The 144,179-nt window shown below is 36.2% G+C and overlaps 1 protein-coding gene across 1 annotated transcript; it reads right to left on the bottom strand.

The window, feature by feature from the left end:
- Window positions 1–10,804: 10,804 nt before the first annotated feature.
- Window positions 10,805–107,850, bottom strand: Trm1 (tRNA methyltransferase 1). Its single transcript, XM_090371373.1, has 15 exons — window positions 107,507–107,850; window positions 101,316–101,415; window positions 88,299–88,486; window positions 82,235–82,350; window positions 72,363–72,475; window positions 60,823–60,971; window positions 56,165–56,248; window positions 51,896–51,968; window positions 43,714–43,848; window positions 42,116–42,201; window positions 31,205–31,313; window positions 27,118–27,191; window positions 22,675–22,794; window positions 14,464–14,578; window positions 10,805–10,928 (listed from the first exon to the last, which is right to left on the bottom strand). The coding sequence occupies exons 1-15, from the start codon at window positions 107,803–107,805 to the stop codon at window positions 10,854–10,856; spliced, it is 1,836 nt and encodes a 611-aa protein (XP_090227499.1). The 5' UTR covers window positions 107,806–107,850; the 3' UTR covers window positions 10,805–10,853.
- Between the last annotated feature and the right edge of the window lie 36,329 nt (window positions 107,851–144,179).

Genomic DNA, 144,179 nt, shown 5'->3' on the forward strand with positions numbered 1-144,179 from the left:
TTATCAATGGGCACTACTCTTAGTAGAATAAAGTTATTAGTGGAATCCCCATGGTTCAGTACTGGGTCCACTGTAATCAGTGTGAGCTACTGCAATAAGATCTGGAAAAATTTGGTGAATGAGCTATGAAATGGCAGTTAAAGTTTAACATTGACAAATGTGAGGTAGTATGAGTACATATGGGTAGCAGTAATCCCAGAGTAACTTATCAACCGTGTTGGACAACACTCAGGCACCGGAAAATGAAAAAGACCTGGGGGTAATTGTGCAGTCAGGTATGAAGTTCTGTGTAGTGTAGACATGCTGCCAGGGCAGCTGATTGAGTTTTGTCATGATATACAGAAAATTTGCTATCAGGGACAAGGAGGTCATTACCCTTTATACAAGGCCATAGTTAAGCCACACCTTGATTACTGTATACAGGTTTGGGAGCCTCACTTTAGGAAGGATGTAGATGAGCTGGAAGGAGTGGAGAGAAGGGCAAACAGTTAAGGGAACAAAAGGATACTCATTATCTAGAAGAGCTTCAGTTCTGAAAACTGCAACACCTGGAGACTAGGCACCTGCAGGGTGATCTGATTGAGGTGTTTAAGGCTTTGGATGGATTGAGTAAGCTGAATGTGAATGGCATTCTTGCTCTTGCTGACACTACACCCAAGACCGAGGGAGCATAAATTTTTGAGGAAAGATGGTTGCAGCAGTGCAGAAGTTTGCCTTCAGCCACCAGGTGGTTGATTGTTGGAACAGCTTCCATCTGTTGCGGAAATGGATGGTTTAAATAAAATCAAGGAAGAACTAAAATTCTTGGAGGATATGGATGGGTAAAGTGTGGAGCTTTTTTTTTTAATGGCTGTACTATATACGTTTACTTTTCTTGCATCATTTGCCACTGCCACTACTATTCTGGCTCTCAGCAATCGGTACTAAATGTTTTGTGACATGCAGTTATGGTCCAATGATAAGATGAAGAATGGGTAAAAAATGAATCATAAATCTGGAAGTTGATAGCCATGATGATTAAATGCAGAGTATTACCAAATTATTTTAATTTTATTAATCAAAATTATTATATATTCATTACTGAAGAAACTTTTGGAAAATGCTGATACAATGTTGTATATTAACAAACATCTAATGATGTATATTTTGATTTTAATATACAGTATATTCACCTGATGATATATTGTATTTTTCACTCAATAAACTTTACTGCAATGACAATTTTATCCTGAAGCCTAAATATTTGATCTGTGCAGAAGCAAAAAAAGTGATTCACCCTTTTAAGATATATTCTGCTTAAGAAGGCTGAATTGTTTAGGTACTTTCAAAATGTAGTGGACATGTTGGTAACTCCACCCTCAACCAAAAATAAAAATTATTAAAATCATGTCAGTATGAATTCTTATATTCCCAATAACCTTTCCAATTTTGAGCTAAATCACTGATTATTTTTAAATTATAAAAGTAATAATAAATATAGCGTACAAAATGTGTTTATATCCACCAGTGTATAAAATGCTCAGCATATGGTTGCCTTTTCTGCAAAGCATGTTTCTTAGTTTTTGTTCATGTTAAAATACTGTTTTAATGACAATGTTTTCTTTTTCAAAACTCTCTGTAATTGAAAAACATATCAGAAAAAATAAAAAACTGGTCCATGACGCTAACATGTGGATTTATATTATTGTTGAGTATTAGATATAAGTAATTAGCATTAGCAAAATTTGGCTGGTGCTGTATAAGCATCAGCCAAAAAAAAAAAAAAAAAACCCTTATTTCATCCATCCACTCACTCCAAATGTTTTTCAAGCTCTGCCTTGAATCTATTTAAGCTATCAACTTCTACAACGACAGATGGAAGTTTGTTCCACCAATCAACCGCCCGCTGGATAAAGGCAAACTTCCGTACATCTATCCTACAACCGTCTTCAATTTGAATTTATGCCCTCTTAGGCGATTATTCTGAGCAAGAGGAAGAATCCCATCTGCATTGAGCATGCTCAAACCATTCAAGTCTTTATACACCTCAATCAGATCATCTCACAGATGCCTAGTCTCCAGACACTGTAATTTGCAAAACTTAAGCCTTTCTTCGTAAGAACAACCCATTATTCCATTCACTAATCTTGTTGCCCTTCTCTGTACTCGTTCTAACAGCTCTACACCCTTCATAAAATGAGGCCTCCAGACCTGTATACAATAATCAAGGTGTGGCCTGACCATTGCCTTATACAAGGGGATAATCACCTCCTTATCCCTGCTAGAAAAATTCCTATATATCATTGACAATACACCATTAACTACTCTTGCAGACCGTCTGCACTGCTCAGAGAACTTCATTTCTGCCTGCACAACCACCCCCAGGTCCCTTTCATTCTCTACCACTGTCAGTGTAGTACCACAGAGTTGATGCGTTGCTCTGGGGTTGCTGTTTCCCATATGTAGTACTTTACATTTGTCAATGTTAAACTTCATTTGCCACCTCTCAGCCCATCTGCTCACTTTTCTAGATCCTGTTGCAGCAGGGTACTGTCATTAGTGTCATTAACAACCCTGCCAACCTTCCTATTGTCTGAAAACTTGGACATTAAACCAGATATACCATCATCAATATCAGTTATAAATACAGAAAACAACAATGGACCCAACACTGAACCCTGAGGGACTCCACTAATAACATTTATTATATTGATAAGTATAACAAAAATGAATATTTTGAAAACATACCATAAACTCCATGAAATTTGTATAAACAGGAAGATTTTTGTAAAAATAGTTACTAGATAAGGTACATAAACTAATATGTATATTTAACAAAATAGTACTGTGTGTGTGTGTGTGTGTCAAATAGAAAAACAAGGCAGAAAAATGGAAAAAAAGAGGAATGTCATAACCTCATAGACGTACTGTTTCTGCTGCATGCCTCTTCTACAGATACTTCCATGGGCACTGTTCTTCTGAACTGGCTTCTATAATTCCCGCTCTCTCTTTCAAAACAGTGCGAACATGTGCTGCCACCAGCCAACATCCATTTACTGTCCAACTTCAAACTCACAGAACCAACTTTTCATCTTCCTTGTTTATTCATTCAACTGCCATTTTCTGGAACAACCTTCCTTCATACTTATTTCCTGAAAATTACAGTCTACAGAAGTTCAAGTCCAATGTGAACAAATATCTTCTTTTTTATTCTCAACCTCTAACCCAAGCACGGTACTAAGTACTACAGGTTCTAATACCTCTCGTTTTTGGAGTTTACATAAAAAAAAAAAAAAAAAAGGTAAGGTAAACTGCAGCCATTATGAATAAAATGCAGGATAAAAGCTTACAGAATGGTTCATGTTGAGGGAAATGGACCATAATCTGCCATGCTGGTCCAGTGCAGGCTGGCAGATTGACTGCATTTAATAGTAAGGGGATTTGAAACCCAGTCTACTCAAAGAGCATGTGCTACTTCACTCCTGCTCCTGACCTCAGCTATGGAGGCCATCAAGTTACTAGATATTTGTTATATATATTTTTTTTAAATCTGGAAGGTATGTGTGTATACATAGACAAAAACAAGACTATTTCTATGCATTATTACACTCTTTATATATAATAATAGAAAAAAATAAAAAATAAAAAAAAAATATACATATATATACACACACACATACGAAGTATATGGTGCCTCCATAGCCAGGTGGGAAGGAGCAGCAGTGCGTAGCCCACGTTTCTTGATTAGACCAGGGTTCGAGCCCGTCACCACCAAATACGGAGAATGCAGAAAGGTCAGGGAATGACCACCACATATCCCGGAGCAATATGGCCTTAGTTGCTAATGCTGCTAAAAACCCAACAACAATTCACAATTCATGAAGTATATAGTAAGTTGATAATCATTAGTATACAGAATTTATGGGCTACTACCATTGGAGTGACAATATATACACTATATATATATATTGTAATATATACAGTATTATTTTATTAAAATATATTTATTAATTTATGGGGAAGAGTATTGTAAAAGACAAACCAATATAAATCAATGGAGAATGCATAGGTAAAGCAATACATAGACAACTATGTTGGGCATAGTTGTCTATGTGTTGCTACTTTGGGCAACTTCTTCCAGGATTAACCACCCAAATCGAAAGGAAAAACCAACAACAAGGGGTTATCTGTTTCTGTAATGATCAATAAAGCTGTAGTTCAGCTTTATTTTTGCTTTAGTTTTTAGCTTTATATCCTTCATTCTCTGTCAAATCAACAAAATTTATATAATATATGAATTATATAAATTTTATTATTTGTTATATAACCTCAAAACTGATTTTGCTATAGTGCATATTGATCATTACAGAAACAGAGAACCCCCATATCTGTTTTTTTTCTTCCGTTTGGGTGGTTGACCCAGGAAGAAGTCACCCAAATTATAGGTCTACAGCAACAAGTTTTTGTGTATAACCTTTTCCCCATAAACTAATACATATATTTAACAAAATAGTACTGTGTGTGTGTCAAATAGAACAACAACGCAGAAAAATGGAAAAAAAGAGGAAGTCTATGGTCATACTGCCACCTCACATGTCTCTACAATGCAAGTTATTTTTTTCAAGGCTACTTGCTTTTTACTGTTTCAAATCTCTTTCTTTACCTTTACTTCATGTTGTTTCTAGAAATTTCTGTGGTCAATTCCAGTTTTTAATTTCTAGTCTTATAGGGTCAACTGTAAAGTTCACAAACCATTTTCAAAATACCCCCATTTTTAATCGTTGTGTATATATATATATAAGATATTTTTACCCAAATATGTATATATAAAAAAAAAAATTATTTTGCTCAGAAAAATTTTATTTTCATATTTAATTATTTTGATAACAAATTCATATTCCAGTAACAATAATAAAATTTTATTCTCGTTTTTATTTATGCTTATGATCCTTTAACTTGCGGTTTACATCAGAAATGAAGACATACGTTGCTATTTCGCTTGCAATCCTGGCTGTTGACACCTGATGAGAGGCCTGGTTTTGCAAGTTGTATGGCAACATCCTTATTTTGTCAAATTCTATAATTATCATTTTCATAATTATTTCTCTTTTTATAAATTTTTTTTTGTTACCTTCTATTGCTTTCTAGCTCTCACCTTTTTTTCCCCCTTACTTTATATGTATATTTAATAGGATAACAAGGCAGAAAAATGGAGAAGTAGATAGTACAACCAAATGCAGAGCATGGGCAATAAAGAAATAAAGGGGAAAAAAAAAAAGGAGGGAGATAGAGCATGATAGAAGGCAACAAAAATATGTATAATAAGAGTTTAATAATTACAAAATTAATTAAATAAAGATGTTGCAACACAACTTAAAAAACCGGCTTCTTGTCACATGTCAACGGCCAGAATTGCAAGCAAAATAACGATGCATCTACATAAATAAAAATAAGAACAAAATTGTTACCAAAATAAATGAAAATTAAAATAAAATTTTTTTACAAGGATTAAAATGGATTGTGAACTTTACAGTTGACACTATGTAGGCAAGAAATTAAACTGGAATCAGCAAAAGAAATTTTTTGCATTCAGACAACAGAAATTTCTAATACATTATTTTTCTAAAAATTTTTGCTGTTGAGCGTTCACAAGACATTTTCAACCCCCCCCTTTAATCCTTGTAAAATTTTATTTTGTTTTTATTTTTCCTTTTACAAAAAAAAAAAAAAAAATTAATTTTCATTTATTTCAGTAACAAAATTTTATTCTTATGTTTATGCTTTGGCTTGTGGTTTACATCAGAAATGAAGACATATGTTGCTTTTTTGCTTGCAATTCTCACCATGACACCTGATCAAGAGGCCGGTTTTGTAAGTTGTGTGGCAACATCCTTATTTTGTCAATTTTTCATCTCTTATTATACATAATTTTTTACCTTCTATCCCTCTTAATTTTTTTCTCTCACTTTATACACACACACACACACACACACACACACACACACACACACACACACACACACACACACACACACACACACACACACAGTGTTCAAAGAAAGTGCATCACCTAGGAATTTCACATTTCTAACACATTCTTAATTTACAGTAACACAGGTAAGTTACATTAACGACTAGCATCCCAAATAGAAATATAAACAAAAGATATTTATTAATAGTTAAGGCAAAGCTAAGTAATATTTGAGAAGTGCTCTCAAAATATTCCAAAATGAGCATTTGCAACCTTTATACAACAGTTTTGGTAACTACGACAATTACGGCTGAAATGTTACCATAAGCCCTCAATTTGCTTCAATTTATCATTTTAAATGGGAAACAAAATGAAAAGTTCACCAGTTGTAAACTAATATTTAATTGAACTGCCTCTGACCCCGATGACAGAAGCACACCATCGAGACATTGACAAGATCAATTTCTGAAGATAATCAACTGATACTTCGTGGTTCCAAACACGAATTATGGCTTCCTGAAGTTTACAAAGGGTCTTTGGTTTCTTTCTGGCAACTGCAGATTCCATATGATGCCAACAGTTCTCTATAGGATTCAGGTCCAGGCTGTTTCCTGGTTGTAAAGGACCATTTTTCCAACCATTTTTTTCATCTGTAACAAATGTAAACACATTACTGTTGAACATCGCAGAAATGATGCTAAAGTAACTACAGAAGTACCTACTTACACTCTTCGCCTGATGACAAGGAGCAGAGTCGTCCTGAAATATGCAGTTACTTGGCAGGACGAAATGGTCTCTAATGGTTTGCAGCAATTTACTTTCCAATGTAATCAGGTATCCAAGGGCATTTACGGAACCTTTTATAAACTGAAGGTGATCTACTCTGCAATACATCCCCATATCATTTGGCTGGTAGGGAATTTCACTGTAGACACCATACAGTCTGGATGGTATTCTTCACCATGTCTACGGCAAATCGTTTGTCTCCCATCAGAGCCATGCAGGTTGAATTTCTTCTCATCCGAGAAAATAACTGACTTCCACTGCTAGGGGATCCATTTGATATGCTCCTTACACCAAATTAAGTGGGCTTTTTTTTTTTTGTGTGTGCGAGGAGGGATTTCTTCTTAGGATGACGGGCTACAAGTCCATTTTTGAAGAGGCATCTTCTGACTGTTACTGCATTTGCTACCACTCCTGTATGTTCTTCCCATTCTCTCTTCAGCTCAGACGAAGAAGCTTTATGGTTTTTAAGGCATAAGAACTTCAAACGTGGTCCTGTTTTAGCGTAGAGACTTGTTTGCATCTGGTTCCTTTTTTTTTTTTCCCTATCAGCAGAATCAGTATTCGTGAGTTTGGAAAGAAATCTATTCACTCTCGACTGATTACAAGACACTCTATAAGCAATATGACGGGAAGAACATCCTCACGTAAAGCAACAATAGCACTCTTTCTTCATGGTATCAACTGCACCTAACTTGCCATCCTGACACAAGCAAGGAATGACTGCACGTCTTGCAGAATGTGCTTATATAGCTGAAAGTAACAGTTGATGCAATATTACGTCATCACCTAAGTGTGTCAATCTTATTTGATGCAATCTGTAAGAAATATTGCCATATACTTGCATTATTCAGACAACAATTACAATTTTAAGGGGTGATGCACACTCTTTGAACAGCAGTGTACACACACATCAGAAATATCTAAAGCAAAATAACATTTTTTCCATTTTGCACTTAACCAAATTTAAAAAAAAAAAAAATTGCTAAAGAAAACTGTTATCTTCGCATTTGAAAAAAAAAAAAAAAAACACCTTTGGTTACAAAGTATAAATGCATTTTCAGATGGCTGCATTTTGCTTAAAAAAAATAATAAAATTGTATTTGATTCCTACAAATATATTCTCCACATTTATGGTTCTTAGCCAACCTGCCTCAGATTTAAAATAAATAAAATAATCATAAATCATTTTGTGAGGAGGGGGATGCACAATAAGTGGTTAGCTATTAACTATTATTTAAAGGAAATTAAAAACTCCATCACACTACATAACAGTTTTAAATGTTTATTGAAGTGAATCGCATCAATTTACAATTAACACTTTGGCGATGTTTCGAGGCTCAACTGAACCTCATCATCAGGCCTATAGGGGAAGTTAAAACATGAAAGAAATAAAATTAGCAATCATAAGGTTACAGCAGGATTGCGCTATGAAATTACATTAATGATTTGAATTTAAATTTGTAAAGCACAAAAACTACCTGGTATCACAGAAACTAACATATACGGAAAATTATGGTCAGTTAACTCAGAAGGGGGTGAGGAATATGGGGAGGGGAGGGGAGGAGAGAGAGAGAGAAAACACTTTTGAAGTAGACTGCTAGACTGGGATAGCTGAACTAGCAGGGTGCAATTGTTTTTATAGTAAAAGAGAGGGTGTGATCAATCAGAATTAAGAATTATGGACTACCTTCTAACAGGGTAGACTACAAGCAAAGGATAAACGGATTTGTCATATCCCTTTACCCTTTGGGTCTTTAGTCTGCTTTACCCTTTGATTGTAGTCAACCCTATTAGAGGGTAGTCCATAGTTCTTAATTCTGATTAATCATACCCTCTGTTGTACTATAAAAACAGTTAACCCCACCAGTTCAGCTACCCAAATCTAGCAGTCTACTTCAAGTGCTAGTGCTCTCTCTCTCTCTCTCTCTCTCTCTCTCTCTCTCTCTCCAAATAAGCCTTTCCACAATCTTACTTATATGATAATCCTTCTTTAGATTTTACTTACAGCCCTCCTTTCTGAGTTAAATTCCTGCAATTTTCTGTATGTTTTTTTTTGTGCATATCCTTTCTATAACACCAGGTGGTCCTTGTGCTTTCAAAATTTAAATTTAAATCATCTTAATAATCCCCATGAACCAGTTCTAAAAAAAAATTCTTTGTAATTTTATAAGGAATTTAAAATAATTTATCTTAAATTAATGGCAATATTGTATTAAAATTCATTAATATGAGATATACTTAATGATGCCAATTTATAAATAATTTTATAAAATTGGCTATATACTGAAAATTATATTTTCGGTATATAGCCAACTATTTAATTTAAATAGTTGGCTATATGCTGAAATGATGCATTGCAGTAACTTGTACATTAGGTAAAGTCTTTACATAACCTGAGGCTTTAGCCCTAATCTATATCATAATCTAATGTAACTTCATAATGCAATCCTGTTGTAATTCTACAATTGCTAATTTAATTTCTTTCAAGTTTTAATTTCTCCTATAAGTCTGATAACAGGGTTCAGTTGATCCTCAAAGTGCTTGCCAAAGTATTAAGTGTAAATTTATGTGACTCAACTTCAATAAACATTTAAAAAACTCTTATCACATGGTGTAACAGCACTTTTAATTTTCTTTAAATCATAAATCATTTTAAAACCACAAACCAAGCCACTGTACCCATAACATTGTCTAACAACACTAAATATATTTAGGAAAGTAGGAGTCATTTCATAGCTGTCCTGGTCAGCATTAGTAAGGACAGAAAACATCATAAAATTCAGTTCCAATGAACATTAACAAACCAAAAGAAGTTTAAGACAAACAAAGGCCATAAACTTAAAGAAAAAAAAAAAAAATGTATCTGTAAGAAATGGATGCAGATAGTGTTCTGCTCAATTGCATAATACTTTATTTTTGTTTATTTGTCAAGAGATTGCATTTTTCTATTAATAGACAGACTTCAACAAAGTTTCTTTAAGAAATTAAACTATTATTGTGTGAATACAGTATACGATATAAGCCTGAAATCACTACTATGTGAGAAATTTCCTTCAAGAAAATTTATCATCTGTAAGCAGATACCTTGAAATTTTTAATCACCAACTGGAAAATGTATGCACTGCAGTAGACAGAAGCATTATTAAAAAAACTGAAATCATGGCAAAATTTACCAACCTTAAGGTAACTTACTTCCTTTTGTGCAATGAATTGTCACAAAGTGTTCAGACTTTTTTTTTTTTTTTTTTTTTTTCCTTTTGGAAAAGCTGCCATTACAGGCATCGCATATCTGGACACACTACAGAATTTCCTTATGCCCCGACAGCAGGATGACAATAATGGCAATTTAATTTTCCAGGACAGAATGCCACCACATTACCATAGAGAAGTTTGTGCATATGTGAACACCATATTTCTAGGTAAGTGTAATGGAAGAGACCATTTTTGTGGTCTCTACAATCACCTGATCCTTTAGATTTAACACCCTGGGAAGGGAGAGGGATCCATGAAAGACCAGGTGCATGTTTCTCCAATTCCACAAATCATTACAGAACATAAAGCATTTGTGAAGTAATCAGCCGTATTCAGAGATATGTTGTGCCAAATATGAGAAACTGGATTATAGGTGGGACATCTAAAACTTAAAGATATCTTATATACATCTAATTAAAAATTTTAAATATTTTCTATCACCTGTATATGGCTTCAGGTTAATATCATGTACCCTATTCAGACAAACAGTTTAGTTTTTTAAAGGAAGTTTTCTGATATACTGTATTTAATGACAATGATTCTTTTTCTTGTTTGTTGGATTACACTCACCGTTTCTATAATGAATGGCATGTATCAAAAAATTAGACAGGTATGCTATGCTTGAAGAGAATTTCAATCCAAGGATACAAGTACAGTATATTATCTTTGTTTCAATAAAAAATGCCTTTCTGTAAGTAAATAAATCTGTGCCCGATCAAAAAAAAATAAATAAATAAATAAATGCGAATATAATAATAACAGAACTATACAAAAAAATTTATAATTTAATTTATTGCTGTACATAAGGCATCTGTTTTTCCTTTTCATGTAGGTTTGACACAATATGGAAGAACAAATCATTCCCTTAAACACTTAAATTCTCTGTATACTTTTCAAGGGAATGGGAGTAACAACACTCTTCTCCTTTGTCACACTTTCCCTAGATGGAGCAGAAATACACATTTACTACATTTATAAATTAAAATAAAAATCTAAAACACTAAATACTTTCAAATTGTTGCACCCAAAATTTTTCATTTAAAAAGTTTTCTTAATATATGGATTAAAGTTGATCATTCAAAAAATGAATGACAACTTTAATGAATATATTAAAAAAAAACATTTCTTCACCTGTCAGTCAAGTGTAATTCTTAATGTAATGCAAGTGATGTATAATAATAATGTATAAATGAATGTATATTTGTATATTTTACACTTAGTATATATTTTTAAACTTATAAACTCCGGGTAAAATGCATTCTTTTTATATTAATTTGAAGTTTTTTTTTTTAAATTTCTGTATATTCTAAACATGTTTTAGCATATATATATAAAATATTACTAGTATAAAATACATTAAGTAGATGTTTATGCATGGAAATGAACTAATGAAAATACGGTGTACCCTGGTAGCGATATATGTTGTGAATGAAAGTGGGAAGAAAGGAACCGGAAAAATAATTGTAACGATAGAAAAGTAAACCAAAAGAATATTTTTGAAGAGACAACCTAGGTGGAGATAGCATTGCAGAGTCTTTCATAATTTTTGTGTCTTCATCAGAGGTCATCCACCAAAATCATGAAAAAGACAGCAATGCTCTTACTTCTGTTTCCGACATGTTCTGTATGTCAAAGTACATGTGCGAACGTCCACGTGGTAATATCAATTTTAAAGTTTTGAATAACATTATACCAAGTTTGCAATTACATAATGTGTTAATAAGTTATATGCTATAACTTATTAACATGGACTGAGTCTATTGATACTGGTGAAAGGTTGAATGTCATCCAGGGAATACCTGAATTTTGCATCAGATCTACTGCACCCCGCAATGGTGCAATAGATCTGTAACTTCAATGGCATCACCATGGAAAGAAACAACTTAAGACTATTATGCTAAGGTAATATTCCACACAGAAAACATTCCAAAATTACATAAACATGCATGCAGAAATGCTGACAACTTTTAATGAAACTGATAATTATTGCATGGATATTTCTGAATACAGTTAGTTAGTAACAGGATGGATAAATTTTTAAAATGATCATCCTGTATAATGCCAATGTTTCTGCTACATTTGGTTAAAACAAATTAGCTTCCCAATCACATGTTTGGTATTTAAAGAAAGCAAAATGGGATGATCTGCAAGATCTCTTTTCTTCTTTTGCTTGGTTGAATGACTGTTTTTAATCTTCTGATGTCAATGAAATTATTCTTGTAGGAATGAAATCCTTTACTCCACACTCACCTTAAAATTTCTTTCTATATCTAAACATTTGTTTTCCAACAAATGTGCTAAGGTTGTTTATGATAAAAATGTTGCATATTGCAATTGGCTTACATCCAAATCTCCAGATTCATTTTCTGTCTACACAATAGCTCACAACAATTGTAAAGCAGTTATTAATCAGTTCAAACTATATTTTGAACAGGTTAATAATAGAAAAAAACTTTCTTCCTGTCCAAATGGTAGGACAAGAATGCTGTCCCCTTGCCAAAGCTATTGGCTGCAACTTTTTGCCCATCTTTATTCCCACCTGTCGAAACCAGATGGTTCAATTGCCACCTCAAATAAAGATAAAGCTGACCTGCTAGCATCCTACTTTTCTTCCAACTCGTATTGATAATCAAGGTAAACTACCTTCTACCATTCCCAGTACACTTCATTCAATGACTCCTGTGGTGTTTTGTCAAAAAGATGCCAGAAGAATTTTGAGTAATCTTGATACCAAGAAAGCTCCAGGGATTGATAGTATTTCTCCACTTTTTCTCAAAATCTGTGCTCCTGAGCTTACTCCTATTCTGTGTTGCCTTTTTACACTTGCTTATTCCACTGGTGTTTTCCTTGAGTTTGGAAATTTGGTTATATTCAGCCAGTTCCTAAAAAGGGCAACAAATCACTTCCATTCAATTATCATCAGATTGCACTTATTTCAAGTCTTTCTACAGTAATAAAAAATCTATTAACTGCCAACTCCTAAACTATCTGGAAACCTTCCATCTGATCAATGATCACCAGTATGGATTCCATCAGTGTTGATATACTGGCTTATGTTACCCATCTATGGACAAATTTAATGGAAAAGTTTCAGGAAACTCAAGCAGTTGTTCTTGACATTTCAAAGGATTTTGATCATGTTTTGCACAAAGGTCTCCCATATAAGCTTCCACCTAACTGTTTTTTGTAATTGAGTGTCTAGTTTTCTATCTGACTGCTCATTGTGAATGATGGTAGATAGCTTTCTGTCATAACTTCTCCACTAATGCAGGTGTTCTCCAAGGTTGTTCTTTCTCTCACTCTTATCCTCTTGTATATTAATGACCTTCCAGTGACTTGAAATCCCATCCATAGTTTTTCTGATGATAGTACATTGCATTCCACCTTTTAGTTTGAGAGACCTTGCCCTGAACAAACAGCTTCAACTTCTCAAATATCCACTACCACTTCCCTAAATGCTGATCACCAGGTAATTCTTCAGTGGGACATATAACTCATTGATTTCAATCCTTCTAAAACTCAGTCCTGTCTTACATCTCGCTAAAACATTTCTTCTGCTTCTATGCTTATCTTTGATGACACTCGATTTCTAGATGAGATCATGTATGTCTATTAGTGATTACCCCGACTTCTAATCTTTCTTGGCATAAGCACATCGCAAATATTGCTTCCTCCGCATCTAGGAAACTGGGTTTTCTCTTTCATTATTGGGATTACTTTTCTTCCAAACAGCTGCTCATTCTGAACAAATTGCAAATCTGCCCTACCGTGGAATATTGTTCTCACATCTGGGGCATTGCCCCAAACATCTCTCTCAGACGTCTAGATTCCATTCAAAGGAGGGCAGTTAGGTTAATTAATGTCTCTTCATTCCCAGTCTCATAAATGTTTCTGCTGCATGCCTTTTTTATAGATACTGCCATTGGCACTGTTCTTCTAATTCCTGCTCTCTCTCTCTCTCTCTCTCTCTCTCTCTCTCTCTCTCTCTCTCTCTCTCTCTCTCTCTCTTCCAGATCAGTCGAAACACATGGCCATCAGTCAGCATCTTTTTACTGTCCAACTTCAAACCCACAGAACCAACTTTTCTTCTTCCTCATTTATTTTTCAACTTCTGTATTCTGGAACAACCTCCTTTTAAATGTATTTCCTAAAAATTACAATCTACAGAAATTCAAGTCTAATGCCAACAAGTAACTTCTTTCATCTTCTCAGCCTTCAACTCATGCATGGTATTAAGTACTATAGGTTCTAATACCTCTCATGTTTCTAGCCTTCATTTAAAAAAAAAAAAAAAAAAAAAATCTTGAAAATCTGGGAAAAGAAAGCCCACATCTTCAAAAAAATAAATATACTAATATACTAAAAAGAAAGATAGTTTTTAATCTCGTTCATTATTAATAAATATGAAAAATTCATTGAAAACTTGCTTTTTACCAAAAAGTTATTTGTGAATTAAATGATTAAAAGATATTTACTTCTTTGAACCTTCTACAAAAGAAGAATTTTAATTTCTTCTCTCCTTGGCTGTGATTTTTTTTCCTCTTTCCTTGGAACTTCTGTTGTTTTTCTTGTTGTTTGGAAGCCAAAAGACTACAAAAAGTAATAAAATTAAGCAAAAATGCTGTGCACATAGAAATATATATATATATATATATTTATAATTATATTAGTGATAAAAAAGGAAAGAAAGAAAGTTAAAAAGACAATAACTAATATTTATGGGTTAATGCAGTTGCAAGCAATCATGCAATACACCCATAATGTCTATAGAATATTATTAGAAAAAGTAAATCAATCCAATAATAATACCATCAGGGACCTAAGAAAAAAAAAAAAAAAAAAAATTTATTATCGCTTTTTACCGACAATCTAGATGACTTCAACTGGGGCCAACCCCAGAATGAGGGCAAAAAACGACAAGAAGTTCTGTTTCTGTGATGATCAATATATGCTAAGTAATTTAAATCTAAACCAAATATAAACCAGTATAGGTAAAATATAAATCGAATGATGATAAAAGTTAAGAAAAATTTTTTTGAAATATTAGAATCAAAAAGGTAAGAAATATAAGTAAAATATAAATGTAAGCATATATTAATCATTGTTGACCCGACAGAGAACGTAATTTAATGATTAAAATAAGATTAAATATATAATACATACTATATTTGACCGTATCTAGGACATAATGTAATAGTCATCAAAACAATATGTGGTGCCCCCTATGTGATGAATACGGTAAAAATAAATAAATAATTAAATTAACGCAAAGAGAAACATGCAGATAGTAAGAAGAAAAACTATCGTAGGAGAAACTATTTCTTATCTATACCACTATTTTTCGCCTTTGTGGAGTTCAGGTTCTATTATTCCTACTCCTTTAGTTTTTCTTCTTACTATCTGCATGTTTCTCTTTGCGTTAATTTAATTATTTATTTATTTTTACCGTATCCATCACATAGGGGACACCACATATTATTTTGACGACTATTGTCCTATATGTCCTAGATACAGTCAAATGTAGTATGTATTATATATTTAATCTTATTTTAATCATTAAATTACATTCTCTGTCGGGTCAACGATGATTAATATATGCTTACATTTATATTTTACTTATATTTCTTACCTTTGATTCTAATATTTCAAAATTTTTCTTAACTTTTATCATCATTCGATTTATTTATATTCGATTTATATATGACCTATACTGGTTTATATTTGGTTTAGATTTAAATTACTTAGCATATATTGATCATCACAGAAACAGAGAACTTCTTGTCGTTTTTTGCCTTCATTCTGGGTGGTTGGCCCCAGTTGAAGTCATCTAGATTGTCGGTAAAAAGCGATAATAAATTTTTTTTTTTTTTTGCGTTTTCTTAGGTCCATGATGGTATTATTATTGGATTGATTTACTTTTTCTAATAATATTCTATATATATATATATATATATATATATATATATATATATATATATACATACATACAGGAAACTCTTGATTAATGCGGTTTTAATTAGTGCGCAAAATTTTTTTGATACTATCCCCTTAATATATGCGTTATTGAATTTGAGTAGTGCGCTGTTTTTTTCTTGCAGTGCTTGGCAACTCACAATGGCGCCTGAAGCGACAAATACGTGACACGCAATCACCAGGGTCTTCCAACTTAAATGCATGGGAATCGACTCCAAAACGCTCGACAGCAGCACCCCATACCACTCTGAAATTGAAATTTGCTCTGGTAACTCATATTCTTGTATAATTTTAACGTTAACACAGATATTACATCATCATGCTAAATGTACAATTAATGTAGTTTAAGTAGTACATGATGTATGTTTGATTCCGTATTATTTTCGCTCTGATTTTTCACAATTTGTTCAATTTTAGTGATTCCTGTGTAGCGTTTAGCGAGGATCTGGTGCTAATTTCATCTTGTATGAAAGCTGTGTGAAAGTGCTCCGTAAAGTTTTCACTGGTCGCTGGGCAGTTCCTCAGCAATCCTCGACGAGTGTAGAAGTGCGGCAGGCTTATCGCTCATCCTACCAAAACAAATTTTTTTTAAAATTACCTTTCATAGCTATGGACAGGAAAAAGGGTAATAAACGAAAATTCATCACTTTGGATACTAAACTTGACATCATTAAGAGATTTGATAATGGCAAAAGTAAAGCAAACATAGGTAGGGCACTAGGCTTTGGTGAGTCAACCATACACGCCGTTTTGAACAAAGCAGGTGAGTACCAGGAAAAAGGCAAAATGGCGTCTGCATCTTTAAATATGCAATGCACTAGGAATAGAAGTCCATTAATGATTGAAATGGAAGATTTGCTTTTTATTTGGTTAGAAGATTGTAATCAGAAACACATTTCTATTGATGGAAATAACATCAAGATTGATGTTATTTCCATCCAGCTTTGAGCCTTTTTTCTTCATTAAAAGAAAACAAATATCAAGGGGATACTTCAACATTCTCGGCTAGTAAAGGCTGGCTAGAAAATTTCAAAGCTCGATCTGGCATAAAAAATATTAAATTAACAGGTGAAGCAGCCAGTGCCGATAAAGATGCAGCAGCCAAATATCCCATTGAACTGAAGAAAATGGGTATGATTATCGTCAGATTTTCAATGTCGGCGAAACTGGGTATGATTATCGTCAGATTTTCAATGTCGGCGAAAGTAGAATTGTTAATCCAAAGATGGATTAACAATTCTACTTGGAGGTAACGCTGAAGGGACTTGGGGGTGGTTGTGCAGGCAGATATGAAGTTCTCTGAGCAGTGCAGACGGGTGCAAGAGTAGCTCATGGAGTATTGTCAATGATATACAGGAATTTTTCCAGCAGGGATAAGGAGGTGATTATTCCCTTGTATAAGGCAATGGTCAGGCCACACCTAGAGTACTGTATACATGTCTGGAGACCTCATTTCAAGAAGGATGTAGAGCTGTTGGAACGAGTACAGAGAAGGGCAACAAGATTAGTGAATGGAACAAAGGGGGTGCTCTTACGAAGAAAGGCTTAAGTTTTGCAAATTACAGTGTCTGGAGACTAGGCACCAGCGAGGTGATCTGATAAGAGGTGTATAAAGCTTGGAATGGTTTGAGCATGCTCAATGCTGATGGGATTCTTCCTCTAGCTCAGAATAATCACCTGAGAGGTCATAAATTCAAATTGAGGAAAGACAGATGTAGGATAGACGTGCGGAAATTTGCCTTTAGCCAGCGGGTGGTTGGTTGGTGGAACAGACCTCCATCCCTTGTAGTGGAGGTTGATAGCCTAAATAAGTTTAAGGCTCAGCTGGACAGGTATTTTGAACGAACAGAGGGGTGAAGTGGAAGTGGGTTTTTTTTTTTTTTTTTTGGCTGATGCTGCATAAGCTTGCTTTCTTGCATCAAATGCCTCTACTAATGCTAATGGAGATTGCAAATTGAAACCGATACTAATTTATTGTACAATGAACCCAAGAGCGTTAAAAGGCTGTAACAAGCAATCCCTTCCAGTAATTTGAAAATCAAATAAAAGGGCTTGGGTGACAAAGCAGTTGTTTGAAGAATGGTTCACTATGCATTTTTGTCCTGCAGTCAAAAAATACTGCAAGGCAAATAATTTAGATTTCAAAGTTCTTTTAATTTTAGATAATGCCCCCAGGCATCCTACCTCACTCATTGATTTAAATAACAATGTGAAGGTTATATTTCTACCACCAAATACGACTTCTTTACTCCAGCCAATGGACCAAGGAGTTATTTCTACATTCAAAGCATATTATTTGAGACGAACTTTTGCTCAGGCAATTTAAGCTACAACTGGAGATGACGCAATCACTCTCGATGAATTTTGGAAAAAACACAATATTAAAGAAGCAGTTGAGAACATACACAAATCATGGGAAGAAATGACGAACAGCTGCATGAGAGCAGTCTGGCAGAATCTTTTGCCTGAATGTGCAAATGATTTTTGCGGTTTCGTTAATCCTGTCAACAAAGTTATTGATGAAATTACTATAATTGGAAATGACCTCGGCTTTGAGGAAGTAGATTCAGAAAACGTTAGAGAATTATTGGAATCACATTCAAAAGACTTAAGTAACAACGATCTTCTTGAAATTGAGCATCAACATGCATATGAGGAAGAAGACGAAAATGAAGCAGAAGAAAAGCAATTTGCTCCCAAAGAAATTTCATTCAAAAAACTTGAACTATTTAATACACTTGAAAAAGCAAAAGAACTCATACTAGAGATTGATCCAGATGCAGAAAGAAGCATAAACGTTTGTCGAGGGTTAGATAAGCAAATTGATATCGCAAAATCATGGAGAAAAGGAAGAAAGCTACCACTGTTCAATCGAAGTTAGATAAGTTTTTTTTGCAAAAAATAAAATTTAAATCATAGTATCTTTTTTTAAATTTATTCCTTAATAATTTAAGAACTATGCAGTGTCGCCGACCGAGCTAGCCGGGTGGGTAAAGTACCTGCCTGGCAACACAAAGGTTGCGGGTTCGAATCCCGTCTCGGGCTTGGATCAAAGTATTGAAAAAAACCTTGGGAGGTGCATTATGGCCACAGAAGCTGATGCGCCAACAACTACCAAAAAAAAAAAAAAAAAAAAAAAAAAACTACAGTGCATTATAGGTACGTATTGAGTAAGAAATAATGTTTTTACAATTTTATAATTTTCAAGGATTCATTATAATTATTCCCATTGTTTCTTAAGTTTGATTAGTGTGGTTTTAATATGTGCGGTATATTTCAAGGATTCATTAACCACACTAATCAAGGGTTTCCTGTATTTTTTTGTTAGTTGTTGGTGCATCGGCTTCTGTGGCCATAATGCACCTCAAGGTTTTTTGCACTACTCTGATCCAAGCCCGAGGCGGGATTCGAACCTGCAACCTTTTAGTTTCCAGGCAGGCATTACCTGTACCGTACAGGTAGTACCCGGGCTAGCCGAGTACCCACCCGGCTAGCCCGGTCGGCAGAAATTCATATAACAAATAATATTCATGTTTTAAATCATATTAGTTCGTATAAATCATAGTAGTGACTATTAAGGTTTTTTTGTTTCATGATTCTTTTTTTTTTTTTTTTTTTTTTTTTCCTGTGTAAATTAGTTACTTTTTGCAATTTAAGTATAATACTTCATATATTCTTATTCTGACTTCTTTTTTTTTACCTACATGCACAAATCCATTTTATTATAATGGAAAGTATATTCATTTCTTTCACATATAAAAAATTAGAAACCTTTTGCAATTGGCATCAACAGATGAAATGTACAGTATGCAACGTACAGTATTAAATATTCTTTTAGCAGGAAATTGGCAAAATTTCTTAAAAGAATTACAGATTATTCTCAGATGTTTCATGGTACTTCCTCTCCCACTTCTTCAGTGACTGTAAAGACAGCAGAGCAGTCCATGAAAATGTAAGTTGTCACAAGGTATAACTTACATTTGCATGGAAAAGAATTTATCTGATATCAACCCTGGGTCAGATAAGTACTCCACATTTTCCTGGAACTTCTTAGCTAATCCAGTCACGGGGAAAACAGCTAATCTTTATGATTTTCAGAAAGATGTTATTATCGGAACACATTTAACAGGAAAAACAATTAAGAAAAACAAAGGAAATTATTGGTGTATCAAAAGTAACCATCTCAAAGGAGGGGAAGACAAAAGGAGAATGCAGGTGTAAAAGGAAGAAATGCAGAAGCAGAAAGTCAGCACTCCAAAAGCAAGGTTGAAGTAATTTAAAGTGAATTGCGCATCAGAATAGAAAGTCCAGTTTGCAGCAAATGAAAAATTCATTTTAGGCATTTGCATCTGAAGTGTGTGGGTGGGGGTAAAGAATCTGGAATTTGGTAGTTACATGCCTACATAAAAGTAATTTTTTCGTAAAAAAAATTGACTTTTATGTCATTTTTTTTACGAAATTTGATTGAGTTGTCTTGGCATTGACTGGAGTGGTGTCACCAATGCCAAGACAACTCTTGAACAGAAGAAAAAAGATCATGTCATCTGACGGGTCTAGATTTGCACTTTTTTTTTTCCCCCACTAATGACAGGTGTGGCATAAACCTCAATCTATGCATCCAGACTATCTCATGTCCACCACTCAAACAGCTGGAGGTAGTATCATGGTACATGGATGTTCTATTGGTACAGACTGGGTGTGCTCATGGCATTAAAATGTTGTGTTACCTCTAGTAAATATCTTTTTCATATTGGACTAACTTCACCCTGCAGTAATTCATTCTTACCTGGATTGCAACAGATTCTTTTAAGACGACAATGTAACTAGGCTCTGTAGAGAAATTACATCTGAGTGGTCTGAGGAACATTCTCAAAATTTCCAACATCTAACCTGGCATTCTAATTCTCCAGATGTGAATCCAGTTGAAAATGTTTGGGCTATACTGAAAAGGGGAGTTTGCCTTTGCAGTTAACTGAACATAATACAGACTGACAACTGATGAAATAGTGGTCAAATCTGGAACTAGACTTCCTCAGACACCTAGTGGAATCCATGCTACAATGTGTACAGGCTATAATTTGAGGCAAAGATAGTCCTACAAGATACTGAATAAAGGTTCCTAATTTTTTGGCCAGAGAGTGTTTTGTTTGTTAAAAGACAGAAACAGATTTCCACAATTCATTTTTTTTTTTTCAAAAAAAAATACTCATTCCATCAATAATTTCGTTATAATACTGATATTTTAGATTTTTTTAAAACCTGAATTTTTTAGTTTTATCTCATTTCAAATGAAAATGTTTTCTTATTAAAAATAACTCATCATACTTAATTTGATCCTTAATGAAGCCATCTTTTCATGATGACCATCTTTTATGTAATGTGGCTAGAATCTATGCAAGTGTTACATGTTGGCACAGACTTCTCTTTTAGGGATGTTAGATGTTTTGTATATAAATAGATGTATTAAATGTATATAAATACAATGGGTGCAGATGCCTTTTCTTTTAATCTGTTTTACAATATAAATTATGTTCATTTCTGCAATTATTCCCATGCACACAAAGCACAAGAGGCGTGGAGTGGAGTGGATTATAACTAGGCTTTAAACCACTTTTTTCATTAGGTCAGGGGTGTCCAACCTTTTCAGACTAGGGTGCCAAAACAGATAAACTGTTAAAGTTTGCAGGCTGCATGGATTATCATGGCAAGTAAGAATGGGGCTGGAAGACCAGTGCCTTACCCCTAATTATGCATTTTTCAAAACAGAATTTAATTTTCATTATCTATGTTTGTATTTAGTTTTTTTTCTCTTTTTTTTACATTAAATAATTAAATGTGAAAATCCACCAATAATAGAGTGCAACCCTGATCTAATGCACCTTTTCATACTGTGGTTTTGGATATTCTCATGTCTCTCAAAACAAATTACGAAAAAAAAGTAGTGTGTTCAAAGAACTAGTAATTTCATACTGGAAACTGGAAAAATGAAATACTATATATATATATATACTGTACATCCCACCACCATATTTTCAAGAGAGCGATACATATTGCATCTTTTCACTTTGTATAAAAAATCATTAATCAAGATTATTACTAAATATAATACCACTATCAATACCATGTGAAATTAATAATATAGTTTATTAAGCTATTTGCCTAAACTACTATACATTAAGATAATGTTTCAGGTATCTTACCGATACCCATCATCAGACTGCTGCTGGCAGACTCCTCTTGCCGATGCTCCCAGAAACCTGATGGGTATCGGTAAGATACCCGAAATATTACCTTAATGTATAGTAGTTTAGGCAAATAACTTGATAAACTATATCATTAATTTCACATGGTATAAGAGTGGTATTATATTTAGTAATAATCTTAATGGAAAACAACCATGTAATGTCCTTCCCTAACCACATTAAATCATTAATTATTATTTATCATCTTCTCTCTTGCTTTTGATCAAATGAGAGAGAGAGACAGACACACACACATTCATGTCTGTCTGTCTCTCTCTCTCTCTCTTTTTTGATTGATCAAAGGTATCCATTATAGCAAAACAAAAAAAGTTCTGGTGCTTTAAAGATCTAACTGCTTTTGCAAGAAGGAAGTCAGTATGCCATTTATATACCTGTAATTCAACGAGTTCTCAATCAATTTTAAAATTTTATTAGAAACCATTCATAATTACATAATTGTAACTTGCTTACCTTGATTTAGCTCTCATTTTTGGACCCCAGCATGGTTCTGGGTTTACTTGGAACCTAAGTAGACTTAGCTTACGTGATTCTGGATTGGCATCTGGATGGACTGCAAATGAAACTTCAATGCTAATGGAGAGTGATAAAAACAAGGTACATGAAAACAGCTGGCACCAATTTGTCATAATTTTAATAAAAAATAATTTGTATGCTAAAATATAAATCAAATTTGTTCCAATAGATTACTTGTAGTCCAAAATGATGTAAATTAAAATAAATGTATGGTTACAATGGAAGCATGAACTGCTGATTAAAAGTGTACAATAAATAAGTTAAGTCAAAAGTCACTTGGTATGTACAAATTTAGGATGGCCTTTTAGAGAGATTGTTAGGTTTGTTTGTTATTTGGTTTTTAGGAGCACTAGCAACTAAGGCCATATTGCTCCGGGATATGCGGTGGTCATTCCCTGACCTTTCCGCATCCTCCGTATTTGGTGGTGACGGGTTCGAACCCCAGTCTAATCAAGAAGCGTGTGCTACGCACTGCTGCTCCTTCCCACCTGGCTACAGAGGCGCCTTTTAGATAGAATATATATATATTTTTTTTTTCCATACTGTATTTTAATATCAGATTACTTGAAATGCAATGCATTTCAAAGTCACTACCATTCCTCAACCAAATGCCAGAAAGGGTTTTATAGGCATTTTAGTATGGATTATTTGAAATACATCTATGATGAAATTCAAAGTCTAAATTGTGTCCTACAACTCTTGAATAATTTTATCTAATTTAGAAAAACTACTGAAACCAACTAGAGGCAAACACTGTTATAACATGATCATAACAAAACTATGCTAGTGTACAGCATTTAGTTTTATACAATATACACTGCCCTACCATTAATATCCAGACACTGGCATATCTATAATTAACCTTTACTTACAAGAAAATTAATAAATGATCTCTGACATTATCTGCCATCTGGTCTTCAAACTGGCAACCAGATCAGTTCTGTTTTTTTGGGCAGTCTCAATTAGGGCTCTGGGCTGCCCAGCTGAACTTTTCAATACTCATACTCTCAATCCTGTCCTTCAACAACATGAGCCGTATGATATGGAATGGTGTCCTGCTGATAATGGTATGGGCCTTCTCAACAGGCTACCTCAATGTAGCTGATGCATTATTATCCATGATGTCTAAGTAAAATTCATTCAACATTCATGGTTTTCTTGAAAACAAAAAGTGGTCCATGAAAAATAACCCAAATCATCAAGGTGCCTCCATCAAACTTCATTATTGAGATGATACAGTCTACCAGATACCTTTCTCTGGGCATCTGCCACTTCTCCCAAACAATGATCTAGTGATCTTCAGATCTACTGAAATTATCATGTTACAGACCAATTGCTTATGTGACACCCTATCATCATTTTGCACTGTAAGTCTGTTAGCTCCATCAGTCGCATCATTTTGCATTCATAATCATACTACAGTCTCCACAAAGGCCTACCAGCATATTTACAGTTGTGTCTGACACATAGTTCCTGAGCAGGACATGACTGACTATCAATGGAGGGTTGTACAGATATTAATGGCGCTTTAAGTTTACATTTTTATTTACTTCCCTAAGAATAGCATGTACATCAAGGAGCAAGGAGAATAACTGTAGTTCACATTAAGGGTACACCAATTCATTTTGTTTACACCACTAAAAAAAAAAAAAAAAAAAATACACATCTTTAAACTACAAAAAAATGTGCAATTTCTCAAAGCAGGTTACAATGATCTTCAAGTCACTGTACATATGCACTGAATTTCAGAGAGAATGACAATGAATGTGTTTTTTAAACTCCTCCAGTGCAAAAGTATTTTTTCTCTACAGCACTGTTACTTTTCTCATTATGACAAAATTAATGCACTAACCATATATTCATGTTTGTCTACTACAATAAAACTAAAAGATTATTAATGTTATAAATGAGAATTATGAAAATCCTGTCTAATGTTAAAAATGGTATCCGACTAATTAATACAGGAACTACCCAACTTGAGTAATATTCGACATTATGTAAGTTTTTGCTGGCCAGTGCAAACTTGAAAAAATCGTGGAAACATATTTTGATTCCTGTAGGAATAAATGGAAGTAGTGTGGAAAATATCGCAATGTGAACAAAATAACACTTCTTTTTTTTTTTTTTTTTTTGTAATTCGTTCCAAGTCCTTGGAAGTTAAAAATCTCGCTATATTACTAAGATATTTTTATCTCTCTAACAGGTCATATTTATAATGAAAACTGCACTACCCTTTCATCGTTATCACATGTTCCCATTATAAGAATCAATTTACAACCCGTAGTTGGTGAATTGACCGCACCACATGGGTTTGCGGTATACTGAGGTCTCTAGATGTGGGCCTACGCGATGCACTAGCACGTCCAGAAACGGGAGCGAACCGTTCACCTCTGATTCTACGGTAAACTTGATGAAATTGGATAGATTGGATTGGACCGCACCACATGGCAAACCCATGTGGTGCGGTCAATTCACCAACTACGGGTCCGGCCACGCTCCAAGCCATCTCAATAGCACTGCCCGCACCCTGTTCTCCAGGGCCTGGAACCATTCCAGCACCGACACAATTAGACGTAACGAGATCTCCCGTGTGAAGGCGGACCTAACCAGATGCGGTTATCCATCCCATGTACTAAACAGATGCTTGTTACAGGCACAAGAACTTACTTCCAACCCAAGACCTCCGAAGCAAGTCGGCATATCATCCGCCTACATTCCGTACTATCCAGGAGTGTCAGGACGTATCTCGAAGATCCTGAGAAGTTACATCAAATGTGTGCAATTACCAGGTAGGAACCTACGTTCACTAGTCTCCAGTGTGAAGACCCCTGTCACACCTGTCTTACGCAGCAATGTAGTGTACCGTATCACCTGTAGGGCCTGTAACAGTTGCTACGTAGGTGAGACATCGAGACGTCTCCAGGATCGCCTCACGGAACACGACAGAGCAATCCGGCTTGCCGAAACTGACCAGTCCGCGCTTGCAGAACATTTTTGGGCTACCAACCACGATCTTGACCCCAAGCGCGACTTTGAGATAGTGGACCACGCGCGACACTTTCGCCACCGCCTATGGCTAGAGTCACTAAACATAATAAACAACCCTAAGGCATTAAATCGCCAGAAAGGCATGCGTATACATCCCATCCTAGAGACAACCGTTTTATTGATGGATGATCACTGGCGTAAGGCAGCACACGTCCGTGCTACAACAATGACGCATGAGTAACGTGCCACACTTTGCTTGTAATGTATTCAAATTTGTCAGTTGATAAAGGGACGCGTGTTCCGAAAGCTACTGAATTTATACTTATATTTTATTTTATACTGGGTATACTGTAAATATCTATTTGAAAAATCATTAAACTATGGACCCCAGTACTCCAGGCCCATTTGTCACTATTCAATTTTTTTTTTTTTTTAGGATTGTAAAATGTAAAACAAACAAAAAAAATAAAATAAAATAAGCAATCAATAACGACGATCATGGCATGCACAAATTGCACAAGTGAGATACAGAGTAACAAGCAAAAAACAGGAAAGAAGAGAAGATTCTTACAATTTATTTATGGTTTTTTTTTTTTTATATGACTGAAGATTTCAGTGAAGGGGGACACTCATTTCACCATAATAATGTAAAAACCCACAGAATTCTAGCTATTGGTATTATCGCAAATGCAATAAGATAGAGTTTACCACTCGTTTATAATTAGATGCCCGAACAGAAAAGCCCAAATTGTTTTTATTGTTTTATGGTAGTGACCTCCAGAAATGTGCTTTAGTAAAATGTGAGCTCAAGCGGGGTGATAATAGTGAGTTTTTGCCTAAACCCTGTGAAGTTCTTTACAGAAAATTTAGTTTTGACCATTATCATGGTGCCGACTAACAGAATAAACGACAGCGCTACTAGTAAATCTACCAAGAAAAGGAAAGTGATTGAGTTGGATCGGAAAATTCAAATAATAAGGATGTATGAAAATGGTCAAACATTAACAAATATTGCACTGAATTCAGATTTGTCAATAATAATATAGTAGCAATATGTTATTAGTTATTCCTGAGTAACGTAAAACTCGACGAAGTAAGAAGTCCTGGAACGTATCTCTTACGTATGTCGGGGACTTCTGTGTTTTTCGATTAACCGGGAAATCGATTATCCGGGATTTGTTTTTTACCATCTATCCCGGAAAATCGAGAGTCTACTGTATATATCAACACATTATGATCCTATGTGGATATTTCATACCTTTTTAAATAAAAAAAATTACAATGAGCATGTTTAGAAAAACCATATCCACAATTTTATATATATACACACATATACACAATGGTATCTCAGTCATGCATTTATTTTAACAAACAACAGTAACAGGGATTCACCTTGGTTCTTTACTGAGTATTACTTGAGCTGGGCTACCATCTTCTAACGTCTTCTTCAATGGATTTAATTTTACCTAGTACACAAAAAAGGTCAAAATATGTATTAATTACTCAGTAAAATATTAATATTCTAGAGATAGAACTTACACTCAGTAAACATCATCTGCACAACCAAATGCCATCTCAGTTATGGAAATTAGCAGTCAGCAAGTCACCTTTCTTTATAACTACTCTGCCATAAAATTTCTTCCTCTTCAAGTCTTGTTCCTATAAATCCTTTAACCAATATCTTCTACATTTCCAGATGTGTTACTCACTTCCCTTCTAGTGCTAGTGGGGTTATTTTGCAAATTTTGCCTTCTATCCTCATGCTTTTGATTTGATTTATTTATGGCACACGAGCAACTTGACCATGATGCATCAAACCCAACAACCCTCATGATAAGTTGACAATGGTTTTATGATGTAAAATATATTTCTGTAGTCTCATGTTAATTTTGCCTAAGCTTCTAATATATTTTTAAATCACCTGAAAAGCAAATCCACTGGCTATCAAAGCTTGCTGTTTTTCTGTCACCAGGCAGATTGCCTCTGTTAGTGAACACATGCTGATTAGTGAATAATGTATTTTGTCTGAGTGAACATCCAAGTCGTGCATGGAAGAAAGACTTCTGTTTAAAGCTATAATGACTGTTATCTGTACCTTTAATCTCTAGAACAGGTCTGCATTTACTCTATGCAATACAATACTATGGTATTTCAGGAGTATATTTAAATACAGCACTTTAGAGGTTTCAGTTTGTGTTTAACTTAGAAACAGTTTCTATAATTCTGCTTAATTTAATAAAATATTAGCAACTAGGCTATTAATATTTTAGCCAAAGATGCTAAAAAATATGATGATTTTTATTTGGTTTTAGAAGCAAATTAGATGCAAACTGTGGACAGGAGTATTTCCTTCATGAACATAAGCCTCACCCTTAAGGTCAAATACTCAACTCTCAGTTTTAAATGGAAATAGAAAGATCCCCATGACTGAAATCAAAAGCAGTGATGCATGTGAAGTTTTAAATCTGGTGTGTTGAAATATATTCCTAAATCCTATAGTACTGTTTGTGGGTCTTTTGTGCAATCTGTGGATGCAATGAATATCATATCATCTACACTGGTGTTCAAAGAAAGTCCATCACCCCTTAAAATTGTAATTGTTGTCCGAATAACATGACAATATTTCTTACAGATTGCATCAGATAAGACTGACATGCATAGGTGATGATGTAGTATTGCATCAGCTGTTACATCAATTCTTCATAAATATTAAATTTACTGTCACAAGCCCTGATGAAAACCGCAAGCTGTGCTATTCCAGTGATGTCAACAGTCTCATCAATAGTAACAGAAAAATGTTCAAATCTTGATGATGTGGCCTTCAACTGTTGTTTCAAATCACTTGACATTTTATCAATCCATTCAGCAACAGTGTTCCTGGTTAATGAAATATCTTTGTATAAGTGTGCTTTCTCTGGACACACAATTTGAGCCGTTTTTACAAGGCATTGCTTTACGAAATCTCCTTCACCGTAAGGTTTCCCACTCATGGCGATCATTCAGCTGAGTTCATAGCTTGCAGTAACGGAAGCAACATTCCCTTTCTCAATTTTCGTAAAACAAGTCTGTTGCTGTCTCATGTTAGCCTTCAATTCCCTGAGTCTTGAGACACGCATTGGGCCTTCATATTTATCGTAAGATCGATGGTTTGTTTCATAATGTCTTTTCAAGTTGTACTCTTTTGGCGTGGCAATGCTTTTGTTGCAAATTAAACAATGTATCTTTCCATTCACCGTTGTGCAAAAATACTGTAATTCCCATTTTTCTTGAAACACTTGCCCTTCTTCGTTCAGTTTCCATTTTCTCTTAACTGGAGAAGCACTAACCATTTTTAAAAATGATGTGCAATCTGAAAAATAATAAAATTAAATTAAAAATAAAATCACCGGTTAAAAAACTGAAACGAAATTTAGGCCAGCTTATGTATTGTTACAAGCGAGATAAACGGGTTTTTACCTCATGCTCGTTGGTTCCACTCTCTCACTCAGGCCGAGCGGTTTACCTTAACGAGAGAGGAACCTTTCCCACTTGTGGGCCGTGGAATTCAGATCAGGACCAGGTACCCACACCAATAAATTGGCAAGAATGCTAGAATTCTTGTCGTAAGGCAGCCGCACACGATATTCAAAATTCTAAATTACTTCAATTAACAGATTTTGCGAATCGTTACAGTGTCCTTTGTGCGGGCCGCATGCGGCCAGCATGTTTGCCATGCCTGCTCTATGCCAAAACAGGACCGCGTTTTGAAGAGCTTATGCCTTAAAAACCATAAAGCTTCTTCGTCTGAGCTGAAAAGAGAATGGGAAGAACTATAGGAGTGGTAGCAAGTGCAGTAACAGTCAGAAGACACCTTTTCAAAAATGGATTTGTAGCCCGTCGTCCTAAGAAGAAGCCTCTCCTCACACACAAAATGAAAAAGGCACGATTAATTTGGTGTAAGGAGCATGTCAAATAGACCCCTGAACAGTGGAAGTTAGTTATTTTCTTGGATGAGAAGAAATTCAACCTGCATTACTCTGATGGGAGACAAACGATTTGCCGTAGACGTAGTGAAGAATACCGTACAGTCTGGATGGTGTCTACATTGAAATTCCCTACATTGAAATTCCAGCCAAATGACACGAGGGGTGCATTTCGTATCGCAGAGTAGGTCACCTGCAGTTTATAAAAGGTTATGTAAACGCCAATGGATACCTGGTATACTGGAAGACAAATTGCTGCCAACCATTAGAGACCATTTCAACCTGCCAAATAACTGCATCTTTCAGGACTCTTCTCTTTGTTATCAGGTGAAAAGTGTAAGTAGGCACTTCTATAGTTACTTTAGCTTCGTTTCTGCATTAGAGATTTGACAGTAATGTGTTTACGTTTGTTACAGGTGAAAAAAAAAAAAAAAAAATGGTAGGAAGAAGAACGGTCCATTACAACCAGGAAACAGCCTGGACCTGAATCTTATAGAGAACTGTTGGCATTGTGTGGAATCTGCAGTTGCCAGAAAGAAACCAAAGACCCTTTGTGAACTTCAGGAAGCCATAATTCGTGTTTGGAAACCATGAACTATCAGTTGATTATCTTCAGAAATTGATCTTGTCAATGCCTCGACAGTCGCTGATGTCATCAGGGCCAGAGGCAGTCAAACTAAATATTATTTTGCACCTGATGAACTTTTCATTTTGTTTTCCATTTAAAATGATAAACTGAAGCTTATGATAACATTTCAGCCGTAATTGTCATGTTTACCAAAACTGTTGTATAAAGGTTGCAAATGCTCATTTTGGAATATTTTGAGAGCACCTGTCAAATATTACTTAGCTTTGCCTTAACTATTAATAAATATCTTTTGTTTATATTTCTATTTGTGATGCTAGTCATTAATGTAACATACCATTGCAAAAAAGGGTAGGAAATGTGAAATTTCTAGGTGATGCATTTTCTTTGAACACCAGTATACATATCTAAGGCTGTAGATAGTTTCTCTAATACCTAATATCTTAATACCATTTTTTAATTATTGTTTTTGAATAAATGTTATAAAGCAGGGAGGGTATACCTCAATGGTAATATTCTTTATTGTTATCCACTAGTCTATTTTCAATTCAGATTTTCATTTTCTTATTCCAGTATGCATATTTTTATCAATTTAATGTCTTTCTTATCTATTTCTGCTCTAAAAAAATTTCTATCAATTTTAATTTTTAATTATATCAAATTCTTTCATTCTTTCCCATAATTGACAAAAAAGAAATACTGGGCAGTTAAATTTGACTGCTGTACCTGGCTTTGTCTGATACAGAAAAAAAAAAAAAAAAACCCCTTTGAAACTCAGAAGTGCAATGTTTACGACCATTTGTTATCCTTCACCTATTTTTCTAATCAAGTAATTTAGTAATACATACTACAAGACTATAAAATTAGAGTTGAATTATAAACACATTAAATTTTACAATTAATATCAATGGATTTTGAATGTTTCACTTACCCATGCTCTAATTATATCCCATATCACCTCAGGTGGTGCATCTGTTTTCACAGACTCTGGAGAAGTATGGGAAAAGGACACTTTATAACCAGCATTCAGAATTGCTGATCTGAAATACAAGAGATGCTACATTAATTTAATTTGGCAAAGTTCTAAATCAACTTCAATTGCAAAATCCAGAATTCAATTGTTTCACTAATTACAAAGGTTTCCAAAGTTTTATAACTTCTACCCCTCCCTAAAATATTTCATAAAGTTTATATCTCCCCTTATAGTAATAGCCATTAGTGCAAGGAAGCCACAGGTTTTTGCTGCATTGGCCGGGGGACAAAAAAAAAAATAAAAATAAAAAAACACCCACTGAGTACATAAGAAAATACAAATTATTTACTTCTCTCCTCACATAGCTAATTATCCAGTTGACCTTTGAATTTATTCAAACTATCAGCCTCAACTACCTGTGAAGGTAACCTATTCCAGCAATCAATGACTCACTGGCTAAAAGAAAACTTCCTACAATCTAGTCTAAACCTTTACTTGTAATTTGAATTTATACCACTGAATTCTGGAATTCTCTATAACAGTGAAAATTCTGCCTTTTTTCATTTTACTAACCCCTCTCAGAGCTTTATAAATGTCAACCAGGTCACCACTAGGGTGCCTGGTTGCCTAGCGCTGCAGCCCACATATACAAAGTCTTTCCTTATATGGTTGCACTTTTGTCAATCTCACCATGTGAGTTGCTTGTCTTTGGACCATTTCAAGAAGGTCAATGTCTTTTTTCAGATGGGGTCTCCATATATGAACACAGTATTCCAAATGCGGTCTTACAATTTCCTTATACACTGGGACTATGATCTCCATATTTCTACAGGATAATGTTCAATAAATCATTGATACCACACCGTGGGCTTTCCTGTCTGTCTGTTTACACTGATCAGAAAACTTCATATCCACCTGTATTATAACTCCCAGATTCTTGCTGCCTCCACTGTTTTTAATTAAACCCCACCAAGCACATAATTTATTTTGAAGTTGCTATTCCCAACCTTGCATTTTGCTGCATTAAATCAAAACTTTTCTGACCATTCTTGCAGCCTGGTCAAGTCATTTTGAAAGAGCACTGCTTGGTACTGATTGTTAACTACTCTACCAATCTTTACATTGTCTGCAAATTTTTACATCAAACCTTCTATCCCATCATTGATGTCATTTATGAAAATCAGAAAAAAAAGTGGTCCATGAACTGATTCTTGGGGGACCCCACTTCTGACTTGAAAATACATCAATCTAAAGAATATCCCCATTAATCACAACTCTCTTCTTTCTGACCGGCAGCTGCCGAGCAATCCATCTTAAATTTTTTCCAGTAACTCCAACATATTTCAGCATATACAATAACTTCTCATGAGGGACTTAGCTAAATGTCTTACTACCATTCAAAAAAACTATGTCAAAATTGTTCCCTACATCCAGCTTATGAGTAACTGTGTCAAAATAGGTTACTATGTTAGTTATGATTTCCCGTTCAGAAAACCATGTTGCATATTTTTCAGAATGCCACATCTATCTAAATGTCCTTGTATTGCATTCTTAATCATTACTTCTTAGATTTTCCCTACCTCTGAAGGCGGACTAATTGGTCTGTAGTTACCAAATCTGCTCTTGGAACAGCCTTTATGTACTGGTGATACATTGGTAGTAGTAGTAGAGGCATGTGAAGAAAGCAAGCGTATGAACTTATGCAGGATCAGCCAAAAAAAAAAAAAAATACAAAACAATTCCCTCTAAATATTTGTCCAGTTCCTCCTTAAATTTATTTAACCTATCAACTTCCACAACGACAGATGGAAGTTTGTTCCAGCTATTAACCACACGCTGGCTAAAGGCAAATTTCCGCACATCTATTCTACATCTGTCCTTCCTCAATTTCAATTTATGCCCCCTTAGGTTCGTAATCTGAACAAGTGGAACAATCCCATCAGAATTCAGCATGCTCAACCCATTCAAGGCCTTATACACCTCAATCAGATCACCTCGCAGGTGCCTAGTCTCCAGCTGCTGCAATTTGCAGAATAGGAGCATGTATGCTTGCATGTATACCAATGCTAGAAATATAGTAAATAAATTTGATGAATTTGAAGTGTTGGTCAAGACATCAAAGGCGGATATTGTTGGGATAGCAGAGACGTGGTGTCACACAGATATAAGGAATGCTGAACTGGAATTTGGGGAGTACAATGTGTACAGAAAGGATAGATAGGATAGGAAGGGAGGAGGTGTTATGCTGTTAATAAAGAAAAACATAAAATCAAAAGAAGTGCATCCAGTTGATATAGATGAACAGTGCACTGTTGAGTCAGTTTGGTGTGACATAAGTACTGTGAAAGCAAAAATAAGAGTAGGAGTGTGTTATAGGCCTAATGACTTGAATGAGTACAATGAACAATTGTACAGAGAAATAGAGTGGGCTAGTAAATCGCAATGTCTTATAATGGGGGATTTTAACTTCCCAGATATTGACTGGAACTTGTGGGTTGGTCACTCACACACTAGTCAGACTTTTGTGGATTTATTGGACGATTTGTTTTCTGAAGCAGCATATTCGAGAGGCAACCAGAGAAAGTAAAACTCTTGATCTGGTTATCAACAGTGATCATTCGTGTATTAAGAATTTGCAGATAAAGGAACCACAGTGTACTGATGTAGGATTTACTTAAAGATTTAATATAGTTAAAGATTTAATTACCATCAAGGGTAAAGGAAAGAGTTTTTGCTTCCGTAAGGGTGAGTACAGTGGTCTCAGACAGTTTTTAAATTCTGTACAGTCGGATCAACTGACGATGTTACCAACAGTATTTTCTAAGTGGGAAGCATTCAAGGAATTAATCGTGGAAGCTACTAAAAATTTCATACCTATTAAGAAATATTGTTCAAGGTTTAGGCCAAAATGGTTATCAAATGAACTAATGAGACTCGTGACAGAGAAGAAAAATGCATGGGATTTTCTACCACCTTAAGTGTAGTACCACACAGTTGGTACGTTTCTCTGGGGTTACTTCTACCCATATGCAGTACTTTGCATTTTTCAATGTTAAACTTCAGTTGTCACTTCTCAGTCCATCTGCCCAAATTTTCTAGATCCTGTTGCAGTAACACACTGCCATTACTGTCATTAACAACCCTGCCAACCTTTGTGTCATCTGCAAACTTGAATACTAAGCCTGATATACCTTCATCAATATCATTGATAAATATACAAAACAACAGTGGACCCAACACCGAACCCTTGGGGACTCCACTAATAACTTTAGTCCACGAAGAGCAGCACCCATTGATTACCACCCTCTGTCTTCTCCCACTCAACCATCCTTTTATCCATTGTAGCAACTTACCCTTAATACCATTCTGCTCCAATTTGTACAGTAGTCTTCCATGTGCAACAGTTTCAAAAGCTTTCCTGAAATCCAAGTATATGATATCAAAATTATTTTTTGCATCCAGTTCCTTTGTAACCATATCGTAATAACCAATCAAATTTGTCATACAAGACTTTCCCTTAACAAACACATGCTGTGTCTAAATTGTTGCTGCAGTCTTGTCTAGATGATCCTGCAATGCATCTTTAACCAGTGACTCCATTATTTTATCCAGAACAGAAGATAAACTAACTGGTCTGTAATTACTCGTGTCACCCTTCAATCCCCCTTTGTGAATTGGGGACATATTTGCACATCTCCAGTCAGTGGGGACCTCCCCTGAGTCCAAGGATGCTCTCATAATTATGGCTAAGGGTTTGTTTACTTCCTTTGCCACCTCCTTTACTATAACTGGATAGATCCCATCCACCCCAGGTGCCTTTCTCATGTTTAACTTCAACAATTTCTCCTCCACTTTGTTCTCAGTTATTACAAAATCATTATGCACCCTACTACAATTTGATAACCTTGTGGCATATTCAAACCTTAATAACTCCTCATGTGTGAATATACATGAAAATACTCATTCAGTTTTTTGCTATCTGAGCAGGATCATCAACAGTCGAACTATCAATATCAAGTGGACCAATCTGATTCATCCCCTTCCTTTTAGAGTTTATATAAATAAAGAAATCCTTTCTGTTTTTCTTAGCATCCTTTGCCAAAGATTTCTAGTAATCTGCCTTCGCCTGCCTAACCTCCTTTGTGACTTGATTACAGACTAGCTTATATATATATATATATCATAGACTTCTGTGTCGCCTGATAATTTATATGCATCCCATGCATTTTTCTTCTCTGCCACGAGTCTGATTAGTTCATTTGACAACCATTTAAGGCTAAACCTTGAACAATATTTATTAATAGGTATGAAACGTTTAGTAGCTTCAACTATTAATTCCTTGAATGCTTCCCACTTTAGAATTTGCTGTTGGTAACATCATCAGTTGTTCCCACTGTACAGAATTTAAAAAAACTGTCTGAGGCCACTATAGTCACCTTTACGGAAGCAAAAACCCCTTCCTTTATCCCTGATGGTAATTATATCTTTAAGTAAATCCCACATTAGTACACTGTGATCACTGCCACCTAATTATTCCTTTATCTGCAAATTCTTAATACACAAATGATCACTGCTGATAACCAGATCAAGAGTATTCCCCTCTCTGGTTGCCTCTTGAACATGCTGCTGCAGAAAACAATCATCTAATAAATCCACAAAAGTCTTACTAGTGTGCGAGTGACCAACCCATAAGTTCCAGTCTATATCTGGGAAGTTAAAATCCCCCATTATAAGACATTCTGATTTACTAGCCCACTATTTCTCTGTACAATTGTTCATTGTACTCATTCCAGTCATTAGGTCTATAACACACTCCTACTCTTATTTTTGCTTTCACAGTGCTTATGTCACACCAAACTGACTCAACAGTGCACTGTTCATCTGTATCAACTGGATGCACTTCTTTTGATTTTATGTTTTTTCTTAATTAACAGCATAGCACCTCCTCCCTTCCTATCCTGTCTATCCTTTCTGTACACATTGTATACCCCAAATTCCAGTTGTGCATTCCTTACATCTGTGTGAAACCACGTCTCTGCTATCGCAACAATATCTGCCCTTGATGTCTTGACCAACACTTCAAATTCATCAAATTTATTTACTATACTTCTAGCATTGGTATATATGCAAGTATACATGTACCTATTCTTATTATTAGTTACCCTAACACATCCCATATACCCACCTGTTTCACGATGACTGCCATCAGTCCCTGAAACCCCCAACACCCCTCACTCCACGCCACTGCTTATTCTAATAGAAGTAGTGCAAGAATCACCTTCACCTCTGCCTGCAGCTACTTTTAACCTTTTAATCTGTGAATCCCCCCAAGCTAGCAGTTTTCCGACCCATCTAACACTGCGTCGATAGCATCAGCAAATATTCTTGCACCCTTTCTATTTAAGTGTATCCCATCCCTGTAGAAGCAGTTTCTCCTGTTAACAAGCACAGACCAAGCAGAAAAAAATTTTACCCCTTGAGCCTTGCACATTTCCTCCAGGGCCGAATTGATTGACAAGGCTCTCATCATGTACTCCCTCCCATCGTGTCTGGGCAGAATTGCAGACACTTTCAAATTTAACCCTAATTCTCGACTTTTTTGCAACAATGACCTGTACTTGTTAAGTAAATCTGCAGATCTCCTAATCTTAATGTCATTTGGTGCCAATGTGTATAACAATATCATCCTTTGTGCCCTTAAAAGATGATATATGCTTTACAACGTCATCAACTTTTGCCCCTGGCAGACATACCCTGGTCCTATTCCATCTATCCTTTTTACACAATATATTCACTGTCTCCCTGACAATAGAGTCACCGAAGATAACTAACTCCTGTGGGACCAGCACATTGTCTTGGAGGTTGCCGCTGTATTGCCTGATGCCCAGGAGTGAGCTCTGGCATTGAGTTGGGCAGCGGAGAGCTTGACGGGACCCTCATATTAATTTCTTCAAGGGCATCTACCCTACACCTCAAGCTCTTATAGACGCCCATCAGAACGCTGAGCTAATGCCTAATTTCTAGACACTCTCTGCATCTGGCACACACAAAGACATCCTCCTTGGCTAGATCATGTTCCGTTCCAGAGAGTTCGGCAAAAATTTCACAAGTTGCAAATTTTTTAGATTGTGATGCAACAGAGAATCGCCCCCCTCAGTTCTCCCCCGAGTCACAGCACTCCTGCCACTTTGTGCCCGTTGCTTTTCTGCTCGAGTCTGGGGCATGATATTTTAAATTAATAAGATTAATAAATTTAGTTAATTGTCAATATACACTATCTAATAGAGAATATTAAATGCAAGGATGCAAATTACACTATATAATTTTACGTTAGAGCTACCTAGTTACCACAATTAAAAATTTGAATTCCCTACCACTCTATACAAAAACAATGGCTGCAAGATTCGAACGAAACAACGGTTTTACGTATATTAAGTAGTAATCTACAAAAACTCTTATCTAAATTAAAAATAACCACCGTATCTAGAACTATATGGCTACTCATAAAGTTCAATATAAAATAACAATTAGATAAATAAAATGGCAAACACTTATTGCTTTTTCGGAGCCTGTAATTCACAGCTGTAATTTTTAAAGAGAGTCTAATCCAAATCTGGTACTTCTCTAATCCAAAGGATTCTTTCCAGAGCCCAAAGATGTCCTCATAATTAACTTCAGTGGTTCATTACACTCTCTAGTGGCCTCCCTCAAAATTACTGTGAATATACCATGAACTCCAGGGGCCTTACTTGCCTTTATGCTTGAAAGTTTATCTAATAACCAGTCATCTGTAATTTCGAAATCACTAATTTCATATGACTTTCCCTCTCACATCCTTTTCTCAGCATGAAGTTTTGTTTTTTTTGTTTTTTCCCAGTAAACACACAGATGCAAAGTACCTGTTCAATTCATCTGCAACATCAGCTGGGATGTCTAAGACATCCATAAGGGTTTGATCTAATTCGGTCTTTTTTCTTCTTTGTATTCACATATACAAAAGATTCCTTGTCCCCATTAGCCAGTGCTCTCTAATATGTAGCCTTTGCCTCACTAACCTTATTGGTGGTACTATTATAAATCAACTTGTAGCTGTTGCAGACTTCGGTACTTTTCATTGCTCTATAACTGTCCCGTACTATCTTTCGTTGCTTTATTTGACCACCAGCTCCACATTCATCCATTTCAGCATCCTTGTCCTGCAATATTTTCTTAATTCATATTTTTTTTTTTATATGCATTCATGGCTTCTGTGATTTTTGCTTTAAAAAGGTATTCCATAATCCAAGTGCATTTGCCCTCACTCTACAATCCGTCCAATTAATAGATGCCATGTAGTGCATTAAACTTTCAAAGTGCCCTCTTTTGAAATTAAAACCAGTGCCTTTAACTAGTGCAACATCTTTCTCCATCATCCAACTGTTGACTGCATGATCACTATCTGCCAATGGTTCTTGTATTTTAAGCCTTGTGATGTCAATCTAATTCATGAATAATGATGAGATCAAGAATATTTTCACTCTTAGTATTATCTGTGACATGCTGGTACAAATAATAATCATCCAGTTTATTTAGAAAAAAAATTTCACTAAGGTGGGATTCTATCCCACTTATTCCAATCAGTCTGGGCGGATTGAAGTCGCCCATAATAAGACATTTCTTCTTGCTTGCTCATTCCATTTGCATGTAAAGACTCTCATCATATCATCACAATCTTCTGGTCTGCAGATTACTCCCACTCTCATTATACCTTTGCTTCCAACTCACACAACACAGATTCTATGCTGGCAGAAATAACTTCAGACTCAGCAAAAGCTCTTCATGCTCAGGCTGCTTTTTCATAAGAAGCATGACACCACCACCCCTCCTATCTTCCTAAACTTGTCATTTCCAATTTTCAGGTGGCATCACGTTTCTGTTAGCCCTATTATATCAGCATTAGTTGTTCATATTTTTCCAAGAGTTCAAATTCAGCCATTTTATTGACAACACTCCTGACATTACCCTTCAAGTGTTTACTACCCTGACATACCCCTTGAAGTTATTTAAGCTTTTTTCCATATCTTTCACATCTCGCTCATTTGAAATATTACTATACTCAGAACATCTTGTCAGCATCGGCTGTTGTGGCAAGAAACAAGAATTCTTAAGGTGAGTGCAATCATTACTTTGATCTACATTGCCAGATAAACCCAGATCTATATTCCCCTTCTCCACTTAACTAGCAGTTTTCCTGAACCGTTAAGGTATCCTCAATGATAGTGGCAAAAATCCTTGCACCATCTTCGTTCGTTCAAATGAATACCATTTCTACAAGATAGATTTCTTCTATCTGCAAGTGCAGACCACACTGATAAAAATTTCTTTAGAGTCTTGCTGATTCCTTCAAGTCTTGAGTTAAGCCACAAAGCTTTCAGCATATAATCCTCCTATTGTATCTTGGAAGAACTGCAGACACGTACACATTCTGACCTTACTCGTGGCATTTTTTCAGCATGGTCCTATGTTTATCCAACAAATGGTTAGGTTGTGTTTGTTCAATATCATTAGTCCCCATATGAATATTGATGCTCTCTTTACCCCCCCCTCTTAAAATCTGACAATCTGTTAGTAACATTATTAATTGTTGCTCCTGGAAAACAACCCTGATTCTGGTTCACCTATCTTTATTACAAAAAATTAACCATTTCCCTTACAATAGGGTCTCCCAAAAAAACTATATCACCTTCAAGTAGAGTGGTAAGCACTTGACTATTCTTATCTGGAACCAAAATCAGGGGTGCATCACTTAATAAATCATGAGATACTTTGGCACATTTCTCTTAATGCACCAAATTCTAATTTAAAACTGGTACACTGCTTACATCAGGTGCAAAGAAAAGAATCATCAGTTGAGCTAGGTTTGTACACTAGCCAAACCTTAGAATACATGCCACAGGCTATACAAATGACAAACTTGTGATCCACACTGGAAATGCCCACAGGCATTTCTGTCTGGGTCACAATTTTCTTGGACTTGGTACTGTAAGTGGATCTTCTAGCAACAATTATTAAGATAAAATCAGAACTTCAGAAAGATTAAAAAAATTTTAATTACTAAAATATTACAGAATTTAAATTACCAAAATATTACAGAAATGAAACTACTGCCAAAACTTGAATCACTAGAGAAGTTAAATTTAAGCTACCGAACAGAAGCTACGAAGTTACCATCAACATATCGACAACAAGGGCCTTCTGAATATTAAGTTGTAACTTTATAAATACTTAACTAAATACAAATATAAACTAAGCTAAGTGACTATATGGATTCAAATGATACGTTAACTACAGTTTAGTAAAAATAAACCTCAATATTATTCCAAAAACTAACCTGCTATGAAGTTCCGAAATTCAGGAAAACTGTATACAATCAAGTGCAGCAATGTGCAATGTGTGTGCTTCATGTTAATGTTCAACCAACAAATTCAATTACTTCGATAAATTTAATCTTTGCAAAAAAAAAAAAATGCTTATGTTTTGTTACAAAAGTGCTTCGTATATATATGCATTCCTCCCAAAAAAAAAAAAAAAAAAAACAAGTGTGCTCCCATTGAGGGGAGATGTGCCAGACACTTTGGGAACCTCTGACCTAATACATTGATTACAATAAAGCCTTGTTAATCTGAAATTCAGGCGATCAGATTCATCTGGCACTTAAATATTATTGAAAAAATAAAAAATAAAAGATAAAAAGTCATTTTCCAGCAGTGCTATGCTCATAACAATCTAAAATTAATTTACAAGAAACTTGACATATTACTTAATAAGTTACCTATATAATATTGGTGTAGATACACCATAGACAACTCTTAAACGAAAAACTACAATAGTAGTGTAAAGGGCATCATTTCATCTGTATCTCATATTGTGCTCATCCTTCACAATGAGTTACCATGTATTGCACTACCTCGAATAAGTAATACTTCGCTAATAGAGAAAAACTCTTAAAATATTATGCCTAGTTCTCTGGCAAAAACTTCACCACTGAATTCAGTTTTGATGAATGAATGTCTACTTTCCCTTTCTCACATACAGCTAACAATAAAAATGATTATCCATTTTTGGTGTTGGCTAATCTGAATATCAATAGCATATTCCTCATCAGCATCATTCTAGCTACAGATCAGAATCTTCTATCCTTTTATGCTGGTATAATTTATTGGCCTAATTTACCCTATTTCACATAAATGATTATGTTGTACATAATTATTCAATGCACTATTTAAACAGCTGTAAAAATCTTTCTTTCCTTTTTCTACGCAGAATGCGAGTTGCATTACAGTTGTTATCTCAACTTTAATCATCAATCAACTAAAATCTCAAATGAAGTAACTTATTCTTTTCCGGTAATGTAATCATCAACAGCGGAAAACTCTAAAAACAAGATGATCTTTAGTTTATCTCTTCTTTGTTGCTATAGCAGGTCAAAAGAAGGCATCAGTTTAAAGAGGGAATGTCACACTACAATTAAGGGGCAAGGATTACAGTTTATGAAGTTGAAAACACTTTAAAAACATTAAATATCTATAGAAACAGATAAGTATAATTTCTGTTTTTGATTTTTTTTTAAGTTCTATATGATTTGTAACACCTTAAAATGTTATGAAAATTTCTGTGATAGCTAGATATATATACTCATGTATAAGTATTTAGGCTCAATCATTATATGGCAGATAACATGAAAGTGAAACTAACTTTCTATCTCAAACATTTTACAGGTCAGAGAACTTCACTACAATCTTATTACTAACCATAAGAAGAATCTTTCTGTGCTTCTCTTCTTTGGTCTTTCAGAAACACTTTAATTGAACAATTTCATGTAAATCTTACCTGAACTGAATAATCTTGGGAACAGTAGAATGCACTACAGAAGCTAGTCTGTGTGAAGTGTAGAATAAGGGACAATTGGGCAGCTCCTTAATAAAACAATCAAAGGTAACAGATTATTAAAAAATATAAAAAAAACAGTAAGATTTTATTTGATATGGCAAATACAAAGAATGGTAGGAGGATTATTCAATACAGCAATATAAAAACTAATGATGGATCAGAATTATATTGCATGATATTTTTAAAATATAAAAAGCAATATACCAAAAATGGAATAACAAAAAAAGTATTTAAAAAACAATAATAAATAACCAGCTCATTTATTTTCATCAAAAACTTATTCAGATGAAGTTTTTATCATTATAATTAATTATATGAATATTTTGCTATAAATAAACAATGAGATCTGAAAACCACAGTCTATGGCAATTAGTCAAGGCACAGTTACAACAGCAATACAAATTTTGGACAGTTTTTCATATCAATATTAAGCCACATTACTAACTTCAGGAACATAATGTTCATTTTACCAAGACCAAAACTAGCTACTGTCAATATTAACTGGTTATTGTCCACATTATCCAACTGAAGAGAATAAAGGGTACAGAAAAACATTCAGCAAACACACTATGAATATTAGTGACAATCTTGACATTATTTAGCCAACTTACAATTGAAAATATTATCTTGATAATATTAGTCAAAAGGGGTTGGCTAATCTTACATAAAATGACACTTTTGTCAAATACCAAAAAGAAACTTTTTTAAAAAAATTACAGTGTCAATAAAAATTTTAATATCTAACAATATCAAATTGCTATAAAGTAACATTGAAAATTATAAGATCGATAATATTATAAAATTTTGATTTCATAGTCTCATGAAACCATGAAATTAGCATGGAACCAGGATTCATTTGCAACATTTTTCCAATCCTCCACTGTCCAGAGCTAGCTCACTGTAACCATACCTTCTTGTACCTTGGGGTATCACAGGAGGTGTGATACTCCATCTGTGAAAAGGTACAATGAGTTGCGTGAGTCTAAAATGCCTCTTTAGTTATGACTGTTGTACTGGGTTATTATTTGACTGATTGTAGCCTTTTTGTTATCTTGCATAAGTCTTGTCAGCATCCATTGGCCTTCCACATCAACAAGCTGTTTCCAACCACAAGATCACTGTTGGACATTATTTGCTTGCTGGACCACTCTCAATTAACACTAAAGATACAGCAGTATGTGAAAACTCCAGCACAGCACAGTTGTAATTTCCAAGTACTCGTTCCAGTAGCATCTAGCAGTGACTACCAAGCCACGTTCAAAATCACTCAATCTTGCCCATTCTCAACACTGAACTGTATACATAGCGCATTCCCATGTATCTGTCCACCTTTGTATTGCAATCTTCATCAGATATGTAGCTTTCTTTATGAACACATGCTGCTGTTACTGAAAGAGTATTTCATTTCATAAAAAGGATAGGTTTACCCAATAAAGTGGCCACTCAGTGTAGTTTAAAAATTCTAAAAAAAATAATAATAACAATACTTTGAAGTTAAAAAGGAAACTTGCATAACTACACAGACAATTAAAACTTACCTCTGCAATTAAAATCAAAGTTCCTAGCATCCTTCTTATAGTGTTGTATTTATTTTCTTCTTTTTCTATAGCATCAACTATAGATAGTACAAATTCTTGATGATGAAGCTTATCCATCCATATTGGTCCACCTATCTAAAAGAAATTATACAAATTTTATAGAATGAAAGAGGTTTCCTGGGTTGGTTAAAAGCAACACACACACACACACACACACACACACACACACACACACACACACACACACACACACACACACACACACACACACACACACACACACACACCAAAACAAGTACAAACCTTCATATTAAGACAGTCACAGACAAAAAAAATACAAACAAATATGAATAACTGAAAATAGATGCAAAGAAAATTGTGATGTGGCTGATGACGTGTTGCCTCATTGAGTATAAAGACCACATACGCTGTTTGACTGCAGTAATCTGAAGCACGAATAGGGAAAATGAATGATCTATGACTATGAAAAAGGTCTTAGTGCAGGTGCACGTTTAGCAGGAGCCATGGTTCAAGAAACAAAAGACAACTGGTTTCTCGAAAACATCCATCTCAAATTTGAAAATTTGACAGAAAAACAATACTTTCTAAGAGTGAAGCCATCGTACTCTAAGGATGATTGTATGGAAAAATAGGACATCCAGTTTTTTTTTTTTTTTTGGTAGTTGTTGGCGCATAGACTTCTGTGGCCATAATGCACCTCCCAAGGTTTTTGCAGTACTTTGATCCAAGCCCGAGGTGGGATTCGAACCCACAACCTTTGGGTTACCAGGCAGGCACTTTACCCACCTGGCTAGCCTGGTCAGCTAGGACATCCAGTAGGCAGGAAATTACATCTGAATTCAACCAAGACCAAAAATTCCCTATTTTAACTATACCATGTGCAGGGAATTGAATAAATTGGGTATTGGCAATTGCCTGCCTCTTTGGAAGCCACTTTTTTTTAGAGAAAAACAGAAAAATCCACTTGTAGTAGTGCTGAGAACATTGTGATTGGACAGTGGAACAATGGAAGGAAGTTGTGGTCAGATTAAGCATCATGATACACTTTGTTTTGCACTGAGGATTGGTAGAAAGTGTGGTAAGAACCTCAAGAAGCAATGCCCCCTGCTTGCCTTATTAACACAACACAAGCATCTGGAGGTAGTATCATGGTATGTTTTGTTGGCATGGACAGAGTCTGTTTATACCAGTGGAAGGTCGATTGTCATCCAGGGAGTACCTGAATTTTGTATAAGATCTATTGCACATGGCAATATTACACTCTTAACAGCAAGTGTGCTTTGCTGCACACTTCGTATTATTCAAAATAAACGCGGCCCAATTTGATAATAAATAAACGTTTATATTATTTTGGCTAGTGTGCGTAATTCTTTATTAGCTATTACCTCTAACATAAAAGTTGCTTTTTATGTTACCCCTAAGCAAAAAGCAACCTCTAACCAACTAACATAAAATTAAATTAAGGGTATGTTTGTTTGTTTGTTTGTTTATGGGCTTTACGGCACAAGGGCAGCCAAGGCCATAATGCATCTAAACAATGGAAGAAACAAAGGATAAAAATGAAAAAGTATACAAAAGGTATGATTAGAAAGTACAGGTACCAAACAAATATTTAGGAAATGAAGTTTAGCAGCTGTTCGTATTAATCACCTTCGAAGCTGTTACCTTGATACTTCTAATGCTTTTTTCAACTTCTGAAAGCATTCCTGACAGCATTATTCAGGTATCATTATTTATTTTTTTTTGTTTACCAGGCTTCAAGGGGACTTTAAGCTTGGGAAACAAACAAAAATAAATAAATGATAATTAAAAAAAAAAAATAGGAAGATAATCCAGTTCGGAAAACTAAATAAATGGACTTCTTCACGAGAAAATTTTTGAATGAAAGTTGCAGAAGTACTGTCACAATGCAAGTACCAACTCTTCAAAGCCCACTTTTCCAAGTGTTTTCTGTAATGGTAATGCTCAATCACCATAAAACTCTTCTGTGGTATTCCTGATTCACTGTATGACCATGCAGGGTAAATTCATAATGAACAATGCCCTGTGAGTTAAAACTATAATGTTGTCTCAATGGAAGATAAAAGAATGTCTTTGTTCCTTCAGCATGTCTGCACTGCTCAGAGAATTTTAACTGTGCAGTCAGACATGAAATTCTATTCGCAGTGCAGACATGCTGCCAGGACAGCTTATGGGTTTAACTCAATGATATACAGAAACTTTGCTTGTTTGCTAGAGACTACACAAGGAGGTGATTATCCCTTTGTATATGGCCATGGTTAGGCTGCATCTTGAGTACTGTATACAGGTCTGGAGGCCTCGCTTTAGAAGGGTTGTTGTTGTTGTTATTTGGTTTTTAGGAGCATTAGCAACTAAGGCCATATTACTCCGGGGATATGCGGTGGTCATTCCCTGACCTTTCCGCATCCTCCGTATTTGGTGGTGACGGGCTCGAACCCCGGTCTAATCAAGAAGCGTGTGCTACGCACTGCTGCTGCTCCTTCCCACCTGGCTACGGAGGCGCCGCTTTAGAAGGGATGTAGATCTGCTGTAATGGGTGCAGAGAAGGGCAACCAGACTGGTTAAGGGAACAAAAGGGTGCTCTTACCTGGAAAGGCTTCAGTTCTGCAAATTGCAGCATCTTGAGAACAGGAACCTGCAGGGAGATCTGATTGAGGAATTTAAAGCCTTGACTGGATTGAGTAAGCTGAACGTTAATGGCATTCTTCAACTTTCTGAGACTACACACACGAGAGGGCATAAATTTAAGCCGAGGAAGGATGGTTGCAAGATAAATGTGTGGAAGTTTGCCTTCAGCCAGCAGGTGGTTGACTGTTGAATAGGCTTCCATCTGTTGTTGTGGAAGTTGTTGTTATTTGGTTTTTAGGAGCATTAGCAACTAAGGCCATATTGCTCCGGGGACATGCGGTGGTCATTCTCTGACCTTTCCGCATCCTCTGTATTTGGTGGTGACGGGCTCGAACCCCAGTCTAATCAAGAAGTGTGCGCTACGCACTGCTGCTCCTTCCCACCTGGCCACAGAGGCGCCTATGTTGTGGAAGTGGATGGAGTGAATCAATTCAAGGAAGAACTAAACAAATCCTTGGAGGGTATGAATGGGTGAACTTTGTAGGTTTTTTTTTTTTTTTGCTGATGCTATATCGAGGGCTTACTGTCAGGCAATGTTAACTACAAAATAGCATTTTTATTTTGAAACAACTTTAGTTTAGCTTTATACAAATAACAATGCATATCATGTTATAGAAATGTATTTCTCTAGTAGTTTACAAGTTAGCTTGGGCTATAAGCACATTTCCGACAAACATAAAAATTTCAAATAATTTTTTCTTGGTTAATTACAAAAACGTTTACTCAAATAAGATTAGTAAAAACACAGAGCTGCAAGGCTCAATAACTTCTACAGTTGTTACAATATATTTAAAAGAGTATGAGATTACCTCAATCTTTTGCGTAGACTGCTTCCAGTCAATGCTCTCCAAATGTAACAAATAAAATAAAATAAATGGATAAAATAATTTAATGAATTCTTTCACTCTTAAAGATATGACCGATTCGATGCGCAATGGAATTGAAAGCCGAGAGCCCCTGCCCGACCCTAAAACACATCAAACCAACTCAGCAAGACCACGAGTGTGAGAAGACATTGTGTCAGAATAAATAATTAAAATAACAATTAAAAATTTGGATTAAAACACAAATTAAACGAAATTTACAGCTTTTCCCTTCCTTAAGCAGACAACACACACACACACACACACACACACACACACACACACACACACACACACACACACACACACACACACACACACACACACACACACGAAGTGTGTGTGTGTATGTTAGGCTCTTAAGTGGAGAGCTTATTTGTATTGGCACATGCATAAAAAAAAGACCAGAAATCCAAAATTAGGTAACGACATCTGCATATTGATAGAATTTTTGTGTAGTTTCATTTCAAGAGTTTCAGCAATCAATAATTTTATGTAATTATATTATATGCATAAAATTTTTGCTTCATTGAATAGGAATATGTAACCTTCATTGATAGCATGAAAGGCCAATTCATTCCGATGTGGATGCGCGTGATGTGTGGACCAAACGGTGCATTACTTCATGCGGAAATCTAAAGTACAATGAGTCTACCCTTCATACAATTCATATTATGGAGCTTCATTTGAAGCTCCAAAATATATTTTTAAAAAAATCACACCGTTCTTCCTTAGTACAGGTAAATGATCTTGTAGTCAGTGTGATTCATCGTATGAAGGGTCAACTCATAGTTTAGATTTACACATGAAGCAACACACTACCAAATCCGTACATGACCATCCACGATGTAGAGTAAATAACGTGACTTATCTGACCACACACCTTCTTCCAGTCTTCTAACATCCAACTTGCATGGTCTTTGCAACAGGCAAGCCTTTTACGCCGATGAACCTTGGTTAGGAGAGGATGCCGTAGGGGTTGTCTGCTGGTATAGCCTATATGTATGAGTGTGCAACGCATGGTCATGTCAGATACTGTTATGGGTTGGCCCATGTATTGGGTAGTCAACTCTTCAACAGTGCTGTGCCTGTTCGCTTGGTTGTCAGACACGGCGCTCACCTCTAACTTCAACCTTTTGTTGACCTTTGCAGTTTTGCTGTCGGGTTGTTGTTTGACCGCTTTGACGCCAGTTCTGGTACACTTTAACTACAGCGGCTCTCGAATACCCCACCAGTTCAGCCGTTTGGGAAATCGAGCTCCCACAATCTACCCTTTCTAAAAGTCCAATTCTTCCTTTTACCCATCATGCTCAGAATTTTACTACCTACTGAACCACCGACACCTTATCTATGCTACATAGATCGACTAACTGCGCACTCTCGTACCTCACATGGTCAACGGGTTGCATTCACTTTTCACAAGGGTGGTCATAATTCAGTGATCACTCAGTGTGTATGTATGTATGTATATACACACACACACATGCATATATATAAGATTATTAGCATTATATAATATACATAAGGCATATTGCTGATTGCTTTCACTTGTACATTGATGGGTGTTGGTCTCTGCTGATTTAAAATATTAATGTGCTATTTACCCTTCCTCACTATTACCCTCAGTTGCATATAAGTAACGGTGCATTAGACATGCTAATACATGAACAGTGTATATTTTCGCTATGGTATGTATTATATTGCTCAGAGAGCAATGCTACAATAAATAAATAAAGCACTACCAGTGTTTGGTGAGAATGCAACAAAAATCAGTTATTGTCTGTACAGTGCAATGTCTTATCCTTCTGAATAATAACTTGGTCAAAAATGCAGTTCATTCTAATGCATTAGACATGCTAATACGTGAACACGGTGTATATTTTTGCTATGGCACATATTATAGGTATATTACAGTGTATATTTTCGCTATGGCATGTATTATATTGCTCAGAGAGCAATGCTACAATAAATAGAGAACTACCAGTGTTTAGTGGGAAGGTAACAAAAATCAGTTACTGTCTGTGCAATGTCTTATCCTTCTGAATAATAACTTGATCAAAAATGCAGTTCATTCTAATGCCTGAGTTACAGGTAATGTTGTTGATGTTTATATGGTTTTTAGGAGCATTAGCAACTAAGACCATATTGCTTCGGGATATGCAGTGGTCATCCCCTGACCTTTCTGCATCCTCCGTATTTGGTGGTGATGGGCTCGAACCTCGGCCTAATCAGGAAGCGTGTGCTACACACTGCTGCTCCTTCCCACCTGGCTACGGAGGCGCCGAGTTACATGTAAACCAAGTTGATGTGGGTATTGACTCTAACCAGCGATGATATGGCTGACAAGCCGACCGGGCTAGCCGGGTGGGTAAAGTGCCTGCCTGGCAACCTAAAGGTCGTGGGTTCGAATCCCGCCTCGGGCTTGGATCAAAAGTACTGCAAAAACCTTGGAAAGTGCATTATGGCCACAGAAGCTGATGCGCCAACAACTACAAAAAAAAAAAAAAAAAAATGGCTGACAAGCATGATCAACAATGAACTTGATGAGAATCAAGTGCATCCAATAATCCAGAAATGTTCAGTCAAAAGGGGAAATTCTATGCCACTCCTTTCAAATGGAAGTCAAGTGTTCATCTATGAGTTCTCAGACACTAGTTTGTTTCATCCAAGCAACACTCATTCTTTTCTTGAGAGAGAGAGATTGAATTTAATTTGCAAGTGGAGGGTGTTCAGTTTACTCAACTTCCAGTCTATAATATTTAGTCTTGCACTGATACTGCTTCATTCATTTATTCATTGTAGTACTGCTCTCTCTTTTAAGGTTGGTTAAGACATCAATCAAAATTAGTATCAAAAGCTACTAATTAATTTATCATCATTTTGCCTTGTTTTTATATTATCTTATGTATTAAATATAAAATATACTATTATTTTGTGTTTATATTATTTTACCTTGAAGTTTTTATTAGTTTACACACATATATATATATATATATATATATATAGTATATAAAACAGGTGAAAAAGGTAAAGAAAGGAGAAGAAAAAGGTAAAGAAAGGAAAAGAAAAAGAAAAATATCTTCCATTAGGCATGGCACGTTGTTGTTAATAACTTTCCCATCTTACTATGTCCTTTATCATTTATTTCTATGTTTTATATATATATATATATATACATACAAGAGTGGAGTCAAAAAAAGATTTGTATTTACCTAGAAGTAGTTGTGATAGAAAGAAGAAATTTATTTTGTTTGATAGCTTGAAATCTCTACAGGAACCACAAATTTTAGTTTCTGTCTCAATATTCATTTTTTTTTTCTTTGCAGTGCTGAATGAAGAGAAGCATCATAATGGATAAAGTGGAATACAGATCAGTGATTCAGTTCCTCTTTCTACAAGGGAAAAGACTGAAAACAATCCATGAAGAAATCGTTGCTGTTTATGGAGAAGACTGTCCAGGTTACAAGGTTTTTGCACATTGGTATAAACAATTCAAATGTGGAAGAACTCAGTGTACAATGAAGAAATCCCAGTATGCTCAGCAACTGCTGTAACACAACAGAGTTTTGCAAAAATTGAGGCATTAATCCTAGAAGATTACCATATTAGCATCAAAAAACCTAGTTGCATAGTTCCAAATTAGTGTAGGGTCTGTGAAGAACATTATCCATCTGCTAGTTGGCTTCCAAGACGTCTTATCCCTTACTAGGAGGAAAGAGCACAATGTGCACATGAAATGTTGATGTGCCACAAAAAAAGCAAAAGGAGTTTTTTCCTGGATAAGTCACCATGAAAAAACTCCTTTTGCTTCAAAAAGTCACCACAGAGGAAACCTGGATCCATCACTATGATCCCAAACCTAAACAAATGTCAAAGCAATGGAAGCATGCAGAATCACCCAAACACAAAAAGGCAAAGTGCTGGCAAGGTGATGCTGTCAGTTTTTTGGGATCAGTATGGAGTAATACTAACAGATAACCTTCAAGAGGGCTGTACTGTGATGATGAAATATAATTACAATCTCCTAATAGAGCTATGTGCTGCTATAAAAGAAAAAAGACAAAGGAAAGCTGTGCACCTTCTCCCCGATAACACCCCAGCACATTCTTCGCATGCTGAGGTAAGGTGTGCCCATGAATGTGGGTTTGAAATATTGCCGCATCCCATTTATTCCCTCCACCTTGCACCCTCGAATTTCTTCCTCTTTCCTGCCCTAAAGTTTTTTCTTCATGGAAAACACTTTGCTGATGATTATGAGATAATTTCTACAGCTGAGTCATGGATTGAAGGATAGTCAGAGGACTTTTACAAAACTGGCCTGTGGAAGTGAATTGAGAAGTGGCAAAAATGTGTCATTTTGTCTGGTGACTATGTTGAAAAAGTGTAATATATGGTGTTTGTTTCTTCTACCACAATCACTGGGTGAATACAAATCTTTTTTGATCCCCTCAAACATTTACGTTTTTATTTTACTTTTATGTCAAGATAGCCACAGATAAAGATTTTTACTAATGACTAATTTTATAATTCCAAAATAGTAGTTTGAAGAACTGCTATGATGAAAGTGCTTCTAATCCTCTTTTCTTTATGTATCTGAAGTACCATTCTTTTTCTTATGCATATATAACTTGAATGAAATAAATTCTTACTTGATGCCTATGTTCACAATGTGAACATAATTTATTTACTGGTGGACCATGGCCTGGAGAATATTTTAATGAACTGAAAGTATAAATAAATTTCTCTTACTTACAAGTAATTACTCATTTTCACATTTATCAAAAAAAATAAAGACAGTATTACACTAATCAAATATATTAATTTGGTATAAAATAGCTATGTGAAGGGTTAAATATGCAAGAATTCCAAATATTTTCAATTTACAGTGCACTGTATTGAAATTTGAAAGAAACCCTTAGAACCAGTTACAAAAGTGCACTAAGGCTTGTTGAGACAGTCTTGTCTCCTTTACAGCTAGTGCTTTTGAAGGATGCTAGATTTGTGATATAAAATAAAAATATTATCAGTATTGTAGCAAAGATGACACCCAATTAGATGAAATCTTTTTATTCTATTTTAATTTTATATCACAAATCTAGCATTTCGTTCAATAATCTCCAAACTGCCTAGGATTACTTAAAAGCCTGTAGTACTTACCAAGTTGAGAGCAAGAAACTGAAGTAGGCTCTAGAATGTTACCAATAAATATTCCTACATAAGTGTTTCCTCGATGGGAAAAATTAATGTAAACATTGAAATAAATATCTTATAACAAGCATGGAAATTTATGGTGAAATTTTTTTTTTTTTTTTCCCCACTATTGATAACTTGTCCTTCTGGAAAGATATGTTTGTTCCAACATTCTTATTTATTTTAGTTCCACCAAGAGGGTGCTAGCTTTTATAAAATAATGTAAATTATTAGTAAATATTTAATGGAATACATTCAATTTGTAAGAATCGATGTTCCATTTCATCTGATACTAACTGTATATACAACACGTAATGTTTTTTAAAGTATATAAAAACTCACAAATTTTATTATAACTAAAAAAAATTATTATAAAAATGCATTGCTTTTATTTATTATAATCTATTTGCAAAGGGATAATGTTACACCAAAATGGCTAAATGGTATAAGGAAGCAGAAGTTTTCTGCATCCATCAAAAAAAAAAACACCATACTTTCCCATTAAAAATGAATATCCAATATACTTCCAATACTCCAAATTAACATAGTCTTCATTAGTCATTTCAAACATCAATCTTCCCCTCACCAATCCAGTCAACATCTTTTGAACCCTCTCTAGAAGCTAGATGTCTTTTTCAGGTGTGCCAATATTCCCAATACAATCTCATCATTACCTTATACAAAAGAACAATGACAACATTCTCCTCCATAACTGTACAAAGGACCAGTTAATCATGGACAGGAGAATGTGCTTTTGTAGCTGCCCCTTTACATTGCATAGCAAATTTCATATCTGACTATCATAACCCCTAAGTCCCTTTCATCCTAACAACTTTTAACTCCTCTGCCACTAATTTATAAGAAACTCCTGGTTTTATATTCCCCAGGTGCAAACTCTTACATACAGAACTGGTTATGATCACAGACTGGTTATGATCATTAACTATCCTTCCTACATTAAAATCATTAGCAAATTTAGACAAATTCCTCTCTACTCTCTCGTCAATGCCATTAAGATTAGAAACAGGAGAGCACCAGAAGGGATCCTAGAGGGACTACTTGCTACACTATCTTTCCCATATGATCATTCAGAAATGAATGCACAGGAGCTAATGCTTTGCGTGAGTGAGTGACTTTTATTTTTGTTTATTTCTACTTTACACACTGTCTAACCACTATTTAGGACCCATCTATATGCAAGCAAACTAAGTGTCTATCAGAATCCACTAAACAATCAGGTAGAAAATTAAATTTATATACTTTAATACAGGGGTGGGAAACCTTTATAAATGGCAGGTCAAATAAAATGTCATGTGAGGTACACATGGGTAAAAATTTTTTTTGGCATTCCATGATTTTAGGATTATTAAAATGGTGTATAATTAAATTCATTGGAAACCAATGAATTCACACTATCATCATCACAATAGCAACCTTCTGCATTATGAAAACTGAAACATAAATAAATGCAATAGACTCTTCATATTCAGGTTAGGTTTACCCTAAGTACAGTAACAAACATCTGTGTGGGCAAATCTGCAAACAAAAATTAAGTATATAAAATATATACTTAATTACCTTTCTAGGTAATGCCTTGTAGCATGGCAATTTCATCCACTGAAATGAAGTCTCAATCTGCAAATGGATAATTATAAAGTAGTTCAAGGTTTTCAGCTAAATACTTGATAACCATTAAATTAGTTCTTGTGAAAATTAAATCTTGGCAATAACTGATGGTGAAATCAATCCTTCCATACCATTAATCCTACTGCTCCCATTCCTTATTTCTCCATTTCTAAACATTATATTGTCTATAGCTTTTTCCTATTCATCATCAGGTGGTAATTACACAGAATCAATGAAATTATCATCTGGCAAAGTAGGGAGGCACTCCTTTTCCATAACATTATGCGGTTTATAGCTACTTTTTCATTCATCATCAGATAATAATTCCACTGGAAATCAGTCTGTAAGATGAATATTTATCATCCTAGATCTACCAAAAATTTGTCTAAACAAAAAATGTAATGAACAGCTAGACTGGAAAAGTCAAGTGGTCTGACAACTCATGGTTTGCTATTTAACCATGATAGGAACAACAGATTAGCAGGAACTCTCATGAAGTACTCATCTCATCTAGTGTCTTCCCACCAGCTGGAAAGTATACACAGTGGAGTGGGTTTCTAAAGAAATATTTTCATTTGTATCATCATTCACAGTACTACCTTGTAGCCTCTACCTCATGTAATTTGGGCAAAAAGGCAAACAGAAAAACATGATACAAAATAGTTCTGCACAGTGAAATTTTTTAAAATATAATGAATTAAAAATAAATACATGCTTCTGTGTTTTAGAGCATCAATGGTGATTTAGCTATAAAATAGGGAACACAGGGATAAGTACTCACATCTCATCTGACAGAGTAAAAATGAAATGCAAAGTTTTAGAAAGCTGAAGTTAAATATTAAATAATGACAATGACCACTGTTCTAGAGTAAAACCAAACTTGGTTGTATCAAACTGGATATGTCACAGAACATCTTATAAGGGCTACTATTAGGAAGGCATCCCTGTTGCATCAGCATTAAGAAAAGATTATCTTCAGCTTCTATAACTACACCAGCTATTTCTATTTCCACATCCATTTCCAAGGCTTAGAAGAGTGTCTTTAATGGAATATCAACCAAGAAAGTTTTTTCAACTATATGACAACCAATTTCATCCTGGGCTATAGCTCTTTTTCCTCAGTGTAGAAAGTTGACCAGGTTAGTATCCAAGCAGCAAAGATGTCTTCCCAATAATAACCTTCCTAAGAAGTTGCTCCATGATACATCCTACTTGATTCAACCAAGTGTAACCTTATTCTAGGATAGGATAACAAAAGTCTTTGCCTTTAATGTTTAACTTCAATTTTCTAGAATTAAAATTTTTTTTTTTTTTTGGCAGACAAAATGGAAGTGCTTATTTCCATTTTATTCTTATTTTCAACTTTTTTGCTAGTAAACTTCCACTGACTAGAGAACAAATAATACTTCAGCCATGCATCTAATTTATTTTTGCTTCATTAAACTTCCAAAATTTATTGTGTTTTAATACAGTGAAGTGTGGTTTTTTTATCATAATTATCATACAAGCATTCCTAATAATTTTCTTCAACAATTTCATTCATCAAAAAAGCATGGAATTCTTAATATTAAAAGGCAGATTAAGTTGGCCCTGATGTCACTTTTCTCACATTAAGTTGGACATGAAAAGTGTAGCAAAGAAAAATAACATTAATATATGTCATGATTCCATTAATCTTAAGTCTCAAATCATGATTTCACAAGTCAGTTTAATAATATCACAGTGATGCTGCAAATGTCTTCTAACTGTGAACCACTTTTCCATAGTAAGCCTTGCCAACTACAAGTCACACATTTTGCAATGGAGTGTCATGATGACTTTTTAAATTTTCAGATAAAATTTATAATTTTGTTTCACTTAAGAAAATACAGAAAGTGAATTTCAAATTTTATTGAAAAAAAATATTATTTAAAACAATATTTATTAATATTGGAATAAAACAGTTTTTCACTTTAAACTAAAGCCTTTTAAAGCTTTATGACTTAAGTTAATACTTTAAAATAGGTAATATTGTTTTACCCATTTTCACTTCTTCATTTTATTTATTTGAAAAATTCTATATTTACTACAATTAGAAAACTAAACTCAAAATTATCACTCACCCATGCTTGCCTGTATCTGCTCTACCAAGGGGCTGAAGGTTAAAAGTTTCACAACCAACACATTGATACACCATACCTAGTTTGCTAAAAAAATTTTTTTACATGTGAATTTTTTTGGAATTTCTTAAATAAGAAAAGCAGTCTGAATATTTAATAAGCAGTGCAAATAAAAGTATTACTTATTATATATAAATAAATTTCTTAATAAATCACAATATGCTAATAACTCTAGTAATCGTGTTATCACAATCACGATATACTAGTAATATTGTTACCTGATTACATCCTAACACGCAGTGCTCTGTTGGGATATAATCAGGTAACAATGCAACCACTCAATGCTACACCCAAATTATACTCATTCTGATAGTCATACATGTGTTAACCAAGGAATGGAGATGGCTGTTTTACCTGCTGAGCATGAGGCCTATTTGACTAGAATTTTTTTTAATAGAAATTTTTTTTTTTTAGAAGGGAAAATATTACTCTCAAAGACAGGCCTCAAAACAAATGACAATCACTTTTGCTGTATTTCAAAACAATGAGCAGACTCCTGAATGTTTACTTCATTAAAAGAGGTTTGGAACATTCTGAATGTCAACACAAATCAAAATTACACAATAAGTTGGAGTTTATTATTTATTATTAAAATACTACTCTTTTGTACATATTTTAAATCCTTACCCTCTTGGTTACTTTTTGTGAAAAATTAATTAATAAAAATTTATTATGTAAGATTTTTTTTCTTTACTTTACATGTTAGCCACAGCAGGTCTTACATCTGCTAAAATTGTCTGGCCATTCTAAAATTATTGTGAAAAAAATATATATTTTTAAAATTTGTGGCACTATCTGCAGATAAAATTCTCCTAAATTGTTTTTATATGGAAGCTGCTTTGAATCACTGTAGTTCAAGGTCCTGATATAACAAAGTAGGCTATATTTTTCACCTAGCAGCATATTTCATTTAACAGAATTCTCCTGCATGTAAAAACATATCAGTCCTCTGCAGTTTGCTTTTTTAATGCAGTCTAAAGAATAAGGCCTAACTCTAAAAACTACTGGCGTACAGCTGCAATGAGTCAAAAAAACTTGACACTGAATAGGTTAAGTATTTATGAAGAGTTATAAATAATAATTTTTTTCATAAATACTCTTAATTTTAAAGATCAAATAGAGTTTAAAGGTTGGAGATGGAAAGATACTGCCTAATTTTTACTGAAATACCATGAAGTAATAATGATTTTACTCTTCATCTGCATCCATTCAGTTTATTTCCAAACTCAAACAAAAATCTCTAACGCAACATTTGATTTAAAAACCCATAATTCATTCTTATAAATTTCTTCTGCAACTTCATAAAGCATTCCTTTAAAACTAAAATGGACAAAAATAAAATATTTTCAGTTTTTATATACTTGAATTTAACATATTTGTACACACACTATTTAAAAAAATATTTTTGGTAAAATGTGATATCAAGTACACATAAAGAAAGTGCAAGTTACCAATGGTATCTCACCAATTGTATGCAAGAGCTAGAAAAGTGTTACTTATACAATTGTTTATTTGTATTTAAAATATAAAATAATAACTGCTTTTCATATAAAACTCCAAAGCTGCTGCATACCATCTACGCAATTACATTCTTGTGCAATGATTTAGCATTGGCATAGGCACATGATGCAAGAAAGCAAGCTTATATAGCAGTCAAAAAAAAAAAACACACACACCCTTCTCATTTCACCCATACACTCGCACGAAATGTTTGTCTAGTTCTGCCTTGAATATATTTAAGCTATCAATTTCTACGACAGATGGAAGTTTGTTCCAGCAATCAATCACCCGGTGGCTAAAGGCAAACTTCCGCACATCTATCCTACAACTGTCTTTCCTCAATTTGAATTTATGCACTCCCAGGTGATTATTCTGAGCAAGAGGAAGAATCCCATCAGCATTGAGCATGCTCAAACCATTCAAGGCTTTATACACCTCAATCGGATCACCTCGCAGGTGCCTAGTCTCCAGACATTGTAATTTGCAAAACTTAAGCCTTTCTTCATAAGAGCAACCCTTTGTTCCATTCACAAATCTTGCTGCCGTTCTCTGTATTTGTTCCAGAAGCTCTACATCCTTCTTAAAATGAGACCTCCAGACCTGTATACAGTACTCAAGGTGTGGCCTGACCACTGCCTTATACAAGGGGATAATCACCTCCTTATTCCTGCTAGAAAAATTCCTGTATATCATTGACAAGACACCATAAGCTACTCTTGCAGACTATCTGCACTGCTCAGAAAACTTCATATCTGCCTGCACAATTACCCCAGGTCCTTTTCACTCTCAGTGTAGTACCACACAGTTGATATATTACATTTGTCAATGTAAATACTGCATATGACATCATTTGTCAATTTACTTCATTAACTACAAAGTATGATTCAAATGCAATCCACCTCTACTGTATATAGCTGTATTTTGCTACTGTATATTTAAATCTTATTACTTAAAAAAAATTTAACAATAAGTGGGTGTCCATGATCAGCTACTTACAAACAGCATACAGAGAACCTTGAATGTAATAATGTCACCAAGTGGTTCATGCTATGCCTCACTTTGCTCTCAAAGTCCATCAGAAGCTAAATAAACAAAGCAATGCCTTTTTCTTTTTAATTTCCTGATCTCGCTTCTATGGATTTCATACGCTGGGGCTAATCTAAATAAACTGTGTATAAGGAAACTTGCATTGCACAATGCCCAAAAATACTTTATGGGCATCGCAAAAGTTCTTCAGCAATAATTAGAATATGTCAAAAATGAAACAAATCACTTGAAGCACTGAATTGCAGTTCAGTGGAGAATATTATGAATGTCCCTTGCAATTCAAAAGGTAAAGATTTTAAGCAAAAGCTGTATTTTATTTTTGGCAACTGATTTTTGTGTCAGAGTGGGCAATTTCTCAGTTGTATGTGCAGTTATTGATAAAAGAAAATTAGATTAAAACAAAAGCCATAAAACACTGATACAGAAAAATTTACAGTACCAAATCTAAAAAAAGAAATACAGAACAAGTAAAATCTATTTACTTTGACTGCTGTTCAATCATTGAAATATTCACTGGTATAGTGAATTATGAGAGCATCCTTGGACTCAGGGGAGGTCCCCATGGACTGGAGATGTGCAAATGTATCCCCAATTCACAAAGGGGGATCGAAGGGTGACACGAGTGATTACAGACCAGTTAGTTTAACTTCTGTTCTGGGTAAAATAATGGAGTCACTGATTAAAGATGCATTGCAGGATCATCTAGACAAGACTGCAGCAATAATTCAGACACAGCATGGGTTTGTTAAGAGAAAGTCTTGTCTGACAAATTTGATAGGATATTATGGTGTGGTTACAAAGGAACTGGATGCAAAAAATAATTTTGATATCATATATTCGAATTTCAGGAAAGCTTTTTGACACTGTTGCACATGAAAGACTATTGTACAAATTGGAGCAGAATGGTATTAAGGGTAAGTTGCTACAATGGATAAAAGGATGGTTGAGTGGGAGAAGACAGAGGGTGGTAATTAATGGGTGCTGCTCTTCGTGGACTAATGTTATTAGTGGAGTCCCACAGGGTTCGGTGTTGGGTCCTCTGTTGTTTTGTATATTTATCAATGATATTGACGAAGGTATATCAGGCTTAATGTCGAAGTTTGCAGATGATACAAAGGTTGGCAGGGTTGTTAATGACAGTAATGGCAGTGTGCTACTGCAACAGGATCTAGATAATTTGGGCAGATGGGCTAAGGAGTGGCAACTGACGTTTAACCTTGACAAATGCAAAGTACTGCATATGGGTAGAAGTAACCCCAAAGAAACGTACCAACTGTGTGGTACTACACTTAAGGTGGTAGAAAATGAAAAAGCCCTGGGAGTAATTGTGCAGTCAGATATGAAGTTTTCTGAGCAATGCAGACAGGCTGCCAGGGCAGGTCATGGGGTTTTGTCAATGATATATAGGAATTTTGCTAGCAGGGAAAAGGAGGTGATTGTCCCTCTGTATAAGGCAATGATCAGGCTACACCTTGAGTACTGCGTACAGGTCTGGAGGCCTCATTTTAGGAAGGATGTAGTTTTGCTTGAACGTGTACAGAGAAGGGCAACAAGATTGGTGAGAGGAATGAAGGGATCCTCTTACCAAGAAAGGCTTAAGTTCTGCAAATTGTAGTGGTTGGAGACTAGGCACCTGCACGGTGATATGATTGAGGTGTATAAGGCCTTGAATGGGTTGAGCATGCTGAATTTTGATGGGATCCTTCCAGTTGTTCAGATTACGAACCTATGGGGGCATAAATTCAAATTAAGAAAAGACATGTAGAATAGATGTGCGGAAATTTGCCTTTAGCCAGTGGGTGGTTAATTGCTGGAACAAACTTCCATTTGTCGTTGTGGAAGTTGATAGGTTAAATAAATTTAAGGAGGAACTGGACAGGCATTTGGAGGGAATGGTGCGATTTTTTTTTTTTTTTTTTTTGGCTGATGCTACGTAAGCTCATACACTTGCTTTCTTGCATCACATGCCACTACTACTATTATTACTAGTGCGATTTTAACAAATTTTATATTTTATCATTTTACACAGAACAAAAAAAATTGCTTTATCTCACCTAGTGCTTTGTTTCACAATTAAGGGGCTAGTGAAAATCTGCAAGAACAGTCTGATATAAAAATCTGCACTGAGAGACAGAAGGGGGACAATATAACGCCCATATCTATTTGCGTGGGATTCCACACTCTGTAATGCTATCCTTAATGCCTGCAGATAAAATAAAAAATGTAATTATAGTAGTTTCAGTAGTTGAGAAGTTAACAACCCTATACCAATGTATAAAGTGCAACATCTAATATTACACTTGATTGTAAAAATACCTGCTGCAAAATGACTCAGACAAAAAGTAACATATATACACTTATAAAGTAAGAATAACTTTTATCAAATTTACAAGCTCCATTTTATATTATATTTTTATAATCTTGTATATTAAAAAATTAACGGGTTTAATTTTTTAATATACAAGAGAGGTATATGTACCATTTCATCATAGATTACAGATTTGTTTTTCATGAAATAGGATACTGGCCAGCCACAGAAATTAAATTTACAGAAAACTGAGTTATATAAAAATCTCAGTTATAATAAAGGATATGATAGGCTTTATCATAGATCAATAAACATATTTTCTTAATATTAGGTCACCACCACAAAATTGCTTTCACAATATATTTAACAATCCATCTGACAACCACAGAAGAATTATATACAAATGTACTATTTAACACTATGTGATGCTGATTATAAGAAATCACTTATAAATTGATTCTAAAATTATTATTTTTTCAATCTCAACACAGTGTCAGTGTGTTCACCAGAAGATTTGTAATTCTTGTGCATTGTTCTGTTCATTTTGCTTACACACTTTTTAAAATTATTATTTTCAAATTAGAATACTACAACACAGTAACAAAGGAACTGCATGCAAAAAATAATTCTTAAATTATATACTTGGATTTCAGAAAAGCTTTTGATACTGTTGCATATAAAAAGACTGCTAAACAAATTGGAGTAGTGTGGAATTAAGGACAAGTTACTAGCATGGATAAAAGGGATGGCTGAGTGGGAGAAGACAGACAATGTTTGTCAATGGGCACTATTTTTCTTGGACTAATGTTATTAGTAGAGTTCAGTGCTGGGCACATTGCTGCTTTCTATATTTATTAATGATACTGATGAAGAGACAGATTAATGTCTAAGTTTGAAGAATGAAGATTGGCAGGGTGGTTAATCCCAGTAATTAGGGTATGCTACCTAAACAAATCTAGACAAATTAGGCAGATGGGCTGACAAGTGGCATTTGAAGTTTAATACTGACAAATGCAAAGTACTCCATATGGGGAGCAGTAATCCTAGATTAATGTACCAACTATGTGGCATCACAATCAGGTTAGTGGAGAATGAAAAAGACCTAGGGGTAATTGTACAGTCAGATATGAAGTTCTCTGAGCAGTGCAGAGAGGCTGCCAGAAGAGTCATGGGTTTTGTCAATGAGATACAAGAATTTTGCCAGCAGGAATATGGAAGTGACTATCCCAGTGTATAAGGCAATGGTCAGGCCACACCTTGAGTACTGAATAGAGGTCTGGAGGCCTCATGTTAGGGAGGAATAGATCTACTGGAACAGGTACAGAGAAGAGAAATGAAATTAGTGAAAGGTAATGAAAATTCATCAGTAAAGTGTAATGAAAAATTCATTATCATATAGTAATATACTTGTTAAAATTAATATGTATAGGCCATGCTGAATTAAGATAATCTTGTTGGGCTAACTTGATTACCAGATTTGTATGCACGATAATACTTATATGTCCAAACACCATTAAAAAGAAAAACACACACACACATATATATATATATATATATATATATATATATATGAATATGAGTTAAGTTAATAGTGGTAAGAGTTTTTAAAGGTAAAATATCATATACAAAGGGTACTAGGAAAGTTTTGCAATATGACGCAACAATGAATCAAAGGAAGCTGCTTGTTGCTGCATGTTGAGATATGTTCATACGTGCATAGTAGCTGCCGCGCCAAGTCGATGGGCTCAGTTATTCATTAGTAGTGAGAGTGTAAAGTGCTTGCGATGGCATCGTGGTCACGAAATGAGATAAGGACAGTTTTGCGGTATAATTTCGTGCGTGGTTTAACCATAGACCAGTGCTTAGAAGAAATGACTCTTGCACTAGATGATGATTGTCCACATCGTACAACGATATTCAGGTGGTATAGAGAATTCCAAAGGGGAAATTTCACTCTGGAGGATTCTGAGAGGCTGGGAAGGCCACGAACGTCAGTTACGGAGGAAAACATTACTGCTGTGAGGAAAATGCTTGACGAAAACAGGCGAGTGACCTACCAACAGATAGAGGATACTTTGGGCCTAAATGCACCAGCAATTCGTTCGATTCTGCAAGATCATTTGCACGTGAAGAAACTTTGTTCTCTCTGGGTGCCGCATCAACTGACTGAAGAGCAGATGACACGACGTGTGACTTGGTGCCGGGAGATGTTAAAAAAGTTTGATAAGGGACAATCTCGGTATGTGAACAACATCGTGACAGGTGACGAGACTTGGCTGTACTATTACGATCTGCCGACCAAGGCTCAAAACAAAGTTTGGGTCTTTGATGATGACGACACACCCGTAATTGTCAGAAAATCCCGATCTGTAAAGAAGAAAATGATAGCTGTATTTTTCAAATCGAGTGGAATTGTGGAACGTGTCGTTTTGGACACGCAGAAGACAGTCACAGCTAAGTGGTATACTGAACAATGCCTGCCTAAAGTCATTGGATCTATGAAGAACCTGCGGCCAAAGTCAAGAATGGACACCTGGTACCTCCATCACGATAATGCTCCAGGTCACCGCGCCAAAGCCTGCACCGAATATTTGACCACGACAGGACTGAAACTTCTCGAGCACCCTCCCTACAGTCCAGACCTTGCTCCCTGCAACTTTGCACTGTTCCCGCATGTGAAAATGAAGCTAAAAGGGAGGCGGTTTTCCAGTGATGAGGACCTTCTACGGGCTTGGGACAACGAGTGTGCTTTACTCCCTAGTGAAACTTGGCAGAACTGGTTTAAAGATTGGTTTCGGAGGATGGAGAGGTGTATTGAATGTAGAGGAAATTACTTTGAAAAAATTAAATAAACAAAGCTGTATTGCAAAACTTTCCTAGTACCCTTTGTACTAGCTTATCAGGTAAACCAAAAACCATATTGGGTACCCAACGTGACGTCTTAGATGGCATTAATTGGTTATGTGACTATTTAATATTTATTATAATATTTATATTTATTATATCATTTACTATTTGCTTTTTCATACTTGGATATATATATATATATATATACAGTAACGTTCCTGAGAAATGCCGTGAATACCGAAAATGTGAATACTGAGTTATGGTTCCCATAGTAATAAAGGGGTTCCATTCCAAAGTATGAAATATATAAGAAAAACTAGTTAAAATTTTGTCTATGTATGTATTATATGTACCTTCATAATATGACTACGTACATAGACAGTACATAGTGAAATGCAAGCATATGGCATCGAAATGAAAATAAGAAACAATTTAATATTAAATGTAATATTTATTAGAAATTTCAAACAAATCTTTCAAACCAGCGCCTTTGCTAGCTAAAAAACTTATTCTGCCGGTGCTATCACCAGTTTCGCTAAAGTGTTGATAAAGGAGTTTTGCCTTTTCACAAATGATGAGTGAACTTAAGGGAATTTTATTTTGAGTTCGGTCTTCTATCCACATATTTAAAGCCTTTTCCATTTTTTCTAATTTAACATCACGAGTTACAGAGCAAATTTTTGAAGCAATTAGTGCGTTTTCACGGACACTATGGCAGATTTTTTCTTCTGATTTTTTTTGATTGATCGTACCATTGACTCATTGATTTTATAATGTTTTGCCACTGAAGAGACACTTTCACCATTAGAAATTGTCTAATAACTCAATTTTATTCGCTAATGTCATCAACTTCTTTGATCTTTCCACATTTATGTTGTTATTCGTAGCCATATTTTTGTACGGGTTAGAAAGAACTTGTCCACAATAAAGTCACTTTCTTCCGTTAACCACTCAAAAAAGTCTTTTTACACTGCAAAACGGTAGATTTATCACTTTTGTAAGCATATCAATTTATAAATTGATAAGCATATAAATTAAAAGCAAACGACGAAACCTTCCATAACAAGCGCATAACACATACTGAACAAGGATTAGCGAGAAACATCCACGCTCTCGATTTTTTCACCCCTCTCCCCCCACCCACTGAGTGCTGTTTTGACCGGGAAAGATGATTTTAGGCATGCCCATGTTTTTTTATGGCAGAAAATGTTCACAGTGCTTTAAAATTCACATTTTTTTTAGGTTTCATTTTATATTAAATCAGCAACTGCGAATAGCGGGGGTTTACTGTATATATATATATATATATATATATATATATTTTTTTTTTTACTGTATTTGTAAAATTTTTGTTGAGCAGTCATATTAGTATTAAATATTGAACGTTTTATTCACAACAGAAACAGGGAATAACAAATTTGCAAAGTTACATCTAATTATTCACTGCTAATTGTAGAATATATTCATTTTCCAAAGCAAATAAGATGTTTCTGAACTCTTTCCAGTCTGCTTAATACTACAAAACAGTCTAGAATGAACATGTTCATGTGACCTCGTAAATAACTATACAACATAGTAATTCTATCATTATATTCGACAAGGTATATTTATGGTAAAATATAGATAACAAGTTAACTATAGAAATACACGTTTGATCAACAACATATATATATGTATGTCTTACTGCAGAAGTATGGTGATTAGGAACATATTTTTCACATTAAATCTCTTTTCAAAACTAAAAAGGTAGAAATTCAAATGGTTGTGAATATTACCATTTGGTCGATCGCATGATTCACCTGCTGCACTATTTTATTATTCTTTATTAATTTTGCATTACTTATCTTTACTTAATTTTAAAAAGATATTATTTTATTCATTAATATTTAGAATGTCAATTTTACATTCAAAATATTAAATGATTTCAGCAAATTCTTTTATACATGATGATCTTTACTTTAAAATATATTGCATGAATAATATATAGCTCTTTAATGACAAAAATCATTTTTTTTTTAATAATCTCTCAAAGGGAAGAATTCTCACTCTTAGTCATTTGGTACACATTGTGCCCAATTTGCATATATTTTAACAAATTTCAGTGTTAGTTTTTTTTATATACATTTTGCATGCCACTGCATTGAATTTCAAAGTCAATGCTGTGGAGTGCAAAACTCAATAGACCCAACAACTTACAATTGTATCCATTGAATTACACATGTAATTCCTGAATTATTACTTTTTAATATACAGGAACTCCCCAACTTACATAATACTCGACTTATGGAAATTTGACTTTACGTAAGTTTTTGCTGGCCGGTGAAAACTTTAAAAAAATCGTGGAAACGTATTTTGCATCCCGTACGAATAAATGGAAGTATCGTGAAAATATCGTAATGTAAACTCAGTAAAACATTTCTTTTTTTTTTTTTAATTCGTTCCAAGTCCTTGGAAGTTGAAATTTTTGCTATGTTACTAAGCTATTTATCTCGCTAAAATGTCATATTTATAATGGAAATTGCACTACTCTTTCATCGTCATCATACGTTCCGTTATAAGAATCAATTTCGAATGCCTTTGTGATATTTTTCTAAAGCACATTTCTGGAGGTCACGACCAAAAAACAATAAAAATAATTTGCATTTTCAGGTTTATTGGGCTTTTCTATCAGCGCAAACTATTATAAACGGGTAGTAAACTCGATCTTATTACATTTGCAATAATACCGATAACTGCAATTGTGTGGGTTTTTACGCTGTTATGGTGAAATGTGTTCCCCTTCACTGAAATCTTCAATCATATAAAAAACAAATTTTCAGAAATTTCTCTTCATTCCTATTTACGTATTACAATGATGAAGGGAAAGCAACCAAAGAAAAGTGCAAGTGGTGGTAATGCCAGGAAACGAAACAAATTTGATTTAGAAATGAAGATGAAAATGATTAAAAAATACAAAGCAGGACAAAGTTTGTTATCTACTGCAAGGGAATTAGGTCTCACTGCTTCAATGGTGAATACTATTTTAAAGGACAGTGTGTGTATAAAAGAACATGTCAAAGGATCAACGCACTTAAAATGTGCACTTAAGATCAATGCACTTAGTGATCACAAAACAGCATTCAGGTGCTATATCGAAGATGGAAAAGCTATTAATAATATGGATGGAAAATTAGATTCAGAAGCAAGTGCCCCTAAGATCATTCAAGCAAAAGCAAGAAGTATTTATGAAGATATTAAGGATAAGTACAGTGAACCCGAACCCAAGTTCATGGCAAGCAACAGGTGGTTTAATAGGTTCAAGCATTGCGCTGGTTTCCACAACATTAAAGTATGCAGTCACCAGTGCTGATTCTGCAGCTGCAGAGAAATTTTGTGATGTGTTCGGAAAAATTATTGATGAAGGCGGATATTCAACGCAGCAAATTTTTAACATTGACAAGACTGCTCTGTATTGGAAACAAATGCCGGATCAAACATACATTGCCAAAGAGGAAATTACAATGCCAAGTTTCAAGGTGTCAAAAGATAGGGCCACGCTCTTGCTTGGGGCTAATGAAGCAGGAGATTACAGATTAAAAACACTGCTTGTGTACCATTCTGGAAATCCTCGTGCATTTAAGGGCATCAATAAAGCCACCCTACCCATGCATTTCCGATTGAACCAGACATCATGGATAACAATATTTCTCTTTGAGGATTGGTTTAAATGCTGCTTCATTCCCGAGGTTGATAAATATTTTAAAGACAACAACATTCCTTTCAAGATTTTGCTTCTATTAGATAATGCTCCTGGACAGCCTACGTGTCATATCTTCTATGCATCATATTTCTACTGCCAAACAACTTCACTCATCCAACCTATGCATGAGGGTCTCATTTCAAATTTAAAAGCATACTATTTATGCACAACATTTGCTCAGGCATTGTCTGCAGTAGATGATGAGAAAAATTTTACTTTAAGAGACTTTTGGAAATTTTACAATATTTATCACGGCATCTTAAACATTAATAAGGCCTGGGCGGAAATTACTAAAAGGTGTTTAAATAGCGCATGGAAGAAAACATGTTCACGGCACGTAAAAGGCTTCGAAGGATTTGAAAAAGACAAATCATATGAAGAGGTTACAGATAAGATTGTAAAGGCTGTAGAGCTACTTCAGTTGGAAGTTGATGCCAAAGATGTGGAGGAGTTAACAGAGGAAGAAGAGAAGGAATCATCTAATGAAGAACTTATTGACTTGCAGGCAGCAATAGTGGAAGAAGAAAATGTTGACAAAGCTCAAGATGAACCAAATGATGAGCCGAGACACTTCATCACCAGAGAGATGGCAATGGCATTTCGTGAAATTGTACTGGCAATGGTAAGGTTTGAGAAGATGGATCCTGACAGTGAACGATTCTTAAAATTTAACAGAGGGGTGAATGCTTGCTTGCTACAAAGAAATCTACGATGAAAAGAAAAACAACATCATCCAGTCATTCACTAATATATTCTTTCTAAAGGTTGAGCGGCAGACCCCTTCTAAATCTCCACAGCCCTCAACCTCTGCAGCGGCATACTTATCAGCTGAAGACGTCGGTTCTAGCAACGATGCTTGAGAGGTAAAACTTAACTGACGTTATGCCTGTCTCCTCTTTTTTTGTAATTTTATGATTTTGAAATTTTTTTTAAATTGCACGCTTTTGTAATTTTTCCTGCGCATGAGATAAAAAAATTGAATAAATACAATAAATAATTCTATTTACACGTTCGTCGAATATTTCTTTTTTGATTCAATCAATTCAGTGAGCGCTGCACAAGCATGGGGGAAATTCCGACTTATGTTGCGTTCCGTGGAACGCAACCCTTATGTAAGTCGGGGAGTTCCTGTATATGAATTTAATATAAATTTATATATTAAAAATATGAGATTGTTTTTAATAAGTTTCAGTTTAATCAATTTGAAATGTTATAAGGTATAATTTTAATCATCATCATCAGTCATTTTCAATCCACTGCAGGATGAAGGCCTCTCCAGCAACTTTCTAGTTCCTTCTGTTTTGAGCACTGGCCATCCATTTACTACCCACAAACTCATGAATTTCATCTATCCATCTCTGCTTTTGTCTTCCAGGTTTTCTTCTAGCTCCTCTTGGGTACCATTCTGTTATTTTCTTAGTCCATTTGTCATCATGTCTTCGAGCTATATGTCCTGCCCAAGACCATTTTAGTTCTTTAGTTTTGATAAGAATGTCCTTTACTTGAGTTTGCTGCCTAATCCATGTGTTTCTCTTCTTATCTAACAGTCTGATTCCCAATATAATTCGTTCCATTTTTTACTGTGTAGTTCTCAGCTTCTCTTCCATTCTTTTGGTAAGTGCCCAAGTTTCACTTCCATAAGTTATGGTGGGGGAGTATACATTGGTTCATTATTTTACGTTTCAGACAAACTGGGATATTGCTCTTCAGTATGTGACTATATTTCCTGAATGCTATCCATCCAAAATTTATTCTTCTCTTGACTTCCAGCCATTTATCATTATTATAGCTAATGACTTGTCCCAGATAAGTATACGACTCCACCTTTTCAATTACTGCTCCTTCAATCATTATTTCCCTTTCTGTGACATACTAGTTCATCGTTACTTTTGTTTTAGCCACATTCATCTTTAGTCCAAAATCCTTACTAACTGTGCATAACTGATTAAGATTTTGCTCTAATTCTTTGGGATCGTGGTTTATGAACACAATGTCATCTGCAAATCGTAAATGGTTTAGGTACTCTCCGTTCACATTGACTCCTTTCTGCAACCAGTCTAATCTTCTGAAAGCTTCCTCAAGGGCAGCAGTAAACAGCTTCGGAGATATTGTGTCTCCTTGTCGAACTCCTTTCTCGATTTTAAATTTCCTACTGTCTTTGTCTAGTCTAATAAAGGAGGTAGCATTCTCATATATTTTCTTCAAAATCATAATATGTAGGGTATCTATGCCTTGTCTTTCCAATGCCCAAAACATTGCTTTATGCTGTATGGAGTCAAATGCCTTTTCATAATCCACAAATGCCAGGCATAATGGTGTTTTATATTCATTTGCTTTCTCCATTAGCTGTGATATTAAGTGAAGGTGATCCATAGTTGAGAATCCTGTCCTAAAGCCAGCTTGCTCTTTCGGTTGATTCTCATCAAGTATTCTTTCTAATCTGTTAGTAATGACCCTAGTGAACAGCTTGTAGATGTGGGATAACAAGCTAAATGATCTATAATTTCCAATTTATCTCCTTTTTTATGCAGCAAAACTATGATTGCATTATTCCACTGCTTAGGCGTCACACCTTTTCTAATTCACTTTGTGAAGAGCCTTGCAAGTTTTTGTGTTATGTCTCTTCCTCCCAATTTTAACAACTCTACAGTAACTTCATCTTCCCCCAGGGCTTTCTGATTCTTCATTTTCTTCAATGCATGTTCTACCTCATCAGGAAGAATATCGGGTATGTCGTATGTGTTGCTAATTTGAAATCCATCTTCCCCACTGCTGGCATCATTCCCTCACTCCTTGTATAATTCTCTATAGTAGTCTTCTGCTATTTGAATTATGCCTTATCTGCTGTTTATAAGTACACCATCGCTATTCTTCAGTTTCAGTATCATTTGTCTTTCTGTATTACTGCTCATGGCTGCTGATTTAAATCCTTTGTTTTCCCTTAATGCTTGTTCTACTTTTCTTTGTGTTAAATCTTCTTATGTCCTCTCTGAGACTCTTTCTAATGGCTTTGCATAACTCAGTATACTCAATTTTTTTTTCCTTGTCAGTGTTTATCTTGCTCTTCATTTTTCGCCTTAGGTTCATCATAACAAGTGTTTCTTGACTAATTTTTTCTTCTTTGGATTTCTTTTTCCCTATAGGTTTCTTGGGCTTTATCACTTTCAGAAAGTTGTAATATTCCTCTTCGATATCTTGGTCCTGAGCAGTCTGCAGAAGCTCAAACTTGTTCTAAAGTTCCAGTAGATACTGCTTCTCTCCTCTTCTGTTATCTCAAAGACCTTTGTATTATTTACTCGAGTCAGTTTTTTCCTTTCCTTTATCTATATCAAGTGTACATCTTACCATTCTGTGATCACTTCCAACATTTACCTTATTCAGGATGGTAACATCATTCACAATTTACCTTCTGTTAGTGAGGATGAAGTCATTTCATTAGTTGTTAATCCATTTGGACTCTTCCATGTCCACTTTCTGTTCACCCTTTTCTTGAAAAAGGGTTCATTACTGACAATCCTTGAGATTCTGCAAATTCTACAAGTCTTTCGCCTCTTTCATTTCTTTCAATAATTCCAAAATTTCCTATAGTTCTCCTTTCTGCACTGTTTTGTCTTTTTCCAACCGTGGCATTGAAAAATTTTAATAGATTGGTTTTACTCACAAAAATCAGATATCTTAACATTATGGTTCCTATCAGTCAATGCCGAAATGAATATTCTTGTTGTTGTTGTTATTTGGTTTTTTAGGATTGTTATGTTGCTATTTGGTTTTTTTAGGAGCATTAACAACTAAGGCCATATTTGCTCCGGGAATATATGGTGGTCATTCCCTGACCTTTCCGATTCCTCCGTATTTGGTGGTGACGGGCTCGTACCCCGCTCTAATCAAGAAGCGTGTGCTACGCACTGCTGCTAATTCCCACCTGGCTATGGAGGCGCCGTTTTTTAGGAGCATTAGCAACTAAGGCCATATTGCTCCTGGGATATGCGGTAGTCATTCCCTGACCTTTCTACATCCTCCGTATTTGGTGGTTATGGGCTCGAATCCTGGGCTAATCAAGAAGTGTGTGTGCTACGCACTGCTGCTCCTGCCCACCTGGCTACGGAGGCGCCTGAAATGAGACTATGTAAATTGGGACTATGCAAAATCCTGATTTGCATAGTCCCAATTTATGTTGATTCATAAATTATGACCATTATTGTGACTGTGATAGTTACTTCAAGACAGTATTCGTACTTCAATTTACACTGCCTCACATCAAAAGTTGTTTGGAACTAACCTCCTTTGGCTTTTCTGTTGCCAACTTTCACAAGTTAATGATGCAATTTATAGATTTGTTACTATGCTTAGTAATTTTCTTTTGGTGGTAACGTTTTGTTGCTGTAATTTTTGAACAAATCGTGCATGATGTCATAATGTATTCTTTTACAGATAATACATATTTACAATTAAAAGATAATGTGATTGTGTACAAAATACACAAAGCACACCAGCTAATGGGTTAAAATCAGATAGGCATTCTATCTAATTTACTATTAAATAACAGAAAGCTCATAAAAATGAAACATATATGACATTAGAATTTTATAAAGTCTCAAACTGGAAAAAATGGGAAGAAAGAATAGATTCATTAATTAGCAGTTAACAAAAATAATTTATTGTAGTGAAGTTAAAAAAAAAAAAAAGGAATTGGCTCTCACCATTTCATGGCAATTTTTACTCTTTAGTGAGACTGCTCCATATTTTGCCCTACAAGTTTCACTACTGTTTCCACAAAGAATGGCCAAATCTGTACAAGTGATGAGCAGCAATCCTGAAATAAAATATGACAGTTCACATCAGCTTCTGAACTTGATCTCTGGTAATAAGAACTAGAAATAGAGGACAAAAAAGACTTCTCAAAGGCTGTAAAATTTCATTCTTAGAGTATTTTTATGATAGCAAATAAAAAAATAAAAATAATAAAATCTTATTTTGTTTAAATTTCAATTTAACCCTTCCATGAATATGTAGTGGATCTGTGTTTCAAGTATGGGCTCCCTGCCATAAGTAAACAGATCAACATTTGAAGGCTGTTCAAAAAATGTGTCCATCAACACAAACTGTACTGAAATTTCTACAATATGTGCCTTTATTTCTTAATCTATGTTTCCCAACTATACTATTTCGTCGACAATGTTTATAATAATGGCAGCACAAAAATAGCTTAGAAAATTGGAGAGGGAGATTGCACTTGTTAGCCTCAGTTGTCTAATTTGGATTTGCAAAAGCAGAAATCAAAGAAATTCAGATTCAGAAGTTGATGAAATTAAATCAACTGATACATAAAAATATGTAGATGATATTACTGAATCAAAAAACTAAAAAAAAAAAAAAAAAGTTTTTTTTTTTTTATGAATTTGTAGTTTAATATTAATTTAATTTTTTTACAATAATTTTATTTTAATATTCATTTATCAAGTCAAAATAATAACAAATTAATATTTAAGGGCATTTATGTTTTCATTTTTACAAAACATCAAAATTACCAAGAAGAAACTCTTCACGGAGACTAACACTATCAGAAAACTCACTACCAGGTGCTAACAAATGTTCAGACAACTCACTCATTAAAGAGTCAATTTTTTTTTTTTTTTTTTTTTTTTGACAGAATTCCAGTATAAATATTTATGAAATTTAGGAAAAAGAAACAATTTTTTTTGTATGTATGTGTACTAAATAAACTTTAAACTTCAAGCTTTAAACATTTTGATTAATTTTGATTTAATTCAATCACGACAATGGTCAAAGTAATGCTTGCACACATCAAGGATTCTTGTTTGTTGCCACAACAACTGACGTTGGCAAGATGTTCTTGAGGGTCACAAGCAGAAAGATAAAACTAGGGACACAAGCTTAAATAACTTCATGAAGTATGTCATGGTGTAACCTATAAAAGAATACTTAATCTTAACTGTGTCTACCATAATCTCAGGCATGTTATTAATAAAATGGATTAATTCAAACTCCTGGTTAGGACAACTACTGTTGACATAATAGGGCTAACAGAGACATGCTGCCACCAATAAATTGAGGATGAGTTCCACTATGGGGTGCATGGTGTATTTAGGAAGGATAGGGAAGTCAGAAAGGGTTATGGGGTCATGCTTCTTATCAAATGCAGCCCGAGCACGAAAAGAGCTTTTGCCAAGTCAGAAGTTTTGCCTGCCGGCACAAAATCTATGTAGTCTGGGTTAGTTGGAGCAAAGGTATAATGAGAGTGGGAGTAATCTACAGACCAGAGAATTGTAAAGCATATGATGAGAGTGTCTATATGCAGATGGATTGTGCAGAGAAGTGTGAATATCTTATTATGGGCAACTTCAATTTCTTCCTAATTGATCGGAATAAGTGGGAGATCTATTAATTGGGCACACTGCAGAAGGAGGGCGAATACATTATAATTACGGAATACTTTAAAAGCATAATCACAGAAGCCATAAAATGCATATATATATCATAAAGAAAATATAGCACAAGGTAGATGCTGAGATGGCTGAATATGACACTAGCCAGTCTAACAGAGCAGAAAAAGATAGCATGGGAAAGTTAGAGTGAGGAGAAGTAACAAAGCATAGAACAGCTCCAAGTTGATCTGTAATAGTACCACATATATAGTTAGGGAGGCCAAGGCTGACTGAAAAAGTTCTGATACAGACAGCAAAGAATGTGGGCAAGATGTTTTTCTTACATGTGAATTCAGAGAAGAAAATTAATCAGATTGACCCCTTGTAAACCACATGTGAGAAAGTCTTAGATAACAAAGCTGATGAACTAAATAGGTATTTTGCATCGGGTCTTTACTAACAAAAGACCTTTCATGCTGAGGAGAGGCCGAGCCATATGAAATTAGTCTTTTCAAAATCACAGCTGAATGTTCATTAGAAAAACATTTGCACGTGAAGCTCCTGGAGTTGAGGGTATACACCCAATAATTTTGTGGGAGGTGGCCAGAGACTGCACACTGAACCATTGAGGTTAATTACGAGGGTATCTTTAGACTCAGGAGAGATTCCTCTGGATTGGAGAAGTGCCAAAGTATTGCCAATACATAAAGGCAGTTCTAAGAGTGAAGTAAATAACTACAGACCAGTTAGTCGGGCTTCAACAACAGAGAAAATCTCAGCGGCAATGATTAAAAATGCAATCCATGGATATTTAGATAGAAATGGCATTCTGAAGGACACACAACATGATTTGGTTAAGGGAATATCATGTTTAACTAACATGCTCGTGGACTAATGTTATTAGTGGAGTCCCTCAGGGTTCAATGTTGGGTCCATTATTGTTTTCTGTATTTATAAATGATATTGATGATGGTATATGAAGCTTAATGTCCAAGTTTGCAGATGATACAAAGGTTGGCAGGGTTGTTAAGGACTCTACTGATGCTATGCTGCTGCAACAGGATCTGGAAAGGTTGAGCAGATGAGCTCAGAGGTGGCAAATGAAGTTTAACATTGACAAACGTAAAGTACTACATATGAGAAACAGCAACCCCAGAGCAACGTAACAACTCAGTTGTAGAGAATGAAAAGGACCTGGGGGTAATTGTGCAGGCAGATATGAAGTTCTCTAAACAGCACAGATGGGCTGCAAGAGTAGCTCATGGTGTCTTGTCAATGATATACAGGAATTTTTCTAGCAGGGATAAGGAGGTTGTTGTTGTTGTTGTTTTGGTGTTTATTGGCGCATCGACAACGGAGATCATAGTGCCCCAGTTCATTTGTTATACAATGTTCTCCTTATATAAACCTTGTTCGAATGTAAAAGGTTAACTGTTTCTGTGGTATTATACTATTATTTACATTAGTAAGATAATAAGAGGAGTTTACCTCAATATAGTACGTAGAACACTTCCGTATGATACCCTCCAGAAATTAAAACGGAAAAAATGAAAAAAACCGACAACTTACCGGTACATTAGAGTAAAATATAAATAAATAATCAATTTAAAACAATTAAAAATCAAATTAATGCAATTAAAAGTATCTAATGAAAATATTCAAAACGATTTTTACTATACTGAACAATCGCTCGGTTCTTTCCGCTTTCGCAACACAAATTAATGATCTGGTATACAACATTTCTTGCGGTGATTGCTACTCGTCTTACCAAGGTTCGACGCGATTTTCTCTTAATATTCGTGTAAATCAACATGAAGCCTCAGTTCGTGCTTCTCGTTCAGCAGCGTCAGAATTAACCTTTCATGCCATTAACGAAAATCATACTTTTTTTATTTAACAAGGCCAAAATACTTAACTTTCAATGTAATCATACGCGACTATTAATTGCAGAAACCGTTGAAATTAAATTACATGAGAATTCTGTTAATGTTCGGCGGCCATATCTGATTTCCGATGCGTAGACCTTTACACGCATGCGCGAAGACAAATAAGCACTATTTAAGTGTAATTTTCATTCCTGTGATCACGGCATATGGTCGAAAAGCGTTGTCAGCTTCAGGAAGAAAAATCGTTTAGAATATTTTCATTAGATTCTTTTAATTGTGTTAATTTGATTTTAATTGATTTTAATTGTTTTAAATTGATTTGAATAGTGTCAAATTGATTATTTATTATTTATATTTTACTCTAATGTATCGGTAAGTTGTCGATTTTTTCGTTTTAATTTCTAGAGGGTATCATACGGCAGCGTTCTACGTACTATATTGAGGTAAACTCCTCTTATTATCTTACTAATATTATTATCAACGTAGAACATATTGAGTATTACAGCTCTGATTCATACTAACTATTATTTACAGCAGGGATAAGGAGGTAATTATTCCCTTGTATAAGGCAATGGTCAGGCCACACCTTGAGTACTATATACAGGTGTGGAGGCTTCATTTCAAGAAGGATGTAGAGCTACTCGAATGAGTACAGAGAAGGGCAACAAGATTAGTGAATGGAACAAAGGGTTGCTCTTACGAAGAAAGGCTTAAGTTTTGCAAATTACAGTGTCTCGAGACTAGGCAACAGCGAGGTGATCTGATAGGTGTATAAAGCCTTGAATGGTTTGAGCATGCTCAATGCTGATGGGATTCTTCCTCTCAGAATAATCACCTGAGAGGGCATAAATTCAAATTGAGGAAAGACAGATGTAGGATAGACGTGAGGAAATTTGCCTTTAGCCAGTGGGGAGTTAGCATTAGTAGAGGTATTTGATGCAAGAAAGCAAGCTTATGCAGCATCAGCCAAAAAAATAAAATAAAATAAATAAAAAATATCCACTTCCACTTCAGCCCTCTGTTGTTTCAAAATACCTGTCCAGCTGAGCCTTAAACTTATTTAGGCTATCAACTTCCACGACAAGGGATGGAAGTTGGTTCCACCAACCAACCACCTGCTGGCTAAAGTCAAATTTCCTCACGTCTATCCTACATCTGTCTTTCCTCAATTTGAATTTATGCCCTCTCAGGTAATTATTCTGAGAGGAAGAATCCCATCAGCACTGAGCATGCTCAAACCACTCAAGGCTTTATACACCTATCAGATCACCTCGCTGGTGCCTAGTCTCCAGACACTGTAATTTGCAAAACTTAAGCCTTTCTTCGTAAGAGCACCCCTTTGTTCCATTCACTAATCTTGTTGCCCTTCTCTGTACTCGTTCCAGCATCTCTACATCCTTCTTGAAATGAGGCCTCCAGACCTGTATACAGTACTCTAGGTGTGGCCTGACCATTGCCTTATACAAGGGAATAATCACCTCCTTATCCCCGCTAGAAAAATTCCTATATATCATCGACAATACACCATGAACTACTCTTGCAGCCCATCTGCACTGCTCAGAAAACTTCATATCTGCCTGCACAACCACCCCCAGGTCCCTTTCATTCTCTACCACTGCCAGTGTAGTACTACAGAGTTGATACGTTGCTCTGGGGTTGCTGTTTCCCATATGTAGTACTTTACATTTGTCAATGTTAAACTTCATTTGCCACCTCTCAGCCCATCTGCTCAACCTTTCCAGATCCTGTTGCAGTAGCATAGTGTCAGTAGTGTCCTTGACAAACCTGCCAACCTTCGTATCATCTGCAAACTTGGACATTAAGCTTGATATACCATCATCAATATCATTTATAAATACAGAAAACAATAATGGACCCAATACTGTACCCTGAGGGACTCCACTAATAACATTAGTCCACGATGAGCAGTGTCCATTGATTACCACTCTGTCTTCTCCCTCTCAACCACCCCTTTATCCATAGCAGAAATTTGCCTCCAATGCCACACTGCTCCAATTTGTGCAGCAGTCTTCCATGTGCAACAGTATCAAAAGCCTTTCTAAGATCCAAGTATATAATATCAAAGTTATTCCCTGCATCCAGTTCTTTTGTGACTGCATCACAGTATCCAATCGGTCAGGTAAGACTTCCCCTTAACAAAACCATGCTGTGTCTGAGCTATAACTGAAGTCTTGTCTAGATGATCCTCAAGTGCTTCTTTAACCAGTGCCTCTATTAATTTTCCGGGAACAGAAGTTAAACTAACAGGTCTATAATTACTTGTGTCGTCCTTTGATCCTCCTTTGTGAAATGGGGTCACATTTGCACATCTCCAGTCTATGGGTACCTCCCCTGAGTCCAAGGAAGCTCTCATAATAATAATGGCTAAGGGTTTGCTTACTGGATAGATCCCATCCACCCCAGGTGCCTTTCTTGTATTTATCTTCAACAATTTCTCCTCCACTTTACTCTCAGTTATTACAAGATACTCTAGCTTACTGCCAGAGTTGAATATACCTCTGGCATTCCCCTCGCTGAATAACTCCTCATGTGTGAATGTCAATGCAAAATATTCATTTAGTTTGTAAGCTACCTGAATAGGATCATCAACAGTTGACCCATCGATATCAAGTGGACCAATCTGATTCATCCCCTTCCTTCTAGAGTTTACATAAGTAAAGAACTCTTTGCTGTTTTTCTTTGCATCCCTTGCCAAAGATTTCTTGTAATCTGCCTTCGCCTGCCTAACCTCCTTTGTAACTTGGTTACAGATCAACTTGTATCTATCATAGGCTTCTGTGTCGTGTTAATTTGTATGTATCCGATGCATTTTTCTTCTCTGCCATATGTCTCATTAGTTCATCTGACATCCACTTAGGCCTAAACCTTGAACAATATTTCTTAGTTGGTATGTAAAGCCTAGTAGGTTCCAAGATAAGTTCTTTGAATGCTTCCCATTTGAATGCTTCTTATTATACTCATCAGAGTCATTATGCCTATAGCACACTCCTACTCTCAATTTCGATCTCCCAATGCTTATGTCACACCAAACTGACTCGACACTGCACTGTCCAGCAATGTCGACTGGCTTCACTTCCTTGGATTTTATGTATTTCTTAACTAATAGAATAACCCCTCCTCCCTTCCTATCCTGTCTATCCTTTCTGTAGACATTGTACTCCCCAAATTCCAGTTCTGCCAACCCATGTGTTTACTTATACCCCCCAAATTCCAGTTCTGCCAACCCATGTGTTTACTTATACCCCAATGATTCCCAGCAGTCTCTGAAATATCCTGCATCTTATTTTCCAGGCTGCGGCTCATTCCAATAGAAGCAGTGCAAGAATCACTTTCACCTCTGCCAGTGGCTACTGTTAATCTATTAGTCCTTGTATCCCCCCAATCTAGCAGTTTTCCGACCCACCTAACACTGCTTCGATAGCATCAGCAAACATTCTTGCACCCTTTCTATTTAAGCGTATCCCATCCCTGTAGAAGCAGTCTCTCCTGTTAACAAGTACAGACCAGGATGAAAAAAATTCTACCCCTTGAGCCTTGCACAATCTTTCCAGGGCCGAATTGATCGACAGGGCTCTCATCATATACTCCCTCCTATCATGTCTGGGCAGAATTGCAGACACTTTCAAATTCAACCCTAATTCACGGCTTTTTTTCAACAGTGACCTGTACTTGTTAAGTAATTCCGCCGGGCTTCTACTCTTAATATTATTAGTGCCAACGTGTACAACTATATCACCTTTTGTGCCCTTAAAAGATGATATCCGCTCTACAACGTCATCAACCTTTGCCCCTGGCAGAAATACCCTGGTCCTGTTCCACCTATCCTTTTTACAAAGCATGTTTCCCATTTCCCTGACAATAGAGTCACCAACAACTACTAGTTCCTTTGGGACCAGTGCATTCTGCCTTGGGGGCTGCTGCTGTGTTGCGTGATGACCAAGTGCAAGCTCTGGCATTGGTGTGATCAGCTGAGAGCTTGATGGGCCTCTCACTTTTAATCCTTCGAGGGCATCCACCGTCCTTCAAGCTCATATAGGCCCATAACAACGCTGAGTTGTCGCCTGATTTCTTTACACTCCTTGCATCGAGTACACACAAAGACATCCCTCATGGCAGTATCATGTCCCGTACCTGACTGCTCCACAAACATCAAGCAAGTAGTGCATTTTAATAGGCTGTGATTCACAGGGCAACTGCCTCCCTCGGTTCTCCCCTGAGCCACAGCACTCCCATTAGCTTGAGCCTTTTGCTTTCCTGCTCTAGTCTGAGTCATGATTTCAATTTAATTTCAATAAAATTTCAATTTCAGTCAAAATTAAAACCCTAAACTTATATCCCAACACAGTTATAACTCTATATTTATGTTTCAGTATCGAGTGTTATCTACGAAATCCCTTTATATAACTTCGGTATCAAGTTAAGTATTAATTATTTATTTTTTACTAATTATTTATGTTACGTAACCCAAGTCGTATATGTATAGTTAAAAGTACAATTTAATTGACAATGAAGTTCAACAAGATTAATTATCTGATTAATTGACAATATTATGTACTATACTATACTATATTAAGCTTATGCTATCTATTTTGAGATATTTTGTATCGCGTACAATGGTGGCAATTTACGAACGGTAAACATGTGGATTTGATACCCTTTCCGATACTAAGTAATACCTACAAAATCTCTCTCTAAGTTACTTTAAACTAAGGATCGTAAATAGGAATATAAAGCTACTCTAGAAAATAAGTTAATATGCCAATTTAAGCTAATAAAACAGAAAAAACTTCTCTGTTCCAGGAGCGGCAAAAATGTACATCCACACAGGCTACTCTCTTTCCCACTTCCTCCAGGCTACCCTCGTTCCCACTTGGTTGGTGTCAAGTTTAACCTTGACAAATGCAAAGTACTGCATATGGGTAGAAGTAACCCCAGGTACTACACATAAGGTGGTAGAAATGGTCAGGCCACACCTTGAGTATTGCGTACAGGTCTGGAGGCCTCATTTTAGGAAGGATGTAGATTTGCTTGAGCGTGTACAGAGAAGGGCAACAAGATTGGTGAGGGGAATGAAGGGATCCTCTTACCAAGAGAGGCTTAAGTTCTGCAAATTGCAGTGGCTGGAGACTAGGCACCTGCGCGGTGATCTGAATGAGGTGTATAAGGCCTTGAATGGGTTGAGTACGCTGAATTCTGATGGGATCAAATCAAAATCACATTTTTTTTTCCCTTCCACTTGTTCAGATTACGAACCTAAGAGGGCATATATATTCAAATTAAGAAAGGACAGATGTAGAATAGATGTGCAGAAATTTGCCTTTAGCCAGCGGGTGGTTAATTGCTGGAACAAACTTCAATCTGTCGTCGTGGAAGTTGATAGGTTGAATAAACTTAAGGAGGAACTGGACAAGTATTTGGAGGGAATGGTGTGATTTTTTTTTTTTTTTTGGCTGATGCTGCATAAGCTCATACACTTGCTTTCTTGCATCACATGCCACTACTACTACTATAACACTCATTTATTTTCAAACTTATCCAACATGACTGCAACACCACCAGTCTGGGAACTTTACTGCCACACCTAATATTTTATAGTCGTTTTGTAATTACATGTATCCCTCAAAACTACATTTTGTTTTCATAAGTAACTCTTAATAATTTTCTTTTGGACCTTCTCCTTCCAGTTCACTTTAGGCCTAAACAATCTATACTGATCTGAAGTTTAATCAATCACTACCAAACTACCTCTTTTGTTTTATAGCTTAATTACTATTTTTTGGTATCAATTACCTTTTATACTTGACCCTCTTTTACTTCTGTCCTAATATTCAATTTGAATTCACTTAATATTTCATTTTATTAATCATTTTTATTTTATTTCACATTATGGATATTTTATCCATTATTAAGCCTTGCATAGCCAGTTGCTTTTTATTGAATAAAAACACTCGTTATTAATAAGATCGGAAACTTCCTTTTATGTTTTAAATCAGGTAAATATATTTTCAGTATTTTATTTTTGTTACCAGATGTAAACAAACTGTTTACATCACTGGTCAAAAAAACAAGAAAACAAAAAAAAAAAAAAAAAAACACATTTAAGAGTTACTTTAGCAAAATTTTAAATATGTGCAGATCATAAAAAAATTAAAACCAAAACACAGATAAAAATGGATACAAACACTTTCCACTTAAAATGCTTTAATAAGTTTTATATCAATAATATACAATAGACAAAAATTTATGACAATGCTGAAAAAAAGTGAATTTCGAACTAACCTCCATCTTTCACACACTGCACTGCTGCATCTAAAAAAGGGGCAGGGGTTCCATAAGGATCAAGATCCACAATATCGAACCGAGATTTATGTTGTCGATGCTGATACATCAGTAAACTAAAAAAACCTATTATCAGTTTGCAATTAAAGAAAACATTTTATCCATTAATGGAAAAATAACAAAATCAGTTTATCTAGAAGTTATGCTATTTCCTTAACGTTAACCAATTTCAAATAAAATGTCTGAAGGACAGATATAAATTACTGAAATTTAATTGGATATTCTGGTTAACAAAACAGAATATCCAACTAAACCAAGCAGCTAAACAGAAATGAATCATAACCTATGACAGATTAGGCATAAATGAGGTAAGTGGATACTTAGCAGGGCCAGTAATCACTAGATCTAAGGCCTAGAAACGTTTTTTCAGTTTCTCAGGAAAGGGAACCCATAATAGCTGCTTCAGGGTGCGGAATAATTAGAATAGAAGGAACCAGTATTGGAAGACCTGCCTAAAGTACGTTACAAACCCTTCAACAGATGTAACAGGACTACCTTAGTCTCTAGGTCTATCTATTTGATGTTGCCTAGATCTAAGGCCTTGCAAGTGTATTAAGACATTTTTTTATTAAAAAAAGCAATTTTTTAATAACTACAATTGTGAACTGTAAGAGCCAATGGTATAGATGGATACTTATTTCCATTATGGAGTAAAACTTCTTTCAAACTGACCTTGGATGAATCAATGAAAAGCCTCCACTGTTCAGGGATGTACTCCAGATGTAACTCTTTCATTAATTCCTGGATATTGTTACAAAAAACCAAAGCACCATCCATGGAGTAATAGGTTGTTATGGTAGACTGCCTCTTCCTATAAAAAGACACTTGACACCACTTTTCAAGAAGGTTCCCAAATTTCTGACCAAATCATTCAATTCTGCCTGAGTCATTAGACACGACTTTACAGTATCAAGAGTTGAAAAGTCTGGATCTGTACTTGTTCTGGATTCTGCATCTTCTAGAGATTCCTTTTCTGATCCTGAATCAGAGTCAAGTCCATAAATTTCAGGTGGCTTTGGCACTGGCATTATATCATTGTGAGGAACTGCCCTTAGAGCAGAAAATATGTTGGGATACTCTAAAAAAACCAGAAACATTGGTCATGCAAAAGTAACAATTGTTTATGTGGTCTTGAATTTCCTGCCAACCGGAACAGCGAAAAGCATCGATTTATGCCTTTTGCTGATTTCTAATCCAGTCTGTTAATGTCCTTGAACATGAGCTATGGGAAATCTTTGGAGCCCATACTTTATCTTGATCTCTGACCTTATACTGAAAATAGAGTTCACAGGCTTTTCTCACAAGTCGGGAGAGTGACTTCTCCTGTGATTTTAATGCCACTTTCTGGCAAATGTAGCAAAAGCTATCAAGTTTATTTCTTTTTTTTGTCAAGAAAGTGATATATTTCACGTATGGTTGAACTACGTGCACATAAGAACACAATTAAGATGCAAAACATGTGGCCAACATGTTTACAAATAAATGGTGCTATTTGACTGAGAGGAAGGACCATGTGGGCCAGTCAGATACAATCATAAGCCCATCATAAAGTGAAATAAGTTGGTGCCAGTTAACACGATCACTGGTTAGTAGAATCAGCTGCATTACAGAATCAAATTTCAAAAAAACCAATTCAGATCATTAAAATGCACTAAACTTTCATCATTACCATATGTTCGGTTATAAGGAATCAATTTCGAACATCACTGTGATATTTTTAAAAAGCACATTTCTGGAGCTCACTACCATAAAACAAAAACAATTTGCTGTTCCCATTTATTGGACTTTTCTGTTAGTGTAATCTATTATAAACGGGTAGTAAACTTGATCTTATTGCATTTGCGATAATACCGGTGGCTGGAATTCTGTGGGTTTTTACATTATTATGATGAAACGTGTTTTCCCCTTCCATGAAATATCCAATCATGTAAAAAAAACAAAATCTCTTCATTCCTATTTCTTAAGCTTCGTAACTTGTTATTCCGTATCTCACTTGCATGTATAGTGTTAGTTGCAATTTGTGAGTGCGGTGTTCTTTGTTATTGATTGCTCATCTTTTTTACTGTTTTTTCAAATTTTACAACCCAAAAAATAAATAAATAAAAATGTTAGTGAACAGATATATCAATTAGTTAGTATGTACATATTACAGTAAGTATTAATTAAGCTAGTATGTAAGTGTAAATTTATTTTTATTTTGCTAATCTGCGGAAAATATTCTTCCGATTTTTTTGTATCATTTAATTTTGTTAATTGGTAAGGTAATAAAGCGTAAATTTGTGAAGTTGTGCCTTATATCTTTAATGTTATAGCCTGTGGATAATATTCCCCCTATTTCTGCTTATTAGAATTGCTGTTTAATAGAATTAAAATTCAATTTGCAGATGTGGTCACAATGACCAGCACTTACTACACATCATATAGTGAACAGTATTTCATTATGGAGAGTCCATCATAAAGTGATTTGACTGTGAACCAATTGTAAAGCAGGGGTCCACTGTGTACATAAATGGGTTTTCAATTTAACTCTTTAAAAGAAAAGTTTAAAGAATCACATAGAAAAGAGGCAAACAGTAGATGAAATGGTTTCAGTGAAAGTAAGATTAATAAATTAGGTATGACAGATGCACCTAAAAGCACAAAGCAGCATTAAAGGATGAAAGAGTATATATAATATGTATTAATATTAAATTAAAAGAATAAACAGATTCGTTTCTCGGCATGTTTTTCCTTTCGATACAAATATTTGGTATTAGCTCCCTTTTATACTAACGCCTACAAATACCAGAGCCCTTACTACAAGGTTGGGCTTCACAACCTCAGCGGCACCTCCATAGCCAGGTGGGCAGGAGCAGCAGTGCATAGCACATGCTTCTTGATTAGACCGGGTTACGAGACTGTGCCCACCAAATACGGAGGATGTGGAAAGGTCAGGAAATTACCACTGCATATCCCCCACCGGAGCAATATGGCCTTAGTTGCTAATGTTCCTAAAAACCAAATCACAAACAACCTCAGTAAGCTTAGTGTTATTTATTAACTTTTTCTATGATTTTTTATCTTTCTGCTGTCTAATTCTAAATTTCTTTCCGTTGATTAAACTAATAGTGTAATACAAGGGTGAAACGAACGTTCCTACTATCCTACTTCCATTGCTATTTTTCGTCTTTATTTATTTAAAATACTCCTTTTCCTTTCTCAATTTAATACCTACCCTTATACCATTTGCTTGTTCCAAATTTATTTTTAACATACACTGATTTCTTATCTATACAAAATTAAATCCTACACTAAATTCCACATATTTATATTAAACTTATTGATATTAACCATTTTTATCCCAACTTAATACTTATTTTTACCTAAATTAATTAAACTGCATTGGGACTACCTTGTCCATATTGTATTAAAAAGTGCTAATTTCATTTCATTCCTTTTTGCCCTTTCACATTTCTTCTACTACTATGCACAAGTATAGAAATGCAGTTCCTAATACATGGTCAGGTGTAGTTCCCCTGATGAAATACCTGATCATGTATCAATATTTATTTCTGCTGACATCAGATCAAGCATTTTTTGCATTACTAAAACTTAGTAAAAAGTCTAAGCATTATTAGACCTTTTACTAAAATAGTTTTCCCCCACATCTGATGACAGCTATACCATTTTCATTTTATTTCCATTTGCATTTTATTAAAACAGCACACTTCAAGACTCGAAATAAAAAAAAAAAAAAAACACTCAACCAGAAATCATAAAATTCAAGTAATAACTAGAATAGGTATGAACAGATATTTTGCAAGTCATAAATAAGCGACAAGAAGTGGCATTATAAGTCATCATTGGGAGATTAATGTGCCTATTATCTTGCAACCGCTGCTGTCTACACATCCACCATTCAAAAAAAAAAAAAAAAAAAAAAAAAAAAGAGAAAAATGTTTAGTTTGTTTTAGTGCGTCGCGTTGATTGTTGCGTTCCGTCGCACCGCAAAAAGACAATTTTTTCCGTTATTTATGTCGGGAATGTCGAATTTTTTAATAGAAATTTTTTTTTTTTGTTCAGAAATCGCGAAAATGATGGGTAAACGCAAAAGAGTTGCGCTTTCAGTTAAACAAAGACTTGAAATTATTCAAAAGTTTTAAAATGGTGCATCCGTTAAATCTCTAAGGAACCATTATAATTTTGGTGACCAAACCATACGCAACATTGTAAAAAATAAAGGGAAGCTATTAGATTTAAAATCGACATCGGAAAAAATAAAGGGAAGCATCGTATTGGACACATGAGTAGTACATGGTAAGTTTTTTTATTTATTGCCATATTTTTTACGTAGGTTGCTGAACATTTTTCGATATAGTAAGTCCCTGACTTATGCAACTACGGATTTTTACGTAAATTTGTTTTCACTGAATTTTTTTTATTTATTTATTTATTTTTTTAGGATTGTAAAATTTAAAACAACAAAAAAATAATAATAATAAGCAATCAATAATGAAGATCACAGCATGCACAAATTACACAAGTGAGATCGGAGTAACAAGCAAAAAAATTTGAAAGAAGAGAATATTCTTACAATTTATTTATGGTTTTTTTTTTTTTTTTTTTTTTTAATATGACTGAAGATTTCAGTGAAGGGGACACACTCATTTCACCATAATAATGTAAAAACCCACAGAATTCCAGCTATTGGTATTATTGCAAATGCAATAAGATCGAGTTTACTACTCGTTTATAATTAGATGCCGAACAGAAAAGCCCAATAACACAGAAAGTGCAAATTGTTTTTATTGTTTTATGGTAGTGACCTCCAGAAATGTGCTTTAGTAAAATGTGAGCTTGTGTGGGGTGATAATAGTGAGTTTTCGCCTTAACCCTGTGAAATTCTTTACAGAAAACTTCATTTTGACTGTTATCATTGTGCCGACTAAGAGACAGTGGTACTAGTAAATCTACCAAGAAAAGGAAAGCGATAGATTTGGGTCAGAAAGTTAAATTAATAAGAATGTATGAAAATGGTCAAACATTAACAAGTATCGTGCTGAATTCAGATTTGTCAATAATAATATAGCAGCAATGTGTTACTAGTCATTCTCAAGTTACGTAAAACTCGACGAAGTAAGAATTAATGGAATGTAACTCATACGTATGTTGAGGACTTCTGTATTTTTGGATTAACCAGGAAATCGATTATCCGGGATTTGTTTTTTACCATCTATCCCAGAAAATCGAGAGCTTACTGTATTTTGTTGTACTAATTTTACTTTACAGTTTCCCCCACTTTATATTGGCTTGGCAATTCAGCCCATAATTTTCTTAATTCATCATAACCTCTAGGATATTAACTTCTTTTTCTACTTTCCTCACTCTTTTAGTTACTGGCACTTTGTGTAACTTTCATTCCATTTATACTTACTTAATTTAATTTAAGTATTAATACATTATATAATTATAAAAAATTACATATATATTTTTGGATAATTTCCTTTACTTAAAAAATTTTCATTTATGTCACCAATGAGGGAAATAAAGTTCTTCCAAATAAATGACTAGCTTTGTAAATTATTATAATCATTTGTAATTAAAATAATCAAATTTTGTAATGTTCCCATATAGTTTTCTTTCCTTTCCTCTCAACAATTGATTGAAATATAACTCAACCAACAACAGTTGATCATATGGTAGTCATTTTAATCTCCCACTTCTTCCTTTTTTATATTTTGCTCTGACTTTCACTCAGACACTATTCTGTTCACTATGGAGTAACTCAATGCTTTCCAAGGGAATCTTTTCATACCAGTTGCTCTATTAAAAATTTGAAAAGTCTATACTGAAAACGTGCTACAAAATTATCAACACCTTGTGTATGATTTCACATGGCCAACAAGTTAAAATTCAGTTTTATGTTAATGATTTAAACTTTTTGTTTAAACATGTATAACCAAACCTGGGAACATAACAATAAAAATTTAAATACTTTTTCATTGAATTAATTCGAACTACTTACGCAGCTTCTTCTCTGCTAGGAATAACAATATCTTTCACATTATTATGTGAAATGTTTCTTTCAATACTTTCAAATGCCTTTTGGGAAAAATCATTAGCTATAATTTTTGCAATTCCTGGAACTTCTTTGGCATATCTTATGGCCCGCAATCCAGATGCAGAAAGAGCTTCTAAAATAGTAACTTTATTCTAAAATAAATAACAGACATATTTAATAATAGCAAAACATTGTCTTCTACAATTAAAATAAAAATATATATTTCAAAAACACTAAATGAATAAGCATTGTAGAATAAATCAAATTAAGAATCACTTTTTGTGTCATCAAAGGTTTATTTTGATGATCTTAGGTACACAGCATTGTTCTTATGTGTCTATTCTTTCTCAGCTGAAAAAATGCAATTTTGATTTTACTTTAAGATAGGAATGGACAGCATGAAAATTTTATAAATAGCTGCAGGCCAGTTATATACATTGTCCTCCCTCACCGATCACAACCTTTCTTGATTAGAGTCTTGCACATTCATGCATTTTTATGAAATGCATGAATGTGCAAGACTGAGTATTCATCCCACATGCATTATGTGGGATGAATACTCAGACACTTGGCTCCACTTCTTTTTTAAATTTTGAATAGTTTGTTGAGTGTCTAAGTATAAAACTACCAATAGGCACTTTCAATATACTAAATAATACTGCATCCTTGTTAATGTTTTGGACCCAACTTTGAGTATTCATTATTGTGTGTAGGTAATTGGTCAGCAAGAAATAAGGAGGCAAATTGAGCAGGTAAAAGGAGCAGGAGAAAGGACCATGTGGGATCAGTGATACTTGTAGCTCCTTGTTCTTCTGCAACTAAAATGAATTCTTGACCTGTATCATTCAAAGTTTCATCCTCTTAATACTCTAATTAAGATTAGTAGAGGCCCATGATGCAAGAAAGCAAGCTTATACAGCATCGGCCAAAAAAAAAAAAAAAAAATTCCTCGAGTGTTTCCCATAACATTTCTTGATGGATGCTTTAGTTGAATACACACTGTAAATCTGATTTAGAATTCTCTTTGATCAAAAACTTGTCTTCAGATAAATTGTACTTCGCTTTATCCTTTGTAAGACAGGTAAAAAATTAGTATTACTATTAATACTGGCAAAATGATACAAAGAAACAATCAACTGCTAAAAAATAAATAAATAATCCTAAATTACACTAACATGTATTCTGTGTACCATACTGCAATAATAGACTTCACTAAACTGCAAATAAAATTATAACAATTGCATTCTAATCATACTATTATATAAATTACAGAGTTAAAGAGTTAACAGATAAGGATGCAATTTCTGACTGTGAACAGAATGTAAAGAGAATCACAGAATTAGTTTGCCACACTTGCCCTGAGTAATTATTAAAATAAATTTCAATTATTGTCAGTCACTAACCACCAGAAAAGGAAAAAAAAAAAAAAAAAAAAACCAAGATGATCTTAGTAGTCACATGCTCAATAAACACTATTCACCGCACTAACTATAAAAAAAAAACTGTAAACTATAAATATAAAATTAAACTAGATGGGCAAAACCACCTAGTTTAAGTTTGTGTCAAGTTTTACCTAACTTAATTTCAAATAATTTAATTAAAATTAATAAATGATTAATTGATTAATTGTCATTTAATCAATTAAATTATATTTAATAATTGAATAATAATTCAATCATTAAATAATAGAAAAGCACCATTGTATGATCTTTTCACTCTTACATTAAAATTGCTCGCACCCTCTCCCATATATATATATATATATATACACACACATCAGATACGATTGACACACGTAGGTGATGTAATATTGCATCCGCTGTTACTTTCAGCTATATAAGCACACTCTGCAAGAGTTGCCATCATTCCTTGCTCATGTCATTAGGATGGTGAGTTATATGCAGTTGACGCCATGAAGAAAGAGTTCTATGGTTGCTTTACGTGAGGAAGGATGCTCTTCCTGTCATATTGCTTATAGAGTGTCTTGTAATCAGTCAACAGTGAGTCCAAACTCAAGAATATTGGTTCTGCTGATAGGTAAAAAGGAACCGGACGCAAACAAGTCTCTATGCCAAAACAGGAACCTGTTTTGAAGTGCTTATGCCTTAAAAAAACCGCAAAGCTTCTTTGTCCAAGTTGAAAAGAGAATGGGAAGAACTACAGGAGTGGTAGCAAGTGCAGTAACAGTCAGAAGACTGCCTCTTCAAAAATGGACTTGTAGCCTGTCGTCCTAAGAAGCCCCTCCTTACACAAAAAAATGAAAAAAAGGCCCAATTAATTTGGTGTAAGGAGCATGTCAAATGGACCCCCGAGCAGTGGAAGTCGTTTTTTTTCTTGGATGAGAAGAAATTCAACCTGCATGGCTCTGATGGGAGACAAACAATTCGCCATAGATGTGGTGAAGGATACCATCCAGACCGCACTGTGTCTACAGTGAAATTCCCTACCAGCCAAATGATATGGGAGTGCATTTCGTATCACAGAGTAGGTCACCTGCAGTTTATAAAAGATTCCGTAAATGCCAATGGATACCTGGCTATATTGGAAGGCAAATTGCTGCCAACCATTAGAGACCATTTCAACCCACCAAGTAACTGCATCTTTCAGGACGACTCCACTCCTTGTCATCGGGCAAAAAGTGTTAAGTAGCACTTCTATAGTTACTTTAGCTTCATTTCTGTATTAGAGGTTTGACTGTAATGTGTTTACATTTGTTACAGGTGAAAAAATGGTTGGAAGAACGGTCCATTACAACTCTTAGCTGGCCAGGAAACAGCCCAGACCTGAATCCTATAGAGAACTTTTGGCATTGTGTGAAATCATCTGTTGCTAGAAAGAAACCAAAGACCATTCATGAACTTCAGGAAGGCATAATTCGTGTTTGGAAACCATGAACTATCAGTTGATTATCTTCAGAAATTGATCTTGTCAATGCCTCGACAGTGGGCTGATGTCATCAGGGCCAGAGGCAGTCAAACTAAATATTATTTTGCACCTGATGAACTTTTCATTTTGTTTTCCATTTAAACTGATAAACTTAAGCAAACTGAGGGCTTCTGATGACATTTCAGCCATAATTGTCGTGTTTACCAAAACTGTTGTATAAAGGTTGCAAATGCTCATTTTGAAATATTTTGAGAGCACAGTCAAATATTACTTAGCTTTGTCTTAACTATTAATAAATAGCTTTTGTTTATATTTCTATTTGTAATGCTGGTCATTAATGTAACATACCATCGCAAAAAAGGGTTAGAAATGTGAAATTCCTAGGTGGTTATAAAATAAGTTTCCCTATTCGGGAGACCCTAGTGTCAAAACAGTTAGATAGTGCTGTGAAAATCGGTGGATATGTCATTTAGGGTATGGGGAAGCTATTTGTAGAAGAAAAAAAAATTAGTTCAAATATCCACCACCAGGGGAATAATTGGCACTGTAAACATGAGATGGAATACTTAACTTAGGATTAGATTTTAATATCAGAACTTAGAATTCTACAGATATTGTTCTATGTGCTTTCCTTCACTTGAGATGACATTCTGAAAACTGAGAACTGTGTGCAACAGTTTCACGTAGCATCTCATTGGGGATGTTGGCTACATGCTGTTTAATACTTGCTTTCAAATCGACAAGCGTCTGTATGCCGCCACGGTAGACTCTGTCTTTCAGGTATCCCCGTAGACAGAAATCACAGGGATTGAGATCTGCTGATTGGACTGACCAGAACTGCGGAAAGTCTCTAGAAATGATGCCATCATTTCCAAATGTTGAACGGAGCAGTTCCTTTACTTGTCAACCAACGTGGGGAACAGCACCATCTTGCAAGAACACTTTGGGCTGCAAGCATTGCCTTTCTTGCAAAGTGGGAATAATGTGATCTCTTAGAATACTGCAGTACCATGCACTAGTTACCGTACACCTTACGGTGCCACGAGGTGTACCCTTCAAAGAAAAATGGTCCGATTATAAACCCTGCTGTGAATCCACACCATACTGTAATGTATAGACTTTGTAGTGGTCTTTCATGTACAGCTAATCGACAGATGGACGATAATTTCCCTATGTTTGACAGTTTTGTGCATTTACAGCTACACAAAGAGTGAAATATGCCTCATCAGACCACAAGATCATTCGAGCCTATGTACCATCAAGTTCCATATGAGCCAGAAATCGTAGAGCAAAGTCTATTCGTTGTTGCTGATCACAAGATTTTAGTTCTTGCACTACATGAATCTTGTACAGGAACCAGCATAAAATTATTCTAAGCACTCTACATACAGTAGACCAAGTGTCTAATGATCCATCATAATAAAACGATCCATGCGTATACTACCTGGGTAGTATGCATTACCCAAGCTTAAACAGCCTTTTCATATTCTTTGACATTTAGTCAAGAAATATATTTAGATTAAACCATGCACACCATCATGCATCTCTCATATTGTGGAGTTATACTTCATAACTGGGTTGTCACTATTGCAATAGGGTACCTGCCCACCCACCGATGATGAAGACAACGGTGCTTCGAAACGGTGCTGTCTGGGTGGTGGTGGTGCCCATCTGTGAATAAGTAACAGTAGTCTTCTCTACCATAAAAGCATTACTTATTCAAAGTATTCACAATATGAGATATAATAAAACGATGCATGCATACTACCTGGGTAGTAGAAATGATGGAGATGCATTACCCATACTTAAAACAGCCTTTTCATACTCTGACATTTAGTCAAGAAATATGTTTAGAATAACTAAATACCTTTAGCTAATGCATGGGTTTTCCATCTCATGCTTAGTGTAGACTAAACAATATCCTCACTTAACTCTAGATGTGCACATCAGATTATATTAATCTTAAATTATAGGTGAAACTTCATACCTTTGAGTAGGACTGTTAATCTCTCAACACTCAATCGTGAATGATTATAATATGAAAATAAGCATGCCTTCAACTCTCATATCACGCCGCTGTCTTTCTGTGATTCTTTCCAATTCCCTTGACGTGATATGAGAGTTTAAGGCATACTTATTGTAATTAATAGTTATTTTAACTTGATTCAAGCACCATCAAGCATCTCTCATATTGTCAAGTTATACTTCATAACCGGGTTGTCACTATTGCAACAGGGTACCTGCCCCCTCACCAATGATGAAGCCAACCAGCTTCAAAATGGTGCCATCCAGGTGGTGGTACCCATCTGAGAATAAGCATCAGTAGTCTTCTCTACCAGAGAAGAGTTACTTATTCAAAGTAGTGCAATACCTAGGCAACTCGTCATGAAGGTATTCACAATATGGGATATAATAAAATGATGCATGCATACTACCTGGGTAGAAGAAATGATGGAGATGCATTACCCATGCTTAAACAGCCTTTTCACATTTAGTTGTTGTTGAAATGGGTAGTTTTTAAGTTTCAAACTTTATCTTTTGGATCTATCCATATATATGCTTTCTGAGTTTTGGCATAAGTAAGAAAATCTGTCCAATTCTTTCACTATTTACTAGTTATAGTTAGTGAAACAGGTGGTTCGTTATTACTAGAAAATCCACTCTGTCACAATTGGAAAAGCAGTTTGCTGGCAGAGCCAGGGAACAGTTAAATTACATATAAGCAAAGTGCTTATAGCAGATCAGGTTTTCTAGTGTGCTTAAGAATATACATACAAACATGCTTTTTTTTTACTATCATTCTCTCATTGTCTTTAAATTCATGTTTCATACTCTCAGAACTCTATTCAAGGTTCTTTCTAGAGGAACAGAATTTGCATCCCTGAGCCATTCCATTTATTCTATTTCCTTTGTATTTCACTTTCCTATATTTTTCTTTTTATATTTCTCATGAGCCATTAATTTTACAAATGTGTAGCGAGAAACCATATTCTTCCTATGCCATCTTTTTTCTCCTTCACAAAATTTTAGAAACCTTTTTCTTGCTGCTTTGTAAGTTATTTATTTACTTTTTTTTTTTCTCTTCTGGGTTTCTGGTATTTATCATGAAACCTCTTTCTTTCATTTCATTATTATTATTTTTTTACTGCTTGAGGTCTCTTTTGACCTATTCTTATATTCTAGACATTTCTACTATATATTCTTTAAGTTTTGCTTTTGGGTTGACCTGTTTGCACTGTCAGTTAGATAAGTTTTATATATATATCATATGCCTGCATTATATTTTCTCTCCAACATTTATCTCCTCTCCTTTTGGCTTTTTATATTTTAAATTCTTAATTTTATGAAATTCTCCCTGTTTTACCATTTTTTAACTGTACTTTGCTTTGGTATATGTTTTATGTTAGAAAAAGAGGCTGTATATTGCCATCTTTCGGTGCATTTCTGGTGGTTGACTCTCAATAACAACATCAGGGTTGTGCCATATATGTAATACCAAATCACATATCTAATACCAAATATATGACAATATATTTATCTATTTTTATTTGTACATTTATATGAAATTACATTTTTCTTTTATATATGCTGTAATTTCTTTCTTTGATTTCTTTACCTCTGTCTTTATTCTTTTTCTATACTTCTTTGCTCTTTTGATATCACTTATATATATATATATATATATATATATATATATATATATATATATATATATCACTTGTTGAGCATATGCTAATTACACATTACTATAGTTATTAAACATTATTTGACTGTGATCCTGGGGTTACAAAAATGGATGTGGGTGCCATGTGTGTTGTTTAAAAATGTGTATGGTCTCCTATTAACTGAAGCACTAGCATATTGGCAGACAAACAGATAGCTACAGTTCTGTTCAACAACTCAAGTCATCAAATCACTGATGACTCAATTCAGTCATTCAGCTAGATGACTTGGATCACTAATCATCAGTACTGAGTATAATGCACAGTGCTGGCTTTAACTTTGTGGACTACAAACAAGGTTGCACATATCTAATACCAAGGCAAATCACATATAATCACAAAAGTTCTTCAAATGGAAGTCTCTCTCATGCATTTGAAGTGTTACCAAGAGAAATTAGTGCAAGCTAGCACATTATTACAGAGTGAAACATGGGCTCATAAAAAAGAAAGCATAAATGACAGATGAACACTCATCATCTCTGCTTGCAAAGAAATTCAAAAGAATGCCATCAGCAAATAAAATCAAGGCAACAGTATTTTGGGGGTATAACGGTATGCTTCTTGGTAATTTCCTTAAATGAGGAACACTGAATATTGAGCACTACTGTAACATGCTAAGATGACAACAAGGAATCTATCCAGGCCTCGATAGATTGATGCCTTGATGGAATAAATGTTTAAACATTTGCAGTAACTAAGAAGAAAAGAGATGTGAACCAAAGTTTCATTTGTTATATATATAAGAATAAAGTCCTTCACACAAGAATGCTTGTCATCTTATTTCTGAAACACTTTTGCCTTGATGTGGGATTTACCTAACAAGATAACTCTTTTTCCTTGAGAAAGTTAAAAATAAACAGTTGTATCTTTCTTAAGGGAATTATGATGGTCTTAGGCATTATCTGAATTCTATTCACTGGTGACAGTCGGCGAATATAACAAATAGTACAAATGCTAAATGGAAACACTGACAGAAGTAATTTTAAAAGGTACTAATCTTTCAATATCTTTAAAGGGCTACTGTTACAGGCCTAGACCGAAGTGCGAATGACCAGCAAACTGATGAATTTAATAAAATATAAAGAGTTGCATTGGATGAACATAAATTATCAAGAGAGAGAGAGCACCAAGAAGATGACAACACCGATGACCCTAAACATACAATTGATGAGCTAAATGATTTATCTGCACGTGTATTAGGAGACCGGCAGAATTACTTAACAAGTACAGGTGACTGTTGAAAAAAAAGCTGTGAATTAGGGTTGAATTTGAAAGTGTCTGCAATTTCTGCCCAGACACGATAGGAGGGAGTATACGATGAGAGCCTTGTCGATCAATTCGGTCCTGGAAATATTGTGCAAGGCTCAAGGGGTAGAATTTTTTTCAGCCTGGTCTGTACTTGTTAACAGAAGGGACTGCTTCTACAGGGACGGGATACACTTAAATAGAAAGGGTGCAAGAATATTTGCTGATGCTATCGAGGCAGTGTTAGTTGGGTCAGAAAACTGCTAGCTTGGGGGGGGGGGGATACAAGGACTAATAGATTAACAGTAGCCACTGGCAGAGGTGAAAGTGATTCTTGCACGGCTTCTACTGGAATGAGCAGAAGCCTGGAAAACAAGATGCAGATATTTCAGAGACTGCTGGGAGTCATTGCAGTACAAGTAAACACATGGGTTGTGTTAGGGTAGCTAAGAAAAAGAGCAGGTGCATGTATACTTGTGTGTACACCAATGCTAGAAGTTTGGTAATTAAATTTGATGAATTTGAGGTACAGCTCAAAGCATCAAAGGCGGATATTATTGGGATATCAGAGACGTGGTGTCACACAACAGATATAAGGAATGCAGAACTGGAATTTGGGGAGTATAACATCTACAGAAAGGATAGACAGGATAGAAAGGGAGGAGGGGTTATGCTATTAGTTAAGAAACACATAAAATCCAAGGAAGTGAAGCCAGTCGACATCGCTGGACAGTGCAGTGTCGAGTCAGTTTGGTGTGACATAAGCATTGGGAGATCAAAATTGAGTAGGAGTGTGCTATAGGCCTAATGATTCTGATGAGTATAATAAGAAACTGTACAGGAAATAGAGTGGGCCAGTAAATCAGAGAGTCTTATAATGGGGGATTTTAATTTCCTAGATATTGACTGGAATTTGGGGCTGCTCACTCACACACTAGCAAGGCTTTTGTGGATTTATTCAATGATTGTTTTCTACATCAGCATGTTCGGGAGTCAACTAGAGGGAGTAATACTCTTGATTTGATTATCAGTAGTGATTCTTCGTGCATTAAGAATCTGCAGATAGAAGAACCACTAGGTGGCAGTAATCACAGTGTGCTGAAGAAGGATTTACTTAAAGAAGTAACTACCATCAGGGGTAAAGGAAAGGGTTTTTGCTTCTGTAAAGGTGAGTACAGTGGTCTCAGAAAGTTTTTAAATTCTGTACAGTGGGATCAACTGACGATGTTACCAACAGCAAATTCAAAATGGGAAGCATTCAAAGAACTTATCTCGGAAGTTACTAGGCTTTACATACCAACTAAGAAATATTGTTCAAGGTTTATGCCTAAGTGGATGTCAGATGAACTAATAAGACATATGGCAGAGAAGAAAAATGCATGGGATACATACAAATTAACACGTGACACAGAAGCCTATGATAGATATAAGTTGATCCGTAACCAAGTTACAAAGGAGGTTAGGCAGGGGAAGGCAGATTACGAGAAATCTTTGGCAAGGGATGCAAAGAAAAACAGCAAAGAGTTCTTTACTTATGTAAACTCTAGAAGGAAGGGGATGAATCAGATTGGTCCACTTGATATCAATGGTTCAACTGTTGATGATCCTGCTCAGGTAGCTAACAAACTAAATGAATATTTTGCATCGACATTCACACATGGAGTTATTCAGCGAGGGGAATGCCAGAGGTATATTCAACTCTGGCAGTAAACTAGATAATCTTGTAATAACTGAGAGTAAAGTGGAGGAGAAATTGTTGAAGATAAACACAAGAAAGGCACCTGGGGTGGATGGGATCTATCCAGTTATATTAAAGGAGGCTGCAAAGGAAGTAAGCAAACCCTTAGCCATAATTATGAGAGCTTCTTTGGACTCAGGGGAGGTACCCATAGACTGGAAATGTGCAAATGTGACCCCAATTCACAAAGGAGGGTCAAAGGCTGACACAAGTAATTATAGACTTGTGATTTTAACTTCTGTTCCAGGAAAATTAATGGAGACACTGGTTAAAGAAGCACTGCAGGATCATCTAGACAAGTCTTCAGTTATAGCTCGGACACAGCATGGTTTTGTTAAGGGGAAGTCTTGCCTGACCAATTTCATTGGATACCATGATGCAGTCACAAAAGAACTAGATGCAGGGAATAACTTTGATATTATATATTTGGATCTTAGAAAGGCTTTTGATACTGTTGCACATGGAAGACTGCTGCACAAATTGGAGCAGTGTGGCACTGGAGGCAAATTGCTGTTATGAATAAAGGGATGGTTGAGGGGAAGAAGACAGAGTGGTAATCAATGGACACTGCTCATCGTGGACTAATGTTATTAGTGGAGTCCCTCAGGGTTCAGTGTTGGGTCCATTGTTGTTTTCTGTTTTTATAAATGATATTGATGATGGTATATCAAGATTGATTGATTTGGTAGTTATTGGCGCATCGGCTTCTGTGGCCATATTGCACCTCCCAAGGTTTTTGCAGTACTTTGATCCAAGCCCGAGGCGGGAATCGAACCCGCGACCTTTGGGTTGCCGGGCAGGTACTTTACCCACTCGGCTAGCCCGGTCGGCTGATATATCAAGCTTAATGTCCAAGTTTGCAGACGATACAAAGGTTGGCAGGGTTGTTAAGGACACTACTGACACTATGCTGCTGCAACAACATCTGGACAGGTTGAGCAGATGGGCTGAGAGGTGGCATATGAAGTTTAACATTGACAAATGTAAAGTACTACGTATGGGAAACAGCAACCCCAGAGCAATGTATGAACTCTGTGGTACTACACTGACAGTGGTAGAGAATGAAAAGGACCTGGGGGTAATTGTGCAGGCAGATATGAAGTTCTCTGAGCAGTGCAGATGGGCTGCAAGAGTAGCTCATGGTGTCTTGTCAATGATATACAGGAATTTTTCTAGCAGGGATAAGGAGGTGATTATTCCCTTGTATAAGGCAATGGTCAGGCCACACCTTGAGTACTGTATACAGGTCTGGAGGTCTCATTTCAAGAAGGATGTAGAGCTACTGGAACGAGTACAGAGAAGGGCAACAAGATTAGTGAATGGAACAAAGTGTTGCTCTTACGAAGAAAGGCTTCAGTTTTGCAAATTACAGTGCCTGGAGACTAGGCACCGGCGAGGTGATCTGATACAGGTGTATAAAGCCTTGAATGGATTGAGCATGCTCAATGCTGATGGGATTCTTCGTCTTGCTCAGAATAATCACCTGAGAGGGCATAAATTCAAATTCAGGAAAGACAGATGTAGGATAGATGTGCGGAAATTTGCCTTTAGCCAGCGGGTAGTTGGTTGGTGGAAAAGACTTCCATTCGTTGTTGTGGAAGTTGATAGCCTAAATAAATTTAAGGCTCAGCTGGACAGGTATTTCGAGCGAACGGAGGAGTGAAGTGGAAGTTTTTTGGGCTGATGCTGCATAAGCTTGCTTTCTTGCATCACGTGCCGCTACTAATGCTATTCACCTGTAAGTATTCTTTTAACAACAGCACTATTTTCTCAGATAAGAGGTAGTGGGAACTAGAAGAATTTGTGATCACTGAAAATAAAATGAAAGAGAAATTATCATGCTTGATTTTAAAAAGGTACAAAGGTTTGATAGGCTTAATCCCATCATATTAAAAGATGCGGCAGGACAGGTTTTCACAGGTTTATTGTAATGGATGTATTCCTAGACCCAAGTGAAGTCCCAACAGATTGGAGACACTTGTACAGTACCAATTTACAGGAGCTAGTTGCAAGGGCAAAATGGATAATTATAGATTTGCAAGTTTTACTTCTGTGGCAGAGAACATTATGGAATCTATGATTAAAGATGTTTGTTTGTTTTTTGGTTTTTAGGAGCATTAGCAACTAAGGCCATATTGCTCCGGGGATATGCGGTGGTCATTCCCTGACCTTTCCGCATCCTCCATATTTGGTGATCACGGGCTCGAACCCCGGTCTAATCAAGAAGCACGTGCTATGCACTGCTGCTCCTGGCCACGGAGGCGCCTAATTAAAGATGTGTTGGAAGAACATCTGTACAGGATGGAATTATTCAGTACAAGTTTGTTAAAGGAAAATTATGTCTAAATAATCCTGAAAAGTTATTACATTGTTTTACAAAAGAAGTGGATGCAATTCTTAATTTTTACAGTACTTTTAATTTTAGTACGGCTTTTCACATAGTACCACACTGTATACCTTTTGTACAGGCTGGAGGTGTGGCTTTGTTTGGGGAGTACTACAATGGATAAAAGCTTGGCTAAATGGATGGATAAAAAGGGTTATAAATGCCATGTGTGTTACTTTTTTTTTTAGATAATCCTCATGTTTTTTGTATTTCTGCCTTGTATCCTGATGGTTTCATCTCAGATTTCTTTCCACTGTTTCCTGCCCTCGCAAATTCTTTAAATTGAATGAATAGTCACAATAGCTTAATATTTCCAGAAATAAACTATACTTTGTACATCATGATAAATAATTTTAATAAACGAGCATTATGTTACAAATCCTTTACCAAGTTCCTATTCACATGCATAATGAGTCAGAACAAGAATTAGAAATTGATCTTTAACTACTGACATCATATCGTATGAGGCATCTCCAAACCAGTGTCTAGTGTTCTCACATTTATGCCTTCCTATCATATCCATTAGTCCCTACTTAATTTTACTATTAAGCATGGCTGGGGTGATGGGAAATGAGAGGCTGTGAGAACATTAGACACTGGATTGGAGATGCCTGGTATGACATGATGTCAGCAGTTAGAAAAAGGCCAATTTGTAATTTTTTTGTTCTAACTCATTATGTATATGAACAAGAACCTAGTAAAGGGTTTGCAAATAAATTTTAAAAAAAATAAATAATTTATACTGTTGGATGACCACAAAAAGGAGTTCACAAGGTAGAGAATACCAGAAACAGCACTGCATTTAGTAGTCATGCATACTCGAACCACGCAATGTTTGTTTATTAAAATTATTTATCATGGTGTACAAATTGTGCGAATAGTTTATTTCTGGATGGATAAAACCCACAAAGAAAAAATCCCATTTAAATACATGATTAAAGGCTAATGCTTAACAGTTTTTATCAAGAATTACAAACCAAAACTGATTCAAAAATAAAACTTACCTGATGAAGACCTTCACTCGAACAGCTTTGCTTCTTTGTTACAAGCTCCTCATCCATTCTCTGATGGTATCCCTGGATAAATTGTTTGATTACAGCAACACTGCCAAAATATAAAAAAAAAAAAAAAAAAAAAAAAGCTTAGTTTTTGCTGTTAGGCTTTATGCACATCAGCATCACTAACTCAAAATATATAGCACCATTGCCTATTATGGCTGTAGTCTATTTCTAGTCTCTAGAGCAAAGTTTCCGGCAACCCCCCCCCCCATACTTCTCTTTCAACCCATGCACAGTACTAAGTACTAAAGGTTTTGATACCTTTCGTGTTTGGGGGTTTCATAAAAAAAAAAAAAAAATAGCAAACCCACTATTTTATCACAGAGGATGGCTTAACAGCTTACTTTTGCTTCATAGTCTACTGAACAAAGATCATCCCTGAACCCAAATTTTCTTCTTATCTCTTTTCAAAACTGCCAAAATGTAAAATGGATCAGTTCTCACTTTTATCATAATGATAAAAAGTTTGGAAAGACATGCAATATTTTAGTACTGAACAGTTAGAACACAATAGCTAAATACTTTCAAATCAAATTTGCTGCATGGAACGCATATCATATGTTTGATTTCATTAAATGAAACAAGAAATTTCACAAAGTAAGCAAATAAAATTGCTTCCATTTTACACTATAAGCCTATCAATTTATAATCTATTATTGCCACACAACTGTTAGTTTTTAATATATCCTATTACATCAAATGCTTCTAAAGCTTGAATTAAAAAAAAAAACAAAAAAAAAAAAAAAAAAACTTTCCTGGTAGCATCATCACAAATTACAATTTATAATGCTGTATGTGCATGGGAAAGTCTCCATACTTAGTAAGGTATTTATAATTTGGTCTTATGTGATTTTTGATAGGCATTACATAGCAAAATCAAACAAAAGATGATAAAAGGCACCTCACATTGCATGTCGATTTAATGCTTGATTTGATTTGGGGTTTACTGGCACAACAGCAAACCAAGCGGCTATAATGCACCAACCACGATGATTTAATGCAAGTTACACAGTAATTCAGGCATGTCCAATGAAGATTATGGAGAAACAAAGGAAACATCTTAGGAATAAATGCATTAAATATAAAATTATTTAATGGATCAAATTTTTTTTAAACTCTAAAATTCCTGGGTTACTTCATCAGCAAAAAAACTCTAAAAGACTTAGAAAACATATTAGAAACAATTACGTAAAAAGAAACAGAAACAAACTGAACACAAGTTAACAAAGATGTTATTCATTATTTGAAATTATGCAATGTTGCAAAGAGCCATGAGAATACTGAACATGCTGATATCCACATGGTTATCACAAGTGGTAGCTGTTGATATTGATTATTGTTTGAATAACTGGCACCTGTCTGTGTAGAATATAGAACCAACTAGAAATTAAAGAGGCATCCCTGATGCTACAGAAAAAGAGGAAATTTTTCTTTTTCTGGCAAAAATAAAGCAGGAAGTAAACTAAGCATTTTAGAGTTTATGAAATATCTGATTTATTAATATAATTTTAATGCAGTTATTCCTGATAAGTTTTCTGTGCTTCTACACAGTCTCCATCAGACATGCCTAAATTCCATGTAACTCACTAGTAATAAACTTAACGTATTTACACATGTATAAGACGCACCTTAATTTTGGGGCCCGAAATTTGAAAAAAAAAATGTATTACATAAAGTTACTGAACTCAAGTTTTATTCATCATAAAATTCATACAACTCATCACTGTCAAAACTCCCATCCATTAGCTTGTCCTCATCTGTGTCTGATGACGAATCACTGTCTTCATATATTGCCTTGTCCTCAGTTTCATCTATGGCATTTGAAATGCCACACTTCTTAAATGACTTGACAACGATCTCAATCTTGATATTATCCCAGGATCTTTTCACCCAGGTACAAACTTCTCCTATAGTTGGTTTCTTCACTCTTCCTGCTGGTGTCAAATTGTCCCCAGAAGACGTCATCCATTGGTTCCATTCGTCTCTCATGGCAGCTTTGAAGGGTTTGTTAATGCTGACATTAAGTGGTTGGAGCTGGGATATCAAAACAAAACTTGCCGTCATACCTCCAGGTATGACGGCAAGTTTTGTTTTTTGCTCTGCAGCAATCTTCTTTGTATTTTTTGTTATGTGTGCCCTGAACTGATCAAGTACCAATAGGGCAGGTTTGTGTAAGAGCCCACCTGGTCTCCTGCTCCAAACTTTCTCAAACCAGATATTCATCCAATCCTGATCCATCCAACCCTTGTCATGAACGTGGACAATCACTCCTCGAGGAATGTCTTCTTTTGGCATTGTTTTGTGTTTGAAACTCAGCATAGGAGGCAGCTTGGTTCCGTCGGCACAACAAGCTAGAACAACTGTATAATGGCTCTTTTCATGTCCACTTGTCTTCACAGTTAGTTTTCACCCCCTCCTTATCAACAGTTCTGTTACTTGAAACATCAAATTGAAGGGGGACTTCATCCATATTTGCAATCTGTCCCAACTCGAACTGATGTGTCTTCCGACATTGAATGACAAAACGATGAAATTCAAGGACCTTCTGCTCATAGCTTTCAGGCATCTTTTGGGCAAGTCTGGTGAGTATACGCATGCTTAGTCCATTCCATTTCATGAACCAGAAGCACCAATTGTGTCCTCCTTTGAAATCAGTAACTTCTTTTTCAACAGCAATTCTTCTTGCCTCATGCTGAACCATCTTTGTGGACACAGGAATTCCAATTGCCCTTTGCTCCTCAATCCATATCTTCAATTCCCTCTCTAAATCAGGCCATTTTGCTGACTTGCCTCTAATGGCCTTCTTCTGCCGTGGCGTTTTCAGTAGGGTTTCTTCTTCCCATAGCCAGTGTCGGATTGTTTTCTCAGTCGGAGGAGGACCAAACTTACGTTCAGCAGCACGATTTCCATTCACTTTTGCAAACTGGATCACTTTTAACTTGAATTCAGCACTGTACGAAAATCTTTTCTGAGCGATTTCTGGGCAGAACGTGGCAAAACGTAATCTAATATACCGGTAACAACCGCGAAAAAGTGGGAAATGCAAGTAAAAAAAAATCTACAATCACTGTATAAGACGCACCAAGTTTTTAGACCCCAAATTTTTCGAAAAAAGGTGCATCTTATACATGGGAAAATACGGTATATTAAATCAACATAGTGTGAAGTGCCTTTTATCATCCTTCATTTATAATTTTTTATTTATCTTCATCATTTGCTCTATGTCAATTATGATTGCTACACATGTTAGACTTCTGATTATAAACATAATCAGGCATTAATATGGGGATACCATTTTCAGTATTTCAGGGCTGGAAAAAAAATAAATAAATAATAAAAAAGATAGCTATATTACCATAGTAAGGACCACAGGCAGAATTGACAACTGAGAAAGAAAAAACATTATTTTTTTTTTCCCCTTGGTAAGTTTTTGGCTTTATGACCAAAATCTCAACTAACTTCCCATTAAATTATCAAACAAAGTACCAGAAGAAAGTGCTTTTCTACATATTTAACAACATGCTGTATTGAAACTAAAGATATTTACGTAAAAGTATTTACGAAAGTGCACCATAGATTCCTAATACAAACTTGTTTTCTTTACAACCAGTGCTTTCAAAGGTTCTTGGATATGTAAATTAAAATACAAAAAGATAATTGAATAAAATATAATGGAATAAAGGAGGTATTAATCTGTTGGGGTCTCATCATGTCAGGAACCACAAGACACTCAAATCTGGGGGAAAAACAAGGTACACAGCATTTCAATAACTCTTGCCAAAGGGCCAAGCTGAGAGGCCAACAGTCCTTCAAATAACCTGTAACAGAAATAAGGGATGGAAATGTTCTTTCCATTTTACACATGAATATTACAATAAACTTCTCGGGGTAACGCAAATTAATTCCATTGAACCAAAACTTCATTCTAATGAATATAACTCAAAATTATTTAAAAATAAATAGTGTATATTTGCTTTCCACTTTATTCTTTTAAAATAAATCATAAATAAAACAAAATACAATCTACAAGAGTAAATATATTTGTGCAGAGATATAACTTTTTTTTTTTTTTTGACATTAATAAAAAAAATAATTTTTAGTGCAATCTTACTAATTTTATAAATGGGAAATTTAAATTATGGCCTACACAGATCCACATCTATTACCATTTCAAAATCATATCATATATAAAATACTGTATCACGAATAACAATTTTACAAATCCACACAAACAAAAGTACAATACAGCAGATACATGGCTCAATTAAAACTTGTGAATGATCTTATGATTCTTGAATGAATATCAGTAAGCAAAAGATTATGAGTGGGACTTACCAGTTTTATGCATAAACCAGTTTTAACTTGTAATGCACAAATCTAGTGAAATGCATTAGTGAATAGTTGTTTTTCTCATTTGTCCAATGAAATTCAATGGACTGCCTTAAAACACTATTCAAAAATATTTTAATGAGCAGAGGCATGATAAAATGAAGTGTTTATGTAGATGAAACGAAGTGATGAAACAAGCAAAAGGAGATTATATTAACAATGTAAACATTTTTCATTGAATAAAATTATTTTTTTGAAATATTCAATTTTTTTTATTAAACCTGATATAACTTATCATTAATGTCTGTGTATTAATTATTACTTAACTTTTTGTTTTTAATGTTTAACTTTTTTTTGTTTATTTGACATTAATACAAAAATTTATTTTTAGCGCAATCTTACTAATTTTACAAATGGGAAGTTTAAATTATGGCCTGCACAGATCCACGTCTATGCATGGGCTAGACTGATGGTTTAATTTTAGTTTTTCAGCATTAAGTTCAGCCACAAGACTAATATAACCTAATATGGTGCTAAAGAGAACTAGCGTCTTCTTACCTTGAAGGTAATAAAAAAACAAGCACCAAAAAATTATCAAGGTATGTGATTTTAAGAAGTATGCTGTTTATGAAATATGCACTTCATGTCAGTTAATACAGTTAGGTATCAACAATCTCCTGATGAAAGCAGTATGCTGCTGAAAACTGGAAAAGACGCTCAGTTAATCACTGTTCCTGTTGTATGGTACAGTTTGTAAAAAAAAAAAAAAAAAAAACAGCATTAATTTTTAAATAAAGGAAAAAGACTAGAGACTATCATAATTTTATGTAGCGAGAAGAAAATGTCATACTAAATCTTTCACCTGTGTAATTATAATGGGAAATAGTAATTATCACTGTGTAAAGCAAAAGAAAAAATCATATGCAGATTCTTTGGAGGGGGGAAAGAGATGTTTTCAAAGAAGGTACAAGAGGACAGGAGGATGTCAAATATAGTGGTGATGATTTGAGAAACTCGGAAACTCCTGAAATTGATCAAAAATGACGTACAAAATACTGTATAAAATTTATGAAATTTTTAGTCTTGTGAGTATACTACATGTAGACATCCACTATACTACAGATATTTCAATCCAATTAAGTTTATCTGGGGAAAAACCAGCTTCACACAACACTGCACTAAATCTGGATGCTTTTCCCATAAAAATTAGACAAAAGTTCCAATTATTCGAACAATTACTCACGAGACCATCATATATTTACTGCTAATTTCAAGTAAATTATAAGCTGGAAATTCATCTATTATTATTATTAGCCATATGGCGAAAGGAAGCCTGAGGCTTATGCTGCATCAGCCAAAAAAAAAAAATAAAAAATAAATTCCCAAGTTACCCTGAGAGAGAGAGAGAAGTAGAAAGGAATCACCAAGAAAGAGAAGAATGATGATATCCAGCTCAGGATCCTGGGTGTGCCAAGTCCATAGTCACCAGATATGATCCCTGGGAGTAGAGTGTGGCCTTCTTATGATGAATGAAAGAGAAACATTAATTTGGTGGAATAAAAACAAAAATACAGAAAATACTCTCTGGCAACAGTATAGCAATTTAAGTTACTCTGTGGCTAATTCCTAAAAACTTACAAAAATAAGATAATTTTCAGAGCAAATATTTAGAGGAAAAACGAGCGGTGATACTAATACTCAACTAGCTAATACTGAATGCCAATTGCACAAGCTGAGTTTTTGTTTTGATACATGCCTCATTTGTTTCATGCTACGAAAAAGAATGCATTACTAAATACTATTCTCACCTCATATCTCTGTTAAATTCCTGAACCGGATTATAAAATACGTCGTGAGTACTTGGAAATAGCACCTCAGCTTGGCCTTCTGCAACAGTAGTATATGGTGTTTTATCTATCGTAATTTCATTACTGTCTAATACAATGAAGTTACTTGAATTTTCTAAGGAAGTCGACTGTTCTGTACGAGCATTACTAAGGTCTGGTTCTGGACTGTTTACATCTGTTTCCATATTCTTATTTTGCACGAATAGTGTAGAACGTAATAAACATAAACTAACTCTTATATGCGTTGTACGAAACAGCATTTAGGTACTAATGCTTAAAAATGATAAGTTAAAAATTGCACAGCATTTACCTAACGAATACATAACATAAAATTTAAAACTGTCGAAAGCACTAGCTTTCAGCACACATTTCTTGACATTATAACCACAACTAAAGAAGTGGCGCCATCTGTATATTATGCACTTACAGTAGTGCCTAAATTAACTTCAATAAATAAATACCGACATTAATTATAATTATCCCGATAACTTCTAGTTACCGTGACTTTTGAATCTAATATTCAAAATAGCAAAAACTTTTTTTTTTTAAGTGAGTTAGCGAAAAAGAAGCACTTGCTATTTTTATATTAGCTTAAATATAAGAAAATTTTTTCAATTGACATTGGTGGACAATGCAATGTTGAGTCAGTTTGTGTGACATAAGCATTGGAAAAGGGAAAATGAGAGTAGGTGTGTGTTATAGGCCTAATGAATCCGACGAGTATAATGAACAGTTGTGCAGAGAAATAAAGCGGGCCAGTAAATCAGAATGTCTTATTATAGGGGATTTTAATTATCCAGTTATTGACTGGAACTTTCGGAATGGTCACTCGCACACTAGCAAGACTTTTGTGGATTTATTGGATGACTGTTTTCTACAGCAGCATGTTCGAGAGGCAACCATAGGGAGTAATACCGTTGATCTGATTATCAGCATTGATAATTCATGCATTAAGATTTTGCAGATAAAGGAACCACTGGGTGACAGTGATCGCGATGTACTAATATGGGAATTAGTAATAGTAATAGTAATAGTAATAGTAGTGGCATGTGATGCAAGAAAGAAAGTGTATGAGCTTATGCAAGAAAGCCAAAAAAAAAAAAAAAATCACACCATTCCCTCCAAATACCTGTCCAGTTCCTCCTTAAATTTATTCAACCTATCAACTTCCACAACGACAGATGGAAGTTTGTTCCAGCAATTAACCACCCACTGGCTAAAGGCAAATTTCCGCACATCTATTCTACATCTGTCTTTTCTTAATTTGAATTTATGCCCCCTTAGGTTCGTAATCTGAACAAGTGGAAGGATCCCATCAGAATTCAGCGTGCTCAACCCATTCAAGGCCTTATACACTTCAATCAGATCACGGTGCAGGTGCCTAGTCTACAGCCACTGCAATTTGCAGAACTTAAGCCTCTCTTGGTAAGAGGATCCCTTCATTCCCCTCACCAATCTTGTTGCCCTTCTCTGTACAAGCTCAAGTAAATCTACATACTTCCTAAAATGAGGCCTCCAGACCTGTACGGAGTACTCAAGGCGTGGCCTGACCGTTGCCTTATACAGAGGGACAATCACCTCCTTTTCCCTAAATTTATGCCCTTTTAAATGATTATTCTGAGCAAGAGGAATTATTCCATCAGCATTGAGTATGTTCAAACCATTCAAGGCTTTATACACCTCAATCAGATCACTTCGCAGGTGCCTAGTCTCCAGACACATATTTGCAAAATTTAAGCCTTTCTTCGTAAGAGCAACCCTTTCTTCCATTCACTAATGGAACGAGTACAGAGAAGGGCAACAAGATTAGTGAATGGTACAAAAGGTTGCTCTTACGAAAAAGGCTCAAATATTGCAGATTACAGTTTTTGGAGCCTAGGCACCAGCGATGTGATCTGATTGAGGTGTATAAATCCTTGGATGGTTTGAGCATGCTCAATGCTGATGAGATTCTTCCTCTTGCTCAGAACAATCACCTAAGAGGGCATGAATTGAAATTGAGGAAAGGCAGATGTAGGATGGATGTGCGGAAGTTTGCCTTAAGTCAGCGGGTAGTTGGTGGAATAGACTCCCACCTTTTGTTGTGGAAGTTGATAGCCTAAATAAATTTAAGGCTAAGTTGGACAGGTATTTGGAACTAACAGAGGGGTGAAATGGAACCGTTTTTTTTTTTTTTTTGGCTGATGCTGCATAAGATTGCTTTCTTGCATCGTATGCCTCTATTAATGCTAATGCTATCTCTATGGATATATTGTAAGTCTATCAAATGCATAATATCATTATCAATATACTGTAAAAAATCTGACACTGATTCTGTTGTTGGCTCTGGAGGATGAATCCGAACATCCATGTATGCCCCCCCCAAGGATATTGTCCACCAACCAATGTCCACCAAACCCCTGACATTGCTGCTGTAAGGGTGTATTGAATACACCACTTTTGTATACAATAAAGATTATATATGTCCAAGTTTGCAGATGATTAAAACTTTGGCAGGGTTGTTAATGGCAGTGCGCTACTGCAACAGCAACAGGATCTTGAAAAGTTGATCAGATGGGCTGAGAGGTGGCAAATGTAGAGCACTGCATATGGGTAGCAGTAACATTAGAGTAACGTACCAACTGTGTGGAACTACACTGAGAGTGGCAGAGAACGAAAAGGACATGGCGGTAATTGTGCAGAAAGATATCAAGTTTTCTGGGCAGCAGAGGGTCTTCTAGAGTAGTTTATGAAATACAGGAATTTTTCGAGCAGTGAAACGGAGGTGATTATCCACTCGTATAGGGAAATGGTTAAGCGACACCTCGAGTACTGTAAGAGGTGTGGAAGCATCATTTTAGGATGTAGAGTTGCTAGATCGAGAACAGAAAAGCGCAAAAGGAACAAAGGGAGTGTCCTTTCCAAGAGAGGCTTAAATTCTGAAAGTTGCAGCTTCCTGAGACTAGGCACCTGCGAGGTGATCTGATTGAGGTGTTGAAGGCCTTGATAGTTTGAGCAGGCTCAGTGCTGATTGGATACTTCCGCTTGCTCAGATTAAGAACCTGAGTGGGCTTAGATTCAAATTGAGGGAAGACAGTTTAGCCAACTGGTAGTAGATTGCTGGAACAGACTTACATCTGTTGTTGTAGAAGTTGATAGCTTATATAAATTTAAGTCTGAATTAGAAAAACATTTTGAGTGACCGGATGGGTAAAATGGGAAGGGTTTTTATTGGCTGTTGCTATATAACCTTGCTTTCTTCTAACATTTGGCATTAATACTACTATTACTGAAAGAAATTGTCTCCAAGGGTGGTTGAGCTGACAACTTGGAAAAATTCAAAGGCCAGCCGGAGGCCCTCGGGGTAAATATAATTTACTTTTAACCACACTAGATGGAAAATATCCGCGTTCGATTCCTAATAATGTGGCGAAGAATTGTTATTGGCATTTTCAAAACGTGGGTGAGATAGACGGTTTCAGGCGAAGATGAGGGTCTACGGATGTCTCTCCGGCAGCTTGGGCTTTGCTTCCACGAAAGATAAATCCAGCTAAAGAGTAAAATGAACTGTATCAAACACAAACGACTTCATTACAAAACTCTTTTGAGCAGCGTTAATGAACATAGGTTAAAAAAATCGCAAACCGAAATTACCTTTTAAAATTTAATAATAAATGAAGTAAAATTTACCAACATTCCCCCAACAAATAAACTGCCATTATTTTTATTTTGAATTTTAATTCAATTTGGAGTACAAAATTATGTATATTGATTAAAAATATTCCTTCATTGTAGATTAGACAGGACATCGATTGTTCAACAATAAACTTGAATTTCACTGTTCACAAGATTCTTTTCATTCTTATAACGAATTTCAACCTTTTAACAATTTACTAACTGCGACTACTTCAAAGTAATCGGTGTGTTTTTGGCTGGTTGGATTAGACATTGAAGTATTCTAAAAACTTCGGATCTACAGCTTTAGAGTATTGACCAGGTCTACAAGGTATCATCCGTCAGGCGTAGCATCTTCAACAAGAAATGTGCTGCAAGAAGTGGGTTAACCATTCAAATGTCCCAGGATGGAATTTACTCTGCTTGCCTGTCAGAATGTAACTAAACTGCGAAGTCTGTAATTATTGCATTTTTGTACCGGAATATTTGAGCAACGTGGAGGTAATTGCATAACCATCCCATGACTGAAAATGGTATGAAAATAATTTAAATAAATTATTTATAATTATCATATATATATTATTGTAATTATGGAAGAATGACAATTATATATATAATTGTAATTATATATAAGTAGCACCCTAAGTATTCAATTTTTACCTTTGTCTTTCTATTAATTAATACCTAAAAATTTGTAATTAAAATTATTTATTTTTTCTAATATAAAATTATTAATAAATTAGTTATGGTAGTTAGAACCGTCTTTCCTAATACAGAAATATTCCTTCATAAGTATGCTTTTTTTAATTTTTTGTTCAGATAGTGTGAATATCGTGGGCGATGGATGTGTTGCGTTGAACGGATCATGCCTATGAGGTGGATGTAGGGCACGTTGTTATTCCCACTCGGGGATGCAGCATAGTGGAAACAGAGTGTATCCATTAAAGGAGGGAGAGGTATTAGAGAAGAAACCGAAAAACTGTTGCGTTGGAAGAACAGGGACGGAGGATGGGCATATCCAAGACGGAAGATTTGGATCCTGACGATGGGGTGGGATCATTAGTGCGGCAGGACTTTGCCCGTTAGGAGGGAGAGGTACACATTGCACTCATCTGTTCGAGCTGGTGTCCGTCCCTAAGCGAAAACCCATCTAAGGATCCCGTTCACTAATTACCGATTAAGTTCCCTGTTTAGGCAACTGCCGACTGACTGATATTCACTTTGGTTCATGTTGCTTGCGTACGTGAAGTTTGCCAACTGAAAAATTTGTTCAAATATGCTGGAAAGAATGACAAGGGCGTAGATATGCTATGGATTATACACTGAGTGGACAGAAATCGTGACATACTTACCTAGTAGGCCCAACTTTCACCAGGATAAGGGCAGTCGCAGAGCACGTCATTGAGTCCAATAGTTCAGAAAAGCCTTCCATAGGTATTTCCATCCATGCTTGTTGTCGCAACTGGCGATATTGGCAAAATGCTCTGTAGTGATTTTCTAAAGAACAGGAAGATAATTTTGGGAAAAACAATCTTGCATATCTTCAAGATGTGTCTCACAGTATTTAACTATAGATGAAATCTGAATTTAACCCTTGTCTACAGTGATATAGCAGGAGCATTTTCAATGAAATGAATGAATTCGAATTCCTAATTAGGATAACTAATGCTGATAAAAATATGGTTAACGGACACGTGGGTAATTTGAAAATTTGGGACAAAGTATCGCACTGTGGTTTGTACAAGGTATTTAGGAAGGATAGTGAAGATAGAAACAAACGTTGGTGGGGTTAGCCTTTCATGAAAACGTTTTGCAAATTCAGAAGTACACCACTGCTGGCATGGGATCTGTGTAGTGTGAGTTTGAAGAAAATGTACAATTAGAACTTAAGTATTCTACAGACCTAAAGATTCTGAAGAGTGGATTATGGTTCTCTAATTGCAGATGGAAGTATTATACACACCCGAAGATTGTGCTGATTATGAATTGTTAATTCCTTAATATGTTGTAGACATGTATATTATCCTATTGGGCAGTTGCAGAACATTAGTTCAACTCCCCGTGGTACTTAATGGATCGTGTTTGTTGGCAAGCGTCACCATATTCTCCGTAAACTCTGTGTGACAATGCGAACTCCCTAAAACCTAGAGATAGGGTGAGTGTTAATGCAGTCTCGTGTTGTGTTGGTATGTTGTTCCTTCAGCCGAGGGGTCTTTAGTGAAACTCGGCACTCATCCTCTACTATGAGGAGATAGCCGCATGTAGGGTGTGGGTTGAATGTTGTGAAAAAAGGAGGGAGGATAAGTAAGGTGAATGACAGGAAGACTTTCCACCTTAAAATTGTAAGTTAAAGTTAAAGCGATAGAGGGAGATCCCTGTGGAAATAATCTATTTTCAACAGGGCTGGGTGGGGGGACTGTTAATAACAGAAAAACGGTTCGGTTAAAGTCCATCAGGTGAAAAGGATAATGTATTAATTTCTCTGTTACAAATCTCGCACTGGCCAAACCAGCTGAAGTGAGTGTCAGCAGATTGGACACCATGCTTATGAACAAGGAGGAGGGATGAAGACAGCAAGTCAGAGGAGATTTCCTGATAGTTTACCACCCCACCCCCACTGCAGTCTAGTTGGATACTGCCTGTGAGAACAACACATATTCTACATTGGTTCACTTACGCACATGACATACTACACATACACTTCTTTTAGACATATACCCAGAGACATGAATTTGCAGCACATGAGACTACATACTTTCTCTCATCCGTTTTTCCTGCATTCATCGTCATTCATACAGACAGGACAGGATATAGTTGCACTTAAACATGTGCATATACAGAATCAGTCAATTTATATATATATAATTATATTAGTGATAAAAAAGGAAAGAAAGTTAAAACGACAGTAACTGTAACTAATATTTATGGGTCAATGCAGTTGCAAGCAATTATACAATACATCCATAATGTCTATAGAATATTAAGGATAATATAAAATTATTAGAAAAAGTAAATCAATCCAATAATAATACCATCAGGGACCTAAGAAAACGCAAAAAAAAAATTATTATCGCTTTTTACCGACAATCTAGATGACTTCAACTGGGGCCAACCACTCAGACTGAAGGCAAAGAACGACAAGAGGCTCTCTGTTTCTGTGATGATCAATATATGCTAAGTAATTTATATCTAATCCAAATATAAACCAGTATAGGCCAAATATAAATCGAATGTAAATAAAAAAGTTAAGAAATTTTAGAATTATTAGAATCAAATGTATGAAATATAAATAAAATATAAATGTAAGCATATATTAATCATCGTTGACCCGACAGAGAACGTAATTTAATGATTAAAATAAGATTAAATATATAATACATACTACATATTGACCGTATCTAGGGCAGAATGTAATAGTCGTGAAATAATATGTGGTGCCCCCTATGTGACGGATTCGGTAAAAATAAATATAAATAAATAATTAAATTCAAGTTAACGCAAAGAGAAACATGCAGATAGTAAGGAGAAAAACTAAAGGAGTAGGGAAAATAGAACCTGAACTCCACAAAGGCGAAAAATAGTGGTATAGATAAGAAATAGTTTCTCCTACGTCCTCGGATTGCCCTAATAATTTCGGAGAAATAAAAATAAAGAGTGTAGGACAGCTTAAAGACATTACAGGATATAAGTTGTGGCTCGGGTGTGCCCGGGATCGCAAACCCGTTGCGCAAATAACTAAGCCAAGAAGAGAAAGAAGCTGAGGGTCCTACTATAGGAACGGGTTTGCGATCCCGTTCAAATAGTAGAAGTTTGTCATAGTCAGTAGATGTCACAGTCAAGTAGGAAGGGGGTGTCGAAGTCTGTATTGCCATCGCATGTCCTATTCCCAGAAACCTTTTGAGCAAATTCATGAAAACAATGTAATGCATTTCACCAGAGATGGGTAGTTGCTTTTCTCTCTGGTGTATTGTTCTTTTCATTACCTCTTTCTTTTTATTACATCTGAACGACCCTTACATTATTTCATAATCATTAACATTCATAACAAATTATCACGACCTTAGTTACTAACTTGCATAATACAACAGGAATGTTCCTTTTTAAAAAGGACTGGCATTCCATTGCTTACAGAGCTAGATTATGAGTCCTTCAATTCAAGGATTTGAGAAAAAAACAAACGAGAACAGACTTACGTTCCGTAATGGCCGCTGCTTCCAATTTCCTTACGTTCAAGCTTTCATCCATTTCTTGGGCACACTGCCTTCCGATGCCGGACCAGGCTGTCTTTCTCTTCTTGGCTCACATATCCGCACAACTGACCATTATCATTACCTCTATGCCTCACGAACCATTTCTGTCACGTTTTTTTTTCTTTTTCATGTTACTACCCAGAGGTGTGAACTCCGACCACCAAAAAAAAAACTACTCCCACTTCAACCCACAAGCTCAGGACCTTTTCGACCACAGAGCAATCAGAAACAGAATGGACCCCATATCTAATTACCCCCCCCCCCCCCCTTGAAATTTACTCTTCGCCTTAAGTTTAGAATTCACGGACTCCAACCAATCCCCATAGTGTTTAATTTTTCATTCTTTCCTATTTGCTAAAACAACTTCCCCCAGCTGTCTCCCTAGTGCTCAAACCAACCATTGAATAGAAATTTCTCATTTCATTCCACAATGCAATATGGCCCTTTCATGTTGCCGGTCATCTCGAAAACACTCAATTTCGTGTTCATACCTCTGCTAAATACATCGAGCTTACCCAAATTTGACAGTCACACTGACGCCATTTTCTTTTGACGAGAACACTGGTCGTTCACAAATTTCCTGTTTCCTTTCTAATGGTGGTTAGAACAAAATATAAGCTTCATAGTCCCATTTCACGGTCCGATTGTTCTTTCCCTCAGCAACCCATCATGCGCTGTCTCTGTTTGTTCTCTTGTATTATTAAAATTACTTGTTTTCCTTTAGCCGCTATTTTAATTTACACGTCTAAAACTTTTTCATCGCCAAATACAGTGTTTCTTCCAACTTTAATCTTATTTACATTAAAACTAAATATCCAACCTTAATACTCACTATCTTTAAATTAATACTCGGGCATTAATGCTAATTAAATAAATAAATCTTTATTGTGAAGTAGAGTTACAGCACAATATCTCATCACGGCGACGAGTGCCAGGGGTTCACATATAGCAGTTAGGGAAAAGATAAGTACGGCGTACAAATACAAAAGGCTACAGAATGCCGACCACAAAAGCAAAATAAATACAAATACAGCATAAAAACGCAGAGCTAGATATAAATACAGAAATACATACAAGTTGGCCATATATCAGGGTTCGAGGGCTTTGATAAAATTGTGTCTGTCCTTCTTGTTACTTATTATGCTGTCGATGTCGGCGTCCACACGGTTGAGGGCAGCGAGCATCTGTTTGGGAAGAAATCTCTCAGTGGATACAAGCCTGTTGTGGTGAGCTACGAGTGCTGGTACCGACCTTAGGCTTGGCTGTGGAATCCTCCAAGAGCAAGCGTTCCAAATGTTTGGAGATGATATCTGGCCCATGATGAGTTTGGCTGTGAAGACCAGCCTCTTTTCCACGATCAGGAACTTCATCCTTGGGATGTTGAGTGCTTGTGGTAGCTGAAGCTTGTTATTGGCCCATTTCAGTACCCAGTATTCAGCGGTGTACACCCGCTTGAGGTTTGTAGGTGCAGGAGAGGGCCATATTTCTGCACCATAGAGAATGGCGGAGTAGACGGTGGAGGTGATGAACCTTTTAACAGTGAGAGGATGTGGACGTGTACCAGCTGCTGCTTTGAGATCCACCGTAGACGAGAGAATTTGGTACTGATTTTGTTGATCTAGTTGACAAAGGACATCTTTTGGTCAAACAGAACGCCAAGGTGTGTGTGCGAGGGTACGTTTGGTATTCGTCCCCCTGCGAGTGAAACGTTGAGTACTGTCGGCATGGATTTAAGGGAGAATATAACCCGAGCAGACTTCAGTGGGTTGATTTTTAGATTGAAGTTTGCCAGGTACAATTCTAGATCCTTAAGTTGGGAATTGATCTTGTTGCTGAGCTGAACGGGATTGTCGCCAGGGTTAATTTGAGTCAGCAGTTTAAGGTCATCGGCATAGCATAGGAGAACATTCATTGAGGCATAATGGGCACGATGATAGCTGTGAACAGGACCCCCCCCCCGCGGTACTCCAGCAGTAATGTCGCAGGATAGGGTGTGTTGTTGCCGATGAAGAATAAGTATTCTGTGACAGAGAAGAGATTCCAAAAAGCACAGCATATCACCTCGAAAGTGAAATTTCTCCTTAAATAGGAGGAGCAAGGCCGGGATCGACACGGCATCAAAGGGTGCGCGTATGTCGAAATATGTGGTTGCTAACTCAGCTCTTTGTTCGAATGCTGAGAGGATGCGTTCTGTGGTAGCTGGCAAGTTAATGATTGATGATTTTCCTGCGATGGCATAGTGGATTTCAAGTGGTTTCGTCTGGAGGATTTGCTGAGTGGTTGTGGTAGCAAAGCCTTTTCAAGAGTTTTTAACCGACAAGAAGCAACTGATATGGGTCTGAACTGGTTGACGTTTGTGGCAAATTTGTTTTTAGGGATGGGGTATACTCTGTACTTATTCCACTAGGGTGGGAAATAATGCTCAGTGAGGCATCTGTTGTAGATCGAGAGAAGAGGGTTTATGATGAATGCGCTCGAGCATTTGATCATAAATTGCGGAATTCCATCATCCTCAACAGTGGCTGTTGTGGGAAGGGAATTGATGGCACGTATGAGCTCCTGTTTCGTGATCTGGATAGTCCCTAGGACATCTGAAGGGGTTTCACAGTCAGGCTGGACAACTGTAGATGGGACTGTGGTTGTATTTGAAAACCTGGCGATGTATTTTAGCCATTCTTGAGGATCAAGCATATGATTGAATCCACCATGTGGGGAGCATAGAATGGCTTTCCTTTCCTCAGAGTTCGGTTAAGATTTACTTGGATTGCAGCAGCTTTCTTTCAATTAAAGTTGGCCCTGGCGCGGGAAAAGGCTATTCTCTCTTGACTGCCATTCGTAAGCTTTCATTTCTTATGTAGGACTTGTTTCATTTTGAAGCTGTTGTTGAGGTCAGCAGTCCACCATGATCTGGAACGGGGAGTTACTGTTGGTGGCAGCATAGTCGGTGACGGATTTAATCCAGTTAGATAAGAGTGACACTGCGAGGCTGAGGTCGCAGTCAATGAGGACATCCCAAGGAATGCAGGATGCTGCTTCTACACAGAGTTGCGGATTAAGGTATTTAGGTGCTGAAACATATTTGACTATTTTGTTGTCAGGGATGTTGAAATTTGGCACCTGCAATGACCATATCAGAACTGGGTGATCGGACAGGAAGAATGCGATGGGATCATCCTCAGCTGTGCATGGTGTTGAAGCAAAAGCGAGATCCAGTAGGTTCAATCCCCTGGTGGGGTTCTCATTGACCCGTGTCATGTCAATGGATTTGAAGAAATTACAGAGCCTGATAAAGAGGTGATGGCGGTTTGGAGGCAGGTTAAAAACACCACAAACGAGGCGTTGTGCAGATGGACGAAGATGGTTTAAGAGCTAGTTCCCTAGATCTTCAATAGTTTCAATTGTAGGCCCTGGAGGAATATACACAGATGTGATATCAATGTGGCTAGAGTGGAAGCGTAGCGAGACTATAATCGCTTCGAAAGCTTGAGTTGTAGTTGAGGTCGAATTCTCATATGAGATAGGGAGGTGTTGTTCAGTATTGCTACTCCACCGCCTCTAGATTGCTCCCTGGTGGCAGACAGCATGTGGTAACCAGCAATAGCTGAGCAGAAGAGTGTGTCTTGATTAGGTTGAAGCCACGTTTCTGCGAGGCAGACCACGTCAGCGACCTGGGAGAGGAAGATCTGTTCTGCTGAGTCTAGTTTGTTCCTAATGGACCTGATATTTTGAAAGTACACTCTGATGACAGGTGTTCGACGAACTTCCGTCCTGATTGGAGGTGTCCTGAGTTGGCATGTTCGCGAGCGAATGACACGACTTCCTGACGACATATGGACTGGTATTTTATGGGGACCGTCACATAGGGTACTCAGGATACTCTTATCATGGCGGAGTGATGCTTTGACTGTGGGGCTTGGCAGGGCAATGGTGTGAAAGGAGGCCTGCTGAGATCTTTGGAAGTTGTCCAGTGAGCTGTGGGCGGTGATGTTGCAGATTTGGTTTTGGTGCAGAGGTGGAGGTTGGGGAAGGTTACTGGTTCTCCTATTATAGAAGGGTCGAATAATGGTGCCAATAGGCCAGATAGATTCGGTTCCAATTAATTTGAACAGGTCTTGTGCGCATTCAACCCTGAACGATGCGCAGCGGGGGTTCCTGGTGTGAAGTTCCAGGAAGAACTTCAAGAATTCCAGGCAATATACTGGAATTCTTGAAGTCGCTACTTACGACCAGGGTCCTTCACCTGACTGTGAATAAAAAATCTTTCACAAGGAAAGTTTGTGTAGGTGTACCCCAGGGCGGAGTTCTCTCAGGGCTCCTCTTTACGGCTGCCATCCACCCATTCCTGTGTCAGCAAACAGAATATATCAGTTATGCAGACGACTTGAAGCTCCTCTATCGGATCAACGGGACCGCCCGACCTGATTCGGTTTCTGGAAACATTATCAACAGCCTCAAGAATCTGATTACATACTTGGCACAGTTCTCTCTTAAGATAAATCCAAAAATATCTGCACAAATGGTATTTTCCCTCAAATCAAACCAAACGCAACTAACCCTGGAAATCCACGGAACCCCCAGCACCACACTCATCAAGCACAAAGATCTCGGCGTTATATTCGACCCTAAACTCAGTTTCAAACACCATGTTGCAGACATTCACAACAAGGTCTGCAGAGCAAGATGGCTTGCCAAACAACACCTCCTTCATGACACAGAGCCTGAGTACACGCTCCAATACATATACCGGTTTCTGCAGCCAGCCATCACCTACGGGTCAGAAATCTGGGCATCGGCAACGAAAACCACGCTAAAAACCATTGCAGCCGATGAGTACTGGCTTCTTCGGTGGATCCTCTTCAAGCATAAACTGCCACCACTCATACATACTTCAGATATCACCCAACTTCTAAATTACAGAAAAGTCTCCAAACGTATATTTGCCCTCCGCTTGCTTGTGTCAATTAAAATGATAGGGGGTGAAGTCAATACGCCAAATTTTTGGCAGATGTGCAATTGGAGGATTTCCCCAAAACCCTTAAGAGCCCTCCCCTCTCTGCAGTCTATGGCGTGGAGGCTCAGAATAGGGGATAGATTCCTGCCCATGGAGATGCTCCGCAATGTCCAGGAGATGGATGTAGACTACAAAAAGTTCATAGAGGACAAATCGTACAGAAGACGCATCATCAGGGATCAGCTTTCGTCTTCAACCGAGTGACTGCCATCCTCTTTTCATCGCTTTCCATGTGTCTTCATTTCACGTGTTAGTATTAATTTTAGATGTAAAATATGTAATTATAAGTTTTATGTCCTAATATATGTTTTAAGTAATTTTTCCTGTATCAGTTATTTAATGTTAAACCCCTAGCATTGTCGCTGTTGTGGGTATTATTGCATCAGGCAATCATGTAACCAATCACTGCCTGCAATAAAGATATATTAGTTAAGTTGCTGCACCTTTAGTCGAAGGTTTAGTTGATCACGCAGAACCTCGGCAAAATGATTTGCTGTGGTATTTGGGGCTAAGCGAGATATGAAAAGTCTACTACAGGGTCTGGACTTCTGCCGTTTGGGAGGTGGGTGGGAAGGCTGCAGTTTGGAGTTGGTTGATGTGCCAATTCGAAACCATTCACGTGAAGCTATACTTGCTTGTTGGCTCACTCTGAAGTTCATACGTGTACTTTCCAGTGGTTGCATAGGATAGGATGGATTTGCAGTGGGATGAACTGGGAGTGGAAATTGTAGTGTGGAAGAATCCGCTGGCTCGAATATTGTATTCGCTCCTAGACTGAGTCCCAGGCCTTGTGAAAATGAGAAGTGCGAGTGAGGTATGACAGGACAGGTATTGCGAGAAGTTGGGTGTGAAGGTGGAAATGATGACTTTTGCCTCATTGGCATAGAGGTAGAGAATGAGTGATTTCAAGTAAGAGTTTCTACATGCGGTGCTGTTGACCGTAGGTAGAGCCTGCTACTGCAATTGTGGAATCCTCTCTTTCATTGAGTGGTGATTACCATCGGTTGCCCTTTTCAGGTTCAACTTGAGCGTACGTGAATGACGGGCTTTCGTGGGTGGTTTTTGCCCTTTCCCATCTGTTTTTAGAAGCTGGCTGGAGTGAGGATATGGCGCTCGACGATGTCCAGTGTTTGGCTGTTTTTCAGATTCGTTCCTAACAGGAGCTTCTGATGGAGGACTGGGGATTGATTTTTGCTGCATTCGGGGCAGACTGATACTGTAATGGCCTTTGGGTAATTTTTATATAATCTACTAAGATCGTCTGAGTTCAGAAGGTTAGTGAGTTTTGCTCGGATCTGTTTACTCGGATAGCTTACTCAGTTCGATCTTATTATAAATATCAAGGAGTATAAATTTCATCTCCTTGTTTTCTTTGTGTAGCATTGTGATGTCGTCTTGTAGCTCTGCCAGTTCTGCTTTTGAGATTTCATTTCCATGATCTATTTTTGCTATTGCTTCTGATGAGGGTGTCCTGAAGTTTAGTAATTCATTTTCAAACTGGTTAATTCTGGAGAACAACCGCTCGGTACTCTCAACAACTGCATCCATGGTTCCTGAACATGACACACCTTTTTCAGGTATCCTCAGTTCTAGACGTTCATCAGGTTTCACACCTGTGATGTCGGTTCTCTGTTGCCCCGAGTCCTTTAACCGTGTAAACTCAGCAGAAAGTTGAGAAATTGCGGTCTGAATTTCGTTAACAGAATCCTTTAGCTGAATAAAATCACGGCGGGATACGCACTCCGTATCAGTTTGTAAGTTAGATGAAGAGTCATCGATATTCCTCCAGACATTTTCTGCTTGTTTGCAAAGTTCACGTTTCCAAGAATTTTTAATTTTCTTTGCGAGTCTTTTCTGATCGGCGTATGGGCTACATGGCCCACAGAGGCGAACGGCTTTGCACGAATTGCACAAGAGAACATAGTCAACTTGATAACGACACCCTGTGCAAGAAGTAGGTTCGCTCATGGCTGCAGAAACCGTAGATATTTGCGATTTAAAGGATTATCAGCGTCCTTGAAGACAGCGAAAAACTGAACGGCGAATACAGAATCCGTGGAAAGTGGCTGAAGGCACCGTGAGTGAGTGAGGAGTGGGTCAATGAGCCCTGAGGCGTAAATTCCAGATATGTTAAGGACAAGATTAGTGTCGGCAGCTCGTGCAGGCAGGGAGCTCTGTATGTCGTCATACAATCTCGAAAAGCAACGGGCAGTTGCCTTTATCACTGAGAACAAAGAAATATTCAAAATTAACTTGAATCGAATTAAGAGCTGCTTGTAGTTATAGGTATAAGTGCACTTTACTGTCACAGAAAGTTAAGGCTTTCTTTTATCCGGGGTTCAGCATTGATGGGGGCACCCTTCCTAGTCAAGTGCAAGGTATTTATGTGGCAACCGCGAGATACCGGCGGCTCTCTATATCTCTGCTGCCAGCCACATGGTGACCACTGCGGTCTGGCAAGCAAAGGATACAGATATTAACGCAAATAACCTGCTAATTTCCCAAAAGAAATTTCAAATTTTCTTACCGCCGGAGTCCACTAGCTGAGGTCTTTGAGTGAGAACACATTTTGAGACAAGAACTGAAGTTAAAGCACATTTTTTAAACAAATTTAAACGGAGCGTTAAATTGCACGTCTTCACTACCGAGGTCACCTCCCCGTTTTTGGTAAGGTAAATTCTCACTTTACATCGCCCTTCCTGGATTTATTTTAAGCAAAACAAATATTTCCACTTTAATTTGTAAGATCTACTTCTTACACACTCATCAGGCACAGTGATAGATTCCCAACCGAATCTGTCACATTTACGCTGTGATAGATTCGTAATCGAATTTATCATAGAGTAACTACGCTATATTAAAATACCCGTATAATTTGACTGCCGGTTGGTTTTAGTGAAAAGCCTCTGAACCACGTCAAGGTACCAACCAAATCAGAGGAGTTTACTCTTTATACGTCCAGGAGAAACCTTTCTATCTCCAGCAGTGAGAGAAGAAAGGAAAGAGACTGGATTTACAAATTGACAAAGCCATGGTAGAACAAATGATTACCTTACACTGATTACGGCATCTCTTGGAGGATGGATTTTGCTGCTGTATTATAGGATTGTCTGTAATGAATTATACTTGTACATCCTCCGACAGTACTACCAGAACGTCGGTTAATGCTGAAGGAAAGTGTGCTCTGATTCCGGATAATCGAGGTTTGACATTGTGCTTTTTAAACGTGAGTGATTGACGAATGATTTTGTAAGGCTTATCTCTTTGCTACACCGGCAGTGCATTTCAGTTTTAAAACCATTCAATTGTTTGATCAACATCATCTGAACCTGAATTAGTTTCTATTTTGAAAGTTGATTTGTGTTCCACATTAAGAAATGAAACTTCTTCGAACAGGTATTCCGAGCTTCCTTGAGGTTCAGTGGTAATTTTCACCTGGTCTTGGAGAACCTGAAAGATATAAGCAGTTGTTAGATTCTGAACTGTTTATATTAGAGAAAAGTTAGTATGAAAAATATTCTTACAAATCAGCAATGCTTATTGCCCAATATATATACTTACCAGAAGGTTGTAACTTGGGGGATGTGTATTGTGCTCCATTTTCAAGAAGAATCCTAAAACGCCGAAATCCTTTTCAGTCGGATATTTTATTTTTTCATACCCATTCTGGAATAATATTTTAACACCTCCATCCGAAAAATATTTCAAGCTGCGAAGAACATGGAATTTGGCGAATGCAATATTACCTGTAAATGAAATATAAATCTTAATCTTTATTACTGAAGAACATTTAAATTTTTTGTTATAGTTAATTTATTCGAAAAAAATTATGCAAACTTGCAAATTATGCAAAGAAAATAGCGAATAATTTTGGGAAAAGAATAATGTCATTATTAAAATAACTTCTAAAAATTATGCAGTAAAGATAAAATTGACTTACCCATTGAAACACCGAAATCTGAGACGAGTTCTTGATCTAATTAGAACTGATGCGAGAGAAAAATGATTTCAACCCTGCACTCACCAGGTTATATACACACATGGCGATCTTCTGATTGGTTCATTTTAAGTTCAAACTTTGAACAAAGGAACTCATGTCAGCCGATCATTTTGGTGAAAATTCTGAGATCAAGGGTATACATGATTACAAGTATCACCTGGTGACATCAGATTATTTGATTAAATCTGAGATCAAGGCTATGCTTTCCCTCATTGACGGAAATACTTTCGCCTGCGGTTCTGGGTACCGCTGACATTTACCCTGGAGACATAAGTCACAATCACTGTATTGAAATCAGATTGTAGCATTTGCCTAATACATGCATTTCAGTTTTGACTGTTAATTAATTAATTAATTTCTATGAAATTCAGGAGGATCTGGTAAATAGATTGAATCTGCAAATGTTTTTTTCAATTCGTCTTTTTCACCGATAATTCAAAATATATTAACAGTTTCAATTTTAAGTGAAAATCGTGCAAATATATTTTCAAATATTCTCTTATTTATTGATAACATTATATTGATGTGATTATCCTACTAATCTTTCTTTTGTTATATTTCGAACACATTTTCCTTAAACAGTGACCCTAATGATACAACTGAATATGATCACTGGAAACAGAAGCCAAATAACTGCTATTACAACAAATATCTCCTGAAATATAACATTTCGTACAACATTTTGTTGGAATATATGATTGCACAATGCCTCTTTAATAAAATAAAATAAATAAAAAATAGCACCCAGCATTGAAGTGAGTTCGAAACCATTCACTGACCTGAGGTGTTTTTAGGGGTCTTAGGAATGTGGATAAGGTAGTTTGTCTGAGATGAGGATAACATCGCTTTTTCTGCTGAAAACAGAAACTTAACGACAGAATACACAGAATTTAAATAGGTAAGATGTACGGTGGCTACGATTACGACATTAGGGAGATTTAATTTGGGATTCGTAAGAGAAAAAAATGGTTTTGTTAATTACAATCGTGTGAAACCATTCTCATGCACCGGTTGAGAAAACATTTTTTAAGTTAAGTAAAATTTTGTACAAGTACAGAACTGCTGTTTTAGGTTTTTATGAACTCCTATACTTTACTTTTCCAACTGTCCCATCCTATATAAGGGATAAGGAGGTGATTATCTCCCTTTTGCTTCTACAGGAATGGGATACACTAAAATAGAAAGGGCGCAAGAATATTTGATGATGTTATCGAGGCAGTGTTAGGTGGGTCGGAAAACTGCTAGCTTTGGGAGATACAAGGACTAATAGATTAACAGAAGCTGCTGGCAGAGGTGAAAGTGACTCTTGCACTGCTTCCATTGGAATGAGCATAAGCCTGGAAAACAAGATGTAGGGGATTTTACAGACTGCTGGGAGACATTGCGGTACAAGTAAACACATGGGTTGTGTTAGGGTAGCTAAGAATAGAAACAGGTGCACATATACTTGCGTGTACACCAATGTTAGGAGTTTAGTAAATAAATTTGAGGTATTTGAGGTATTGCTTAAAGCATCAAAGGCGGATATTGTTGGGATATCAGAGATGTGGTGTCACACAGATATAAGGAATGCAGAACTGGAATTTGGGGAGTACAATCTGTACACAAAGGATAGACAGGAGATTACGAGTATGCTATAGGCCTAATGACTCTGATGAATATAATAAGAAACTGTACAGGGAAATAGAGTGGGCCAGTAAATCAGAGAGTCTTATAATGGGGGATTTTAGCTTTCCAGATATACACTGGAACATGTGGGTTGGACACTCACACACCAGTAAGTTTTTTTTGTGAATTTATTGGATGATTGTTTTCTTCAGCAGCATGTTCGACTGGGAACTAGAGGGAGTAATACTCTTGATTTGATTATCAGCAGTGATTCTTCATGCATTAAGAATCTGCAGATAAATGAACCACTAGGTGGCAGTGATCACAGTGTGCTGAAGTGGGATTTACACAAAGAGGTAACTACCATTAGGGGTAAAGGGAAGAGTTTTTCCTTTCGTAAAGGCGACAACGACCGTCTGAGGGTGTATTTAAATTCTATACAGTGGGACCAACTGATGATGTTACCAACAGTAAATGCAAAATGGGAAGCATTCAAAGAACTTATTTTGGAAGCTACCAGGATTTACATACCAACTAAGAAATATTGTTCAAGGTTTAGGCCTAAAAGTGTATCAGATGAACAAATGAGACATATGGCAGAGAAGAAAAATGCATGCGATAGATATAAATTAGAATGTGATCCAGAAGCCGATGATAGATTTAAGCTGGTCTGTCACCAAGTCACAAAGGATTTTACGCAGGCGAACGCAAATTGTGAGAAATCTTTGGCAAAGGATGCAAAGAAAAACAGCAAAGAGTTCTGTACTTCTGTAAACTATAGAAGGAAAGGGATGAATCAGATTGGTCCACTGGATATTGATGGTTCAACTGTTGATGATCCTGCTCAGGTGGCTCACAAACTAAATGAGTATTTTGCATTTACATTCACACATGAGGAGTTATTCAGGGAGGGGAATGTCAAAGGTGAATTACACTCTGGCAGTGAACGTAATGATTTTGTAATAAATGAGAGTAAAGTGGAGGAGAAATTGCTGAAAGTAACCATAAAAAAGGCACCCGAGGTGGATGGGATCTATCCAGTTATATTAAGGGAGGCTGCAAAGGAAGTAAGCAGACCCATAGCCATAATTATGAGAGCTTCTTTGGACTCAGGGGAAGTACCCATGGATTAGAGATGTGCAAATGCGACCGCAATTCAAAAAGAGGATTAAAGGGCGACACAAGTAATTATAGACCTGATAGTTGAACTTCTGTTCCAGAAAAATGAATGGAAGCACCGGTAAAAGAAACACTGCAGGATCGCCTAGACAAGACTTCAGTTCTAGATAAGACACAGCTAGGTTTTGTTAAGGAGAAGTCTTGTCTAACGAATTTGATTGAATACTATGATGTGCTCACAAGGCAATGGGATTCAGGGAATAACATTGATATTTGGATCTTAGAAAGACTTTTGATACTGTTGCACATGGAAGACTGCTGCACAAATTGGAGTAATGTGACACTGGAGGCAATTTGTTGCTATGGATAAAGGGATCGTTTAGTGGGAGAAGACAGAGGGTGGTAATCAAAGGACACTGCTCATCGTGAACTAATGTTATTCATGGAGTCCCTCAGGGTTCAGTTGTGGGTGTTTTGTTGTTTTCTGTATTTATAAATGATATTGATGAGGGTATATCAAGCTTAATATCCAAGTTTTAGACGATACGAAGGTTGGCTGGGTTGTTATGGACACTAATGGCAGTACGCTGGTGCATCAGGGTCTACAAAAGTTGAACAGATCTGCTGAGAGATGGCAAATGAATTTTACATTAAGAAATGTGAATTACTGCATATAGCAAGCAGTAACACCATAGTGACGTATCAACCCTGTGGTACTACACTGATAGTGGTAGAGAATGAAAAATAGCTGGGGGTAATGGTGCAGGCAGATATGAATTTATCTGAGCAGTGCAGACGGTCTGCAAGAGTAGCTCATGTTGTTTTTTCTAGCAGGGATAAAGAGTTGATTATATCTTTGTATAAGGCAATGGTCAGGCCACAACTTGAATACTGTGTACAAGTCTGGAAGCCTCATTTTAAGAAGGATGTAGAGCTGTTGGAACGAGTACAGAAAAGTCAACAATATTAGTGAATGGAACAAAGGGTTGCTGTTACGAACAAGGCTTAATTTTTGCAGATTACAGTGTTTGAAGCCTAGGCACCTGCGATGTGGTCTGATTGAGGTGTATAAATCATTGAATGGTTTGAGCACGTTCAATGCTGATGAGAATCTCCCTCAGAACAATCACCTAAGAGGGCATAAATTCAAATCGAGGCAAGGCAGATGTAGGGTAGATGTGCGGAAGTTTGCCTTTAGCCAGTGGTGAGTTGATTGGTGGAACAGACTTCTATCTTTTGTTGTGAAGGCTAATAGCCTAAATAAATTTAGAGTGAGTTGGAGCGGACAGATCGGTGAAATGGAATCGTTTTTTTTTTTTTTTTTTGCAGATGCAGCATAAGCTTGCTTTATTGCATCGTATGCCTCTACTAATGCTATATTTATGGATATATTGTAAGTACTGCCAAAATCATAATATCGTTATCAATATACTGTAAAAATCTAACTCTGATTCTGTTGTTGGCTCTGGGGGATGAACCCGAACCTCGATGTATGCCCCAAAACTCCTCCCAAGGATATTCTCCACCTGCCAAGGTAAAATCCCTGGCATTGCTACTGTGAAAGGTATATGGTGTAAACCACAACCACTTTTGTATACAGTAAAGATTATATTGTGGGGGTGGGGTTTTATTTTTATTATTATTTTTTTTTTGCCTTGTTTTTATTATTACTATAGTATTTATTATTATTTATATTCTTAAAAATCCCCACTTTGCATCTGACTAGTTATCTCACAGAAGAATTCCGGTCCTGGGTTTTTTTTTATATTAGTGCACTCCTCCTTTGGATGTTTTTGCTGTGTGTTCAGAAATGACCAAACACTATTTGCATTAAGTGAAATACAATCAGTTTATTATACATACTTACAAATAAAAGATAAGACAAATCATTACACATTATTCACTTCATATATAGGTACAGGGCATGGATCACGTTCCTGGTCATTAGGCTCTCCCATCCATCATCTTCTTCTTACTATAGGCCCACTAACATCTCGTACAATCGGTTTAATTTAACTCTTTCTTAATTGCAATTGACATTTATTATTTATTTATTTATTTCTTTTTCATACCTATCTAGCACAATCCTACATTCTTCTTCCTGGTTGATACAATTCTTCTTCTGGAATTTAATGTCCACTTTACTAACTATTCTATTCTATTCCCACCCCAACACTTTAAAGTTACATGTTAATGAAATATACATGGGTTTATTTATTTCTTCATTCTCTCAGGTAAACTTCAGCAGCATTTAGCGACTAATTTCTCTACTTCAGTGACATTATATAAGTAACATACAACTGTACCTGCTCTATAGGCTAACCCGTCCAAAATTATTACATTTCCTCCATTAATTGATCAGTAAATAGAACACAACTGTAAACCATCCTTCATTAAACTATTTCTATGATATTTCCTTACTTATCTATACAACATGCATTGAATTAACTGTATTTTTCCCTAAATCTCCCTTAATATTTATCTATCTTCCCTGCAGTCCTTTGCAATTACATAGAGGTAAATTCGTTGTTTAACCACTTACTTCTGGGGATTTGGATCTTACGCTAATACAACGTGTGGCCTGTGACTTTCTGCTCTGCATCGGGTCCTCCATTGGTTTGGGAACGTTCATCTGGAATGCTAAACTTTGCCAGGGACACTTTTCGCTTTGCCGATCATCCTGGTGTCGTATCCTTCTTTGCTGTGCCGGATCATTCAGTAGGAGTCGCTTCCCATCACTTTATTTCTGCAGGACGGTACGGTGTTCTGCTATTAGCATTATCTCGCTGTCCTCCTTTCAAATATATTTCTCGGTGGACGCTTTCGGACTTCTATGTTCCATCTTGAGAAAGTTCCCCTTTCCGTAACTCATCTACACTTTGTTAAAGCCATCAGAATTTAGTGAACTCACCATAACTGGTTCTACTGGTGGATCGCTTCCGGGGACTGTTTCCTGGGCCTATCTTTCCAAAAACACCCTTTTCGCCCTCCAAAGAAACTTCATCACTCCCGAAAAAAAAACTTTATCACCTTCCGAAAAACTTTATCATATCCACAAAAACTTTATCACATTCCGAAAAATTTTTAATCAACTCCGAAAAACTTCATCACCCCTTAACTCGCGCGCTCTTGCCTTTTTATTTCCCAAAATTTAGTAACGCCCCTCCTTTCCTCAACCAATCACTTCTATCTGACCATCATCGTCTCCATTCTCATTTGCCTATGACACATGACAGGAAGGCCGAGTTCCTTCCGGTGTAGAAAGAACTTCCCTTTCTAGAGAATTCTCGAATATTCTGGAAATGACCAGAAATTTCGGAGCTCAGAATCCATCCGGAAAACATCTGCGTCCATTTTCTTGATTCGTCTCGCCTTATTATAAAATGACCACACCTGCTCTGTTTGCAGTAAACAAAAACGCTTACACCTGGTACCCCTATTGTAATCTCTGGAGCACTCCTTCCCTTTTGCCATGCCATCAATTAACCCCCCACTGTTCCGTCTCGATATCTTCACTTGCTGCTTCAAGTAATGGGCGCTGATCGTATATCTGTTTCTAATGTTCATCTTCAAGGTATATTTGCTTGTACATTAAATTTAACCTTCTCTTAAATTAATTCCATTAGCGCGAGACCCATTATCTTAAACAATATTTGTGACTAAATGTTTTCTTGTAAGGTCTATAATATCACTATATCTAGCGTTCTATCATTAATTATATAGACATTTAATTTAATTTGTAAGACTTTGTGTCTTACAATATATCACCAAGTTTGCAGATGATTAAAAGGTTGGCAGGATTGGTAATGACAGTGTGCTACTGCAACAGCAACAGGATCTAGAAAAGTTGATCAGATGGGCTGAGAGGTGGCAAATATAGAGTACTGCATATGGGTAGCATTAACTGTGTTGTACTACACTGAGGGTGGTAGAGAATGAAAAGGACCTGGGTGTAATGGTGTAATCAGATATGAAGTGTTCTGAGCAGCAGATGGTCTTCTAGAGTAGTTTATGAAATACAGGAATTTGAGAGCAGTGAAACGGAGGTGATTATCCCCTTGTATAAGGCAATGGTCAGACCACACCTCGAGTACAGTAACAGGTGTGGAAGCACGATTTTAGGATGGAGAGATGCTAGAACGAGAACAGAAAAGGGCAAGAGGAACAAAGGGGGTGTCCTTTCCAAGAGAGGCTTAAATTCTGAAAGTTGCAGCTTCTGGAGACTATGCGCCTGCGAGGTGATCTGATTGAGGTGTAGAAGCCCTTAAATTGTTTGAGCAGGCTCAGTGCTGATGGGATACTTCTGCTTGTTCAGATTAAGAAATTGAGTGAGCTTAAATTCAAATTGAGGAAAGGCAGTTGTAGGATAGATGTGCGGAAGTTTGCCTTTAGGCAACGTCTAGTTGATTGCTGGAACAGACTTACATCTGTTGTTGTAGAAGTTGATAGCTTAAATAAATTTAAAGCTGAATTAGACAAACATTTTAAGTGACCGGATGGGTTTTTTTTGGCTGATGCATTATAAGTTTGCATTCTTCCATCATATGCCTGAAGAAATGCTAATGTTAACTGCTAGCGCGGTAGCAGAGTGGCTAAAATAACTGTCCTTCACATACACGGGGTGGGTGGAGAGGCACGGTTTGAACCTGGCCAATGAGCAAAGAACTGTTATGGACTTCAAGCTTGAACAGCAAGTTTTCTCCTCTGTAAATATGTTTTTCGTCCAGGAAAACAAACAAATCGGTTAGAAAATAAACTGAATTTATTAGAATAATACACATCAGAAGATAAGTTATTTTTGAGTGGCTCTAATATGACAGTTTTTTTTATAAACCCTTTCCCCCGAACAATCAGTTTTTCATGCAACCCTAAAATCTTCTGGGTGGCAATTTCAAAGATACTCGGTTGACTTTTTGTTGTTGTAGGTTTTAAGGAGAAAAGGCAACTAAAGGCCATTATGCGCCAAACATTGGTAGGTGGACCCTGGTTGACTTTCGTTCACATGCATTCCGTCTGAACAATAAAATTCCTCACGCACACGACCCTCGACCACGCTGATAAAAATATTCTCCCTATTGGTTCTGTGTAGAATGGCTTATAATACATACACCGCTCGAAAAAATGAATGGAACAAAATATTATTCATGAATATTGTATTGTGAACAGCATCACCGAAGGCGAATATTTGCTATAATAAGCATCCTGGAATGCAAATAATAATGTATGACGAATCACTGCTGATAACCATATCAAGATTATTGTGTCCTCTCGAACATGCCGCTGTAGAAACAAATGCCTATAAAAACACGGGTTACGACCACATCACTTCATACCCGTTTTTTAACTTGCTCAGTGGGATAGCAATATCTCCAGTAGTCAGGATGGCAAGTCATCGTTGTAAGATGATTCTCTGAGATTGTAGACCAGTGGGAGTGTGTTATTGCAGTATACATGTGCAGAAGTTTGCCTTCAGCCAGCTTATAATGTGGATGATTATTGGAACAAGCTTCCATCTGTTGTTGTGGAAGTGGATGGGTTGAATAAATTGAATAGAGAACTAGACGATTTGTTGGAGGGTACAGATGGTCGAACCGCGGTTTCTTTTTTTTTTTTGGCTGGTGCTATATAAGCTTGCTTTCTTGTAACATTTGCCATTAATGCTACTATTACTGGAAGAAATTGCCTCCAAGGGTGGTTCAGCTGAGAATTCGGGAGAATTAAAAAGTTCAGCCGGACGCCCTCGCTATAAATATAATTTATACACTAAATGGAAAATATCCGCGTTCGATTTCTATTAATGTGGCGAAGAACTGTTATTGGTATTTTCAAAACTTGGGTAAGATAGACGGTTTCAGGCGAAGATGAGGGTCTACTGGTGTCTCTCCGGCAGCTTGGGCTTTGCTTCCACCAAAGATTAATCCAGATAAAGAGGAAAATGAACTGTATCAAACACAAACGACTTCATTACAAAATGCTTTTGAGCAGCGTTAATGAACAAAGGTTAAAAAATCGCAATCAGAAATTAACTTTTAAAATTTAATAACAAATGAAATAAATTTTATCAAAATGCCCCCAACAAATAAACTGCCATTATTTTTATTTTGAATTTTAATTCAATTTGGAGTACAAAATTATGTTTTGATTAAAGACATTTCTTCATTGTAGCTTAGACAGGACATCGATTGTTCAACAATAGACTTGAATTTCACTGTTCAAAGATTCTCTTCATTCTTATAACGAATTTCAACCTTTTAACAATTTATTAACTGCGACTACTTCAAAGTAATCGGTGTTTTTTTGCCTGGCTTGTTGGATTAAACATTCAAGTATTCTGAAAACTTCGGATCTACAGCTTTAGACCATTGACCACGTTAACAAGGTATCATCCGTTAGGCGTAGCATCTTCAACAAGAAACGTGCTGCAAGAAGTGGGTTAACCATTCAAATGTCCCCGGATGGAATTTACTCTGCTTGGCTGTCAGAATGTGGCAAAACTGCGAGGTCTGTAATTATTGCATTTTTGTACCGGAATATTTAAGCAACGTGGAGGTAATTGCATAAGCATTCCATGACTGAAAATTGTATAAAAATAATTTAAATAAATTATTCATAATTATCATATATATATTATTGTAATTATGGAAGAATGACAATTATATCAGTTATGGTAGTTAGAACCGTTTTTCCAAATATAGAAATATTCGTTCATAAGTATGCTTTTTTTAATTTTTTGTTCAGATAGTGTGAATGTGGTGGGCGATGGATGTGTTGGGTTCAACTGTACGGATCATACCCGTGAGGAGGATGTAGGGCACTTTGTTATTCCCACACGGGGTGCTGCGTAGTGGAAACAGAATGTATCCGTTAATGGAGGGAAGGTAGTTAGAGAACAAACCGAAAATCTGTTGCGTTCTAAGAACAGGGACGGTGGATGGGCTTATAAAAGACGGAAGAATTGGATCCCAACGATGGTGTGGGGACAATAGTGCGGCGGGAGTTTTTCCGTTAGGAGGGAGAGGTACGCAGTGCACTCATCTGTTGGAGCTGGTGTCCATCCGTAAGGGAAAACCTATCTAAGGATACCGTTCACTAATTACAGATTAATTTCCCTGTTTAGACAACTGCCCACTGACTGCTCTTCACTGTGACTCATGTTGCTTGCGTACATTAGATTCGCCAACAGAAAAATCTGCTCAAGTATGCTGGAAAGAATGACAAGGGCGTAGACATGCTATAGATTCTACATCGAGTGGACAGAAATAGTGGTACACTTACATAGTAGGGCCAACTTTCACCAGGATAAGGGCAGCCGCAGAGCACGGCATGGACTCCAATAGTTCATGAAAGCGTTCCACAGGTATTACCATCCATGCTTGTTGTCGCAACTGGCGATATTGGCAAAATGCTCTCTAGCGATTTTCTAAAGAACAGGAAGATAATTTTTGGGGAAACAATCTTGAATATCTTCAAGATGTCTCTCATAGTAGTTAACTATAGATGAATTCTGAATGTTACCCTTGTCTACATTGATATAGCAGGAGCATTTTCAATAAAATGAATGAATTCGAATTCCTAATTAGGATAACTAATGCTGATAAAAATATGGTTAACGGACACATGGGTAATTTGAAAATTTGGGACAATGAATCGCACTGTGATATGTACAAGGTATTTAGGAAGGATAGTGAAGATAGGAACAAACGTTGGTGGGGTTAACCCTTTCATCAAAACATTTTGCAAATTCAGAAGTACACCCATGCCGGCAAGGGATCTGTGTAGTGTGAGTTTGAAGCAAAGGTACAATTAGAGCTTAAATATTCTACAGACCTTAAGATTCTGGAGAGTGGACTATTGTTCTCTAATTGCAGATGGAAATATTATACACAATAGAAGATTCTGCAGAGTATGAATTGTTAATTCCTTAATATGTTGTAGATATATTAATATATTATCCTATTTAGGGCAGTTGCAGAACATTAGTTCAACTCCCCGTGGTACTTATTGTATCGTTTTTGTTGTCAAGGGTCACCATAGTCTCAATAAACTCTGTGTCACAATGAAAATCCCTAAAAGCCAGAGATAACGTGAGTATTAGTGTTGTCTTGGTATGTTGTTCCCCCAGCCGAGGGGCCTTTATTGAAACTTGGTGCTCATCCTCTACTATGAGGAGATAGCCGCATGTAGGGTGTGGGTTGAATGTTGTGAAAAAAGGAGGGAGGATAAGTAAGGTGAATGTTAGGAAGACTTTCCACCTTAAAATTGGAAGTTAAAGCGATAGAGGGAGATCCCTGTGGAAAGAACCTATTTTCAACAGGGCTGGGAGGGTGGGACTGTTAATAACAGAAAAACGGTTCGGTTAAATTCCACCAGGTGAAAACGATAAGGTATTAATTTCTCTGTTACAAATCTCGCACTGCCCAAACCAGCTGAAGTGGGTGTCAGAAGATTCGACACCAAGCTTATGAACAAGGAGGAGGCATGAAGTCAGCAAGGCAGATGAGATTTCCTAATAGTTTGTCCCCCCCACTTCAGTCTAATTGGATATTGGCTGTGAGAACAACACATATTCTACATTGGTTCACTTACGCAAATGACACACATACACTTCTTTTAGACATATACCCAGAGACATGAATTTGCAGCACATGAGACTACATTCGTTCACTCATCCGTTTTTCCTGCATTCATACAGACAGGACAGGATTAGGTGCACTTAAATAAGTGCAAATACAGAATCAGTCAATTTATATATATATATCTCACAAGCATTCATTGCAAGGTTTACCCACATGACTTATCATTTACACACATTTAATCTATAAAACTTAACCTGCAGGAAGTAATTCTTCGCACGCTGGATAGAACAACACGCCCAATTTAAATATTTAGCCCACGGAGAAAAATTGAACTCATTTCGCACCCAGCATAAGATACATAATGGCATACATGCACACACCCATCAACGCACATATATGCGAAGAGCAGTGCGTACACGCCATCCCACATATACACACCATCTCATGCAGACTCATCTGCTCTCACAAACTCAAAGAGGCAATTTATAATATAAACGTATTCTAACAGGCCAGCTCGTTTGAGTTTGTCATAGTCAGTAGATGTCACAGTCAAGTAGGAAGGGGTGGGGAAATCTGTATTGCCATTGCATGTCCTATTCCCAAAACTCTTTTGAGCAAATTCATGAAAACCATGCAATGCATTTCACCAGAGATGAGTAGTTGCTTTTCTCAGTGGTGTATTGTTCTTTTTATTACATCTGAACGACCCTTTCATTAAAACTCATAACAAAATATCACGACCTTAGTTACTAACTTGCATAATACAACAGGAATGTTCTTTTTAAAGTAGACTGCCATTCAATTGCTTACAGAGCTAGATTAAGAGAACAGACTTACGTTCCGTAATGGCCGCTGCTTCCAATTTCCTTACGTTCAAGCTTTTTTCCATTTCTTGGGTACACTGCCTTCCGATGCCGCACCTGTCTTTCTTTCTCTTCTTGGCTTAGTTATTTGCGCAACTGGTCATTATTACTTTCTTCCGATGCCGGACCAGGCTCTCTTTTTCTTCTTGGCTCACATATCCGCACAATTGACCATTATCATTACCTCTACGCCTCACTAACCATTTCTGTCACATTTTTTTTTCTTTTCATCTTACTACCCAGAGGTGTGAACTCCGACCACCAAAAATCTACTCCCACTTCAATCCGCAAACTCAAGGCCTTTTCGACCACAGAGCAACCAGATACAGAATGGACACCATATCTAATTACCCCCCCTTTGAAATTTACTTTTCGTCTTAAGTTTGGAATTCACGGATTCCAACCAATCCCCATACTGTTTAATTTTTCATTCCTTCCTATTTGCTAAAACAACTTCCTCCAGCTGTCTCCCTACTGCTCAAACGAACTATTCACTAGAAATTTCTCATTTCATTCCACACAGCAATATGGCCATTCCATGTTGCCGGTCATCTCGAAAACACTCATTTTCGTGTTCATACCTCTGCTAAATACGTCGAACTTACCCAAATTTGACAGTCACACTGACGCCAGTTTCTTTTGACGAGTACATTGGACGTCCATTAATTCCTTGTTTACTTCTAATGGTGGTTTAGAACAAAACAGAAGCTTCGTAGTCCCATTTCACGGTCCGATTGTTCTTGCCCTCAACAACCCATCATGCGCTGTCTCTGTTTGTTCTCTTGTATTATTAAAATTACTTGTTTACCTTTAGCCGCTATCTGAATTTCCACGTCTAAAACTTTTCCAACCCCAAATCCAGTGTGTCCTCCAACTTTAATCTTATTTACATTAAAACTAAATATCCAATCTTAATACTTAATTAATACAATCTTAATATCCAATCTTTAACTTTATACTAGGGCATTAATGTAATTCTCACTTTACATCGCCCTTCATGGATTTATTTTAAGCAAAACCAATATTTCTACTTTAATTTGTAAGGTCTACTTCTTACACACTCATCAGGTGCAGTGACCGATTCCTAACCGAATTTATCATAGAGTAACTACGCTATATTAAAATACCCGTATAAATTGACTGCCGGTTGGTTTTAGTGAAAAGCCTCTGAACCACGTCAAGGTACCAACCAAATCAGAGGAGTTTACTCTTTATATGTCCAGGAGAAACCTTTCTATCTCCGGTAGTGAGAGAAGAAAGGAAAGAAACTGGATTTACAAATTAACAAAGCCATGGTAGAACAAATGATTACCTTACACTGATTATGTCTTCCTTTGGAGGATGGATTTTGCTGCTGTATTATAAGCTTGTCTGTAATGGATTAGACTTGGACATCCTCCGACAGTACTACCAGAACGTCGGTTAATGCTGAAGGAAAGTGTGCTCTGATTCCGGATAATCGAGGTTTGAAATTGTACTTTTATAACATGAGTGATTGACGAATGATTTTGTAAGGCTTATCTATTTGCTACACCGGCAGTGCATTTCAGTTTTCAAACCATTCAATTGTCTGTTTAACATCATCTGAACCTGAATTAGTTTCTTTTATGAAAGTTGATATTTGTTCCACTTTAAGAAATGAAACTTCTTCGAACAGGTATTTCGAATTTTCTTGAGGTTCAGTGGAAATTTTCACCGGGTCTTGGAGAACCTGAAAGATATAAGCAGTTGTTAGATTCTGTACTGTTTAAATTAGAGAAACGTTAATATGAAAAATATTATTACAAATCAGCAATGCTTATTGCCCAATATATACTTACCAGAATGTTTGAACTTGGGCGATGTGTATTGTGCTCCATTTTCAAGAAGAATCCTGAAACGCCGAAATCCTTTTCAGTCGGATATTTTATTTTTTCATACCCATTCGGGAATAATGTTTTAACACCTCCAACCGAAAAATATTTCAAGCTGCGACGAACATGGAATTTTGCGGATGCGATATTACCTGTAAATGAAATATAAATCTTAATCATTATTACTGAAGAACTTTTAAACTTTTGTTATAGTTAATTTAGTCGAAAACTGTTATGCAAACTTGCAAAGGAAATAGCGAAATAGCAAAGGAAATGTTGGGAAATGAATTAAAATAACTTCTGAAAATTATGCAGTAAAGATAAAATTGACTTACCCATTGAAACGCCGAAATCTGAGACGAGATCTTGATCTAATTAGAACTGATGCGAGAGAAAAATGATTTCAACCCTGTACTCACCAGGTTATATACACACATGGCGATCTTCTGATTGGTTCATTTCAAGTTCAAAGTTTAAAAGTTTGAACAAAGGAACTCATGTCAGCCGATCATTTTGGTGAAAATCTGAGATCCAGAGTATACATGATTACAAGTATCACCTGGTGACATCAGATTATTTGATTAAATCTGAGATCCAGGTTATACGTTCCCTCATTGACGGAAATACTTTCGCCTGCGGTTCTGGGTACAGCTGACATTTAAACTTGAGACATAAGCCACAATCACTGTATTGCAATGAGATTGTAGCATTTGCCTAATCCATGCATTTCAGTTTTGAGTGTTAATTAATCTCTATGAAATTCAGGGGGATCTAGTAAATAAATTGAATCTGCAAATGTTTTCTTCAATTCGTCTTTTTCACCGATAATTCAAAACATATTAACAGTTTCAATTTTAAGTGAAAATCGTGCAAATATATTTTCAAATATTCTCTTATTTATTGATAACATTGTATTGATGTGATTATTCTACTAATGTTTCTTTTGTTATATTTCGAACACATTTTCCTTTAATAGTGACGCTGATGATACAACTGAATATGATCACTGGAAACAGATGCCATATAACTCCTATTACAACAAATATCTCCTGAAATATAACATTTCGTACAAACTTTTGTTGGAATATATGATTGCACAATGCCTCTTTAATAAAATAAAATAAATAAAAAATAGCACCCAGCATTGAAGTGAGTTCGAAACCATTCACAGACCTGCGGTGTTTTTAAGGGTCTTTGGAATGTGGATAAGGTAGTTTGTCTGAGATGAGGATAACATCGCTTTTTTCAGCTGAAATCAGAAACCTAACGACAGAATACACAGAATTTAAATAGGTAAGATGTACGGTGCCTACGATTACGACATCAGGGAGATTTTATTTGGGATTCGTACGTGAAAAAAAAATGGTTTTGGTAATTACAACCGTGTGAAACCATTCTCATGCACCCGTTGAGAAAACATTTTTTAAGTTAAGTAAAATTTTGTACAAGTACAGAACTGCTGTTTTAGGTTTCTATGAACTCCTATACTTTACTTTCCAACTGTCCCATCCTATATAAGGGATACGGAGGTGATTATCTCCCTTTTGCTTCTACAGGAATGGGATACACTAAAAGAGAAAGGGTGCAAGAATATTTGATGATGTTATCGAGGCAGAGTCAGGTTGGTCGGAAAACTGTTAGCTTGGGGGGATACAAGGACTAATAGATTAACAGTGGCAGAGGTGAAAGAGATTCTTGCACTGCTTCCATTGGAATGAGCATCAGCCTGGAAAACAAGATGCAGGGGATTTTACAGACTGCTGGGAGACATTGCGGTACAAGTAAACACATGGGTTGTGTTAGGGTAGCTAAGAGTAGAAACAGGTGGATGCATACTTGCGGGTACACCAATGCTACGAGTTTAGTAAATAAATTTGAGGTATTTCAGGTATTGCTTACAGCCTCAATGGCGGATATTGTTGGGATATCAGAGACGTGGTTTCACACAGATATAAGGAATGCAGAACTGGAATTTGGGGAGTACAACGTGTATAGAAAGGATAGACAGGACAGTAGGACTGTGCTATAGGCCTAATGACTCTGATGAGTATAATAACGAACTGTACAGGGAAATAGAGTGGGCCAATAAATCAGAGAGTCTTATAATGGGGGAATTTAGCTTTCCAGATATGCACTGGAACATGTGGGTTGGACACTCACACACCAGTAAGTTTTTTTTTTTAATTTATTGGATGATTGTTTTCTTCAGCAGCATGTTCGAGTGGCAACTAGAGGGAGTAATACTCTTGATTTGATTATCAGTAGTGATTCTTCTTGCATTAAGAATTTGCAGATAAATGAACCACTAGGTGGCAGTGATCACAGTGTGCTGAAGTGGGATTTACTCAAAGAGGTAACTACCATCAAGGGTAAAGGGAAAGGTTTTTCCTTTCGAAAAGGCGACAACGACCGTCTGAGGGTGTATTTAAATTCTATACACTGGGACCAACTGATAATGTCACCAACAGCAAATTCAAAATGGGAAGCATTCAAAGAACTTATCTTGGAAACTACCAGGATTTACATACCAACTAAGAAATATGGTTCAAAGTTTAGGCCTAAATGGTTGTCAGATGAACTAAGGAGACATATGGCAGACAAGAACAATGCATGCGATACATATAAATTAGAATGTGATCAAGAAGCCTCTGATAGATATAATCTGGTCTGTAACCAAGTCACAAAGGAATTTACGCAGGGGAACGCAAATTGTGAGAAATCTTTGGCAAAGGATGCAAACAAAAACAGCAAAGAGTTCTTTACCTCTGTAAACTGTAGTAGGAAAGGGATGAATCAGATTGGTCCACTGGATCTTCATGGTTCAACTGTTGATGATTCTGCTCAGGTGGCTAACAAACTAAATGAGTATTTTGCATCTACATTCACACATGAGGAGTTATTCAGGGAGGGGAATGTCAAGGTGAGTTACATTCTGGCAGTGAACTTGATGATTTTGTAATAAATGAGAGTAAAGTGGAGGAGACATTGCTGAAAGTAACCATAAAAAAGGCACCCGAGGTGGATGGGATCTATCCAGTTATATTAAGGGAGGCTGCAAAGGAAGTAAGCAAACCCGTAGCCATAATTATGAGAGCTTCTTTGGACTCAGGGGAGGTACCCATGGATTAGAGATGTGCAAATGCGACCGCAATTCAAGAAGAGGATTAAAGGGCGACACAAGTAATTATAGACCTGATAGTTGAACTTCTGTTCCAGGAAAATTAATCGAAGCACCGGTAAAAGAAACACTGCAGGATCACCTAGACAAGACTTCAGTTCTAGATAAAACACAGTTTGGTTTTGTTAAGGAGAAGTCTTGTCTAACGAATTTGATTGGATACTATGATGTGCTCACAAGGCAACGGGATTCAGGGAATAACATTGATATTTGTATCTTAGGAAGGCTTTTGATACTGTTGCACATGGAAGACTGCTGCACAAATTGGAGTAGTGTGACACTGGAGGCAATTTGTTGCTGTGGATAAAGCGATCGTTCTGTGGGAGAAGACAGAGTGTGGTAATCAATGGACACTGCTCATCGTGAACTAATTTTATTCGTGTAGTCCGTCAGGTTTCAGTTGTGGGTGTTCTGTTGTTTTCTGTATTTATAAATGATATTGTTGATGGTATATCAAGCTTAATGTCCAAGTTTGGAGACGATACGAATGTTGGCAGGGTTGTTATGGACACTAATGGCAGTACGCTAGTGCATCAGGGTCTAGAAAAGTTGAACAGATGGGCTGAGAGATGGCAAATGAATTTTACATTAAGAAATGTAAATTACTGCATATAGAGGGCAGTAACACCATAGTGACGTATCAACCCTGTGGTTCTACACTGACAGTGGTAGAGAATGAAAAATACCTGGGGTAATGGTGCAGGCAGATATGAATTTATCTGAGCAGTGCAGACGGTCTGCAAGAGTAGACATGTTGTTTTTCCTAGCAGGGATAAGGAGTTGATTGTCCCCTTGTATAAGGCAATGGTCAGGCCACAACTTGAATACTGTGTACAAGTCTGGAAGCCTCATTTTAAGAAGGATGTAGAGCTGTTAGAACGAGTACAGAAAAGTCAACAATATTAGTGAATGAAACAAAGGGTAGCTGTTACGAACAAGGCTTAATTTTTGCAGATTACAGTGTTTGAAGCCTAGGCACCTGCGATGTGATCTGATTGAGGTGTATAAATCATTGAATGGTTTGAGCATGTTCAATGCTGAAGAATTTCTCCCTCAGAATAATCACCTAAGAGGGCATAAATTCAAATCGAGGAAAGGCAGATGTAGGTAGATGTGCCGAAGTTTGCCTTTAGCCAGTGGGGAGTTGATTGGTGAAACAGACTTCCATCTTTTGTTGTGAAGGCTAATAGAATAATTAAATTTAGGCTGAGTTGGAACGGGCAGATGGGTGAAAAGGAATCGGTTTTTTTTTTTTTTTTTTTTTTGCTGATGCTGCATAAGCTTTCTTTCTTGCATCGTATGCCCCTACTAATGCTATATTTATGGATATATTGTAAGTACTGCCAAAAGCATAATATCGTTATCAATATACTGTAAAAATCCGACTCTGATTCTGTTGTTGGCTCTGGGGGATGAACCCGAACCTCGATGTATGCCCCAAACCTCCTCCCAAGGTAAAATCCCTGGCATTGCTGCTGTGAAGGGTATATTGCGTATACCACTTTTGTATACAATAAAGATTATATATGACCAAGTTTGCAGATGATTAAAAGGTTGGCAGGATTGTTAATGACAGTAATGTCAGTGTCCTACTGCAACGGCAACAGGATCTAGAAAAGTTGAGTAGATGGGCTGAGAGGTGGCAAATATAGGGTAATGCATATGGGTAGCATTAACTGTGTTGTACTACACTGAGGGTGGTAGAGAATGAAAAGGACCTGGGTGTAATGGTGTAATCAGATATGAAGTGTTCTGAGCAGCAGATGATCTTCTAGAGTAGTTTATGAAATACAGGAATTTTGAGAGCAGTGAAACGGAGGTGATTATCCCCTTGTATAAGGCAATGGTCAGGCCACACCTCGAGTACAGCAACAGGTGTGGAAGCACGATTTTAGGATGTAGAGATGCTAGAACGAGAACAGAAAAGGGCAAGAGGAACAAAGGGGGTGTCCTTTCCAAGAGAGGCTTAAATTCTGAAAGTTGCAGCTTCTGGAGACTATGCGACTGCGAGGTGATCTGATTGAGGAGTAGAAGCCCTTAAATGGTTTGAGCAGGCTCAGTGCTGATACTTCCGCTTGTTCAGATTAGGAAATTGAGTGAGCTTAAATTCACATTGAGGAAAGGCAGTTGTAGGATAGATGTGCGGAAGTTTGCCTTTAGGCAACGTGTAGTTGATTGCTGGAACAGACTTACGTCTGTTGTTGTAGAAGTTGATAGCTTAAATAAATTTAAGGCTGAATTAGACAAACATTTTGAGTGACCGGATGGGTTAAATGGGAAGGGTTTGTTTTTTTTGGCTGATGCATTATAAGATTGCATTCTTCCATCATATGCCTGAACAAATGCTAATGTTAACTGCTAGCGCGGTAGCAGAGTGGCTAAAATAACTGTCCTTCACATACACTGGGTGGAGGGGCCCGGTTTGAACCTGGCCAATGAGCAAAGACGTGAACAGCAAGGTTTCCCCTCTGTAAATATGTTTTTCGTCCACGGAAAACAAACAAATCGGTTAGAAAATAACC

The sequence above is a fragment of the Mastigoproctus giganteus genome, chromosome 4, assembly GCF_048544385.1.
Source record: "Mastigoproctus giganteus isolate SK-2022 chromosome 4, ASM4854438v1, whole genome shotgun sequence".
Lineage (NCBI taxonomy): Eukaryota > Metazoa > Arthropoda > Arachnida > Uropygi > Thelyphonidae > Mastigoproctus > Mastigoproctus giganteus.

Excerpts from the sequence above, each read along its gene's own strand:
- Trm1 (XM_090371373.1), bottom strand. The coding sequence starts at position 107,805 with ATGCTGTTTCGTACAACGCATATAAGAGTTAGTTTATGTTTATTACGT. Across the intron at positions 51,969-56,164 it reads GCAGATACAGGCAAGCATGG|TTCATTAAAATATTCTCCAG; the intron begins GTGAGTGATAAT and ends TTATACTTTCAG. Across the intron at positions 14,579-22,674 it reads AAAATGAGAGCTAAATCAAG|TCTTTTGGCTTCCAAACAAC; the intron begins GTAAGCAAGTTA and ends TACTTTTTGTAG.